Source organism: Pogona vitticeps, chromosome 2 (assembly GCF_051106095.1).
Source record: "Pogona vitticeps strain Pit_001003342236 chromosome 2, PviZW2.1, whole genome shotgun sequence".
Classification (NCBI taxonomy): Eukaryota; Metazoa; Chordata; class Lepidosauria; order Squamata; family Agamidae; genus Pogona; species Pogona vitticeps.
In genome coordinates, this window is record NC_135784.1 from 309,871,973 (window position 1) to 310,016,151 (window position 144,179).

The window sequence follows — 144,179 nt, forward strand, 5'->3', positions numbered from 1 at the left end:
AAAGAGAACAAACCTATCCATTCTGAAGGAAATCAACCCTGAGTGCTCACTGGAAGGACAGATCCTGAAGCTGAGGCTCCAATACTTTGGCCATCTCATGAGAAGAGAAGACTCCCTGGAAAAGACCTTGATGCTGGGAAAGTGTGAAGGCAAGAGGAGAAGGGGACGACAGAGGACGAGATGGCTGGACAGGTTCATCAAAGCCACCAACATGATTTTGGTACCAAGCTCCGGGAGGCAGTGGAAGATAGGAGGGCCTGGCGTGTTCTGGTCCATGGGGTCACGAAGAGTCGGACACAACTAAATGACAAAGACAGGAGGATCTGTAGCACCTTTTTTGTCTCCTTCAATTGTCATATTTTCTGTTTCTCCTCTCCTTAAGACAGTGGAATGCAGCTGTGAACCTGCGGACCCCTATCCATGGCTAATGAGCCACTGCAGTCTCCAAAGCGGTCACAAAACTGGTGGACCATAGGTGTCCTCTAGTCTAGTATTCTGTTCACACTGTGGCCAACCAGCGGTCAAAGCCATTTTGACATGCTGCAGGACGTGTGTCGTTGGCCAACCTCATTCTTCACAATGGGAAACGCCCAAAGGAGAGGCTGAAGTAGAGTCCATGTCTGCATTAGGAACATCAACAGAGCCCTGAGGTAGGACTCGACCATCAAGGGGCCAGTCCTGGAAAGCCAGAAGACAAGCAGGCTGTGAAGGCCACACCATGCTTTTTCTTCCATTCCTCATTGGGGGAGGTAGAACCTAGCAGCCACCACAGTTTCTTGTGGCAGTGAATTCTACAGTTTTTGTCAGTCTGTCTGTCTATATGCCTCCTTTTCAAAACAGTTTACAATACTGAAAGAAACACGGTCAAAAGCTAAATAATACATTATTACACTCTTTAAAAGGCCTTAAAGAGATCTCGTATTAAAACTCATAAATAAGAGAAATATTAAAAGCTCAAGTAAAGCAGCAAAAAGAAAATAATCCCTTTTAAAAATCCCCCTGGTGAAACCATCATTTAAAAAATAAAGCCTGCCTACAGAAAAAGTTGTTTATCTACATGCCCCGTGAAATATTTCCACTTCTCTGTCCTGAATCGCCCTCATTCACACTGAACCCATGAACCCAGAAAAGTCTTCTGGTCTTCGAAGAGTCAGAGATGTTGTATCATTTGAGACACTGGTTCTTAACCTTGGGTTACTCAGGAGTTTTGGACTGCAACTCCCAGAAGCCTTCACCACCAACTGTGCTGGCTGGGGTTTCTGGGAGTTGCAGTTCAAAAACATCCAAGTAACAAAGGTTAAGAACCACTGATTTGAGTTACAGGAAGATGATGGCGCCCCAGGTCAAATAGGCTGGTGACGTCCTAAACACAACTCTGCCTGCCAACGGAGGGAGAGAGTTAACTGCTCCCAGCCCCACATTACCGTGGGGCTTATCGCATCAATGCCACAAATGTAGGCCCCTGCTTGACCCACAAAGAGTTCATCCCACCCACCATCCTCTTTCCAACAGAGGTCAAGAGGAAGCCACAAGGAGACCATGAAGGTGACCCATCTCCTGCACTGATGCTCCAAGAACACGGACGCTCGGTTTAGCCATGATGGCTAGCTGTGAGGTTTGCCTCTTCTACTCCATGAATATGTGGAGGCTGTTTTCCAACCCAATCCCATAACTGTATTGCATGGCGTTTTGTGTGGAATATGTTGCCTGTCCATTTCATTGAGGATCCCACCACCACCACCAAGTTCTAGCATAACAAAAGAGCAATAAAGTTCTCACTCTCTCTTCTTTCCAGGGCTTGGATATTTTTTAGATTCCAAACGATTCCCAAGCTCTTCTCTGTTTCTTTCTGCACAGCATGCATCACATAGTAATAAACACTCATCATGGCCCCCTTCCCTCTCTGTCTCCCTTTGATCCTCAGCTGGAAAGCCCTCACCACGGATGGCCTTTCTGCTTGGAGACGAGGCTCCAACCCCCCACCGCGTTTCATCAACAAGCAACCTCAAAAGTACAGAAAGGACAAAAATCGTGAAGAACCAAACATTAAAGGGCAAGAAACAGAAAGAATGTAGAAGAACATGTGATAGGGTCATCTTCCTCCCGATACTCATTTCAGCAGCTGGAGGGTTTCCAAAATCTTTAATTACCAACTTGAGACAACTGTCAACAGGTGGTCATTTGCTTCTGGAAACTCCAAAAGCAGTGATTGTGCAAGCATGCCATCTCACGTGCAAATTTTTTTTTGGAGTTGTTTCCCAGTTGTTAGGCTCCACCTTTTGATCTGACCCAGAAAACCAGCCATGCTGAGAAAGAAGAAGAATAGTCATAAAACAAACTCTTTGGCCTCAGCGATGCAGGAATTCTAGGAGACTGATCACATAAGAACTTTAACCCCTTGGAAGAATTCTCTCTTTCTCTCTCTCTCTCTCTCTCTCTCTCTCTCTCTGTATGTATGTGTATTTGTGCGTGCGTGCGTGCGTGCGTGCGTGCGTGTGTGTGCGTGCGTGTGTGTGTGTGTGTGTGTGTGTGTGTGTGAGTGTGATGCCTGAGTAACCCCACAAGCATTCTCTCCTCCTCCTCACTTTGCCCTGCCCTCTTTGGCAAAAATGGCTCTCAGCATCCTTGAAGGAACACCACTTCCATACTTTAAGACCTGAAGTTTAGATCCAAACATCTTCCCATTTTCACAACAGAAGAATGTTCCTCCTGCCCAAGCCAACCGCCTCTCCATCCCTCCATCCCTTTGAACACCGGACCCTGGTCTTCTCCTCCTGCTTACCATCAGCAGGAAGGTCCCCAGAGCCTCGGCCAGGCCCTCTCGGATTGTCCCGTTCCGGATGGTCACCAAGCCGACGATTTTTTCTAGCATCTTGGCTGACGACATTCTGGAAATTGAGCTCCTGCTGGAAAGACAGAGGTCATGGCTCAAATACGTTCGCCTTGCTGGCACACTGGGGGATGTTCTATGAACTTTCTAACTCCACTCTGTCCTCGCCATGCACCGTGATTTAGTTAACAGCTGGCATGGCAAAATAACACAGCAATTCAGCAGGAAGAATCTCTCTCACTGCCTCATTCTTCTCTCTCCTGACTCAATCAATGCTCTGTCCTTCCTTTCCTTCCTTCCTTCCTACAGATCCTAGGCATCCTTGAACTAGAGGAGCGATTCAATGTCCAAAGTTTACGACATCATCGTTCTGCTGTGAAAGAAAACAGGCCCGCCCAACGGAAAGCTGGCAAAATAAAACCCGACCTACGGAGAGAAAAGTGAGGGGGAAGGAAAGGGGATTGAATCTCAGCCCTGTTTAACACTATTTTGTCTTTCAGATCAACGGTGTGGATGGACTCTGCGCATTATGAACTGCAGGGCTGATAATAACAATATGTCGCATCACAGATAACCGTCACTTGCCGAATTTGTGATATACGTTCCTGAGGTATGATGTCAATCCTGAATGGCAAAATAATTACACAATGGTATCCCATGAACCACAGAGTTCAACGTAAAGAAAAAGAAGACAACAGTACAGTGACTTTGTCCAGAATATGTTAAGCTTTCATTTTTTCTACACATATTTCTACATGTGTACTGTAGGGGACGTGGTGGTGCTGCGGGCTAAACCGCAGAAGCCTGTGCTGCAGGGTCAGAAGACCAAGCAGTTGTAAGATCGAATCCACGTGACGGAGTGAGCGCCCGTCGCTTGTCCCAGCTCCCGCCAACCTAGCGGTTCGAAAGCATGCAAATGCAAGTAGATAAATAGGGACCACCTCGGTGGGAAGGTAACGGCGTTCCGTGTCTAGTCGCACTGGCCACGTGACCACGGAAGATTGTCTTTGGACAAACACTGGCTCTATGGCTTGGAAACAGGGATGAGCCCCGCCCCTTAGAGTCGAACACGACTGGACAAAAATGGTCAAGGGGAACCTTTACCTTTACCTTTACTGTACTTTACTGGGCAGTGTATTAGACAGGTTCCAAGTAGAACTTGGAAGTCACTTCCTAAAGTAATCTAGTTCCTTATAACTAGTTTCTTTTGGGTAAGAAAGTATGTAACTAGTAATTGCACAGCTAGCTTTTAGGTATCACGAATAACATTTATGCTCCGTAGGTGTAACAAACAACACCTCTATTCATTCAGAAGTTATTTCAAAAGTGTTTCAAGGCCTTTTGGAGATATGTTGATACACATTTTTCAGGTTCCCTTGTCAACCTAAGTGGCGAGAGAAGTGTTCTTTAGTTTCATTGTTTGTCTTTCCTAAATGTTTCTGAGATGTAACATAAAACCTGGCTCCTCGATAGAACCAGACTGTATTTCCTTGTATTTTTGTGTCGTGCTGGTAAGGGCAACACAATGCTTTCACAAAACCTCAGAGCAACTAATGATAAGAGCTATTTTGGTGTCACGAATGAATGCAGAAGACAATGCGTTCCTTTCAAAAGGTCACATTCCCAACATTGAACATAATGATGGCATAACTTGCAAATAATGATTTAATTCCGTTGTACTTTTAAAAACACACTTTACAATGGAATGATAAATAACTACTTTAAAAAAAACCCTTGACATTGATAAACGGAACACAAGAACATGGAACAAGGACCTCATTTGACTGAAATAAAATGCAGGTCTCTTATTACAAGACAGTCCATCAGCTCAAGGAAATCCGGATAACCATCAAACCTCTTTGTTGTCTGTAAGATGGTGTAAGATGTAAGATGGTGGCCACACTTCGTACTTAATTGTATTCCCCCCCCCCTCTACCATTTCTACACGTATAACAACTTGCCAGTGAAGATAACTCTCTATGTACAGTGGTGCCTCGCTAGACAATGATAATCCGTTCCACTGAAATAGCTGTTTAGCGAAATCATTGTCTAGTGAAAAGCATTTCCCCATTGGAATGCATTGAAACCTGTTTAATGCATTCCAATAGGGAAGAATTCTCGTTGTCTAGTGAAGATCAGCCATAGGAAAGCCACTTTGCGAACTGCCGATCAGCTGTTTAAATTGCTGTCTTGTGAAGCTTAGGTCCCGAAAACACCCATTTTGCGAGCGCGGAGGAAGCTGTCAAAATTGTTGTCTAGCGAAAATTGGTTTGCAAAGCAGGGACCAAACATTGTCCAGCGAAATTCCCCCATAGGAATCACTGTTTTGTGAATCGCTATAGCGATCGCAAAAAGTCAATGTCTAGCGAAAAAACTGTCATGCGGGGTAACTGTCTAGCGAGGCATCACTGTATCTGATAAACTGGCCTGCAGTCAAAAATAAAATAAAATTGCAAAAAAAAAATGTGTGACCAAAAAAAAACTAAAAGAAGTCTAGTGGGATTTTAGTTTTCTCTCCATACAATTAACAGAGCTTTCCCACTGGAAACGGCAAAGTCAGAATGCCTTTTGGCTTAACTTCTCCCTGCCTGATAGGGAAAGAGGAAAGCTGAGGGAGATATGGCAATATTTTCCAATTAAGCAGTTTTGAGACATCCTTGAAAAGCATCCAAAATATTTTAGCTTATCCTTCCCTTCCCCTTGAGACTCCTCTGGAAAAATCAGAACAATCACTTTTCAGGTCTGCTTTTACAGAAGGAGGTTTGTGCTGTAGCAAGCTATCCTTGTAGTTTTTAGGGGCATCTCCCCCCTCATGCTCTGTATTATCTGGTGTCCTTTGCAAATGTTGTTATGCTATAGACAGTAAAATGAAGCGAAGCACAGAATGTCACCCTTTCAAAGGAACTTTTTGTGTTATCCATCACTGACCAGACTGGCATTATTATCACTATCCAAATCACACAAATAATTTATTCCATTACATATTAATGCATTGGGGTGGGAAAACTATGTACTTGGTTCCCTCTAGTGGCCAATTTTGATATTATACTGTACCTTGGAAATATTTATAAAAATTACACAAGACGGGAACAAAGAATATTTCTTCTGCCACTAAGGCTAAGAGAATGGCATAATACCTGAAAAATTTCAGTCATGATTTTTTCTTCTGAAACCGTCAAGAAGCTAAGCCCCATGTAAGCACACTGATGTTGCTATACTGCTAAAACTAGCAAAAATATTAAAAGTGGTGGTGGCGATACTGAATAATAATAATAATTGCAACTGAACGAATCCAGTCATAGATTTAGGCTACTATAAGCGTAAAGGAGTAAACAGCGACAGCAAATTGCCACTAATTCATAGGTGGGTACTTATAATCCTAGTCATACATCAATCACATGAACAGGCATGAAACTAGGAATGTAAATGGCAACTTGTTAATTAGCAGCCATTTACCATCATGCTCAAAATCCTCCAAGGTAGGCTTCAGCAGTTTGTGGACCGAGAACTCCTGGAAGTACAAGCTAGATTTCGAAGGGGCAGAGGAACTAGAGACCAAATTGCTAACATGGGCTGGATTATGGAGAAAGCCAGAGAGTTCCAGAAAAACATCTACTTCTGCTTCATTGACTACGCAAAACCCTTTGACTGTGTGGACCACAGCAAACTAGGGCAATTCCTTAAAGAAATGGGAGTGCCTGACCACCTTATTTATCTCCTGAGAAATCTATACGTGGGACAGGAAGCAACAGTTAGGACTGGATATGGAACAACTGATTGGTTCAAAATTGGGAAAGGAGTACGACAAGGCTGTATATTGTCCCCCAGCTTATTTAGCTTATATGCAGAATACATCATGCGGAAGGCCGGACTGGAGGAATCCCAAGCCGGAATTAAGATTGCCAGGAGAAATATCAACAACCTCCAATATGCAGATGATAACACTCTGATGGCAGAAAGTGAGGAGGAACTAAAGAACCTTGTAATGAGGGTGAAAGAGGAGAGTGCAAAAAACGGTCTGAAGCTCAACGTCAAAAAAACTAAGATCATGGCCACTGGTCCCATCACCTCCTGGGAAATAGAAGGGGAAGATATGGAGGCAGTGACAGATTTTACTTTATTGGGCTCCATGATCACTGTAGATCGAGACAGCAGCCACGAAATTAAAAGATGCCTGCTTCTTGGAAGGAAACCTTGACAGCATCTTAAAAAGCAGAGACATCACCTTGGCAACAAAAGTCTGCATAGTCAAAGCTATGGTTTTTCCAGCAGTGATGTACAGAAGTGAGAGCTGGACCATAAAGAAGGCTGACCGCTGAGGAATTGATGCTTTTGAATTGTGGTGCTGGAGGAGGCTCTTGAGAGTCCCCTGGACTGCAAGGAACACTCACTTCACCTAACAGTAGGGAGGGCCCTGGCTCTGGTTGCTTAAATCCTTCCCGGACCCTCTAGTTATCCCATGATAGTTAAATGTACTGTATTTACATTTTTACAAAATCTTTCTACTTTTCCTAACATGGATCAACTTAAAAACAATCCCAATGCCGCCAAGCTGCCCTCTTGAGGTTCTGCCTTGGCCGAAAGACAGGTGGGTCTATCTATCTACATATCCCCCCTTTTAACAGCACATTATTTACTCCTATAACAACGAGAAGGACCACACTATATCGTCTACACAGGTACTCTCTGAGGACATATAGAGGCAGGCTGGATAGCTCAGTGAGTTAAGTCTCTGGCTGTGGGGCCAAAGGTTGGGAGTTCAATTCCCCCACTGGGTCTCCCAAGAGAAGAGCCAGCCTGGGTGGCCTCGGGCCAGCTGCACACAGTCCCAAGGCACCCCCCAGAAGAAGGGAAGGGTCGACCACTTCTGAGTATTCTCAACTTAGGAAATCCTGAAAAAGACCACCCTAAGCCAAAGTTGACTTGACAGCACACGATTATTATTCTACGCAGACTGTTGATCCGGATACTCACACGGATAATCTTCATTTAGGCATTCAGAAACGGATTGATTGCCACACGTGAGACCGGAAAGCATGCTGCTCCCGCCCCCTCTGAGATCACCCTCCATGTGCAAAGAGTAAAGTACCACTCAGACATGGAACCTTTCCAAATGTCGCACGTGGTCCCTCTCCGGCCTCTCCCTGTCCATGTGGGAGGGGCTGGAACGTGTTCCCCAGCTAACTGGGGGGGGGGGGGAAGTGCCTAAACAAGACTTGTGTCTGTTATTTTGGGTTTAACAAGATTATTCTACATGGGTACAAACAAAAACTAACCACAGGGGGGGAGAGATGCTCACGGTGTGACCGGTGCGTGGATGGATGCCTCTAATAAAACACCATCGGATAGGCAATGCTAGGACAGAAAACACATGAGCATTAAAGCCAGCATCAAAGATATAAACTATTACAACAAAATGGTATCTGGAAAAGCGGGCAAGAGTCCCTGAATGCTTCTTCAGTGAGTGCATCTTTAAACAATTTAAGGTGCCACAAACATCTTAGTTCTATTAAAATAACACCATTTTAAAATCCCTTCCAAAATGCATGTATTTTCCAATGCCTGTCTGGGGGTCAGCCGGACCAGGGATCTTGCCAAATCTCCCTAGATGCAATCCCACAGCAAGTGGGGCCACCACCAAGAAGATCCTGACTGTGTTACCTGCAGGCGGACTGTTCGTAAAAGACAAGCTACAACACAGGGACAGCTTGAATGCTCAAACACTCTCCTGCGAGCAGAATAGCCGCCCTGTAGATGTTTAACAAAACTTATTGACATTGACAAGCAGTCGTGGGGGCGGAAGGCAGACTAGCGCAGTTCCTCAGCAGGCACGCGCCTCTTTAACAGCATGATAAATGAAGAGCTCACACTTGCACGGCAGTCATTTAACAGGTGCAGATCCCCAAAGACAGGCATGACACACCTTACCCGTCTGATTCCGTCCCTGTTGACAGAAGAACCAAAGGAGAAGGGAGAATCACGGGCAGACGGCAGACCCAGGCAAAGCGTGGCTATTATAGGAAGATGAGCCACTCCGAGTCAATGCTTTTTAATGCACTTCCCCTTTTATCAGAGTGATTTTTCTCTTGTTGCTGCTGGTGCTAATTAAGTTCATTCCAGTGAACAATTTGGTGGGGCAGAATCTTAATTAGATAGCCATACAGAAGGCTTGCAACAGGAGCCCGTTGATGGCAAAACACTCCCAACAGCCTTTTGCGGTGGGAGAAACAAACAATCATGTAATGAATACGGCTAATTGCAGGATTCTCCAAGGAATTCCTGATCGGCAACTTTGGGAAGTTTAGAAAGGTCATTGTCCAGTCTTCCGGCATGAGCCACAGAGTGTAGGTGTAGATTGTGGGTCAGGCGTTCAAAGGCTTGAAATGTGTTTCACAACTAATTCATGACTGCTCGATGTGTGAGTTTCACTGACAATTACTCTGGGTTAATTACAGAGTGTTGGCTTGAGGACTGATGAAGAGAAATTCACCCTGGATGCAAATCCAGGGAGGATGTCTTGAACCAGCAGCCATTAACATAAAAAGTCACAGTTAGAGTAGGCCCATTTGAATCAATGAAATTTACAGAGTTGACTCACTAAATTCCCATTGATTAACGGACCTCCTCTAAGCACAATGTACTGTGCTAAGGAACAGGATGGTGGCCAATATATAATAAATCACACATTGTTGTGTTTTATATCGATTCTTCTGTTCATGTTTTTAATAGTTTCTAGAATGTCTTATAAGTGAATATTAATACAGCCCTGTATAACTGCAACACTCTGACGTGAATAAACGCAAATCGATGCCCGAGGGTGTAAAGCGATAAATAACGATCACTTAGTCCTCTTATCTGATAGAGAAGGATATCAGAGCAGACTCTGTAATGCAAAAAAGCCATAAAGGTTATTCAGTCATGAAACAGTAAAATCATAAAAGAAGCCATGCGCACACGTAGCAAGTCTTCAGGTTTTCATTCTACGAATATTTCAGTCATCAAAGAGCCGAATGGTCTAAAGTTTTAATACTTTGAAAAGAAGACACCGTTTGCACCTAATGCCCATTAAGCGCAGCACAAACAAAGTGTAAAGGAAATAGGCTCATTGAAGATCGTGCAAAGGGATCAAACAACGTACTAATTGCCTATGGAAAGCAGATCATTCACCCTTCTGGGCACTGCGAGAGTCCAGGACAGATCACCAACATGACACTTTTCTTATTAGAACTTTGCTCTCTTCCAGAGTGGCGTTTCTGTTCCCAGGAGATCTGAACGTACATTGTTAATTAGCAACCCAGGATCAGCCGCGTTCAAAAGCTTAATGTTTTAAACCTTTTAGTATGTGTTAGTAGCTTGACAGCATGTGTTTTATTTATTATTGTTGTAAACCACCCAGAGCAGTGCATTGCACTAATGAGGCCGTTTATAAATCTAAGAAATAAATAAAACAAAACAAAATAAAAGCAATTTTTTGGGGGGTGGGAAATCAGGAGACGTGTCGACATATTAATCTGTTGTACTAAACAAGAGTTTTGGGGAACTTTAAAGACCAACAAAGAGTATCTGACACCTGCCATTTTGGGCGGCGGCTAAATCTGATGACTCCAAAGAATGCGATGAGTGCAGGGTTCCCTGTGCATGAAAGTTTTACACCAAATAAAGCATGCTGGTCCTTGAGGTGGCACAAGAGTCTTCTGCATTTTGAGGAAGTCACCGACCAACAACATGTCTCTTACATTCTCATTTCCAAAACAAGCCAACCAGTGAACTGTGGAATGGAAGGGCAGAGGTCTCGCATCCTCCGCCTGCTCCTAGACCCTTAAATGGTGCGACTCAACAGCAACCCCATCAAGCAGAGGTCCTGTTACTGCTGGCGCTGACCCTTGTCCTTGGACAAGAGCTTGAACCCAAGTCTATTCTTGTCTTCCTCCCTAAAAGTCTCACATTCCCATGCATCTCCAGCTCTGTTCTGGTCCGTGGGATTCCCTGCCCAAGAGTTCCCGTGGGCACTGGGGCCTAGATTTTCCTCTACATGCCCCATCGACGTTCCTTCTACTTTTCTCTGCCTTCCGACTACCTTGGTGATGGTGCTTCACCAAAGGACTCCACACAGGACCCACTTCTGGCTTGGCTGAAGACGTAGTAGGCAGGGCTGGTGCAGATGGACTGGCGGAGTAAATGAGTGGGAGTGGGATCCATGGATCCCTAAGAGAAGATCTGTTTTGGACAAATAGGGCTGAACGTCAAAGTTTGATAGGCCTAATGGGTCCTCTGCGTGGAGGCATACCTTCCCTCCATTGGAAGGGTTCTGCATCCAGCAGACATCAGAGAGACTCATTGTCCGCTGATGGCCCACCCAGATACCCCTGGAAAAAATCTTGTGTTGGTGGGAGGATAGTATGTTGGAACTCCAATGAAGGAGAGAAACTGCATTAAGCACATTGTCCACCAGGCAGCCGTTCCCCATAGAATGGTATGGTGGGGTAACCTGGTAGCCCCTCCCCAAAGCATCAACAGAACAAAAGCCATGGTTGACTTAAAACTGGTATCTGACAGTTATAATCTATTACCCTCCCAGATGATGTCTCCACTAATGGGGCAGGGAAGGGATCAGGCCTTCGGGTTGAACTGGCGGGCAAATGCAGGGCAACCCAACTGCCAGGGTGACATTCAACATTTTCTCCCCATTCTGTGTAACCGTGGTTGGTGTGAATAAAAACGCCAGGTTCTCGCACCAGCACAAGGACAACACACGGCTGACCCAACAGAGACGTGGTGGTGACAGGAAGGAGAAAAGAGGTCATGAATGATCAAAAGTGACATGGACACTATTTAGAGCCAGTAGTAACAGGATCCAAGTGCAGTGGTTCCCAAGCTTGGGTGTCCAGATGTTCTTGGAATCAGGTGGCTGTTGTGACCCACAGGATCTTCCCGTATCTCTGGCTACTCGCTAACCCTATCCCTTCCTAAGAAAGCCATGTTCTTTCCATCCCACACATGCTTTGTGGAAGCTGTCTTTGAAGAGCATTTGGAAACAGTAGCCAAGGTTCTAAGGTGCTATTGGGAGCCCACTACACACACCAGATTATTCTGGTTTTATTTCGACTGCACTGGACTGCAGTTGGTTTCAGAGGCAAGTTCTGTTTGAAGCCCTCAACAATTTGGGTCAAAGGTATTGGAATGGTTTACTTCCCACCTCCTTCTCGCTTGAGGCTGCTGGGTACTTTGGACAAGGCCTGCTTGGTGGTGCCACCAAGACTCCAGAATTCGCTTCCAACTTTTAAAAGAAAATGAGAAAAGCACCTTGCTCAGACTTACCCTGAGTCTTGAAGGATTGGGTCCCCCTTTGTTGTCCATTTGAATGATTGGTCCTCCAGATCTCCTGTCACTGGGAGTAATTTTGGCTGGTCTTTCAACATTTGTTGTTGTGTATTTAAAATATATATATTTAAAGATATATCAAATTATTTCATGGTTGCAAGCTGCTTTTTGAGAGCCTTGTAGGCTAAAATCAGCATGCTGTTTCCATCCCAAAGCGTTATTTTAAGTTAGTTTAATTTTACTGTAATTTAAACCTAGTAAAACAACCTTTTTCTGGTTAAGGTAGTGAACAAGGCTTAAATCCTGAGTCTTCCCTAGGTTTTCCCAGTACAGCCATTACTCCATAAACATTAAGAATGTCTTGGATTCCCTCTTCAGTCTGGCATGAGGAGAAGATGAATCTGCTGTCAACTTACTCTCCACAGAATCCCAAGGATCAAGGGAAGGGATTATACAAACACAGTTTTGATTTAGAGAGAAGGCTGTTTGAAACCATCCAGAGAACAACTCACTACATCATCTCCCTTCCCCTCCCTCTTTTCTCCTGCCCAAATGAGTCTTTGCCTCGTCTTGGCATGGGAAGGGAGGCAGTGTCTACAGGATATGGGCACACTTTGAAAAGTAATAATTCTTCCTGATCCTCCATAAAGGACCTCAAAGCCTTCAGGCATTCCTGCAGAATCACATCTGCTTGGTGTGGGATGGATTAGGGGTAAAAAGCAAGGCCAGGTTGTTCTCTTCCTCCTCCCTTGATAAGAGCAAAGAAGATCACATCTCTCCACTCCCCCCTTTCTTACTTCAGTGAAAAGGCTGAGGCGCCCTTCTAAGAGCACTGGAGTAAGAGTCATCAGCTTCAGGCGGCACATACCACTGGGCAGTCTTTAGCCGTGCCTTTCCCCACTGCAATGGGGCGGCAGGATAATGACAGCAGGGAGGGATGTGGAATGGAAGGTGCCTGCCAGACACCATGCTAAATGGGCCACTTGCGGGTCCTCAATGGCATTTCATCAACCCTCCCAGCAAGATCCTATATATATAAGTCTGGCACCCTTGAACAGGGTTAGTCCATGTTTTCTCCACCATAAGCATTCATGGACTGTAGCCCATCTCTTCAGGTACATAGAATCATGGAGTTGGAAGGGGCCTCTAAGGCCATCGAGTCCAACCCCCTGCTCAGTGAAGGAATCTGAATCCAAGCAGATCTGACAGAGGATTGTCTAATTTTATCTCTTGAAGGCCTCCAGTGTTGGAGCACCCACCACCTCTCGAAGACGTTGGTTCCCCTGTCGCACTGCTCTGACAGTTAAGAAGCTCTATCAGTTTCCCCCGATATTCAGCGTAAATCTGGCTTCCTTTAATTTGAGCCCATTGGTTGCGTGTCCTGCACTCTGGGATGATCATGAACAGATCCTGCCCCTCCTCTGTAGGACTGCCTTTCAAGTCTTTGAAAAGGGCTATCCTATCTCCCCTCAGGCTTCTTTTCACAAAGATGCCTGCTGCTTTCAGCCTTTCCCCACAGGTCTCGGTTCCCAGTCCCCTGGCCATCCTTCTTGCCCTCCCCTCTGAATTCGCTCCAGTTTGTTGACATCCTTCTTCAAGTGTGTTGTCAAGAACTGGACACAAGACTCAAGATGAGGCCTAACCAGTACTGAACAGAGGGGGACTAGTACCTCAGAGGATTTGGAGGCTATACTTCCGTTAATGCGTCCTAAAATTACATTTGTCTTTTTTACAGCCACATCCCACGTTTGACTCATATTTAGCTTTTGACCTACGACAATTCCAAGATCCCACTGACTCGTAGTTTTACTGAGCCAAATCTACTCCATCTTGTAACTGTGCATTTGTTATTCCCCCACCTCCCCAGCGCCTTAGGTAGAGAACTTTGCACTTATCCCGGTTCAGTTTCATTCTGTCGAAAAGACCACTGTTTCCGCCCGTGGCCTCTCCGATTAAAAGGACTCAAGGCTCCAGATGTCAAGTCCCTCCAAGAGATTTTGGAAAACTGTTGTCAGTGAGAGTTGTCCCTTTGGGGTTTGGGTGTGCCAGTGTGGCTGGGGGATGATGGAAATTGTGATCTCACACACCTGGCTGGGGTGAGCTGGATTTGTAGCTCTGTATAAGGGAATTATAGGCGTTCTGTTTACCAAAGCTAAGAGCTTCTTCAGAAACACTGGTTGGGATTTAGCATCCACCACCATCATGATATTCCACCCTGCCTTTGACAGCCGCTGCCTGTGGGTCTGTTTTGAATCAGCAGATAAGGGACAGGACATAAAAAGGATCAGCCCCCAAAGATACCAGCCCACTAGGATAAAGCCATGATTAGGTTTTTCCTTATCTAAGCTCAGGGCTTTCTTAAGGACAGAAATATGGACTGAGGAGAGATGGCTGGAAAGCAGTTCACATAAGAGGTGAAGAGGTCTTTGGCCCTGCCATACACACACACACCCTCAACAGTGATCCGCCGTTTCCAGCAGGGAGAAGCACCAGACCCCTAACGCATCATGGCAACCCAGAACACCCCAGAGGGAAAGGCCCTTTATTTTGGCTGTCAAGGTTCACATGGCATGAGAGAAGAAACAGTTAAGGAGCAAGGCAGGAAAAACAAATAAAAACAAATAACTAGCCTTTGCTGAGAGCGTTACATTCCAGACCATCATCATCATAATATGGGCCATCAAGTCAGTTGTGCATTTCAAATTTTTCCAGCTAGAGCCTCCTCCAACGCGGCTTGCTTTTCCCTTCTTCTGGGGCTTGCAAAAGCTACCTAATGGGCCTCCGCCACCAGTTATTCCAAGGAAAAGGGATCGACCACCTCCCCCCAATCTGCACACGATGCTCTGCTCCCCACGGTGGGACCCCACCAGGACGGAGGACGTCCAGCAGGGAAATAAATACACAGATGTCAAAGAGCAGGTCTACATGTTGTCACTGGAAAGTGGCCTCTTCAACTCTCTCCTTTTTAAAATTATTTCGTTATTTAAAATATGTTTATCCCACCTTTCTCCTTAAAAGGAGCCAAGGGAGCTGGTAGATGTTATGCTTTGCCTTTTGAGAGGCTAGATCTCATGCAGACGGGCGCATGGAACAAAAGTGGGTCCTTCTCATGGACATTTCACAGCACAGCAGTCTGTTAGGGCATGTTAAAGATGCTAAAGTACTCAGGAATATGATGCTTGAAGGGTCGTCTTCTTTGGTAAGAACCTTGCCAAGGGTTAAGGCAATCAACAACAGCCCTGCTAGGCATTACGTTATTAACTAAAGTATCTGGGTTCACCAAGTTTAGAATCTCCTTAGTCCACCCGCTTCTTTCTCTTTTCCTCTCTCCTTCGTCCTTTCCACACACACCCCTTGCTAGCCTTTCTGTCCACCTCAGTGACTCCTTCAACTTGGACCTCCTCCCCTCACAACCTATCAGGTTGCAGGACCCCCCACGTCCATCCCCAACGGTCTGTAGGCATCTGAGGCTCAGCAGGGAGACGTGTCGCAATGGCCTCCCTCTCCAGGACAGAATCCTTTTCATGAGACAAAAACTTGAAACCAAATCCCTGCGTTTGATGGCCGGGTGACTCAATAGCTGGGTTCAGATGTCACCACAAACCCGGGTTGCATGGGAACCCTGGCTTGTTGTGTGCCAAGAGTGATCTTCTGACCCGCTCCCTCCTCCCTCTGGCTTGGCGAAACCGTGGCGAGATAAATCATAGACTTTTGCTTTCTGTGTCACGGCATGTGAACCCAAGAGAAGATTGCTTTCTGCTCTGATGTGTTCCTCCCCTACAAACCAGGGAAAGAAACCACAAGACTCCGTAGTCTTTCTCTAGTTTGGCCAAGGAAGGTCAAGCCAAACAGCCAGCTCCAGTGAGACTTCACACGTTGTCATAAGCAAACCCTGGGTTGAAGGCACATGGTTCTTTCAACTACTCCTGTTCCAAGTGGGAGTTCAGCTGAACCTCCTGGCTCACCCTCAACGAGCTGAAATTGTCTCGCCTTCTTGTTATCTCCAAATCAGGGCCCAGAATGGTTGTATTTTATTTCTGCACTCATTCGTTCTCAGCACCCAAGGTACCTCCATCATTATCATTGCCCCAATTAAGCCATCAATTCATTGCATTGTGTATTGTTAATCTATTGTCACCACCTATGAGCCAAAAAAAAAAAAAAGGAGAAATACTCTCTGGTTCCCTTTAGTGGCCAATGTTGATATTGCACCAAAAAACAAAACAAAACCATACTTCTTTTGCCACTTAAGATTGGGACGAGAAAGCCATAAACCTGGGAAATTCCTTTCCAAACAGCTACTTTAAATGCCCTTGTTCAAAAAGTAACCTTTAAAAAAAAGATAATACTTATTACACCTAAGTAACATAGATATTCCCCATGCCACTAAACGGTATCTTGCCAACGACTAATTATTTTGCCACCAGGAAGTACATAGTTACAGTATAGGTAACTGTGTAATATGCAACCAGTTATTTAACACAGTGGTCCAAATGCACCCGATGTGCATGATTGTCACACATCCATTGATCTTTTGTACATTACAAATGTAGGTATAGCATGTTTCTGATTAGATTGTAAAACAAAGCTGTTTTGAAAAGGTAAAGTAAGTTAAATGATGTTTTAACCTTTAAAAAAATATAAAATGCCATTCACATGTAAAGACTTGGGTATAAGAGTGGGGTTCATAGCCTGGGGATCCATCTGGACCTGGCGCTCACCATGGAAACACAGGTGGCGTCGGTGATCCACTCCACCTTTTTCCATCTTTGGCGGATAGCCCGGCTGTGACCTTATCTCGACATGGGGGCGCTCAACACCTTGGTCCATGCGCTCGTAATCTCGAGATTAGACCACTGTAACACGCTCTATGTGGGGCTACTTTTGAAGCTGATGCGGAAACTCCAGGCGGCCAGACTCCTTAGTGGGGTGAGAAAATACCATCACATCTCCCCTACCCTGGCCGCGCTGCATTGGCTGCCCATTCGGTTCCACGTTGACTTCAAAGTTCTGATGCTTACGTATAAAGCCCTAAACGGTTTAGGGCCTTGATACTTGGCGGAACGCTTACTCCCACCAAGTTCTACCCGTGTCACTCGTGCGAGCCAGGAGGTGAGGCTGAGGAGCCTGATGCTGAGGGAGACCCGGAAGGAAAAAACAAGAAACCGGGCCTTCTCGGCGGTGGCTCCTCGCCTCTGGAACAACTTGCCTCCTGAGATTCGCGGGGATCCCTCGCTGGGCATCTTTAAGAAACAACTGAAAACGTGGATGTTTCGGCAGGCCTTCCCTTCAGCCAACCCCAGCTAATCCCTTCCAGTCAATCCTTGATGTTTTCCTTTTCTCTCTTTACTGTGAGTCACTCTGTTTTCCATCTTGTTTCAGCTGTTTATTTATAATAATTCATGTATTTATATATTTTATGTTGTACGCCACCTAGAGTGGTCGTAACTGACTAGATAGGCGGGATATAAATTCAATAAATAAATAAATAAAATATAAATAAAGGTTGACTTCTCTACCTGCCCTTTCTCAATCTGTCCTCACCATAAGCCTGGCAAGTAGGTTAGCGGTTCCCAACCTTGGGTCACCCAGATGTTCTTGGACTGCAATTCTCAGAAGCCTTCACCCCTTGCTGTGCTAGCCAGGATTTCTGGGAGTTGCAGTCCAAGAACATCTGGATGTCCCACGTTTGAGAACCACTGGGTTAGACCAAACGTGAGCAGCCTGCCCAGACCTTCTTGGCTTCAGGCTGAGGGCGGATTCGGACCAGGGTCTTCCTCATCTAGCTGTGTTCCTTAAAACAGCACCCCCAGATCAGGGCAACCTCGTTCTTTCTCTACCGTCTCTTTCTTGACTTCCACTCACCCTCCAACGCGGCTTCCTCCTCCTCCTCTTCCTCAGTTCAATTTCTCCAGAGATGTTTGCAAGCCCAAATGGTGAATTTTGTTGAGAAGGAAACTCCTCACCTCAGCTCCTTTCCATTACTGTTCGAAATGGTTTCTGAGAGGGAAGGCGAAGAACAAAATTGCTTTTCAGTCTTGGAAACTCGGTCGGATAACAAAACCACCACCCAGCTGTCAGTCTCCTGAAACCACCAGGCTCCTTCTAGTCTGTTCCATTGTCCAAGGTGCCAGAACCAAGCTTAGGTTTCATCACCAGAGTGGTTATTCTGAGGTCGCCCTGGAATCATAATGACACCTGGAAATGCTTGATTTAAGCATTCATGTCAGTTCCAGGCCACGTTCCTATATGCTCAAGGGCTCATTGCTGTTTACCAAGAATCACATCGCAATCAGAAGGCTTATTTTTAATTAAAATTGATCCTGATAAAATCACAAAAAGCTGAACGTGTAATAGAAATAGAACAGTAGCAACAATGACAACAATATTATCATAAATAGGCTTCTTGTTTCTTGGCTGTGCTTGTTCTCGGGGGGCAGATTTGAGAGTCAAAATTAAATATTAGTCCTAAAATCTGCAGAGGAGCAACATCTCCATTATTTTTTATTTTAAAATCAATCAATCAATCAATCAATCGTTGGAAAATCATTGATTTTCAAATTTCGGAAAGCAAATTAGCTTCGATTGGCAATTGTTCTAAATGGGTAACCAAAGATTTTGAAACCGCTTTTGGTTGCTGAAAAAAAAAAAAATTATTTTAACAATTTATTAAATAATTATAAGGATTATTATTAATCATCACACTTATTCTCAGCATTCCCCGTACATGGGAGCTGACCAAAAGAGCAACCCTAAAAGTCTAGAAGTCAAGTTCTAATTTTACTAAATTTAAACCTCAGAATTTCAAGAAACCACCAATGGGGCATGGAACTGAATGCCTTTTGGTAATCAACGCAATCAACAGATTAATTTCGGGAGTCGCTCTGAGCCTCATTAAAAATGAAGGAATCAACAGTGAAAGTCCCTTGCAATGCTAAGATTTCTTAGCATTTAAAAAAAACTGCAAATGTTTTGGGGAAACAATCAGTGTGAACACCTTGTAAACTGTGGGAAAAGAAGACTGAGGGGAGATAGGAGAGCACTTTTCAAAGACTTGAAAGGCAGTCACACAGAGGAGGGGCAGGATCTGTTCTCCATCATCCCAGAGTGCAGGACACGCAACCATGGGCTCAAGTTACAGGAAGCCAGATTTTGGTTGAATATCAGGAAAAACCTCTTAACTGCTAGAGTACTACGACAAGGGAACCAATGACCTCAGGAGGACTCCAGCATTGGAGGCATTCAAGAGAAAAACTGAAGAACCCTCGGTCAGATCTGCTTCATCTTGGATTCTTATCCTGTGTATGGGGTTGGGCTCGATGGTCTTATAGGTCCCGTCCAACTCCTTGAATCTATGATTCTATAACCAGTTCAGCAATATTTAGGACCGGGACAATTGCCCAATTTATAAAGCAGATAGGTTATTTTTATGTGAAGAATTCTGGAATAAATTCAAGGTCACCAAGAGCTTCATTTAAAAATGTGGACATCTAGAAATGACTTGAAGTCAATTTTTTTCCCCTGTGGAAGTTGTGAATGCCCATCTACTCTGGGGGCGTTCCAATTTTCTGTCTTCTCCAATGCCTGACATGGAACTCAGTCAAACCAGAGGGTGGCGCTAGACCACAACTTTGGCCAAGAGTTTTCAAGATCTGCCCTCGGTGGGCCAGTGGCTTCTGGCTTCTCTCGCTTGGAACAAACCCAAATAGAACACCTTCAGAACACAGCCAAAGAGCCCGAAAAATCCACAACAACCACCAAATAGAATTATTCCGTCTTCATTCAGAATACAGACTTTTGCAATTGCTCCGTTGCTTCCTCAGTATCATAGATCTCTAAGCAGCATCCTCTACAGAGCTTAAAGGACATCAAAATGACAAATCCCAGGATGCACTGTGGTACCTTCCTTGCTTTTTTTTGGTCCTACATTAGCAACAGAAGTGGGCTGGAGACGGCCATGCATGCTCAGAAAAATAGGCCCTGCTTCAGTTGAGCGAAATGTAGATATCTGTTGGTGTGGTCCTGTGGGCTGCAACTCTCAGGATCCTGCCTTGAGGAATTCTGGGATTGGGAGTCCAACACATCTAGATGACCCCTTCCCTACACACCATCCCCTCTCCTGTTACTGCGCTGAGAAGTTCAGCCTGCCTAGCTAGGGAAGCCCTGGAGAAGACTTTCCTATTTGGGGGTCCTGCCAGCTGAGCAAGGAAGGAGTTCTGCTGAATGACCTTTGGCCATCGTGCAGAGAGGGAGAGCTTTCCTGGAATGCTCTGGAGAATTTGGGACAGGGAGATTAGAACCTGCAAGAGCCCCATGCCCAGAATCTCTAGCCCACATGGCTACTGGTCATGCTACCTAGGGCATTCTGGGAGATGGAGTCCAGAAATGTCACTTTCCTAAGCTCTGGAATTGGGAAATTCACAATAAGAGCGCTCAACATTTTGACCTGGATTTCCCCCCCACACATACTTTTCTCATAGTGGATTCCCCAACCCCCCAATCAAAGCTGCTTTTCATTCTTTCTTCCAGAGAATAAAGCAATTTTTAAAAAAATTGGGTGCACACATTTTTTCCCTCCCTGTTGTTTTCCAGCTGGCCTGTTTGAAGGGAAACGAGCGGGTCCTTTGGGGTCCAGCCTAGCCTCAAGCTTTGAGTCTTGTACCTACTGACATCACTTCACCTCAGTGATGCCACAATTAGCGCAGTGACCTCGGAACCCTTGATCACAGAGGGCTGGGTCGAGCTGAGAGGGTGGGAAGCACAGGACTATGGAGCTTTTCTCTCCGCGGGGAAATCCCAAAGGTTTCCATTTTAGAAGGTCAAGGATTAGAAGCAGGTTAAGAATTGAAAGATCAGGTAAAATGACTCGGATGTTCTCAAGGCTGCCAATTTCAAGTAGCTTTCCGTTGCTCTGAAACTTTATTAATTAATCACAAGACCCCTTTTTTTTTTTAAGAATCTGTTGTTAATACACCATCAAGCTGCCTCTGAAGTTAGGTGACCTTATGAACCAGTGTTAGCCTTGAGAAAAGAAGACTGAGGAGAGAGAGGATTGTGCTTTTCAAAGACTTGAAAGGGAGTCCTACAGAGGAGGGGCAGGATCTGTTCTTGATCATCCCAGAGCGCAGGACATGCAAGAATGGGCTCAAGCAACAGGAGACCAGATTCAGGCTCCATGATCCTATGATTCTGTGACTTCCTACCCTCGTTGTGAGGGGTGGCCTATGAATCCACACTGTGACTATAAAGAACAACATAAAGAACTGCTAGATAGCTCAGTGGTTGAGGTCTCTGGCTGCAGAGCCAGAGGTTGGGAGTTTGATTCCCCACTGAGCCTCCTTGACAGGAACTGGACTCAGAGATCCATAGGGTCCCTTCCAGCTGTGCAGTTGTAAGATGATGACAATGACGATTACAGCAGTGGTCCCCAACCTTGGGCCTCCAGATGTTCTTGGACTTCAACTCCCAGAAATCCTGGCCAGCAGAGGTGGTGGTGAAGGTTTCTGGGAGTTGTAGTCCAAGAACATCTGGAGGCCCAAGGTTGAGGACCACTGGATTACAGAATAATTTATATAAGAGTATAGATACCTACGGATCCCTAGATGTGGGGCTTACTTTGGGTGAGGGACCAACATTGCTTATTTTCTGTTTTCCATGCCAGGACTCAAGCCTCGGAGCTGATAAAGTGATGAAGCCATGGGAACCTCTGAGCAAATGCAAAGTGCTTTTCCCTTCATCACTTTAGTAGCTCCTCAAAGTACATAGCAAAGGCTTCAATGGGTTGTCAAGCTGAACGTAGTGATGGCTACACTGGAACACGTTGTTGGAAATGATTTAATAAAGGTTTTTAAACCCACATGCATAAATGCATACAACACACCAGATATGTATTAAGGTATTGTATTAGTTATTCCTAACCCTTGGAAAAGCTAAGCCTCCTTTCCCAACCAGCGAAATCGGGGTTGGGTGAAGAAGTGGAACTAGAACGAGCAAGCAAAGAACAGAAATCACTAAACGTACTCGTGGTTATTGTTGTTCCCCTTGTTTTTCAGGCACACGAGCTCCCTAGCGCCCCACCCGAGCGCCTTCTTGCCTTTCCAACTTGTGAATCTCCCCTTCTTTGGATTATCAGCAACTGATGCAAAAATGTGGGTATAGGGGATTCGTGGGAACTAGCAGGAGGGTCCCCGAAACGGTTGTGGTTGGAGAACAGGAAGGAATTGGGCTTCCCGCCAGTGATCTCACCCTCCTCCTTTGGTTTTGAGTCTTCATGAAACTCATCCCATCATGAGATCTGAGTTTTTGGTCTTCCTTCTTTCTATCAATAAAAGCTCAGATTCTTAGGTTACCAAAAATCCCATAAAATGGAGCTCACTTCTAGGCACATTTACTCATATATAGCCCACTCTTATACAATCCTATTTTTCCCAGGTAAACACTGAGCTACCTTCCTATGCATACTTACCGAGAGTAATTCCAGTTAAAGTACTGTACCACTTATTTCTGTGTTTGAGGTATAGAGCGTGTAAAACGTAACATGTGATGCATAGAATAAATACAGTCCTGATCGACAAGGTTCATCCTCCTCTCCTTCACTAGCCCATCTCTGAAAAATGAAATACAAACACATTGAATTAATTAATAAAATAGCAGGAAAATAAAAGGGGAGGATAGCTATTGGATGACTCTGCTTTATGATTCATTCAGTACCCGGATTAGTAGATATATGCCAGCATTGAGTGTAATTACAAAAATTATGGCAGCCAACAGTCGCTAATTAACATATTGCCTGACTGTGTACCAAGTCTTGTGACAGACACGTGACCAGGAATGCAAGCAGCAACTCTCTGATTAGCAACAATTCACTGCCATGGTTTATACCATTATGTTTATGCTGGCATAAATCCATCACATTGGCATTCTGGCCAACATGTCCGTGCTTCTGCTGTTGGCACTGGGGAGGGACCTCCGATCCATGAGTCTCAGTTGCTCTGGGAAGAGCTGCTAAATATCCATGGTTAGGATACATAGCCAGAATTGCCTCGTATCGTTGAATCTCATCTCTCTGTGCCCATGCTCAGAAAACTTTTTCCACTTGGGAGTTTAATCACAAGGCTGTAGACACCAGCGTTGTGAACACCTTTACAAGTTGAATCTACAGAGGCAGAAAGACTGCAGAGAACAATTATGAGGAGGTGGTGATCAGAGCCAGGGCAGAGAGTTGCATCACAGGAGTTGCTATCAAGTCAGGTTTAAGTCACACCAGTGACTTGACTAGGACTCTTCTTTTTTTCCCCCCAAATTGTTATTGTTGTTGTTTAGTCATTTAGTCACGTCCGACTCTTCATGACCCCATGGACCAGAGCACGCCAGGCCCTCCTCTCTTCCACTGCCTCCCAGAGTTGGGTCAAAGTCATGTTGGTCGCTTCGGTGACCCTGTCCAACCATCTCGTCCTCTGTCGTCTGCCTCTCCTCTTGCCTTCACTCTTTCCCAACATCAGGGTCTTTTCCAGGGAGTCTTCTCTTCTCATGAGATGGCCAAAGTATGGGAGCCTCAGCTTCAGGATCTGTCCTTCCAGTGAGCACTCAGGGTTGATTTCCTTCAGAACAGATAGGGGTTTGTTCTCCTTGCAGTCCAGGGGAATCTTAAGAGTCTCCTCCAGCACCACAATTCAAAAGCATCAATTTTAAGATGCTGTCCCCCCCCCCCAAGTACCCAGACTCAATTTGTGACCTGGAACCCACTCATACCTCCCTTTTTTATGCAGAAATAAAGCTTGTTTTTAATAGGGGCTCCGAACCGAAGCTTGGGACTCAGCACTTGGTACCAAAGAGACTCAGACTTGGGACCAAAAGGACTTGCCAGTATCTCTGGATCAGAGAGCAAAGACTGTGGCCTGCAGCCATCCGTAGCATTACACTTGTCCAACTCCTTTTCTGAGGAGTTCATACAGGGAAGCATCCCGTCCCTTGCCGTGCAAGCAGTTCTTGACTTTCACCGTTCGTAGAACGGCGACGGTGTACGTATGGTTGCACCGACAGTGTTCCAGCATGATCAGCAATGATGGTGGTGGGGATGTTGGACGCTACTGGATGTAGACCTTCGTATCTGTAGTGAAAATGGGATGAAGGCTCTTCTTCCTCTCCTTGGAATGGGCTTATTGGGTTTCTTGGTCACCTTGACACTGGAGCACAGCTCTCACTCCATGATAAAAGCAGATGTTCTTTCGCTACAAACACAGCAGGTTCAAGTCCCGCGTTTAATCCTTGACGTTTCCAGTTCAAATGATTTCAGGTTGAAAGGATGGCCTGCTGGAAAGCCAGCCAACATCTCCAAATGGGACAGTAAGGTCGTTTCATGTTGTCGTGTTCCTATTCTTCTGAGCTGGCATGGGCCAGAAAAATCCAAGCTAGCGAACTAATCCGTGGGCCGTTTGCTTTCTTGTAGGATGACATCCTTCCTGAAGAAGTTTCAGATCTTAAAGAAAAAGGATACGAGAAACAATGAGTCCCTTCCTCAGTCGACCAGAGGAAAGCCCGAGTCAAGCTTCCAGCCATCCACGTCTCAGGACCCAGCCAGTAAAAGGACAACGCAGCTCTTGCCCCTCCTGGTTAAATCTTCTCCTTCTCCAGCATCAGCCGAGGCCAAAAAGAAGGCTCAACCCCAGCCAGTGGTCCTCCCCGAATTAGTGCAACGTACGGCCAACATCCAGTCCACTTCGGCCAATAGCAGGGCAGATGACAGGCGTGGGCCCCGGGCCCCGGCTGAGACCGCGAAGGAGCAGATTGTGTTGCCGAAGCTGTTCAGGAAAGAGAAGCCAAAGAAAGCCAGTACTCCTTCAGAGAAAAAGAAACCAATGCCAACGGGCCCAGCACCTCTCTATCCGGGTAACCAGACAGCCTATGGCAGGGACGAGGGAGATGGAAGGGGAAGGTGGCCCTAGTCGTTTTCCTGGGCCTCTGTGTGGCTTTTTGTACCACAAAATCATGGTATACTTCTGGACTCCATAATGGTCATTGGGGCCACCCTGTTGCAGGAGGTCCAATCCTTCTTGTCAGATCATAGGGTACTGGGGTATCACTGTTCAACAGCATGGCCCTTCAAGTGTTACATGACAAGAGTTACAGCAGGATCGTTGTATCCATGGAATAAGTTTCTGCGGCCTGTACATCCATCTACATTGATTCAAATACAGTCATGTCATCATCTTCAGGTGGCTGCACAAGGGTGGAGGGTGGAGTTGCACTTATATATATTTTTCGCACCATAAGATGCACTTTTTCCCCACAAAACAGGGGGGTGGAAAGTCTGTGCGTCTTATGGAGCAAAGAAAACAGATTATATTTTCCTCTTTTCTTCTCCTAAAAAATTGGTGCGTCTTATGGAAAGGTGCGTCTTATGGAGCGAAAAATACGATATATAAAAGAAAAAATAGATATCATGTTTTCACTATGTATTTACCAGAAATTGACACTAGAGGGAGTCAGAGACTATCTATTCTTGTTATTGAAGACTACCTGGCATGGTCTCTGGCTCCCTCTAGTGGCCAGATCTGATCATACATGGTGACAATTTTTTCTCCATTTTTTTTAACCTTGCTATATACTGTATAGCATTTGCTATTATCTGAGGTTTTTAGCATCTCCAGAGGGGAATTTGAACCAATCCCTTGTGGATAAGAGGGCCCTACTGTACTAAATGATGTTAGCAGCAGAGACTGATTGAAGCTTATAAGTGAGATGTCTTGATATATTGATGATACCCAGTTTTAATTCTCCTTATCACATAATACCAGATAAGTCAACACTGACTTTCTGGATTGATCAAATTCTGCACAAGGGTGAGCAATCATCATAATCACCATCATCATATGCCATCAACACATGGCAATTCCTTTCAGGGTTTTCTAGGTAAAGAGTACTCAGAATTGGTTTTCCCATTGCCGCCTTCTGGGGGCATCCAGGGCATGTACAGCTTGCCCAGGGCTACACAGGCTGGCCCTTCCAGGAGGTCCAGTGGGGGAACTGAACTCCAAACTTCTAGCTCCACAGCCAGGTACCTAAACCACTAATCTATCCAGCCAACTGAGGTTGAACACGTTGGAGCTAAATCCTGAAAAGATGGAAAGTCAGTAACAAGTCTGTCTTGGGGGTGGGATTCCACCTGTTCTAGAACTGTTTTCCACTTGTATCAGGTTCAGAGACCTAGAAATAACCATGCAGTTTAAAAACAGTGGCCGAAACCATGCCGCACAAGGACTGGGTAACTTGCCACGGCTACTTGTTGCTAATTGATGAGGTGCATCCAGGCGAATCTTGGATGCATGCCTGGTCACGTTCCCAAATGTGCAGCTGAGATGCATGCTAGTGGTGCCTGGTCAGTTGACTGAAGTTACCTGTAACCAGCCGCACAAACATTACGTGAACTGCCACAGCATTCTAGCCAACAATGTTGAACATTCAGAATCTGTCCTTGTGTGGAAACTACCAGTTTCTCCAGCTTGGAAGCAAATTGAAATAACATGTAGCATGCAAAACTGGGGTCAATTCATCCCTTTGTGGTGCCATTTTAAGTAATAAGCTTTGAAACATTTTTGACAAAAAAAATGTATACTTTTGTACCACTGTCTCATGTACCGGCCGGACAGTCCCTCTTTTTATCTCTTCCAAGAACTCTCCGATGAGCACTTCAGATTTCTGTGGGACAGCAAGAAGTTGCCGAGAGGAAGGCCTGTCCGGGAATCTTTGGAGATGATGAGTGAGAGGGAAATTCTGGACACCATCTTCATTTACCTGTACCAGTCTCTCCCGGTGAGTTGGACCATCTTCTGGTTTCCTAATGGATCTAGGGCAGTAGTTCCCAACCTTTTGGGGGGGGTGTCGCTGGATGGTCTTGGACAACAGGCCCCAGAAATTCTGGCCAGAACAGCTGGTGGTGAAGGCTTCTGGGAGTTGTAGTCCAAGAACATCTGAGGGCTCGAGGTTGGGAACCACTGATCTGGAGGGACGCAAATGTGCCGCTATAAGCCGCAATTATTTAAACATTTTTGAAAGAAAAATAGGTTTGAAAGGTCTTTGGAGGGGGTGCTTTTTTCTTTTGAGGGGTTCCCCAGCTCCTCTGGTGCCTGATACCCTTTTTAAAAGAGTACAGGGGGGCTTTTTCTGTTTCAAAAACCCACTTTGTACGCAGGGTTGAAGGCGGTGGCATTGCAGTGTAGATACAGCTTTCTAAAATTGAGTAACAGGCATGTTTGGCCTCCCAGACCTCTAGACCAGCCCTTCTCAACCTTTGTTTTGGCCAGAGCTATAATTATCATAGGAACAAAATACTGAATCAGGATTGTCTACCTGTGAAGACTCTCAGTCATCCAGGTGAGGTTACAGGTACAGTATTTGGAAGCTGAGTGATGGAAACTGGATTTCTTTCTTGTTAGATTGAAACGTTTCACTACTCATCCAAGGACCTTCTTCAGTCTGAAGAGAGTTGGTAGGAAATCCCTGATAGATTCTCCCCGTTGGTTTCATTTTCCCCTGGTCTGAATAGGGTCGTTAGATGGAAAATTGACTGGGGAGTGAGGGATAATCCCACTTCTGCAGTCCTTCTCCACCAATTGTCATGGGTCGTTAACAGCGGTCATTCTGGTGGGTGTGGTCCTGAGCTTTCTGGGGAGGGATGGGAGGGCAGCAGGATAAATAGGAGACAGATTGTATCTAAAGCCTCCACCCCTGTTGGTGAGGGATTGTCTATATGCACAGGTGTGGCCTCCCTGACCCCTCTCTCAAATTGCCTATCTTTTCAGTCCAAAATGAATACATCTTGGTCATCAAATGAGTGCCCATTGTCCTTCGAATGAAGGAAATCTGCCGATTGTGGTCCTGAGCCATTCCTCCTCCTATTCTAGGCCATTCTCCTGTTTACTGGCTGTTTGGTTTCTCCAATGTAGAGCTCCAAACACTCCTCTTTGCGTTGGATTGCATATGCTCGTATATTGCTTCTGTTGTGTCCTTGTGTCCGGTCTCTTGGGTGGATGAGTCTCTGTCTTAATGTGTCTGTGGGTTTGAAGTGCATGGGTATATGGTGTTTACCAGGATTGTATAAGTCGCATAATGAACCTGATCAATAGCAGGTTCAGTACCTGCAGTTTTTGTTGTTGTTTATTTGTTTATTTGTGTCCGACTCTTCGTGACCCCATGGACCAGAGCACGCCAGGCCCTCCTGTCTTCCACTGCCTCCCAGAGTTGGGTCAAATTCATGTTGGTCGCTTCGATGACCCTGTCCATCCATCTCGTCCCCTGTCGTCCCCTTTTCCTCTTGCCTGCACACTTTCCCAACATCAGGGGCTTTTCCAGGGAATCTTCTCTTCTCACGGGATGGCCAAAGGATTGGAGCCTCAGCTTCAGGATTTGCCCTCCTTCAAATGCACCAGGGCCCTCCACATGGCCCCCCATCAAGAATGGCTGCTCTAGAAGCTGCCATGGTGATCTAGAGCCAAGCCTGTGACCTTTGACCTTGGGTCTCCCACAGGTCAGAAAAGAACGTAGGTGTGGAAACAAGAGGGCTCTTGACTGGGGTATTTTTATCACATGTGGAAGATGACATTTCATGCCTTCTTCCTCAAAGAGGCCATGGAGGACCGGGATTTAATCTAACTTCAGTCTCTCTTGAAGGAAGCTCCAGCATTCAGCAGGATTCTGTTGCCAGCTTTGCCTCTTGTATACCAAAGCTGGAACTGCTTAGGCCAGCTGCTTCCTTAGCACAGAATCATAGAAAAGTGAAGTTGGAAGGGGGCCTACAAGGCCATCAAGTCCAACCCCCTGTAGAGAATGGAAGGACCCCTTTAAGGGAGATCGCTCCCCGGAATGGAACCCTTTCTACTGTTTGCTCTCCTGGTCGCGAGCTCCCTGGGGGTCTGCCTTTAGCATCTCACCTGCTTCTTCCCTAAATATTTTGGTCTCACAGAGGAGAGATTTTCTGCCGTTCTGTTTCCATTGCTACATTTTAATGTGAAGAGTGATAGTTCTGAATTTAGATTATTTACGTCAGACCATGTGAGGGACAATTTGGGGTGAAAAGGCTGGAATCCTGTTGGTGGGACTCCGCGTAAGGCTTGCCTACTTGGCCATAGCTAACGGACAAGGTGTCTCTCTGGGTTGCATCTTGGTTGTACAGTCAGGTACAGCATCGGAATCATGACCAACAAACACCAAGGCATTTATTTCATCAATTAGCTGCAAACTGCTGTGGCATGTTAAGCAACCTTACAGAAACACCAAAAGGATTCTGCCCACTGGGTTACTCCAGTCCCATGTGCTCATGATATTTTCCTTGACAGCATGACCATTTTCTTGCCCACCTGCTCTCTCTCTCTCTGTCTCTTTCTTAAGATGCCCTCTGCGTTGGATCCCAGACAAGTCAGGAGAAAAGGGCCCTCCGTGACAACAGATGTGGGTCAAAGAACTGCAGGGTACCCGAAGACAGTCAAGCCGGTTCCCCAGGATAAGGTGAATTCTGTGCTTAGAAGCTAAGGTGGAGTAGTCCTTGTTTAATTGACATCGCCATTCTTTTCCCACTGAGTGAGCAACTTCCATTCAAGCACAACCAGCATCTGACGCATAAACAGATGTGATTATAAAGCTGCAACCACTGCATCTTTAAATTGTATAAACCAGCCTATTCACAATCTAGTTTTGGCCACGGTCATAAACACAATATGAAAAAAATGCAGGCCAAATCAGGATAGTTTAAGTTGCAGAACAAACCTTATAAGTGGTATGTCAATAATTGTTTCTAGCCTGTGGCCCCCTTCAGATGTACTGAGGGGGGGCAGGGGAGCTATCTGGCCCCCGTTGAGCATGGCTGCAGTGGCAGGAGTTTCATTGGGATGGTACAGCATGGGAAAGGGAGTTTAGGGGATCTTTTATATATATATAAAATCTTAGAACTGCAGAGTTGGAAGGGACCCATGGGATAATCAAGTCTTGCCCTTGTCAACAAGGCCCAGTGGGGAATCGAACTCCCAACCTCTTGAGTCATCAAGTCCATTCCTATACCAGGCAGTTCCTCTTTTTTTCCCCCCCTGCCACAGTCTTCATAAAAACCCATGGTATGAACTTTGGGGAAGAAAACCCCATTCATAATTTTTTAAAAAAATGCACAAGGAGAGACAAAATGTCCCAGAAAGTATAGTGCACAGAAGCTATGACTATATAAATTTGAGTTGCTGACTAGGGAAGTCTCAAACTGAAAGGAAGGAGGGCCAGCAGAGACACGAAACCCATTAATATTCACAAGCACATTTAATGTGCTAACTACGTCTTCCCCCCCCCCCAAGTTGGCCTGAACGGACAATAGTAACGCACACCTCAGTTACAGCCCATCTTAACGACTGCAATACACTCTTGTGTGTATGAGGATGATTAAACGGTCTTAAACGGTCTCATCATCCGGAGATCCTGGGTGTGACCGGACAGTGAGATTGCAGTAGAAAGGGTTCCATCTTCCATTCCCTACAGGAACGGCTGCCGGCCAGCCTCAGAAAAAAAGAGGAGCCCAGCCACTGGACCGAAAAGGTCCAGCTTGGTCACACAGTAGAAACTGGGCTGGTTCTCACTCTCTTGTGCATCCTGTGATCAATGGAAAATAGCTTTCACGCAACTGCGCAGAAGCAGCCTGGAAGACCATTTATATCTCTGCCTGATTGCATCCCATCTTACCTTGCTGCTCATTTCCTTTCTTGGTTTGTGTCAGAAGCACCGCAGTTCAACTAATAAATGTCTGAGATCATTTGCACCCAATAACAGGCAGCCTCAAGAGTATTTGGGCCAGCTAGCCTCGAGTCTTCCATGGTACGGGTTGAGGGACACAAAACAGGTGTGGAGTTTAGTTGCCTGTTCTTCTCCGCACTCCCAAAGTATTGTTTTGGTGTGAAGACCTCATTTTCTCAGGCTCATTTTGGTCCTATTAGATCTAGTCTGTGACTCCCAAGTAAACCAGGTCTCCATGTGACCTGGGGGTGGGGGGCAGCAGCCAAGGATTCCTGGGGTCCCATCCATGTTATTTTTCTTTCCCTGGTAATGAAAAGAAGCACATTTTCAACTGCTTTCTGGGCCCACTCTAAGGAGCTGGTTTTTAGGATCTAAAGCCCTAAACAGCTCAGACCTTGGCTGTTTAAGGGACCAAGGTGGTTCATGAGGAAGGACTCTAAATGTAAAGATGCTCGGACACCCTGTTGAGAACACAATTGCCTATTTGAAGCCTGCTTGAAGGCCACTCAAGGGTGACCTTTCGCTCCCAGGCTGTGGAAGGCACTTGCCCAGATCTATGATCGGTGCTTACTCTTCCTGCTCCGAGGAAAGGAATGAAGAGAGGTCTGTTCAAGGGGTGTCCTGATGTTTTGCTAACTATTAGGATGGCTTTGTTCTAAGAGTTTCACAAAACGGTCCTACTGTCAGTAAGACAGCTTTACGGGAAGCCCTTTCGACCCTTCTAGAACGGAGAAAGGAGGTACACAAGCTGAGCCACGTACACGCAATTCTATTGCAGATGAAACTCCCAGGCCACGAAGGCCAGGTTCAGCCACAAGACCTAAGGCTTCTCACCGTAGATATATATTTAATTGATCTAAACATCTATTTAAAAAAATTTTTACCCTGCCTTTCTCCTTAAAACGAACCAAGGCAACTTGAATGTTGGCCCCTGGGACTAAACAGCATCAGGTTTTAAAGGCTTTCCTCTGACCATCACTTCCCCCCCGACCCCGATCCTTAGATCCCTGTTTATAGATATTTTGGAACGAAACTGCGAGATTCGAGGCATAAAGATGTTGTCAGCGAATATTTGCACATGCTTCTGGGTTTCTCGGCTCAAGATGAAGTGGACAGAGAGGTGAGTGGATGGTCATGGTTCATGATTCACTCCCTCCTTCACCCCAAAACCCTAGCATCTTTTTCCCTTCTATGATCTCTACTTTCTCCAACTGTGTTGTTTTTTAAGGTTTCCTGGTTCTGACAAACGATTCTCCCTTTCATGGCCCCCTTATGCCCATCTCTTACTTTAGTGGAACCCCTTTAACCTAAAATAGCTCAAGGTCCAAACACCTTAAAGACTGCTTCCTCCCATATATGCTCAGATCGCCACCTGAAGTCAACTTCTAGGTAACCCACGGATGGCTTACGATAGCAGGTAATGTGCGGGAAAATCCCCTCTGCCCAATATTCTGATCTTTACGTGTATTTCACAGCAGACGACATTTTAGAGAAGCCGCACCGTTGGCAGTTTCTCTTGCCAGCCCTGCATAGGACAAAACCTTTTCTCTTTAATGAGAGGTTTAAATTAGTTATTGTTTTCATATTTTCTACATTTCACTGATGCCTTTTACTTTATTGCTTCATCTTCTTTTTTAATTTATAGCCCACCCATCTGGTGGACAAGCCACTAGTCTGGGCAGCTCCCAAGAGGATAGTATAAATATACAGACAAAGTTGAAATAATGAATCTATGAATCAAAAGCCCATCCTAAAAAACAAATCTCCCCACAGTCTAACAAACATTACAAAACTCAAGATGGTGAAGCATGGGGCTTTGTTGTTTCTCCCTATTGGCAAGGTAGGAGGAAACAAGAGTCAGGGTGTCTCTATAAATATAACTAGGGACGTGGTGGTGCTGCAGGTTAAACTACAGAAGCCTCTGTGCTGCAAGGTCAGAAGACCAGCCATCGTAAGATCGAATCCTGTCGCTCGTCCCAGCTCCTGCCAACCTAGTGGTTCGAAAGCATGCAAAAATGCAAGCAGATAAATAGGTACCACCACGGTGGGAAGGTCACGGCGTTCTGTGTCTAGTCGTGCTGGCCACGTGACCACAGAAAAACTGTCTATGGACAAACACAAGCTCTATGGCTTGGAAACAGGGATGAGCACCGTGCCCTAGAGTCAGACACGACTGGACTAAAGGTCAAGGGGAACCTTTACCTTTACCTATAAATATAATACCCAATATATATTGTTACCAGGGATGCTCTCAGGGCGCATGTACGGCTCACACCTGTTTAGAGACAGTCCCGAAAGGGATCTTTGAACTACGGCAATAGTGCGTCTTGACGGAGATTGGAATGAGCTACATCACGCTCACACTGAGCTATTCCCAAAGGGGAATGCAAAAGAATCAAAGGATAGCAAAGGTCCAACCATAAAGTTTGTGAGTAAAATGGGGAAAGGCAGACTCGAGAACCAGCGAACTTGCAAGAAGGCTAAGAGGGGACTGAGAATTAAGCTGTTCTGCAAAGGTCTATTTTGAGAGGTCCTTATGAGGAGGAGCAGGAGGAGAGGAGAGGAAAGGAAGGGTTAGGGTTAGGGTTAGGGAAGAGACTCCCAGAAGATAGAATAGGGGTGAGCAAGATTACCTCCTCCTTGCGTCTCGCGAGACTGTCTTGGAGCCAGAGAGTGCTGGAACACCAAATGGAACCGTGTGAGAGGATTCGTAGGTAAGGCTCTCAAGCAAGGACAGGCCAACAGAAATCCCCAGGTTAGAAACCAGGAATTCAAGGCAAAAAAACGTAAGCCTAGGATGAATCTCTGGATAAATCCTGGATTCTGGAGGGTGAAGACACTGGTTTCAGCTCAGAAACAGTGAAATTGGTAGGGTGGGGGGTTACCTTTGCCCTAAAAAAAGAAGCCTGCCCTTTTTTGTGTGTGTGACTTCCTTTTGTGAATGTTCATCTCCAAAGAGACAAAATTAGGAGATCCCACAGAGCAGGAAGAATTTAGGCAAAGAACGCAAGAAAGAGACTTTTAAAAAACGTCTGCCCGTCTTGGTTAGTATGAATCCCTAGTAGAAAACACACTATGGCTGGCAATGACTGCAAAAGGTAATGACAACCCTGGCACATGTTATTTAATCCAGGGAGTCTCTGAAACTATCAGAGTGGTTGCCTTCTGCCACCTACCTGAGATCCTGGGTGTGCTGAGAGATTACGGACACTTGGTGCCATCAAGAAAAGCTACGCAGCCGGAGGTGATACCAGAGGTGAGACTGCTAAGTTATGACATGAGCCTGCTGGCACATAGAGTTAGGGGGAGAGAACTTTGCAGATTGCATCCTTAGCTAGCGCTATTCACTGTTCCGTGTACAAATCCTTCTTAGTCTAGATTGGTGCAGACATAAAATTGAACAGGGGTTTAGCACTGCATGTAGAATTATTCTCTTGGCCAGTGGTTCTGGAATAGAGGTGGGCGCCCACTGCCGGTTTGGCGGTTCGGCACAATTCGTTTCCAGGTGAATTCGCTCTTCAACACCCCTCCCCCTCCAGCAGGCACCCAATCGGTGGCAGCATCCAGAAGAAGCCGGTCTGGACACTGACACAAAGGGGGCACTCGCTGGAGGGGGTGGGACGCTGAACCCACGGGTCAGCTGTTCAGCCAGAAAACGAATCCTGTCGAATCAGTAATTCATACCCATCTGTATTCTCAGCTTCAAGTCCCCAGATGTTCTTGGACTGCAACTCCCAGAAGACTTCACCACTAGCTGTGCTGGCAAGGATTTCTGGGAGTTGCAGTCCAAGAACACCTGGGGACCAAAAGTTGGGAACCACTGGTTTAGGCTCATGCGCATCCCCCTTCCTCCTGGAGTTCGAAGTTCAGAAGTGTTTCTTCTTTGGATTAATCACAGCTGACCGTGTTGTCCAAATTCAAGAAACAGTATGGAAAAATCCATAGTGGGTTTCAAACAAGCCAACTTCAAACCATAGGAAGCTGTGAACCATTGTTAAGACTAACCACAGTTTAGAGGTCAAACAGGAGACAAAACATTGGTTAAATTAAACCAAATCCCTTCCTGGTTACTGTGCACCAGTAGGAACAAGGAGGGAGGAGTTGGGAGCTTGAGGTTGCTGTGGCTCGTTCTCATAATGACTAGGATATTTTATTTTATGATTGTCCCACCTTTCTCCCCTGGTGGATTATATCTGTCTACCCCTATGTTATCTAAAAATCTAGCGCTGTGTTGGAAAGGAACATACCCTGACACATCTCAGAGCAGGCTCTTTGTCATGGCTTGTGAGTTGCAATGCAAAAAAGGCAACGGGATCTGTTCGGTTTCTCAGTATGGAAGGCCAGGAAACGTCCCCTGTAAGTACGTTTCAGATGTCATTTTGGAAAGAATGTCAGACGTTGTGAGTGCCTGCCAGCTGATATTTCATACGTGGGAACCAGCGATTTGGAGATGGTCTCCTAATAATCAGGAAGCTCTCTGCATTCTTGATAGAGAGGCGTCCCCAGGAATTAGGGAACAGGCCACCTTTCCAGTGGAACGAGTAGGTAGAGAGGGACAGCTGGAACATCAATGGACACGTTGAAAGAGGCAAAGATGGAGACACAGAGCGAGCTGCTGGACGATGCTCTGCTCTTCAGTGATGAGTAGCTTTAGCATCTTTCTATCTCAGTAATGTATAATATTGGAACTCCAGAGCTGGAAGGGACCCTATGGATCACTGAGTCCAACTCCTTTCCAAGAGGCCCAGTGGAGAATCAAATTCCCAGCCTCTGGCTTTGCAACCAGATGCCTAAGCCACCAAGCTATCCCAATTCACCCAAGGAAGAATTCTCCAAATTCTGAATGGGATGGAAGTCAGGAGATGTTGTCTGGGGAAGTGGCCCACGTTGCTTGCTGGGGAATGGAGGAACTGTTTGCCTCATCTTACTTGCAGAGTTACCTCATTCTGATGTGACAGTACACTATGGTGTACCAGAAGAGGAGCAACCAGGATTGTACAGCCCTCTCTCTTCTTCCAGCACAGCTGCGAGAGAAAGACAAACACTTCTTCCATTTTGAACTTACCCAATATAGACTTATATCTGAACCTTAAACTGTGGTTTATCTTAACTATGGTTTGTTGAAATTAGCCAGCTTCATAGACCATGTTTTGAAGTTGGCTTATTCTGGTAGTTAAGATTAATGACAATTTTGTCTGTCTTTTGCAGGAATGCTGAGGTTAAGGAACCAGATTGTGGTTGATAATAAAAAATGGAAGTGTGGCTTTCTCTCTCTGCTGTGCAATGGCACCGGAGAAGCAGATGGGGAGGGGAGGGCTCCTATGAACTTTGTCACATAATGATAAGCCACAGGAAACTATTATGCCCAAATACAGCTTTTAAGACTGAAGGGAACCTTTTCTGAGCATCATTACTGAGAAGATGAGCAGATGGACCCGCTGTAGAAGCCCTGTTTTCCACAAAGTTACTCTCAGCTTTAAGTATACTTCTTACATCAGTATAATTCCCCCTTGTTACTTCGATCCAGTACTTTCTACCTGTGAGGGCTGAGGGTCAGAGCATCAATTAGGAGAGAGGCCCTCCCCTTTTTTTTCTTGAGTTGCTTTTTAGAAGTTTAGAGGACTCCATGCCTGAATCATACTGGCTTTATCAGAGATGTGTATGGACATAGTAGGGCCCTGAGTTTAGCTTACACACGCTAAATTATATTAAATTAATTAAATTAACACACGCCTCAAATGCATAAGGGGTGTCTGTGTGCTCAGCGCACCTTCTTAATATCAGTTTCTTGAAGGCAAGTCACATCTCAGACGTGACATCAGAACCAGGATTGTATCACTCCATATGAGCGTTCTCAGCTTTTAGCAAATCTTCCTAGGAAGCCCTTCTCTCGGTTCCACCACCTTCCCAAGCTCGTTTGGTGAGGACACGAGAAAGAGGGCCTTCTCTGTGGCTGCTCCCAGGCTTTGGCGTGAGCCACCTCCCCAAAAAGCCAGGCTGGTCCCCTCCCTCGGGTCCCTCCATCATCAGCCAAAAACCTCCCTTTTCAAGCCAGCTTTAAGGCAAAAACTGGAGATCTGGTAAATGCTGTAATTGTTAGATTTAGAGGTTTTTAAATTTTTATAAATTTGTTTTTAATCTAGGTTTAATATTGACTCATGTTCAATTGCTTTTTTAAAAAATATGGTTTTCGTATAGTATTTTAAACCTGCTAGCATTGTATACAGGCACTCCTCATACAACTAGGTCGTTAAGCAAATTGGTCAATAAGTGAAGAGCATTAATACTGTAGTATGCAGGAGTAGTAAGGGAGGTGCCGTCAGGAAGGAGCTTGGTGAAGACACATGCACACATTTACGAGGGGTTGAGACAGGCGGACGTCTGAGCCGTCATTAAACAGATAGGTTGTTAACTGTCGTTCTAAGGGCTGTGAGCCATCTTGGTTCCCCTCTGGGGATGGGGGGGGCAACTGAATAAACAAACAAACGAATGAATGAATGAAATTCCACTAGCAAATTTGGTGGCTGCTGAAAAGATCCCCATGAACCCAAAGGGTAATTTACCTCACGTGTTCCTTAAATTTCTCCAATTTTTTCCCCCTTCACCAGGAGACGAGGAATGCTACGGAGAGGCAGATTCGCACGACCTTGATCCTGTGCTATGGGCAAGCAGCCCTGGGCGCAAAGCCGGAGGACATGCTGATGCTGGTGGACTTCATCGTAGCTGAGATCCTTTACCAGTTCCGTGGCACCAATAAGGTCTTCTTCCCTTTCCTTTTGGACTCCTGTTACTCAGGGACTTGGTGCTCCCAGCTTTCTTCTTTCGTGCAAATTTTGGCAGTGGAGACATCAGCTTCACACAAAACCTCCATCCAGGGACTGAAACGGTGTATGTGTTAGGACTGACTCAGGGTGTGACTCGCGGGGCGGCGGGGAATACAGGTTGATCTGTTGTGATTCGCACCTATGAAAGTTAGGTTTCCCAGGTGAATTTGCAGAGGGCCAGCAGGGGGCAGAGGCGGAGAGCTTCTCCAACAGCAGGAGCTGCCTTAACAAGGTGCTAACAAGTGGTCATTGGCAATTCCCACTTCTCTGTGTTTTTTTTTTTATTGGTCTTGTTGATGCTGTGAAAACAGTGAAAATCTCTTCCAGCGCTGAGGTGAAACCTTTAAAAAATGGTTTGGAGACGGGGTACTTGGTTGAGGGGAACTGGCAATCCTGGAGGTGCCCCTTTCCTTTGGGTAAGGAAAGCGGGCAAAAGTGATGTCAAACCAACTGTAGTAAATGTAAATCACCCCAGCAGCTGAACAAAAAAAAAAAGAGACCATACCCTGGTCAAAAAACACATCCACGATAGGCTTCTCTACATACAGCGTTATTTTGTGTAGACTAAACATTCAGAGGTTCTCCCTTTTCCCCCTTATGTGATGGTATTTCTCTTCTATTTGCCGACAAATCATGTTGTATTATTCTGAATTACAATATCTGAGGCCTGGTTTTCTAATTTTCTAATAGAGATTCCAGACAGTTAGAACAACTCAGCTGTTTCCCACTCTAGCCTAAAAAAGCAACTGATTTCTTGAGTATGGCTCAGGTAGGGTTTGGGGAATAAAAGATTAAAATCACCACCAGTTCTCCCTCTGCTCTGCCTCTCTCACTGCCGCTGTAGCCCAACGATATGGCTTTAGAGAGAACCCCTCCACATCAACCCAAGCAATCACACTGACTGGACTGATGTAACTGCAATCAAGTAGAAGCCCCAGTGGCAGAGGGGAAAAATATGGTTGGTGGCGTGGAACTCCAGGCTGATTTGCACTGACCTATGTGTCATGTGGTCAGTGGAAAAAAAATATGAATGACCATCCCAATCTTGGAGCAACCCCCATATTATTTGCCAATATAGTCACCCCTTGATAATTGTTAAATTTTGTTTCACCTGTCATTAGGACAGAACTGTCCTCCACCCAACATATCATATTATTTATTCTGTTCCTCCCTGTACAGCAGTGCTTCCCAACCTTGGGTCCCCAGATGTTCTTGGACTACAGCTCCCAAAAATCCTTGCCAGCACATCTATTGCTGAAGGCTTCTGGCGAGTTTTAATCCAAGAACATCTCTGTGGCATGTACAGTATTACGCTTCTCCCTGAATGTGATTTTATGTTAATGTAATGTTCCCTTCCTTTTTAGGACGAGACCATGAAGCGAATTTTTATGAGGTCTGTGATTATGATAAGCAAAGCACTTCTGCAAAGCAAAAAGGAAAATGTCGAGTTCCCTCATAAATCGGAGCTGGTCATATGCATTATAGTAAGTCAAGTAACCACTCAGGTACTACCCAGGGGTTAACTTAATTTTAAGCCGTGCAGATTTTTAGCAGAGTTTTAGTTGCAAAACTACAGTTTCACCACTCTGCCGCAAAGTTTTGCTTAGCGCAAACAATCCACCCATTCCTTTCATGCTCTCTTCTGCTGCCACAATGACAAGGAGCGCAAGACGCCTGGGTCTCACCGCTGCTGGAGAGCAGGATGAAAATAGCCAAGTGTAGCTTCTTTTCTAAGCCTTACAGCCACATATTTGGGAGCAGAGAGATTTGATTTGCTAGTTTTACTGTACACACACAGCCCTTGACCCTTTTTTTTTGTAAGCCCAGGGGCACACTACCCCTGTGGCCATTGCCAGCAGAACACAAGTGGGAAAAATAATTGCACACCCAGAAGCCCCAAGGAAGCTGAAGACAACTTTAAAATAAGCGATGGTCCCATTGCACACCTTGTTTTAAGTAACAAGATGAGCTTTCTGAAAATTGGAAGTGGGCTTCCCATAATTTCCACTGCTGAATTGCAGTAGCACATGGCCGATTCTCCTGGGAGTGGGACGGATGTCATTGGCTGGTCAAAGTTGCCCGACCTCTTTCTCCCATCTTGTTCCATCATGTGATGCCCAGCATATGTTCGAAATGTTAGTAAGTTCATCTCACAGCGTCAGAGCTCTTTTGTGGGATGTGGAAGTAACAGCCACAGTGAAAAGGAAATGACCTAAATGCACCATAACCAGCTTGCCTTGCAAGCCACCAAAGGACCACTAGGTGGGGGACCATGTCTGTTACGGGCGCCTTGCTCTTAAATACCTGCCCAAGCGGCCGGTATCTGAGTCTGGCCACAACACCGCTTCCAGGAGGTGTAGTCCCCCCCAAAAAAGTAACTTCTCCCAGTTCTGGAATTCAATCCCAGCAGTGGTGGTGATGTTGTCTCTTCTGTGCTGTGTCTCTCCACCACAGGAAGTGATAGAAGAGGAGCCATCCGGGTCATTCTCCATTACGATCCTTCACCAGGCCATGATCACAGTCACTTGCATGACGTACGTACTTGCATTTTGCTCCTTCCAATCCCTTTGGTTTTTAATGAATATAGGACCCCTCTATCCACGGGATCAGTATCCACAGTTTTGCTTATCCACAATCTGAAAATATTAAAAGAAAAAAATAGAAATGCATATTTTCATGATGTATTTATCAGGACTGGCCACTAGAGGGAGATGGAGACTATGCTTTGTATTATTGTTGTTGGGATACATAGCATGGTCTCTGGCTCCCTCTAGAGGTCACTTCTGGTAATACATGGTGAAAATACTTTTTTCTGGATTTTCTGCCTAATGGGTAGTTGATGCCCATCTCTCCTGAGAAGCCGTGGTCTCTCTCCAGCCTTCTAAGATTTGAAGGACAGGCTTCCCCTTCTGCATGAGAGAACATGTGTGTTGAGCTTTCAGGTCTGTCTCTGCTAGAAAATCAACCTCCAGATAGGGATTTAGCGCTTGTTCCCCAGGTGTGGCTAAAATACTTTCCTGATCAATACCAGGGCCAAATTGGTACCCACTCTCCATGTCTCTGCACCCCGCTTCAATAGACAGAAACCAAGTGGACTGAAGGTCTTACATCAGCACGATCGATGAAATACAGTTGCCTACCACAATAGAATGCTGAAGGGAGGCTCTTGAGAGTCCCCTGGACTGCAGAGAGAACAAACCTATCCATTCTGAAGGAAATCAACCCTGAGTGCTCACTGGAAGGTCAGATCTTGAAGCTGAGGCTCCAGTACTTTGGCCATCTCATGAGAAGAGAAGACTTCCTGGAAAAGACCTTGATGCTGGGAAAGTATGAGGGCAAGAGGAGAAGGGGATGACAGAGGAGCAGATGGCTGGACAATGTCATCGAAGCGACCAACATGAATTTGACCCAACTCCGGGAGGCCGTGGAAGACAGGAGGGCCTGGCTCTGGTCATGAAGAGTCGGACACAACTTAACAACTAAAGAGAGACAGAGACCACAATAGGAGCTAATTTAAGTGGTGCATATTGGATTGTTTAATACCCAGAGGTCTAGTCATCGAGAGAGGGGAATATCTAGGGTCTCCCACAGAAGGAATGTCATTGCTACCATCCACACTTCTGTAGTGAACATTGTACAAATGTTGAATTAGTTGTTGGATATGTCCTTCCAAAACTGAGTGTGGTGTAGTGAATAGAGTGACCAACTAGGACTCTGGAGACCTGGGTTCAAATTTCCACTGAGTCATGAAAACTCACTAGGACAGTGGAACTGGTAAAAACACTCCTTAAATATCTCACTTAGCTTGAAAGTCCTATTAGGATCGCTATAAGTTGGCCCACTGGGATGGCACATAAACAACTACTATTTCCTTCCAAAGAGGCTGGCTCATTGATTTCAATCCACTTTCTTCCCAAGCTTTCTTCTGATTCTTTCCCTCCAGTCCCTTGAAGCCCCCGCTGGACTCAGAGGTGAGATCTGAGCTGGTGAGTAAAAGCGTCAAGAAAGTGTTCTCTCTGCCATCCCTGAAAGTGACGAAGCTAAAAGCAGGCATGCCCATGCATCCGATCCAGACACAGGTGACTTGACCTTCCACATCAGGGAAGATTAAAAGATGAGAGGAAAGACAGGGCAGGGTCATGTGATCCATTGTATCCATCCATATGACAGCACTCTGTCCTAGTATTGTGTGTGTTTGCTTGCTGTGGGCTTGTGTGCACACGTCATCTTGAAAATATGCTCTCATCCGGTTTGCAAACAGAAAGCATTTCCTTTAGCTGCACACTTCTCCTTTTGCAAGGAACCCTCTGGCAGACTTGGGCTATTGCCCATTACCCAACAATGCTGGCCTCTGGCACAGGGTGCGACCACGTTGGCAAACCATGCAGGAAATGCTCAGGGATCAGGATGGGCTGATTTGCATTTTTCCCCCTGTTGACCATATGGTGTAAAAGGAAAGACAACAAAACAAAGCAACCTGTAGAGAATGAGAAAAAGAAATGAGAGGAGGAAATCAGCACTCTGCCCTTGTTTACAGCTTATTAGTAGCACTTCTGTAGCTGCACGACCTGCAAGGCTACAATAGATCTACATTAATAAGCTGCAAACAAGGCTGTTTGGCCTATTTCTTCCTCTCTCTATGTGGCCAGTTAATTTGAAAAGATCCAGGGAAAACCCAAATGCAAATTTGCATTTCTCTCACTGTGCAGTTGCACTTCAAGGCCCTTCGGGGTGGAGGGGAGAGCAGACATGAATGTTAGAACAGAGCCCCAGCACACAAATGACAAATGATGAAAAGTAACAAAAAGGAGAGAATAGTAGGCCATTCCACCCCCGCCTTGTCTTTTCTAGATCTGTGTGTAGATTAGTGCTCTTAGGCTTCCTTCCTTCTTTCCCTCTCTTCCTCTTTCTTGCTTCATTTTCTCCTCCATTTTATTTAGGGAGAGGCAGATAATGCCAGCAGCCTCTGCAAGCCAGCTCTAGGGACTTCTGTTACCATGTTTGGAGACCTTTTCCCCTCTTGCATATTTTTGCTTCACTGCCAGCCTCAATTCTGTTTCTTACGCACTCGTTCAGCACTAGATGGTTGCACACCGTAATTACAAACACCCATCTATTTCTAAAAAGAAAGACTAACTTTTCCATCACTGCTTTGTAAAACAGCAACCTTGCGGAACAGATTCTTCCTTCCGCTGCACCTGGTGAACTCTCAAAAGGCGCCATAGGACCATCCCTCTGCTGCTGGCATGTCCCCACCTGTGCCCATAAGATGTTGCACCCATTGTCCTTGGGCTCCATCCAATATCCGATCCCTTTCCAGGTCTTTGGCCATGCAGGTCAGGTCTGAATTGACAAGGGAAAGTCTTTGACTGTGCAGGCATAGTAAAGCCACTGCTTTTTCTTGCTCCACGTCTAGGATTTTTACCACCAGACGGTCGTGGCCTGCCACAACATGCTCACCGGGTTGCTGTCGGAGGCCCCCAATTTGGAGTCGCTGCAGGACATCTTGATAGTAAGGGAGCCACTAAAATTGCCCCAAGGAAAGGAGGGGGAGGGGGAGCTGCCTTGCAGGACGTCCTCCTAAAATGAATTTGTACGGTTGCATCTGCCCCAGATGTTCTCTTAGAAGCCCAAGAGTAGATGAAGTGTAAAAGCCTGGATGAGCTGTTTTTAAAATAAAATTAGAACTCCCAGAATCCCCTGGCCAGCATGTGCCGGATGTGGGATTCTGGGAGATTTAATCCTATAAAGCAAATTTCCCAGCTCTGATTCATTCGATCTCCTGCACAATGTTAAAAGCAACATGTGCTGCCTATAGGCTGCCCCATAGCGCTTAAGCAGCACACTTTAAAGCACTATCTGGGCGGTTTGCAATTTAATTATGAAGGCTACGCCTTGCACCCTGCCCCAGCAAGCTGGGTCCTCCATTTACTGACCTCAGAAGGATGGAAGGCTGAGTGAACCTCAAGCCGGCTACCAGGGACCGAACCCAGGTTGTGGACAGAGTTTTGGCTGCGGTGCATCAGTTGAACCACTGTGCCTTGAGGCTCCAGCGATTTACTGCCCTATTATAATGCCACTGCAGTTATACCAACATAAATAAGCAAAAGGAGGTGGCCCAACATCAAATTGAGATCATAAGCAGAGTCGTTACTGCAGTACTGCAGTTTAATTGCAGCACCACAAAGTTCTGCCCGCCGTGCCGTGAGCCTCTCTTGTCTGCATCTAAACCTTGCTGCCGTTTTTTGCATGACCATCCTTCTTGTGCTGAACAAATATTTACAACGCTTTCTCTGCATGATGTGGGGAGCTAAGCCTTGACATTGCCAAGTCCACCATGTGAGAGAATGAAAACTTAGAAAGAACCAAAAGAGAGCAGCTTTGGATCAATCTTCAGCTGTCACAGAATAGCTAAAGATTGCTTCAATCTTTTGCTTCTGCTCCAGAGTCAGCAGCTGCCCCTGGTTCTTCTCTCCCCGCTAGCAACTGGTTCTCAGAAGCAGACTGCCCCTGACTGAAGAGGTTCCACTGACTCTCCTGGCTGTAGAAGCCTTTCCCAGACGTTTTAGGCTGCCTCTCCGAGAATCCTCCACCAGCCTTGTCTGGATTTAAGCCTTTTCCTCCAAAATGGTTCTGCTTATGAATTCATTTCCTCCACTACCCCTTGTGCCGGATCTTGCCAGTACAGTAGAGATATTTTTGTTTTCTAGCTCAGGGGATGAAATTAAACTCCGGACAGCAGCCAGCTGCAAATGAAGGATTTCAAATTCTCCCAGCCACATCTGAGGGTTCCAGTCCTAACTCAGAGCCCAGAAACTTAGATACCAGGGGAGGGAGGGAGGGAGGGAAGGAGGGAGGGACAGTTTCAAACTAAATACTTCACATGTTGCCTGCTTATCAAGAAAGAACAGGTAGAGGCTGGAATCCTGATGATGATTTATGACCCAGCCACATTACTAGACACATGTCTGTTGCACAATCAGGCATGTACCTAATAAAGCAACTAGTTTGTCTTTAATTACCATATTTTTCCGTTTATAAGACTATACTTTTGTCTAAAGTCTTTAGACTAAAAATTGAGGGTCATCTTATACAGGAAAGTCAACTGAGGAGAGAACAAAAACAAGTGGAGGGGAAAGCAAGGATCAAAGCAATCCTGCAGCGTTTTGATGCCTTTCCCGCTACGCTTGCTAATCCCCACTTGGAATTCTTAATTTTGGATTAGAAAAGTGGGGGCGTCTTATACATGGGGGTGTCTTATAGACAGAAAAATACGGTAATGACAATTTCCTATGGTGAGTTAGGCAATGTAACTTATGCATGTGTCAATCGCCAACAGTCTGCCAGATCCTGTATTCCTCTGCTGACAAGTAAATCCCCATTAATTTGCACCGATCCTTTCCCTTTGCAATTGGATTTTTCAATAGATCCTCTCTGGTCCCAGCAAGAGCCAGTTGGTGGCCACGATGCTGTGGCTAAAGCTTTCTTTGCCTTTTCCTTTTCCTTCTTAGCACACAAACAGCTGGATAGACTCCCCAAAGAACTACGAGCGGGAAAGGGCTATTAGAGGCACGAGTCACCTCCTGAAGTTTGCCTCGGAACACTTGGAATTTGATGTGAGTGAAAGCCTGAGGTGACACACGCACACACACGTGCATGCGCGCGCGCGTGTACATGCACACACACACACACACACACAAAGAGATTGCTCAGTCCGTCCCGAACGTGTGCCTGGAAGGGGCAGGAAATCCTTTGTGATCCATATGGGTCACAAGAACATTAACTTTCAGCCGTTAATGCGAAAGCCTCCAAAGTAGAGAACAAGACACTACTGCTCTTATTAAATTGTATTTATTTATATGCCACTTCCGTGCCCAAACTGAGAACCATATCTTAGAGCAGTCCAACGACGGAACCTATGACCTTCGGCAGGAGCTGAGCGCTTCAATGCTGGAGGCCTTCAAGAGAACATGGGACAACCCTCTGTCGGATCTGCATTGATTTGGATTCCTGCCTTGAGCAGGGGGGTTGGATTGGATGGCCTTCGGGGCCCCTTCCAATGGCATTTGAACTTGACAACAACTCCCAGATAGACACACTTGCTAGCGTACCTGCATCTTCCTCCAGAAAATGCACAGTGTCCACATGTCCCACTCTTTATGCCCAATTGTGGTTTCTCCTTGCTTGCTACTCAAGGACATGAAACGCACCCTGTCAGATCACAACTGGGTTGGGTTGGAAGGGGCCTTATAGGGCTATCAAGTCAACCCCTCTCTTAAATGCCAGAATCCAAATCAAAGTTTAACCTTCTAGGCCCTTTCCAACTCCATGATTCTAGGGTTCTAGGACTCCTGATTCCTTGACCCTCCCAGCTGCTGAGGAAACTGGTGGGGAAGATGAATTATGGATTGTGAAGCTCAAGCGTGCTGTGATTTGTCTCACTGGGAAGAGGCATGGCTCAGATCTGGGGCCCTTCCCAAAGGTTGTACCTGAAGACTCAACACACACTACAGTGGTGCCTCGCTAGACAGTTACCCCGCATGACAGTTTTTTCGCTAGACATTGACTTTTTGCCATCACTATAGCGATTCGCAAAACAGTGATTCCTATGGGGGAATTTCGCTGGACAGTGTTTGGTTCCTGCTTCGCAAACTGATATTCGCTAGACAACGATTCTGACAGCTCCCTCCGTGCTCGCAAAACGGGTGTTTTCAGGACCTAAGCTTCGCAAGACAGCGATTTAAACAGCTGATCGGCGGTTCGCAAAGCAGCTTTCCTATGGCCAATCTTCGCTAGACAACGACAAGTCTTCCCCATTGGAATGCTTTAAACAGGTTTCGATGCATTCCAATGGGGAAACGCTTTTCACTAGACAATGATTTCGCTAAACAGCGATTTCAGTGGAACGGATTATCATCGTCTAGCGAGGCACCACTGTATTTTCTCTTCAAAAGGGCTCCGAGTGACACAGTTGGCTTTTTGGCATGCCTGTGGGAATGTTTAGAGTAGAACTTAACTCTACACATAGGCCACAAAGGACTGCACTTGAGATGCAACCACACACCCAAGAATCTTGGAGCCCATGAATGCTTTGAATGTTTTACTTGTGAATTTGGTTTTCCGTCCTCTATTTCATTTTATTCCATATGTCCGAAGAAGTGGACGTGATCCATGAAAGCTCACATTAAAATATAATAGTTAATCCTTAAGGAGCTACATGTTTTATTAGTCTTTTTGTTTGTTTGTTTTCTTGGGATTTTCCTTTAGATTTTGCCTGATTATTTTTGTAGCGGTGGCTCTCTTTTTCCTTTCCAGACCTCCCAGGAATTTTCTCTGCTCGGACAGCTGGTGGCACTGTTGGGCCTCCACATCGCTGACAGTGTGAAGGAGGTTGGCCAGGTAGCCGCCGAAGCTATGTATCATCTCCACTACATCATCATGAGCAAAATGGGTGAGGGGCATGCTGGGAAACCTTTGAAGCCTAGAAGCACAGTGTGTGGTAGCACTAGAAGGGGGCCCCAGGGGTCCTCCGGTCCAACCCCCTGCCAGAGCATCCCTAACAGAGGGTCTACCAACCGCCCTTGCCAGCTTTAGGTCTCTGGAAGTTGTCATCTTTATTTAAGATTTATTTTAAAATATTTTTACCCCACCTTCCTCCTTGAAAAGGGCCCAAGCTCTGAGACACAGCCCACAATCCTAGCTTAGGTACTTGTATGCCCTTGTATGTGTGAACGAGTCAGTGAGAAAACTATCTCTTTGCATAGGGTAAAACAGGGGTTGTTCTTGTTTAGTCGTTAAGCCATGTCTGACTCTTGGTGACCCCATGGACCACAGCACGCCAGGCCCTCCTGTCTGCCACAGCCTCCCAGACTTGGGTCAAATTCATGTTGGTCACTTCGATGACCCTGTCCATCCATCTCGTCCTCTGACGTCCCCTTCTCCTCTTGCCTTCGCTCTTTCCCAGCATCAGGGTCTTTTCCAGGGAGTCTTCTCTTCTCATGGGATGGCCAAAGTATTGGGAGCCTCAGCTTCAGGATCTGTCCTTCCAGTGAGCACTCAGGGTTGATTTCTTTCCAAATGGATAGGTTTGTTCTCTTTGCAGTCCAGGGGACTCACAAGAGTCTCCTCCAGCACCGCAATTCAAAAGCATCAATTCTTCTTGACTCTTTGTGACCCCATCGACCAGAGCACGCCAGGCCCTCCTGCCTTCCACTGTCCCCGGAGTTGGGTCAATTTCATGTTGGTCGCTTTGATGACCCTGTCCATCCATCTCGTCCTCTGACGTCCCCTTCTCCTCTTGCCTTCGCTCTTTCCCAGCATCAGGGTCTTTTCCAGGGAGTCTTCTCTTCTCATGGGATGGCCAAAGTATTGGAGCCTCAGCTTCAGGATCTGTCCTTCCAGTGAACACTCAGGATTGATTTCCTTCAGAATGGATAGGGTCGTTCTCCTTGCCGTCCAGGGGACTCTCGAGAGTCTTCTCCAGCACCACAGGGGGACTCTCCCAAAAAACCTAAATATGGAAGCTACTTTGACCTATCCATACAGCACACAGTGGTGTATGCTATGCCTGTGAATTTTGCCAACACCGATTCATAGAATGATAGGATTGTAGAGCAGAAAAGGACCTCAAAAAGCAGCTGATTTTGCAGCAAAAGCTTCCCTGATAAGAGCCCTCTCACACCTGTTTAAAAAGTCCGAAAAAGGAGAGTCTGTCATCTTCCAAGATCGACCAGTCCACTGTCGAAAAACCCATCCCCTCAGGATGTCCTTCCTCACTTCTCCTCTTATCCTTTAAATCTTCTTTTCCTTTGGATCTTACCCTCTGGAGCCACTGAGGTGGGGTGGGGGACCTACTCATTCTTCCACACGACGCTCCTTGAGATTTGTTGTTGTTACGTGCTGTCCAGACAACTTATAGTGACCCTAACAGGGCTTTTCAAGTACGTGAAATATTTAAGAAGTTTTCATGGCTGAGCGGGGATTCGAACCCTGGTCTCCAGACTTGATATTGACAGATGGCCGCCTTACCCTTCTCTTTTCCATGCCAAATATACCAAACCCCCTCAACTGTCCTTCTAGAGTCTTAGAATCAAGTTGGATCTTGATGTGTTTCTTACACATTTCAGCCAATATCCTTCCTGAACGGTATGGTCCAAAACTGTCTAAAGGACTCCAGGGGAGATATGATCAAAGCAGAACAGAACGGTGCTATGACTCTGCTTGATCTGGATGCTGTACTTTTGTCAATGTAGCTAGAATTTCGTTAACTTCTTTTCTTGCTGCACCACCCTCGTCACACAGGTTTCTGGTCTAGTTAGACTTTTCACACGTACTATTCTTAAGCTTGCTATCACCCATCTTACATCTATACATCTGGTCTTCTTCTTTTTTCAAGGAGGAACTTCAAAAAATTTTCACATTGAAAATCATTTTGTTCCTTTTGGACAAGGGCTCCAAAACATGAAGGTGACCTTGAATTCTGATTCTGTCTTTTGAAGTACAGTGGTGCCTCGCATAGCGAGGTTAATCCGTTCCGGATTAACCTTCGCTATGTGAAAACTTCGTTCCGGATTAACCTTCGCTATGTGAAAACTTCATTAAACGGAAAGTAAAAAGCCATTCCAAATCGGCTGAAAACTCACTGTTTAGCGAAGTCTTCCCATAGCCGGCAGCCATTTTCACGCCCTCGGTAAGCGAGGGGAGGGCGCGAAAACACTGCGCACGGCCATTTCGGCTGTTCCAGCAGTCATTTTGGACCCGCCGAACAGCTGATCTGCGGGTCGCAAAGCGAAGGTCGGTAAGCGAAACGCTTACTGATCTTCGCTATGCAAATTTCGCCCATTGGGACCATCGGTAAGCGATTGCATTAGCGATCGCGGAAACCGCATCGCTATGCAATTTCGTCGTTATACGATGTGCTCGTTAAGCGAGGCACCATTGTATTAACGACGCCTATCAGTTTGGCGTCGTCTGAAAATTGGAGGTGCATCCAATTTCGTTCTCCTCCCTCCTTCATGCTCTCAACCAGATCATTTATAATGATATTAAACAACACCGGGTTCAGTACAGAACTCTGTGGAACCCCAACTTGTCTCTTCTCTCCAGGAGGACGAGGGTTTTGCGGTGGCCAAACTTTGGGTACAGTCTGGAAAGCAGCTGCAAATCTCATCAATAGTTTATGGGGATGAAGGTGAGGGTGCGACAGACAGAAGCCCTAATTGAACCCAGCCCTTTGCCTTGCGTATCCGGGCCCTACACGCACCCAGAATCTCTGGGCAAACACAGTGAACATGACAGCTGCTTTATTCCCACCGTCCTTGATTTTATTTCCACCAAAAGCCTTCATGTAATTCTTCTGTTTCCAAGCATTGCATTCCTAGAGGTAGATGCTTAGGCTGCCCCCATCCTCGAAGGTCTCAAGCCGGAAAAAGATTTAGAAGTAGCTTGTGTCTTTTTCTTAAAATCAAATCTATTTTTTTAAAAAAAAAATCCGTGTTGTTGTTGTTGTTTTACACTTTTCGCATCCTTTCCCACTGAGTTCTCACCTAGTTTATGTCCCAGAGGGTTTCCATGCCCAGGATTTCAACGGCACAAACAGGTTTGCACTGTTCGGCCACTTTTGGGGAAAAAACAAGGCAGTCCGCAGTTGAACACTGGGAGGCAGTGGGCAGGAGTTAATAACACTGTGTTTTACCCCTGAAACCAACCCAAAACTGTCTAGCTAAAGCCATGGAGAAGAAACGCAGGAATAAGAAAGGGAATATCGTGAAATGGTACCGAGAAGATTTTTTCATTCCTGGACCCAGCATCTTTTACAACAACCTCTCTAAAGTGGCAAAGGTATGGCTATGGGAATAGATGATAAGATCTTGCTTTTTCCTGGCTTTTCTTCTTGGGCCAGAACTAGAGATGGGAAAAGCCAGCCAACAGGGCTTGTATCATCATCACAAGCTCACAGCCTGACCTCATGCTGCAAATTGGTTTGCTTTTGTTTTGTGATTGGCTGTCAGGAGGTAAATAGGGGCGTCATTTGCAAATCTGATGGAGCTTTGAAAGAATGATGTATGTACCTGATCTCTGGCTCCCTCTTGTGGTCATTTCTAGTAACTTCATAATCAGAAATATATATATTTGCGGGATTTTCTTTTAATTTTTTAGACCATGGATAAGGGATCAGCAGATACCGATCCCATGGATAATGGGGTCCTACTGTACACCTTTTCCTTACTGTGTGATTGGACCTTTGTTCCTGTTTCATTCAAAGTTTGCCTGCTAAGCATCTTTTGTTCTACGGCCAAAATCCTGCGGGCGTTTCCATCATTGACATGCAGCGGCTAATTGTGGCTCATCGCCAAGGCAATGGCCGTGTGTCTGGGTCATGCAACTGGATGCACGGCCAGGTACGCAAGCCAAATGCACCTGGGCTGTTTGTCAACTAGCTGTCATTCACTGCAGCAAGACGCAGGAACCTGTGAGATTCTGGCCAACATATATTTTCCTCAGCTGGCCCCAGGAGAGTCACACAGCCCAGCTTTTGCTGACCCTTGTGCCGTTTCAGACAAGAGGGGGTGGCCTCCTTTTCTGAAAAGAAAATACCAGCCTGGTTTTGGGTAGTTTAAGAATTTTTGCTTTGTGCTCAGAGAAACAGGAAGAGAGGCGCTCAGAGAGAAAAGCTGCAATAGATCCGAGTCTGTGGTATGGCCGTCAGTCACGGGACGTCATGTTTTTGCCCTGTTCCAAGAACAGACGAGAGTCCAGCTCAGGGCTACTGATGGGGCCCCCTAAACAGACCCTCCAGCCATGGGTGGAGAACCTGCCTGGTCAGGGGATCCTAGAGGGAGCGCTTGAGTTGCAGAGAAACAGGAAGGCTTGGAAGGAGAAGGGAACCCCCCTGACCCACCTCTTTCTCTCCTTTGTGGCAGGCTTTTGGGGAGCATCTCTCCACCAACCAGGTCACCGATCTCTCGCTCAAGACCATCAGCAGCCTCACGCATGAAGACAAAGCCATTTCCCAGGCTGCCGGGGTCCTGCTTAGCTCCTTCTTGGAAGAATGCGGGATGGACCTGGAGGACGTAAGAGGCCAAAGGGGTGGTTGGGGGGGGGTGAAGCAGGCAGGCAGACCGTTGGCCTGGGGCAGTAAGCGCTGGCTGTTTCTCTCTCGGTCTGGGACTAGGCAGGCAAGGGGTTCTGGTTACTGCTCAGCCACTTTGCCAGGTCACCATGGCCAGCCATGGTCTCTCGACCTGGCCTACCTTACAGGGATGTTTCACAGATTATCAACAAACAACAGAACAATGCAACAAGCTTTCTTAGTTTCTAGGAAGAAAGGACGGGACATGGATTCAGGGGGAAAAATGTTGCCGGGATTTACATTTCTGGTAAAATCCCTTTTGGCTATACAGTCGAGGTACAGAAATCCACAGACGAGAATAGCTAGAAGTTCTCCAGAGTCTACCTCTTTCTCACTAACAGGCTTTCTTCAGTGCTACCTTTACTGCAGCCGTATTTAGCAACCAACTGAACAGGTCAACAGCAAACAAACAACTGCATCCAACAGACTACTAAAGCAAGGGAGAAAGCACTTAGTAGAGAGGCAGGGCTCTCTTTGAATTCAAGGGCTGGAAGGAACCATTGGATAGTGCTGGATAGATACACAATCACCTCAAGTCAGAAAAGTCCTTCCCAGATACACAAACTACTGATAGCATGCAAAGCTGCAAGTAAAACTCCAACCCAAACAAACAAAAACCTAACCCAAATACATGCCACCTTAAGCTCAAACTGATATAAAGAACCTGTTTCTGCCACCAACTTGAAAAAGAGGTCCTTTATTTGCCCCCAGGGGGGCAGAAGTGGAACCAAGGATGACCTGAGGCTATCCACAGGTGCAATTAACTTAAAGATTTATTTAAATCAGAGCAGATAAACAAGGAATAAGATCCACAAAATGAAAACACAGTGTAAGAGAAATAAAAGTAAAATCAATGGATTTCTAACATAGTACAACGCAGCAGTGAAATTAAAAGTGCAAAGCAGACCAACCAGTATTAAAGTCCCAGATGAAAATAGAGTTATGCAAAATTAGCCACAGTTAGTCCTTTATAAAACCACTATATTCGCCCCAAACCTTCCCCTGGCCCTCTAATTGAAACTCACTAATTTTTCAGCAGTTTGGACTATAAGATCAAAAAAGAACGACATACAGCGAACTGTTCCACGAAACAGATTCCTGAAGATTCAGGAGAATGTGCCGGAGAATGGATCCAGAAAATCAAAAGGAAAACTGTAAAATAAAACAGTAAGAGAGAGAGGGAGAGCAAGGGAGGTGTAAAATCTGCTAGAAGGATTCATCTATCCCATTGTTAACACTGAAACTTCTCCCAGAATCGAAGCAAACTAAGGCCCAACAGCCCCAGAGCTGTCAAAATCTGCATAAGCAAAGATTACATAAGGAAAAAAAAATTGAACCAAAAAAAAGAGGATCTCCATGCGAGTGAGCATGGATGCGAAGGTGGACGGATGTGTCTCTAAGCCTGAGTCTCACGCCCCTAATTTTCCAGCACTCTGGCTTGGCTTCCTTACCTTCACTCCTAAAATTCAGTTCCGTGTTGGTAGAGGATGGTAAGTTTATTGCCAGAAAGTGAATCATCCTTTTGTCCCGCGGCGCACCATGTGACCGTAGCATCTTATCAGGGTACATTCTGGGCCTGGAGCCATTGAAAGGGTTCGACCTTGTAGCCTGTCCAGACCATTCCCTTGTCTTCCAGCTCAGCCCTTCCTGCCACAGCAATCACGTAGCTTGTCTTTTTTTCCCCCCGCTCCTTCCATCATGGAAAAGGTCCAGGCTGGGATCCATCCTCAGCCCTCTTTGCCAACAGGAAAAGGACCGTTCTGCTGCCTGTGAATCAAACCCAAGTTTTCCTTGATGCCATGCCATAAATGACCCATTCCACAGGTCAGTGGTCTGTTCCAGAGGCCAGATAATAGCACTCCCGTCCAGTCCACGTGTCCACCGATCTTCTGTCCAGTTTACCCTAAGAGCTGGACCTGATTAACCCAACTCACATCTTTTCTCCTTGTGCTTAATGAACTAGGACAGTTAATTGATCACCATTTTTGGAGTTTTCAGCTATCACTATTTTCGGAGTTTTCTCGACCTCGATTCCACTTCACAAGCTGCAGCCAGCCAGAAGGGTTGACAAACTCGGAGCCCAATAGTGTCACATTGGCCGCCTTTCCTTAAGTCCACTTAATTTAGAAATATGTCAGCAAATGCAACTCATGCCAGTAAAAATGCATTCCTATCAAAAGGCTCCTTTTGGGTCTTAGCCATAGTTAGCCACCAAGTTCCTGAAATTAAGTGCGTAGAAACCATTCGTAACTGTGCTGAGAAATGCCAGAGGCTCTGAAGGCCCGTACAGTATTTGTTCCATTGTAGACCGCACATCGTCGCCACCAAAATTCAGTGACAAAATTCAGGAAATACAAAAGGTAGGCATGAAAGGTATCCGTCCCTAAACACAGCAGGGAGCCATTTTAATTTCCTGGTGGCCATTTTGAAACCGCCAATCAGCTGTTAAAAAAAACATCATTTTGTGAAGAATCGGTTCCTGAAGCAGGGAACCGATCATCGCAAAGCGAAAAAACCCTATTTAGACCATCATTTTGCGATCGCAAAATCGATCGCAAAAATGTCGTCGTGAAGCGGATTCGTCATAATGCGGGGTTATCATAAAGCGGGGCACGACTGTACACCAGACAACATTCTCATAGTCATAGGACGGAGAAAAGTCTGGATCATTGACCTTGCAATTCCAGGGGGTGCCAGAGTTGAAAATAAAGAATTGGAAAAACTAACAAGGACAGAGACCTGGCCATCAAAACATCTCACCTCTGGAAGAAACATACTTCAGTGGTCCCCGTCGTCATTGGGGCTTTGGGAACAATATCAAGAAATTTCACACCGTACTATAAGCAGTTGCAGATCTCAGAAATCAGACCATCAGAGATACAAAAAATGGCAATATTAGGAACAGCATACATACTTCTCTGATATTTAACAGATTCTTAGGTTTTTGGTTAAAACTTGTATCTGTTGTATAATACCAGTCAATGTTTTTATAATTTTGATTGCCTGTGCCTGGTATTTTTTGAATAATAATAATTTCTAAAAGTATTATTATTATTATTATAGAACTGCAGAGCTGGAAGCTCTACGGAGCATTGATTCTTGTCACCTTGTCAAGGAGGCAAGTGAGGAATCGAACTCCCAACCCAGATGCCCAAACCACTGAGCTGTCCAGCAGGTCTATTCATACAGGTGGAAGGTATCCAGTCCAATAGTGGTTCTGTTCATATAGGTGTAGGGAGTCCCTTACCACTGGCACTGGGATGGTATCCTAATTTGGTCTAGGAGGGCCCGCCGGGAGACCAGCTGCTCTGAATGGTGAGAGAGGAGGCAGGAGACAGATTTCCATCCTTCTGATCCACTTTGTCTTCTTTTAGCTGCCCATCATTGTGAAGGAAATTTACAGCCACCTCATGAACGTCAACGACCCCGTTACCAAAGAAGAGACCCTGAAAGCAGTGTGCAGCCTCGCCTCGAAACGTCTGAACGGGGTGGTGGACGTCCTCCTGGAATGCTCGGTGGAATGCGATGAGTATGGTCTTCAAGGAGAGGAGCCAATCCTCTCCCCATAATGTTTTCATTGGTGTGTTGGGCGGGGGGAGAGGTTGGCTTTAAACAAACTCCGCCACAGGGACTGCCTGACCCAGACTTGGGCTTGATCAAAACGTTTCCATGGTTTCCACCACATCCACTTCGCTAGGGAGCAGTTTTTCAAATAGTCCGATGCCCTGTAAAGTCATGTGTGGACCATCAATCGCACTGTGCAATTTGGCCGCTTCCTTCTGAGCCAGATGCACGATAGAGTTGACTGGTTTTATCAGATCTTTTGCTGGTGCACCACTGATGACAAACTCATCAGTAGATCATAGTAGATAGTCATCATCATCATCATCGATATCTCAGAACTGCAGAGCTAGGAGAGACCCTATGGATCGCTGAGTCTAGTCCTTGTCAAGGAGGCCCACCCGTGGAGGGAATCAAACTCCCAACCTCTGGCTCTGCAGCTGAGCTATCCCACTGAGCTATCCTCAGTGCTATCTCACAAGATAATCTTTTGTCTCTTTTCCACCTGATCTAGCAAATCCAGCTGCTTTTAAACAGCCAAGGAACAAACCAAGGCAGTTTTATTCCAGTCATTTAATAACCCTCGTTGGGCAACACAGATGCCTTGACCACATCTCAACAAGGCTGGAAGTCTGCTGGTGGCCCACTGGGCCAGTATTTCATGAACCACAGGTCATGTGGGCTGCCTGGGACAGTGGCTGAGGTTGTGACATGACACTGGGTGGGATTAAAGCCCTCTCCAGCAGGACGTCTTGTGGCACTTTGCAGAGTTACAAGCTGCCATTAGCTTCAGCTTTCGTGACCTCCTTTAGAGAAGGAAGCTGTGGACCATGAAAGATGGCGCCGAAGGAAGCTTGTTGGTCTTTAAGGAACCACAAGACCTTGTTGGTTTTTACTGCAATGGGCTAACGTGGATGCCCTTATGGAAAGCCCTCTTCAGGTTTTGCATTTCTCGCTGGTCAAATAAGTGAGGAAGGAGTGTGCTAGCCTGTTTCCTTCTGTTTCTTCTGGTGACCAATGAGGATGAGGCTCCAACATTGGGGAGAGCAAACTGTTCCAGCCACAGCAACACAACTCCACAAAGCATCTCGGGCTGCAACCAGTCTTTTTAAAAGCCTACTTTAGCATCAGTGTGGGGGGGTTCTGAAAGACTGGCTGAAGCCGAGGAGCAAATATTTTGAAGCGAGGGGGAGCGGAGGGGTGTCCTAGGGATCTGGCTGTGGAGCCAGAGGTTGGGAGTTCGATTCCCCTTGGATGCATCCTTGGCAGGGGCTGGACTTGATGATCCATAGGGTCCCTTCCAGCTCTGCAGGTCTAAGAGGATGAGGATGGTTGACCAAACCAGTTGAAGAGCAGCCAGTGTATGCAGGCAGGAGGTGGAAACAGGTGGCATAATGTTGTAGGGAATGCTTGGTGATCATGGCTCGGCTGCCAGCCCCGGCCCTCCATTGGCTGAGGCACCACCATCCAGCTACTGGTCGGGATAACTATGGTTTAAATGCAGTCCTTTAAATGTTGTTAGACTGCAGCAACCCTCAACCCAAGCCAAGGTGGCTAATAGTGACGAATGCTGGGAGAAGCAACCCAACAACATGTTGTGGGATCCAGAAGACTGACTCTGTCCAGCCCTGGTTTAAACAAACCACACTTTCTTTGTTTCAGATATAACAGCAAACTGAGATTGGTTTCCAGGGAACACATGCTAGCTTCATACTTCTCATAGCCACGGTGAAAAAAGCAGGAATGAAGGTTCTTGAGACGCTTGAGGTTCTATCAGGCTAATTCCTGCAAAACTAGACTGGGCAGGACCAGGAGAAAGATTTAAACAGAGGAAGGAACCAAAACTGAGTAGTACTTGCTTGAATCCTCATAGTGTTCTCACCAAAAAGCAAATGTGCCACTGGATCCTCTCCCTTATCACCGATGGATGAATTGTTCTATACATCAGATGTAACATGGTGCAGATCACCAGGAACAGATACAAAAAAAAAAAAACAAATTGGGGCAGTCAAAATTAGATATTGCTCTTCTTGTCATTTTGCGGTGCTGAGACAACAGGAATATAAAGGCAACGCAGTAGGACATCCATCTTCACAGGGGATCAGGTCCAAATCCTGCCCCTGTGGATGCTGAAAAACGACAGAGGGAGACAGAAAGGTCTCTGTCTTCCTCGAGTGGCTAGTTCTGGTAACATCCTCCTTAAAAATATTTGGGAGGAGACTTTAATATTTTTAATGTTTTCAGATCATGGATAAGCAAATCAGCAGATCCTGATCCAGTGGATCAGGGGATCAAGGGGCTCCAATTGTACAACTTTTCTTTATTTTTATTTTTTTCAAAATCTGCAGCACTGTGGCAGAGATCTGGAAGGCACTGGTGGCCGATCCGTATTGCAGCATCAAGCTCATGAGACCCCTGCTGAAAAGGCTGCAGGATGAAGACCCCCTTTCTGAAGTCACCTACAGGCGGCACAGCAAGTCAATCATGCCGATGGCGGTACAAAACCCTTCCACGTTCTCTTCTATAATAGGATTAATTTTGACATTTATAAGAAGGTGTGATGCTCAACACGAGGTATCTCTCAACAGCTCAGATCGTACATCTCACCGTTGCCACCATGTGATGCTCAGGTCTCCCTAAGGAGCATTTAGCATTCGGTCAGAGAGTTCATCAGGCCACTTACCTACCACCTTTGTGCTGAGGCAAGTCCCAAGACCTCAGCAATGCATAGTGCAAGCCACTTGAACAAGTCTGACCTTAAAAGAACACTTTATTTTTACCCAGTACAGTGGTGCCTCGCACAGCGAGGTTAATCCGTTCCGGATTAACCCTCGCTGTGTGAAACATCGCTCAACGGAAAGTAAAAAGCCATTAGAATGCATTAAACATGGTTTAATCCGTTCCAATTCAGCCGAATACTCACCGTTGTGCAATGTTCCGGGATGGCCGGCAGCCATTTTCGTGCCCTCCCCTCGCTGAACAAGGGCGCAAAAACGCTGCGATCAGCTGTCCGGCGGGTCCAAAATGGCCGCTGGAACAGCCGAAATGGCCGGGCGCAGCATTTTCGCGCCCTTGGTAAGTGAGGGGAGGGTGCGAAAACGCTGCGCCCGGCCCTTTCGGCTGTTCTGGCAGCCATTTTGAAGCCGCGGAACAGCTGATCGGCAGGTCACAAAGCGAAGGTCAGTAAGCGAACCACTTACCGACCTTCGCTCTGTGAATTTTCCCCTATCTAGGTGCCGTTTTGCAATCGCATTTGCGATTGCAAAAACGGCATCGTTGCGCGGATTCGTCGCTCTACGGAGCGACCGTTGCGTGAGGCACCACTGTACTTTGCAAGTACTGACACATGGGCTTTGTGATTCCTTAGAACAGCTCAGTTAAGTAGGACTCTTAAAGATAGCTAGGTGGCCCTCTCCACCTCCTGGATTTAGCCAGACCCTGCTGTTCAAGAGACCAGTCCTTTGAAAGGATTTTTATAATTAATTTTTATTAGAAAAATAGGGTTTCATAGAAACAGTTTATATTGCTCAAATTTTAGCATAAAGAACATATTCAAATAAAATAACTAATCCCCATTAAAATAATAAACACTATTAAGCTGGGCTAAGGTGGGCTACAGTGGGCTAGCCCCACCTCTTTCTTTCTGTTTATTAAATCCTCTCTCAATCAAGTTCCTTTCTCTCCCATCATTATGGAATCGAATCCCAGAACAAAACTGGATCTCCCTTACTCTCACATAACCCATCGTCCATTTTCTACATTCTCTAACTCCTTCCTTCTTCTTGACAATTCTGGCTGTTAACCAGTTAGTCTCAAGGGGCTGTAACACCTTCCTCCTCCCTTAATTCTCATGAAAGTCCAGGTGTTGCAGGTGCTAATTCTTCTCCAATTAGCTCAGAATGTTGAGTCTTCCATGGGCTTCTCGATTCGACCTTCAGCCCTGTCTCGAAACACGCTGTACCAGTCTTCAGAAAAACAATCTCACAGCACTTAGAAAAAACACATTCCAATGTCTCTTCACACAGAACCTGTCTGACTCCATTTTACATTTCTCTGACTATATCTCCTATACTGCTTCAACTCCATCACAGAAGGCATGTTTCTTCTGACGACTTTCTGGATCGCTCAGTGGAAGAAGGAGGTTGCCTTCAACGGCCTTTGGGTCAAGACGGACTCTACTGAATGGCCTTCTCTTCTCACTCCTCTAGGCCACCAACGCTTTGTGTCTCATCCTGTCTTTACCGGACGCTGCCGATACCTTGCAAAACAAATTCTCCCACCTGCTCATTGCACTGGTGACTCAGATCTATTTCGTTCTTGGGACGGGCAGGAGAAGCTCCAAGAGGCCAAGTATTCCTACGGACACCCTTCTACATCCCTCTCCTCTGAGGTAGGAAACATCTTGGCAACCATGGAGTTGTCTGGGTGCTGGTAGACCTGACCTGTAACCCTGAGCAAGGCCCTGCTGGTGTACCCAGGCTCCTAATGCATGTGGGGCAAAGTGTACCGAGTCTGTCTCAAGAGTAGAGGAGTGTTGAAGGGTCAGAGGCCAATTTTTCCTCTAGGACCTTCTGTAGGCCACATCCTCTTTGAAAAGGCTCTTTCCCCCACCCGCATGCACGTTTTCAAAACCAGAAGTAACTGGACATTCCATTTTTATACAACGAGAGCAAAGGGGAGCCCCCCATGCGAATCAATGCCCTCTGGAGGTGCTGATCTGAGAGGCTCCCAGGAATTTTCAATTTTCAGTGGGGAAAATGCAACAATTTGGGTGGAGGGAAGGGGGTTCAGGAAGGACTTGAGGTCACAGTAATGGTCTATATGGGCTTACCTGTTGCTTGTGAGTTACTTAATTCCCAAATCTGGTCTGTCCAGCCCAGCTCTCTGCCTGCAAGAGCGGAGAAGGACAGGTAGAAGGATTCCCCAGGCAATCCTTTCCTATTTTCTTTCAAAGGGGCTTGCCTGGTCATCTCCAAGAGTGATGCTGACAGTGGGAGATTCCATTTTGTTGGTTAGAGACACTGGCGTCAAGTGCAGTTGCATCAATCCCAGCTAACTGCCGCTGTTAACAGGGCACCACTTGTACCAGTCACTAATCCAGGCAAAGGATACCTCCAGCAACTTGTTAAAGAGTGGCAATTTGCCGGTAAAATCTATGCCATTGCATTTATGCCAGTGTAAAAGGTCAATAGGATTCTGATCCCACTGGCCCCTTTTCTTTGGTTTTCAATTTCCTTTTTTTTTCATGGACTCCATTCAAGCTGTGGGACCCCTGTATCAATGGGAGTGATCTCCATGATTTCACTTCTCCATGATTTGAAAATATTAAAGGAAAAACACAAAAAATATATGTTTTCACTATGTATTTATCAGAGGCTGTGGAAGATAGGAGGGCCTGGCATGCTCTGGTCCACCGTCATGGACACAACAACTAAACAACATCAACAATTTATCAGAACTGGATTTTTCTGGATTTTCTTTTTCTTTTACCATGCTATGTATAATGTTTGTGATTATCTACAGTTTTCAGTATCCGTAGGAGCTTGGAACCAACCAGCCCCCAACTGGATATAGGGGGCTATATTTTTTTATGAAAAAAGGGGATGCAAGCAAAATCTGAGTTTAATCGTGGCACTCAGCCCTTAATTCTGTAAACCTCAGGAGTATTATCATTCTCTTTTTTCTTTTCCTCCTCTTAAATTAAAAAGAGAGATTAAATTTCTCCTCGATAGAAGCCTATACAGCCTGCAGTCAACCAAACTGAGCATAGCCCACCAGCAGCCCATCCAAGCTTTTCCCCTTCTATTTCTGAAGTCCCAGTCACAGGGCAGAACGGGAAGGGTCACTGAGCAGCAGTCGGCTGGACCAAAATCAGATCTACTAATCACAGGCTTAAGCAGAAGGATGTGCAAGCCGATTTCCTTCAGTGACTCCAGGTGGAGTCAGAGCCGGTGCTGATTGGGCATCCTTCAGTCTCGAGAGATGACGGTCACGTGCTCTGTATGGAGGACTTGGAACAGCATCTAGTGTGGCTGAGAAGGCCAATTCGAGAGTGACCATCCCTTCCACACTGAAGACAAATCCAATCTGTCCCCTGTCCAGCTCCCTGATTTAGCTGATTTCAGGACTGCCTCTTTGCTTCAGCCTGCTGGACAAGGGTCTCTTCAAATTGGGAGAGGCCGTGATGCACCGCCTGCCTCCAGGCTGAACGCTCAGAGGTCAGTGTTTCCCATCTGTTGAGGTCCATTCCTAAGGCCTTCAGATCCCGCTTGCAGATCTCCTTGTATCGCAGCTGTGGTCTCCCTCTGGGGCGATTTCCCTGCACTCATTCTCCATAGAGGAGGTCCTTTGGAATCAGACCATCAGCCATTCTCACGACATGCCCAAGCCAACGTAGATGTCGCTGTTTCAGTAATGTATACACGCTAAAAATTGCTGACACTTCTTCCTTTGTTTCAATCAGCACTACCCTGCAGGCGCTCAAAAACCTCATTGCGTGTGCTGGCTACATCAAGGAGTACAACATCATGGGGATGCAAGGCTGTTGGGAAATGTTGTCAACCCCAGAGAATTACTTTGAAGGCATTTTCAAACTGGTAAGGTAAGAAATTAAAAGTCCAGAGAGCCTGTCGTAGAGGACGCGAGGAGCTCTCTGCAGGAAACCACGGGGTGGGGTTCATGACTACCTCACCTACACTGCTCTCCCTGTTCCATGACTGTCTTTTTTTTCTCAAAAAGGGATCTGCCACCACCTTTTCAGCCTGTTGCCCAACCGTCATAGAAAGTACATTGATGGGACAAGGCCTTCTTTGGGGTGGCACCCTGACACAGAAAGTACCGACACAAGGGCCATTTTATTGGCATTCCAAAGCCAGGCTAACCGTCACCTCTTTCCCTGAGCATTGGTGACATGCTAAGAAATTTGATTGGACTTTTGCCCTTTTTGCCCTCTCCTCCTGACTGGTGGTGGCGCAGCGGGCTAAACCGCAGAAGCCTGTGCTGCAGGGTCAGAAGACCAAGCAGTCGTAAGATCGAATCCACGCGACGGAGTGAGCTCCCGTCGCTTGTCCCAGCTCCCGCCAACCTAGCGGTTCGAAAGCATGCAAATGCAAGTAGATCAATAGGGACCACCTTGGTGGGAAGGTAACAGCATTCTGTGTCTAAGTCGCACTGGCCATGTGACCACGGAAGATTGTCTTTGGACAAAACGCTGGCTCTATGGCTTGGAAACAGGGATGAGCACCGCCCCCTAGAGTCGAACACAACTGGACAAAAATTGTCAAGGGGAACCTTTACCTTTACCTGATTGCTTATTGGTGTTATCAGATATTTATTTATAGAATCATGGAATCATGCAATAATGGAGTCAGGAGGGGCCCAAAAGGCCATCGAGTCCAACCCCCTGCTCAAGGCAGGGATCCAAATCAGAACAGATCTGACAGAGGACTCTCCAGTTTTCTCTTGAAGGCCTCCAGCGCTGGAGCGCCCACCTCCTCCTGAGGTCGTTAGCTCCATTGTCATACTGCTCTAAGAAGGGTTTTTTCCCCTTACATTCAGCCTCAAACTGGCTTCTTGTAGCTTGAATCAGTTGTTACGTGTCCTGCACTCTGGCATGACCGAGATCGGATCCTGCCCCTCTTCTGTAGGACAGCCTTTCAGGTCTTTGGAAAGCGCAGTCCTATCTCCCCTCAGATATCTTTTCTCCAGGCTAAACATGCCCAGCTCTTTCAGTCTTTCCTATTATTTCACTTTAATGTTGGTTTAATATTGTTAGCTTGTGCTGGGCTTTGCATGAAGGGCGGAATAGGAATAGATGGGAGGGAGAGAGGGAGGGAGGGAGGGAGCCCTGGCTTCCATATGCGGTGGATAGTCGAGCTGAATGGTTCTGCATTCTAACACAAGCACACACACCCCAAATTAATGATGGGTTTTTTGCATTTGGTGTTCCATGTCTCCAGGATCTTGTTTGTATTCTCCAAATATCACCTCAAGATGACTTTCAAACAGGCCAACGCATACTTGCGCCGTCCTGATGCCAAGGAGAGGGCTGTAGGAATGGCCTTCTTCACCGAGGTAAGACCTGGAAGCTGGTAATGAATCTGGACCCTTAGGAAACTGGGTGTGTGTGTGTGTGTTGCAATCTGCCAGGGGTTTGCCACATGTGCACATCTGCACACATTTCTACGGAAGGATTTCATAATGTTTTGAAACGGATTGATCGCGAAGCCTCCGATGACTACTATGTGCTAATGTTCATTTATGCTTATTTTATGTCAATTTTTTTCCTTTTTTTATTGATCGTGTCAGTGATTCGGATCTTATCTATACAGTAGGACCCCCTTGTCCACAGGATCAGTATCTGCTAATTCACTTATCCACAGTCTGAAAGTATTAAAAATATTAAAAGGAAAGTCCCCAAAATATATTTCTGTAACAATGAAGTTACCAGAACTGGCCAATAGAGAGAGCCATAGACCATGATATGTATTGCATTTGCTATTATATTAGCCTTTGCTATACATACTGTAATCCCATGTTTTTCAGCATCTGCGGGGGGGGGGGGCTTGGAACCGACCCACACACCCACACAGATGCAGGGGTCCTACAGTACTGCATATTTGCAATTGCTTTTTAATTTCTCTTTTTTTAAAAAAAACGAATTATTTGGAATTAAAAACAGCAGCCAGAATTCTACGGGGAGCAGACAGCGTGGAACCATAATTACACAAGCGGTCCCCACTCTTTGGAGGGATGTCGACGGTGCGAATAATTTCACAAGCATTCAGTGGGTTTTGTTCCATCAAGGAGTGGAGAACACTTTAAAAATATTACTGTTCTGCACACATGCTTTCTTCCAACAGGGCTGTGGCCGGTGCAAGTTGAAGCCAAATACAATCCAGGACAAATAAATTAACAGGAAAGAAAATCCCGTGAACAGGCAAAGTCCAATTGTTAATCACAGCTAGGAAAGGAAAGAGCTGAAATAAGCAGCTGTCCATTTAGGAAAAATAATCAAAGGTTTGCAAGCATTGGTTCTCCAAAGCTACCATGTTTGGTTAAGCAACATACAAACAAGCCTGGTGTTTTAACTCCCGATGATTAACCACCCAAACCAAGCTCTGTAGAACAATATAGGAAGATAACCACACATCCTTTATGGTTTAAGACAGCTCCATTTCCAACTACAATGTTGCTTGCCTTCTTTGGTTCTGTCGTTAAAATTAGGCCCATTGAATGAATGAGGCTGGTCGAGATTTATGTGAGGGCCACTGATTCGGTGACTTTATTTTGGGGACTATCCCCTGGGATTCAGCCCTTTGTTCCTGAGCAATCTAGAGCAACAGAAATGAATTAAATGTCTCGGAGACATAAGATCAGAAAGGACAAAAATCAGGAACGACAAAAATCAAAGATTGCGAACTGTAACCCTTTTTATATCATGTTTTTATTGCTTTCGTTCTCATTTCACTGGTGATTAATGAGAGGCCCTCATTTTTAATACAGTATTCTGTCTTATCTGTGACATCGTTTTAAATGTGCTTCCTTAACATTGCTTTATGTAAAATCATAGAATCACGGAACCATAGCATAATGGGGTCTGAAGGGGGCCCCCAAAGGCCATCAAGTCCAACCACAGAATTAAGGCAGGAACCCAAATCCAAGCAGATCTGAACAGAAGGTGGTCCAGTTTTTCTCTTGAAGGCCTCCAGCGCTGGAGCGCTCACCACCTTCCTAGGTCATGGATTCTATCGTCGTACTGTGAAGTATGTCGTACTGCGAATATGAGAAGTCATATTCAGCCTGTAATTTGGGCTTCCTGTAGCTTGTGTCTCCGCCTTCTTTACCAGTCCAGGTCTTTGGCCTTGCTCATGGCGTTTTCTTTCTCAGCTCCTTTCTTACTCAGAGATCAGCCTCTTTTTCGTGAAGCAAGACATTCTGGAGGTCCTGCGAGAGTGGATGGTGCAACCCAACCCCCTCATGCAGGTCTTCAGTATCCGAGGGCTCGGACACCTTCTGCAGCATCCCCTGGAGGTAACCGGATTCCCTGCAGGAGCTGGAGGGTTTTCCTCTGTAGTGGTGAGGTTGCCGGGAGGAATGGGAGGAGGCCCGCAGATGCAAGAGGTCTGAGATTTAGGGCTCGCCTAGGCGAGCAACCTATGGATTTTAGTCCATGTTCAGGACAGGGTTCGGCATCCTGTAAAGATCAGATTAAAAACCAAGAGCACAGACGATGCTGTATGTGTGCCTTTGGCCCAGGGTTGGCTTCCCTGCTTAAGATCCCTGTTTAATTGCCTCCATCCTTCCTTCCTCTCTCTCTCCCTCCCTCCCTCCCTCCCTCCCTTTCTTTCCTTCAGGATGAGATTCTAGAGCCTCTCCTGCCTCCCTTGATCAGCTGTGCTTCCGATCCAGACTGGAATATCGGCAAAGAGTCCATTAAGACCCTCCAACACATGTTCCAACACCTGGATGTGAACGAATTCGGGTACACGGGGACCGGCCTCATCCCCCGCCTCGTGATGCACTTTAGCGATGTAAGTTCACACTCTGGGGAGCGGCGTGCTTGGTCCCCTGCAAGCAACCGGGCTCGCCCGCCATCTGCAGGAATGGGGCAGCCTATAACAGAGTGTTTTGGTGTCCACAGATCATGCTGCGCAATAGCCGATGCATTTATGAGGATCCCAGCAGGACAGGGGGCGGGGTGGGGCTGCCTCCTTCCGTAGAGGTTACATGCACTCGTGTGCAATTCGGAGCCGTGGACAAGGGCAAGAATCAGCCCCCCCCCATGGCTTATTTTGCAAGCTCTGAAGTTCCACTGGACTGCCTCCTGCTGCTACCCCCCAAGGAAAATTCCTCCTCCCACACAAACAGACCATACAAGGCAGCCGTTCTGCTGGAAGACGAGGGCCAGGCCCCCTTTTGTGTTCTCCCCACTGCCCCCATGAAGTGGGTGTTGGGAAACCAGAGGTGGCCGCTTCGAGTTCCATTTATCCCTGTTTCCCCCTGCGTTTTCCGGGTCAGGTGGAGTCCCTGATGGGAGCCTCAGGTGGAAAAATCGCTGGTTCGCCCCAGCCATAGAAAGGCAGGTCCTGAAAACCAACCAGCCCCCTCCCTCCATCCCCCCCCACCCCCAAATCCTGCTCATGGCTGACTTCCTTCTCTCTCTCTTCTCAGGACGACCATGAATTGCGAGCGGCTTCCGTGGCGCTTTTTGCGATCCTGCTGAAGGGCGTGGACGAAAACAGTAGGAACTCTGTGGTGGAAGATGTCTTGAGAGGCTTCGTTCCCCTCTTAATTTTGCTGGCAGACCCTTGTTCCAGAGAAGTGAGTCGAAAGAGGGGGGCCCATTTCCTGTGCTCTGCTTGATGGGGGGGGGGGCTTGTCTTCTGCACCCAACACGACCAGAGGCAATGGAGGCTTGTGTTTCCCATGCGGTGCGGGTTGCGTCTTGGTTTTTTTTTTTATCCGAACTTTCCAGGAGCGCTCTGATATCTGAACCAAATCCTCAGTGCGGACTAAAATTCGGAGTGGATTCACTGCCCTTGCAAAATCAGAGTCGCCAACCTCCACTGGCGAAAAGCCAAGGGGTTTTTCAATAGGGCAACACATCTGGAAGACAGCCATTGTAAGGAACGTGGCCCTTATTTGTACGCCTTAACAAGCCCCCATAAAGCACAAGCAGTCACAGAAAGCAGGGGAAAGCAGTTGCCTGCCCTCAGTAGGTTGGCTTTGATTGAAGGATCTGGATTATTACAAGACCTGAGACTAAGAAGAATTTATTTTCCTCCCCCAGGGAGGAACAGCTGGAGCTCTTCTTGCTGGCTCATTTCCCCCTGTGCTCAGGTTCTGCTTTAACCCTAACCGTCTTTCGACACACAAGCAAGGGTTTTCCTCCTGTTTTGAGTTATGAGACCCCTGTGAATGAGCTGATGGTGCAGCCCTTTGACTTTTGCCTCCTAAAACCTCTGTTCTGCTAGAACCAGGGTGGTTGGCAAGTCTTTGAGTTCAAGTCCCGAGTCTAAGTCTTTGGTACCAAGTACCAAGTCCCCATTAAAAACAAGCTTCCCCTCCCCCCCCCCCCGAGATACAAGTTGATTCTGAGTCACCGAAGAAGAAGAAATGGAGTCGAGTCTGGTTGAGGTCATGGGTGTGACTTGTCCATCGTGACCGCAGGTCCATCTTGACTTGTGTCCCCATCCATAGCTAGGAACTGAGTCAAAAACGCGCCCTGACGGTTTCTTTCCCCCTTGCTGGTGGCTCTTGTTTCCTTACCTGCTGGAAATATGGTCTGGGTGTACCCTTCCTCAATCCTGACGCATCTCTGTGTTTCTCCTCTGCTCAGCCCATTGGGTAGCAGCTCCACCATAGGTGGAGAAGGTAAGGAGAACATCTCCCTTGTCAGCCACCACGGTTTAAAAAAAATTAAAAAGCAACCTCTGTAACGGGAGACCCGTTTTGCCCTCTCTTTCTCATCTCCACTGGTCCAGGCCGCCAGGAAGGCTCTCTTCAGCTGCGCCGACTTCATGAAATGGGTGGACCTGCCCCAGAACCTATTCAATTATGAAATCTACGAAAATCTCTACGTCACCTACTTAAACATCTGCAAGTACATCGTGAGTAAGACTTCGACTGGCGCTCTCGGGGGTTGGCCCCCTGCACCTCTGCCCAAGTTGACATGGCTTGTCTTGCGTGTGCTGACAGAGAGATCAGACAGCCTTCTGCTCTGGGAAAGGGGAGGTCCTATGGTTTGGGCTGGTGGGGGAACCACCTACCTCACCTTCAGGACTTTCATGAAATGGCTCACGTAGGGGGTATAAAGTATCATTAGGCCAGGAAGGGAGCAACCACCAGAGGTCTGAGAGACCCATCCATCGACCTTGGTGGGCTGGACCTCTTTCTGCAACCCCTTTCTTTTAAAAAGATTTTGTTAAACTGGGAGGCACCCCTCACATCCACCACCACCACCACAACCTCCGGACATGACCGCATCCCCCTCCCACACCCCAGTGAAAGAGGGTTCTTAATTCAGAGATGTGGAGAGACCAGGAGGCCTTAGGGGTGCTGAGCCCCGCATCTGGGCCTCTGGCGTGGTGCGCTTTCCCCACTCCTGATGCGCCAAAAGAGGTTGACTAACAAAGGGGACAAAGTTGAAGGAAACCCATATTCTGACCACCTGCCATTGTGAATTGGCACAGGGGTGTTGTGACTGCTGTTGACTGTTTCCCAGTCACCCTTGTTGATCTAGAGACCGGAGGTGCTGGCCGTGTTTCCCAGTCCAGCCCAGTGACAAACTCGGGGGGGGGGCTAGACTCAACTAGACTCTTCTGCCAATGCGATAGTCAATCTCTTTGCACCAACCCTTTGACCTCCCTAAATTCACTGTCCTTGGAAATGAGAGTCAAGGTTTACATGACAGATAGCACCTTAGAAGTCCTCTTAGTGTTCTAGAGACACGGTTCCAGCATAACTGAGCTGCCGTACTTTAAGCGAAGCCTGTGTTTACATCCAGAGGACCAGCTACAAAACAAAACACAAAGTAATTTACAAACTATGGGAAGAACAAAACACTTTCATGATGAAAACCGGATATTTTAACATTCAAGGAGGGAACAGGATCAGAACAAGACTTTTTTCTCACCTCATATAATTTTCAAAATAATTTGCTTCGTTTGTGCTTGGTCTTCAAGACTGAAACATGGGATTCCTTTGATGTCTGATTTCTCAATCAAAAAAGTCTGCCTAAATTACATCTGTCCCAACAGCAACACACTTCCCACTTTAATCACAGGTTGTTTATAATGTCCGCTTCAGCACTGATTTCTCAATGAATATAAATGTGGCCGTTTTCAATGTGAGGGCTCTAAAATTTTTGCAAAGGAATGCATTTTTTAAGGAAAGTCAAAGCTTTGTTTTGACTGCTTTCTTCTTTTCTTTAGGTATGCAATTATAAAAGCAAGTTTCCAGAAATGCTGGCCCAAATGGTTGACTATCTAAGGAGTAGAAATGCTTCTTTCCGAGAAGCAGGGGCCATATTAATAGGTAATCAAAAACAAAACTCTGGGGATCAATCAGTATACGTAGGGTTGCAGAAGGGGATTTTAGCTGGAACCCTTGAGGGTCCTTGGAGGGGGAGATACAATGCAGTGTGACACAAGCTATCTAAGGGTGTAGCTACACAGAGAAATACGAGTCACTCACGGTGAAGTGACACCAGGCTATTCATATTTTCCCAGTCTGTTCATGTTAACTGGCAATGCAAGGAGAGGAGGAAATGGGCTAAACAGCCTTGTTTGCAGCTGGTTAACATTCCTATCTTGTGGCCCTATAGGAGACAATAGAGAACTAAAGAATGAACTGTAAACAAGCATAGCACAGCAATTCCCTCCTCCTGTTCTTTCATTCCCTGTTTCAGTCTCTCTCTCTCTCTCTATCTTACCTGTACCTTGCACAACAGCATTGGCATCAAATTGTGTTTTTGTTTGTTTGTTTTTAAACAAAAAATTATTTACAAAGTGTTTTTTTTGCTCCCTTCCCCCAAGATTCCCAGTTTGGGCTGGTTTTTAAAGCAAGTAACTTTAAAACACATAGTCAATATTTCCCCACAACTCTGCTGGTCAAAGGAAACAACATGAAGTTGTTTCTCCCACACCCACACACACATCAGCCACTGTGTCATTGTGCCCACCACCAGCACCCCACTTTTCTGCATCAATTCAGGTGATCATACTACCTGAACTGATGCAAATGCAAATGATGCCAAAAAAGTATAAGCCCCAGCAGCAAAGGGGAAAAAAACTATAGATGGGGGTGGGGGATTTCAGGATGATTTGCTTTTGCTTTTATGTTCTGTGTTCAACTGGGGGAAAATGTGAACAAGCCCTTTCCAATCCCATAGTATTTCCCGAATTTTTGTCAACATGGATGCACCAAAAGTGAACACCAAAGTGAGACCAGACTGAAAAGGAGGCATTTTTATACAAATTGGCTACAACAAGTCAAGTGGTTCTTCCTCCGGCAGAATATGAACATTTATTGGCTTAAAAACCTCTAATTATGCAGCAGAAAGACTTCAGGGACCTACAGAGCAGAATTAGCTTTAAGCCTCTCCTCAGTAAACCACCTCTTATTTGTTAATTTACCACAACTAAAACTTGATTGTCTCAATACATGCACTCACAGACTCTGGTAATGAGAAATACCTGTAATTAAAAAGTTCCATTTTACTCACAACTCTTCATAGATTTAAATAAACAGCACTCTGTCGAAAAATAATGACTGAGAGCTGAACTGATTAACTGGCTTGGTGATCTCATCATCCAAGAGCTGTCAGGCTGTCCATTGTATATAGAAGGGGCTAGTTAACCTTGTTATCTGGGCAAAGTATCAAATATTTGACCTCAGGATTTTCTGTTGATCTGCCTAGCATCCAACGCACAGATAATGAAGTCAAATGTGGTGAGCACAGAACAAGTTGAGAATGTTTTTCTGGGTGAGTAAGAAAGCTCTCTGAGGATTCTCATTGTGGGGTAGGGGACAGAGTGACAGACTAGGACTCTGGAGAATAAGATTCGAATCCCCATTTGGCCATTGAAGCTCATTGGGGAAGTGGAACTGGTAAAACATGTCCTTAAATAATCTCGCTTACCTTGAATGCCCTATTAGATTAGCTATAAGTCAGTTCTGACTGGATGGCACAGAACACAAGGAAACTTTATAGCAGGAGACTGTTTCCTTTGAAAAAGCTCTGTAACTTTTCATCTCGGGACTGATTCACTCCAATTGATGGATCCCAATTTTGCCTCCTGTTACTTGCCAGTTGCCTCAGATGGAAGACTCTGGGAGAAACTTGGGCAAAGCTTTGTAGGACAGAGTTGGGCCTACCATGATGCAGCTGTATTTATGACTGGTGCCATAACAAGAAGGATGTAAATCCTTGCTTCTCTCATGCTGACATACAAGGACAAGGGGTTGCACGTGTTTTTTCTCTCCCCACTCTGACTCTGCAATTTTTATGCATTTTCCACAACTGGATAATTTTGTGCAAATGACACGGAACTAGAATCACCATTGTCTTGTTGTGTGGAATTCCAGAATCAGAAGCAGTGGATTGAGTGTTTGCTTCTTTTTTACCAATCATCCCATTTTTCTGTGCTTTCTCCGTGTGTGTGCAAATACATGATGCCTGAAGCTACCTCCCCCATTCCTCCAACAGTCACCCATTCCTCCAGGTTCACAGGAATGGTGCCACCCTTAAGGAAACTAGGGCTCCTTAAGGAAAATGTTGTTGGGGAAAGGACTTCCTCCTGCCCTTTTTTCGACTAAGAAACACCCCAAGTACTCGAAAGAGCAGCTGTGACCAGCCAGCGCCTTCTAGCCTTATCATGAGAGTAGAACAGAGTGACTTCAATGTCCTCCTTCGGAGTTATGAGGTTGCTCTTCATAACTCCATTCATTCACTTATTCACTCATTCATTCATTCATTCACTCACTCACTCACTCACTCACTCACTCACTCCATTCATTCATTCATTCATTCATTCATTCATTCATTCACTCACTCATTCATTTACTCACTCACTCATTCATTCATTCATTCATTCACTCACTCATTCAATTTATATACTGCCCATCTGGCTGAGGCCACTCTGCGCATTTATAGCATAAAATGAAAAATACCAATATCCAGAAATTAAATCGTAAAAGTACAACTCAACTATGTAGAAAAATAATAATACAAAATCAAAATCATAAAATTTAAAATACATTCTAAAAATCCCTGAACATTTAGATATTTCATGTATTCCCGAAGGCTCGAACTTAAATATAAACATTTCAATGGGCAGCCACTATCCATCGTTAGCTTCAGCGTCAAGAGGCCACCGTGCCCTTTTCCTGCCCGCCCCATCCTTCTAGAAAATATGCATAGGTCTTTCACCTGGCAGCCTTGTTTTTTCAAGCTCGCTGGCAACACCGACCGTTTGATCTCTTCCTCTTCCAGCGCTCCGAGAGCTTCAAGGCGACTGTGACGCGGCCGTGGCCAACGCGGCCGTGGAGTCCATTGAGGAGGTATTTCGACATTGCGGGCAACGGATCAGCCCGCAGATCGTCCCCAGCCAACTCATGCTTTTGCTGAAAAACAACATGGCCAAGCGGCCCTTTGAGACAAGCAAGAACTGAGATGCCCGGAAGGAGGACTTTGAAGAGGGCAGGCAAGCAGGACGCAATATTCCCCTCGGCTCAGGGTGCCACGGGAGAAGTCCCTGGAACAGCCACGGGGAGAAGGCCAGACGGACGTCCTTCTGCTGCTGGAGAGAGCCTTTCTGGAGAACCAAGACGACGGAAGGCCACACAGCTATGAACAACAGCACATGGAGAGGGCTTTGTGGTGACCACCACAGATCTAATGGCCACATGGCAAAGGCCCTTCCCACCTCTATAGATTGATTAGTCCCATCATCCCATAGAAAACAATAAGCTATGTACAAGATGGGTGCAGGGCGGTCATCTCGTACGCAGAACAAAAGAACCAGAGATCTTTATTATCAATAGATGGTCTGTCGAACAGCATTAAAAAGAGAATAAAAAGCTCCACTAGCATCTAAGAATTCCAGAATTGTCGTATTTCTTTCAGCAGAAAGGGGTCCTGTTTGCATGTCACACCAAACTTGCAATGTTGGCTTAATAAGCCAGGATGTGTGCAAATGCTGGGTTCCCGCATGTGATGGCTTCCTTGCTGTTTCTCCCTGCACAAAGCAAACCAGCATTCCGCACCTGGCCAGGGCTTCCCCTTGTGTGTGAGAATTAGGAGATCTGGTGCTGCTTCCAAAAAGTCAAGGATGCTCAAGTCAAAACTGGTGTCAAGCTGGATTCTGATCCTGGTTTGTTTGGGAGGAAACTAAGCCTAGTTCCCAATTCACACAGAACAGGTAGCTATCTTATCGGTGTCTTCCCCGTTTTGTTTTTCTACTAACCCAATGGGAGGAACACAGTTGAAGTGGGCTGTGTGTACTCACATTAATACTCCATGATGGCCTGATATCTTATGGATTTCCTTTATGAAGCACAGATGTTATTTTATGGTGGAACGTGTGGGGTTGTTTCTAGAGTTTTCTCTTTTTTTATGGGTTGGTTGCTTTTCATTGGGTCTAATTTTCTTGTTCCACATCATTCCAGGTGTCTGACAGGCAAAGAGACTAAACTTAATCTTTTGAAAGTTAAAAATAAAATAAAATAGGAGCCAATGGTTGTTGTGGGTTTTTCGGGCTCTTTGGCCGTGTTCTGAAGGTTGCTCTTCCTAACGTTTCGCCAGTCTCTGTGGCCTGGCCTCTTCAGAGGACTGGAGTAGCACTCTGTGCTCTGGTGCTGTTTGTTTGGGAGTTGGGTATTTATAGCTATTGGGTCAGCTTTTGTCCTTTTCAGGAGATGTGTGATTATGGTGATCACTGAGAAAAGTTAACAAAACACAGGGACCGTCTTTCCCACAGTGGTCCAGAGAAGGGCCCCCGGGAAGCCCGTATACAGGGATGGGGATTCAAATCACAGGACTTGCTGTCAAGTCGAACTTAAGTCACACCAGGGACTTGACTCGGACTTGATTGATGTTCCTTTTTTTCTTTTTTCATTGACTCAGACTTGACTCATGACTCAGGATCAGGCTTATTTTCAATAGGGACTTGGGATGACTTGCGACCAACGACTCAGACTCGGGACTTGGACCCAAAGACTTGCCAACATCCCTCCCCAGAAGCAGGCTTAAGGAGAGTGGCTCTCCTTTGAGGTTGCAACTTGGAAGTTGCTGATCATCATCACGAAAAATTGCACCGATAGACTTATTGTCCACAAATTTGCCCAGTCACCTTCTAAAACAATGTCAATAGGTAGTGATCGAGGCTAGTTTTGACGGATTTTTGTTTAAAAGCAAAAGTGAAGGATTCTGGGCGTTTTAGTCCCAGAACATCTGGGGACCTAAGGTTGGGAACCAATGATCTAGAGCTAGGAAACCTTGGAAGAGGAGGGGGTTGTACCGCAGACACATGAATCCCTCAGGCCTGATAGTTGGCCAAAGGATTCTGAATGTCATAGGCCAAAAGAGAGAGAGAGAGACACTGTAGTGTTTCTGAGCTTTGTGGAAACCATCAAGGGGCAAACATGGGCCCGAGGTGTGATTGAAGACAGCTTCACATGCTCTTGGCAAAGTTATCAGCCCTAGCTTTTGTGCAGCCCATTGCTCAAAACTGACCCAGCATGACCCCAGTTACCTTCTGAGCCTTGATAAGATCAAAGCCAATAGTGCATAAGCTGGGAATCAAGCCTGAGAACGAGATCTGGCTCGAGGAAATGTGACTCCACGCTGAGCCATATGCAGGTTATGCTTCAAAACACAGCAGTTATGTTGGAGAGTAAGCAGACTGCCCTGCTCCTCCCACCAAAACACAACACACAAACACAGTAGAAGGGCTAAGCTGGAAGATTTGAGTGGAGATGTTTCTTAGCCTTTGCTTAACGTGATGTAAAGGAAAGCAAGAATTGCTCAAGGAAGGATCATTTGATGAAGAAGCTGCAGTTTTAGAAAGCAAGGTCAAATCTACTATAAAAGCAATTGGAGGAAATAAATTGCTGAGAGTAAATGGGATACCAACAGAGTTAACTAAGCTATAGAAACTAAGTGTCCCAAAATCCTAACAAGAATATGTCAGTAAATATGGAAAATGAAACACTGGCCCACTGGCTGGCAATGTTCAATACGCATTCCAGTCTCAAAGAGAGGAAACACTAAGTATTCCTGTTACTGTTTTTCCATCACATTAACTTCTCATGCAAGCAAAGTGACACTCAAGATTGTAGTAACAGAGACATTTGCCATATATGAAATGAGAAATGCCTTGTGTTCATTACTGTGCTGCTCAGACTGGTGCAATTCAAGAGAGAAGTGTATATGATAAATCCTTTATCATGTTGACACCAGCATCAAAAGTGCTTACTTTTGCCAGCACAAAAAAAACCCCAATCCATACCTGTTTTTCATCTGCTTGTAACTGCTTTATTCCCACGGACAGAAAGTGTACATATATACAACACTCACCTGGCCATTCAAGTGTATTGTTACAATCACCGTGATTCACAAATTCCTCAAAGTTACCGGTTTCTGGAACCCTACTCCAGCCTCACGTGGGCAAGAGTACTTCACCTGCAATTCCTGTTGATGTCGACGGACAGCTGCCAGCCCTGCATTTTGAATTTCATCTGGCATGACTTCCTTGGGGTGGAGCCTGAAACACGAGCAACAGAATGACAAAGAAATAAATAAAATAAACATAACAAAGAAAGAATACTTTTGGTATCTCAGCGGTCTTGCACAGCAATTGACCAATATTTCTCATGAGAAAATTACTCTAAAAAAGAAAGAAAAGGAAAACACTGTTAATTACAAGAAACTGGAATTTTCTCAACTGAAAGTTACTTCCAAGATAGAGGAAAGCTGCCAATTCCAAAAAAAATGGAAAAGCTGTTAATTCCAAGAAATGGGAAAGAACCTTCCTTGGAGTTTATTCCCTGAGAGCCTTCTCAGAGGCCAGCATCTACAGGAGAAAGGATCTTTTCTCCTGCCAAACGTGGGTAGGGAGACTTAATTCCAAGGGGGCGCATCGGGTGCCCCCGCTAATAGCTTTTGGTGGGGGGCAAAATCTGTCCTGTTCACTTAAGTCTTGGTGGGTAGAGTGGTTTTATTGTACCTGCTGTATTTGCTCTGACCCATGGGCTGCTAATGCCGGCTTTATTCTGGTTCTTTCTCTTTCTCATTTTATCACACATTTAACGTCTTCCTCATACTGACATTTTACGGAGATGTTGTTTCCTGCTCCCTCGGCAGAAAGCTGATGAGATTTTAAAAAGAAAGTATATATACTCTTATTTGGGCAGATTCAGTGTGAATGAGGTATCAAGTCAAGAGATGAAAACAACTTATTTAAATATATATATTGGTTTCACCTCTTGACTTGATACCTCATTCACACTGAATCTGCCCAAATAAGAGTCTCTTCTAAGAATGTAACATGTGGGCGTCTTCTCTTTGAGATGAAACCAGTTGCAGGTTAAGTCTAGAACTCAACTTTCTGTATTCATGACAACGGTCACATGTAAATCTACTACTTCTCATCATACACTGGTTGCTATTATCAATGGAAAGCCTCCTTCATCCTATTTCCACTTTGATATCTCATGGATCATCTTCCCTTCCTGCTGTTCCCATCTTCTACTACTATTGCTATGAGTTGTCTTGTGCCCTTTTCCCCTTCCCACTTTGCACCTCCATACGAAGCTGGTTATCCACAATCCTAACCAACCAAGATGGCTATGGACGGACTGAGCTCATGCTGAACCAGCGGAGACTGAGGAAGCTGGAAATTGCATAGGACTGCTTTGACCCAGGATCGCTCTGTCGGTTGGACATTTGACTGCAAAGCCAGAGGTTGGAAATGGATTCTCCACTCTGCCTCCTGGGAGAAGAGCCAGCCTATGCAGCCTTGAGCAAGCGGGCCCCGTCCCAAAGTCCCCGCAAAAGAATGAAACGGTAAGCCGTGTCTGATTGCTGTCTACCTAGAAAACTTTGGGAAGTGTTGCCATAAATCAGAATTGACCTGACAGCACATAATAATTATTATGGTTACCTTGATCCTGGCCTAACCTTCTGCTGGCATAGTGACGGTGAGTCTGAGCTAAGGGCTTGGTTCTGGAATAACTCTTCTCCCCTCCCGTTCTTCCCCTTCTCTGTTCCCCTTAACTGATAGAGAAGCACAACAATGGAATCGATTATCTTGGAAGGTGGTGAGCACTCCAACGCTGGAGGCCTTCAAGAGAAAATTGGACAACCCTCCGTCTGATCTATTTGACCCAACTCCAGGAGGCCATGGAAGACAGGAGAGCCTGGCACGCTCTGGTCCATGGGGTCACAAAGAGTCGGACACGACTGAACAACAACAACTGTCAGATCGGCTTTGATTTCAGTTCCTGTATTGAGCAGGGGTTTGGACTCAATGGCGTTATAGGCACCTTCCAACTCCAGGATTTTATGATTCTCTAACCTTTTTTTTTTTTGTCCTCAGGCAGCACAGCAGCTGGCTCGCCAATGCAGCTGGCACATGGGAAGCTCCTGCCCATGCTAAACACGCTACAGTTGAGCTGGCATTGGGCCGCCCAACTAGAAGCTGATATGCATTTTGGCAGACGTCTGCACCATCGGCTTCTGAGTAAACATGTGTATGATTGCCCGCCCTGCGTGTTGACTGCATAGTTTGATCCTGACTAATCGTGTATGACTGTTAAACCACAGGTCCCATAAATCATCTCCCAGACTAAGCTCCATACTGTCCCAGCTGCTACATTAATTAATTAATTAATTAACTAATTAATAAGAAACACTTCCCTTCCAAAGTACTTATTAAAATATCAGTATTGTGCAATGTTTATCTTTCCCATGATTCTCTCAGTTAAGCAGCTGTCGTTCCCATGGAACCCCTGCCCAATACACGCTGGGGGGGAAAAAAGCAACTCAAGACATTTTTATCTAACTGAGCTAATCAGTCAGGTGGAAAAGGTGAGAAAGAACGCACATCAAATACACATAATGCTTTTGTTTGTACAAACCTAGCAACAGTAGGTAGGCAAGGAAAGTCATGGTGCCTTAGGAGCGAAGTAAGGAGTCCCCTGGACTGCAAAGAGAACAAACTTATCAATTCTGAAGGAAATCAACTCTGAGTGCCCACTAGAAGGACAGATCCTGAAGCTGAGGCTCCAATCCTTTGGCCATCTATGAGAAGAGAAGACTCCCTGGAAAAGATGCTGATGTTGTCTCAGCTAAATGTGGCTTGGAGCTGGACCATAAAGAAAGCTGACTGCCGAAGAATGGATGCTTTTGAATTGTGGTACTGGAGGAGACTCTTGAGAGTCCCCTGGACTGCAAAGATTACAAGCCTATCCATTTTGAAGGAACTCAGCCTTGAGTGCTCACTGGAAGGACAGATCCTGAAGCTGAGGCTCCAATCCTTTGGCCATCTCATGAGAAGAGAAGACTCCCTGATGTTGGGAAAGTGTGAGGGCAAGAGGAGAAGGGGATGACAGAGGACGAGATGGATGGACAGTGTCTGCGAAGCAACCAACATGACTTTGACCCAACTCCGGGAGGCCATGAAAGACAGGAGGGCCTGGCATGCTCTGGTCCATGGGGTCATGAAGAGTCGGATATGACTTAACAACTAAACAACAACAACAAATTGTCTTTTAATGATGTAAACTGCTTTGGGTCCTTTTCTTAAGGAGAAAAGTGGGGTACAAATATTCTAAATATATTTTAAATATATAAACAATTCTCCTCCATGTGCTCCCGACTACATACTCGGTGAATTGTCACTCTGCAAGCCAAATTTATTTTATTTTACTTTATTTTATTTTTATACCTCCTATGTGGCTACTAAGGCCACCCTGGGGTGGTTTACCAAGCCCATCATTATAAAACAACAATACCAAGAATAACCAATGAACAACTTAAAACAAAGGGCAACAGCAACGAAAATACAATAATTAAAATAATGGAGGGCCTGGCGGAGGGTTGAAGGTGTCCTTGTTAAAAGCACCACTGGATCAAGATGTTCTAAAGTCCAGGAAGGCCGGTCTAAACAGCCATATTTTTTTTAGCAGTCTTTCGAAAGCTCCCAGCAAAGAGGCCAGGCGAATTTCAGGCAGGAGACGATTCCAGAGTTGAGGGGCAAACACCAAGAAGGCCCAGTTTCTAGTCTCTATTTTCTGGTTCTCTCTCGGGGTCAAAACTCTCAACTGCCCAGCCTGAAAGCATCTTACAAGATGGGCAGATTTCGTTGGAAGGAGATGTTCTGCCAGATATCGAGGTCCTAAACCATTTAGAGCCTTACAGGTTAACACCATCACCTTGAAGCTGGAACAGAAACGGGCAGGTAACCAGTGCAGGGCAGCCAGGGTAGGGGAAATTTCGGAGCCTTTCCAAAACATCCTCCAACCAGTGGAGGATCACCGACAGTTTTCAGTGCAGGTGGAGGTTTGTATGGAAGGAGGCCGGCGTGCAGGTATCTTGGCCTGAACCCTGTGAGGTAGGGTTTGGCACCTTGAATTTGGCTTGGAGACCAATCAGGAGCCAGTGAAAGTGGCACATTATTGCTGCTGGAAGATTTAACAGGCTTGATCTCTCAAAAACTCTCCCGACCACATTCCATCTCACCTGAAAGTCCTGAATATGGTTCAAAGGCAGTGGCATGTAAAATGCATTCCTCTAATTTAATCTAGATGAAATCAAGACAGATGTGTGATATTATTCAGTTCTGCCCAAACCTGAAAGCAGTTCGCTTTTTTGTAAAGTCACATTTCTAAAATATTGCATTTTGAAATAACAAGCTGAAGTGATTTTTTTAAAAAACTGTAACACCCACAGCTATAATTCAAAGTGTTCTGCATATATACCACCTTATAGTGCTCAAAGCACTCTCTGAGAGGTCTAGAATTTAATTATGCAGACTACACATTGCCCCCCCCTTGCCCCAGCAAACTGGGTACTCCTTTTACCAACCTCAGAAGGATGGAAACCTACATCAGCCTCAAGTTGGCTGACAGAATCCACTGGAATTGAACACTGAGCAGAGTTTTGACTGCAATAATGCAGGTTAACCTCTGCACCAGGAAGGAGACAGAGAGTTAGTGGTCAAGCAGTCAACAGCATAGATAGCCCTAGAGCAGTGATGGCGGACCTTTTTGAGCCCGAGGGCCCAGACTGCAACACAAAAGCAACCACGACCATCCTGAAGAGTCCCACAACTCTGCCCGCACAACCTCCAGCAACTGCCCGGGACACTCCCCACTCCGCCTCTGGCTGCAGTCCTTAAAGGTGCAGGTGGCAGGAGCTGAGTGTTTCCACACCTGCTCTCCCTCCCTTCCCAAAAATTTCTTCCTGAAATTCTGGATTGGAGAACAGGTAAGCATTTCTCGATGGTGACTTATGGCTCCGTGTGCCAGCTGCGGCATGCATGCCATAGGTTCACCATCACAGCCTTAGAGGATGAAGGGAGAAAGGTGGGAAGCGAATTGAGTAGAAATGGGGGGTTTTCACATAAGTGGACATAACAAGGGACTCTCATTATGTCCACCTGTGTGGGCGTATTTGTATTCATAGACGAATGCCACCATCTCTAGAATAGACCCAAAGACAGAGGGTTGGGCATGCAAGCCAAGAAAAAGACCGCCTTGCCTTGTCTGCCTCTATTTCCATTGATACGTCCTCCAAGATGCGACGGAAGGATCTTCTAAGTTCTTGCATTTCTTCCTTCCCATCATCTTCCTTTCCCTCTCATCCATCTCTTCCAAAGCAAATCAAGGAGGCTCCCCAACATTAACCCCCAAAGGCTCAGGCTGAAAGAGGTGGCAGGCTGTTTACAGTTACACTGATCCTTCTGTGCCCCCTGGGAGTGGTAAGTGAGGACTAGATGATGCTTGCCGAAAGAACCCTTGTTTTATCAAATCTCCCATTTTTAAAGTTTTTTTTAAAAAAAATTCCGTTCACACAATGCACAGCCAGCATCCATTCCTTTTGCCAGCCCATCCTTTTTTTTCCTCCCCACCTCCTTGGCATAGCTGTTTTAAAATGTACCGATCGTGTACGACTTCAATCCATGTCATTTCTGTACATGTGGCATCTATCAAAGTGTTCTCTCTGTGTCCATGGTCTGGCTGGTGGGTGCCATGGCCACTGCGTGGCCACTTTGCTTATTTATTTATTTCTTTTATTTTTTTTCGTTGTTCATCATTTAGTCGTGTCCGACTCTTCGTCACCCCATGGACCAGAGCACGCCAGGCCCTCCTATCCTCCACCGCCTCCCGGATTTGTGTCAAATTCATGTTGTTGCTTCGCTGACAATGTCCAACCATCTCATCCTCTCGATGGCAACCTCTTTTTTTTACAACAGGTCTATTGATAATTTACTTCCTGCTTGTTCTGAAGTTTGTTCAGCTTTATCGATATATCACTTGCAATTTTTTTAAAAAAGGGGGGCAGGGGATGTGGCCCCAGAAACAGCATGAAAAAAAGCAAACAATTTAGAATAAATGACCAGTGTAGTCTCCTATCTATCTATCTATCTATCTATCTATCTATCTATCTATCTATCTATCTATCTATCTATCTATCTATCTATCTATCTATCTATCTATCTATCTATCTATCTATCTATCTATCTATCTATCTATCTATCTATCTATCTATCTATCTATCTATCTATCTATCTATCTATCTATCTATCTATCTATCTATCTAGTTTTATTTAATCACCTGGCAGGACAAAGTTCCAAATAGAGTAGTCCTAGAATGAGCTGGAATTTTTAGCATGTATACATTACAGAAACAGCAACGTCTACATTGGCTCGGGCATGTCGTGAGAATGGCTGACGGTCGGATTCCAAAACATCTCCTGGATGGAGAATTAGTGCAGGGAAATCACCCCAGAGGGAGACCACAGCTGTGATACAAGGATATCTGCAAGCAGGATCTGAAGGCCTTAGGAATGGACCTCAACAGATGGGAAACCTTGACGTCTGAACGTTCAGCCTGGAGGCAGGCGGTGCATCACGGCCTCTCCCAATTTGAAGAGACTCTAATCCAGCAGGCCAAGGCAATGAGGCCGATCCGAAAGCAGCAAAATCAGAGAGCTGGACAGCTGACAGATTGCATTTGTCTTCAGTGTAGAAGGGGATGGTCACTCTCAAATTGGCCTTCTCAGCCACACTAGATGCTGTTCCAAGTCCTCCATACAGAGCACGTGACAATCGTTTCTGGAGACTGAAGGATGCCTAATCCTAATCCTATTTTATTTAGCAATGCTCCCTTCTTTTGGAGGATCTCTCCAACCTGGACCCCAAACGGCGTCATCCTATTGCTGGACAAAACAGATTCAGCTTGGGTGCAGATTTGGGTCAGGCTGGAGCGCTCTTCCCTACATGTCATGTTGATCTTCAGAAAAGAGCTTGCACCCAACCACATCACAAGGCAGTCCAAAATGCCAACGACAGGCCTGTGGGATCACACCCTTTGTCAATAAACCAGTGGTAACTTACATGATGAGCAGCAAAACAAATTTTGTTTAACAAAGTAACGAATAACAAATAAATGCTTCCATAATCTACCTACAAATGATACCTACAAAATCCTGATGCTTAGGTAACTTCATGATTAAGGTAATGAGTGCCCAGTAATCTGTCGCTATTATCCTGGCAACAGAACCTCGCTGGGCATCTAAGAACAACATTGACGTACTCCCAGGATATGGGCCTGGTCCTTGGGAGGAGGAGGGGTGCAATCATCTCAGGCTGGATGAAGACCTAATCACAGTTCACTGCTAAGTCCATCGCTGACCCCAGACAATGGTCAGAGCTTCTGCAGCAGCCTTCGGAATGGGGGAGGTATTGAGAAAGAGAAGAAGGAAGAGATGAATTCCAGATTGATTTCCTGGTGGTTTTATAGAAGATAATAAACCATGCCAGGCACACTTGGTCAGCTGGACTTGCTTTGGTGGCCCTCAATTTAACCTGGCCTCATTTGAAGCAATAGGGATGTGGTGGTGCTGCAGGTTAAACCGCAGAAGCCTCTGTGCTGCAAGGTCAGAAGACCAGCCGTCGTAAGATCAAATCCACGCGACGGAGGGAGCTCCCGTTGTTTGTCCCAGCTCCTGCCAACCGAGCCATTCGAAAGCACATAAAAATGCAAGTGGATAAATAGGTACCACCTCAGTGGGAAGGTCATGCCGTTCTGTGTCTAGTCGCGCTGGCCACGTGACCACAGAAACTATCTTTGGACAAACGCTGGCTCTTCGGCTTGGAGATGGGGATGAGCACCGCGCCCTAGTCAGACACAACTGGACTAAATGTCAAGGGGAACCTTTATCTTTACCATTTGAAGCAAAAAAAAAACACCCCTCTCTAATTTAGAAAGAGGTCATCACAGAACTTTGTAGCAAGCAATATCTAATTCCACCACTCTGCCAGAAGTGAGAACTACCACACCTATCCTATTCGTGACAGACAGATATCTGTGCATTTCACTTCCCACCCTCCAATGTGCAATTAAGCTCTTGTCTTACAAGAAATCCCAAGGAGGCAGGCCAGCGACCATAATGACTGATGTGTGGGTGTGTCTTTAGCAATTACACTGGGAGACATAAATTATCTTTCTAATTTCAGAATAATTAAATACTCATATTCCTCGCCCTAGGCAGAGGGATACAAGCATTGCAATTTGCTTTACGGTGGACACAGCCAAATATCCCCATCCACATTTCCCAAAAAACTCTGACTCTCTCTCTCTCTCTCTCTGTGTGTGTGTGTGTGTGTGTGTGTGTGTGTGTGTGTGTGTGTGTGTGTGTGTGTGTGTGTGTGTGTGTGTGTGTGTGTGTGTGAGAGAGAGAGAGAGAGACCACCCATGTATTTATTTTCCTTCTTTTCTTCTTTCTCAGGTTCCAACCTGCAGCACACGATAAAGGTGGCCGGGTCCATCTGACAGTGACCTTGCTAGCTGGGGAATTCTGGAGAATCTGGACCAGGGGTGGCCAATCTTGAGTCCCCAGATGTTCTTGGACTAAAACTCCCAGAAGCCTTCACCACCAGCTGTGCTGGCCAGGATTTCTGGGAGTTGTAGTACAAGAACATCTGCAGACCCAAAGTTGGGAACCACTAGTGTAGTCTAAAAAGACAACTTGTCCAAGATCTGAGCAAAGCAGGCTGTTGGAGAAGGGCTGCAGATTCTGTTCCATTTTTCTTTTCATGGTGCCTGGTGGCAACACTTGTGTGACTCATTCAAGACCCATTTAAGATTCACAGCTTGCGCCGTGAATAATGGGCATGTGTGAACCACCCAGAATAGTGCAATGCATTAAGGGGGTGGTATATAAATCAAATAAATAAACTAACTAAATGAATATGTTTGAGACCATGGGGTGGTATCCTGAGACTCCACGGGGCCAGCTGCCCAGGCAGGAGGGTGGCTGTGCAGGTGGGGACGAGTGAGAAGAAAAGCATGCAATGATGCTGCAATGTAAGGAACGTCATCGGAGGAAAGGAAACTGAATTTTCCTCGACAGCTTCCCAATCTTAAGGCCAAGCAGCCCATAGCAGTGGAAATCAGAAGCCTCTGCCATCTACCTGCAACCAGCCACAAGAGATAATGGGATGTCCTCATGGTGGAGCAACCACCAGCCAGCCTTCCTCTCTTTCCACTTCCCCCTGGCAATCCAGCCCTGGCACACAGCTGTTATTGTGGGAAGAGTGTGCCTGGCAAAACTTCCAAAATGCCAAGGGAGCGGGCTTTCCAGAATGTTGTTTGGTTGTTTGTTAGCAAAGGAGGAATAGAACGTGCTTTCTTGTATTCTTCCCTTACACTAGAACACTCCCAGCAGAATTTGCTTCAGACACAGTTTCTTCCAAGGCAGGACTAGGAGAAAACCGAAGGTTTATGGTACTTTTTAAAAAAACAAAACGAAACAGTATCTTGCTTATTTGTATGCATGCAAAATTAGAATTAATACCTCCCTGTGAGTAGAGCCAGCCTGTGTGGCCTTGGGGGCAAGCTGCGCAGATCCAGGACAACCCCCGGAAGAAGGGAAGGGGAAAACCACTTCCATTTATTCTCTACCTGGAAAACCCTGGAAAGGGTTCACCATAAGTCAGAATTGACTTGACAGCACATAATTATTGTGCTGGTTTGATAGCTGAGTGGTTTAGGTAACTGGCTGCAGAGCCAGAAGTTGGATATTTGATTCACCCTTGTATGTCTCAGAAGAGCCAGCCTGGGTGGCCTTGGGCCAGCTGCACACAGTCCCAGGGTGCCCCTAGAGGAAGGGGATGGTAATACACCACTGAGGACTCTCTACCTGGAAAACCCTGAAAAGGGTTGCCATAAGTCAGAATTTACTTGACCGCACATGATCTATTCATACCACTTTAATTATAAAACACTGTTCCTTTCTCCTTTCTGTTTAAATAAATACATTTCATCTAGAAAATTGTTGGGGGATGGAATGTGGGGTGGGCAAGCTGTGACCTTCCAGAGGTTTCTGGACTGCAAATCCTGTCAACCATGGCCAGCAGATCCAGTGGTGAGGAACGCTGGTGAATTACAATCCAAAAATACGGGGTCCATTTCACCTTCCCTTGCTTAGAAGAGGGGAAAAAACTATTTTCATGGCTGCAAAAATACACCAGAAAGGACCCCAAGAATGGACAACAAACTCCTTCCTGGTTTTGCTTGTGTGAGATAAGGCACACCAAATGCAATTTAATTACGTGCTGCAGAGGACCCATAGATTGATGGAGATCAAGATGAAGGTTGACCTTGTCTACCAACAACCGGACATCAGAAAGTATGAATGAAGGAGTCCTTTTTTCTGAATGAGTTACCCTACACGCAACATGTCCTGAAGCAAAGCACCATGACAGTCAAGTCCAAGCTAGGAAAGAAAAAGACGTGGGAATGATTGTTCTGAATTTCCGAGCCGCCAATTAACCAAGTTCACTGATGCGTGGGAAATTTAATGTCATTTAAACCGCAAGGCACATGAGCCGACTCGCTGGGCCCCAGCTGGATGTTCAACCCACCCATAAGACGAATGCTATTTAGATCTCCATGAATTGCTAAACCATCGTCAATTTAAAAAAAAAAACTATATGGTGCACTGGGCTGCATCTGGTGGGAAGCGGTAGAAAGGCGCATTTCACTGGGATTCTGCCAACCTGCACAGCAAGTTTACACAACCATTTATTGTTTGGTGGGGATGGAAATGCAGTACAGGCATTGACTTTATCACTCTTGTTAGATTAAAGCGGATGGTGCCTCAGATGCACAATCAAAACGCCATCCCACCTTCCACTAATTCATATTCTTCAAAGGCTCCGAATCTTGTGTTTAAGTCCTTTCAACTGAAAAGCTCTTAATCCTTGAGGTAACATCCACGGTGGTCTTAGTGCAGGGGGAACTGTTTTCCTTAGATGTGTGAAGGCGGAGAAAGATATCTTAATAAGGGTTCTCCAGGGCAAGAAACAGGCACAAAGACCTCCATGATGGTGGGATCCTTCAATGTTCCCTTCTAGTTCCTGAACGTATGGTTTAGCCAGCCTGCAATCCTTCGGGAAAGCCACAGGCATGAGATGATGGCATCAGCCCCACCTCCGTGCCCCACCTCCCGTGTCCTGATGTTTATCGGTAACCTGATGCCAAAAAGGGAGGGCCCACGCTGATGCTATGAGCTGGCTTGTGGGGAACGTGGGTCTCGCTGCAATTGGCAAACCAATTTCTACATGAAGGGAATAGTCCCCCAACAGGCTGCATGAAAGGACTGGCCCTCTTTAGCTTTGAGAAAAGAAGACGGAAAGGAGCCGAGATAACACTTTTCAAAGACTTGAAAGGTAGTTCTACAGAGGAAGGATAGGATCTGCTATTCATCATCCCAGAGTGCAGGACAGGCCACGTGTGTTTAGTCGTTTAGTCGTGTCCGACTCTTCGTGACCCCATGGACCAGAACACGCCAGGCCCTCCTGTCTTCTACTGCCTCCCGGAGTTGTGTCAGGTTCATGTTGGTTGCATCGCAGACACTGTCCAGCCATCTCATCCTCGGTCGTCCCCTTCTCCTCTTGCCATCACACCTTCCTAACATCAAGGTTTTTTCCAAGGACTCTTTTCTCTTTTCTCTTTTCCAAGGACAGGCCACAAGGAGCTCAAATTACAGGAAGCCAAATTTCAGTTGAATATCAGGAAAAACTTCCTAACTGTTAGAACCATACAACAATGGAACCCACGACCTCGAGAGGTGGTGAGCACTCCAACGCTGGAGGCCTTCAAGAGAACCTTCAAGACAACCATCTATCAGACCTGCTTTGATTTTTATTTCTTCCCTGAGCCAGAGGTTGGACTCAATGACCTTAGAGGCCCCTTCCAACCTCATGATTCTATGATTCTAACTTGGCCCCAAACCACGAAGGATCTTGTACGTAAGACTCAAAACCCGAAAGCAAGCACTCTATAACTGAGTTAGACAAAGTGTCCAGACTGAATTCAGGGGCTTGTGTACTGCAAGTGGCTAGAATCCTAGGAAAACAGAAGTCCAAGTGTCGTCCAAACGGGGTTCCCCTGCAAGAATCAAACATGTGGGTGATTTGTCTTTTGTTTCTGCGGAATGGAAGCTTGGCATGAGGGCCAGGACACAAAGGACCAACGAACCACAGCAAGTGGGCAATCCATTGGTTTTAAGGACCAACCCAAATGACGCAGGAGTGTGCAAGCTTCGACAAAAGGGACGGTACAAAGTCTGAGGGATTGGGGAAAAAAGAGCAAACTGAAATACAGTGGACCTTTGACTTACAGACGGCTTGACTTACAGACTTTTTGAGTTACAGACTTCTCTGGCCGCAAAATTTAGGTTTGACTTGCAGACTGAGAATTGACTTACAGACCAGAAAAAAACCGAAATGGAACAAAAACGGCCTGTTACGGGATTAATCGGTTTTCAGTGCACTGGAGGTCAATGGAGACTTGACCTACAGACTTTTTGACTTGAGAACCGCCTTCCAATACGGATTAAGTTCTCAAGTCAAGACCCCACTGTAAATGAGTTAGGCAATGGGACATAGCCAGGATGGTGAATGAGGACTGAGCAAATCATTGACAGGAATTCTAGATAAATGCATTAATAAATCAGATTATTAATCAGATTAATAAATCTGTGGATAGTTTATGACCCTTTAGCCCCACCCCTGGCAGAGGCTCAACCCCACCAAGTATCCTGCCTTAACTGGAAGTCTCGCCACCCCCAGAAAGATGGCACTTCATGAGCAAGTAGTATGGTTCCTCTGTGGTTGTATGATGCTTTCATGGAACCTACGAGAAGATATTTTCTAGTGCTAAGTGCTAGATGGGTTGGAAATGTCCCTCCAGAAGGCATGCCATGCCCTCTCTAAACTGGTGTGGTGGTGGTGGAGGGGAACTCGTTCCTGACCTTCTGATGCCACCTTGGAGGGATGGGAGCGTATTTTAGACCCCAGAGCCACCTGGATGGAAAGAGCCCTTCTTCAGAAGGCCATCCCACGCCTCTCATGATTGGCCCAGGACATCTCATAGGCGGAAATGGCCACGCAGGATTGGCCTATGTAGTCTATAAACCAACGAGGAGAGGCTTTGAGGCTCTGAGACAAATCCAGCTCCCTAGTCTTTTCTTGCAACACCACAATGAGCAATCATGCATGCAAAGCCAGTCGTTTCCCAGATACGGCAACCATCACAACAACAACTTTGGAGGGCCTGGAACTATGGCTGAAATTAAAATCTCAGCTCCGTAGCGACCTTCCAGTCTGACAGCCCCAAGGCAAAACAGCAGCAGGAGCCAGAATGTCTCCAGGAACGTTGAGGAACAAAACAACCTGGCAGTATGGAATTGCTGCACAGGTTGGCTAAGAGGGTGCGATCGGACTGGCCCTTTCGAAGGGGGCTGGTGTGGTCTAAACAGGGTTGCCTGAGGTCGAGGGGAGGAGCAATATGCCATTCGGTGCGATCCGTGCATCCAAACAGCGTGTCTCCTTACCCTCTGGCAACATCAAGGCTCCTGGGGTTGTTTGGAGTGTGTTGAAAGTAGCTCTCGCCCCGTCCCTCCTTCTTCTTTCCCAACATCTTCAGACTCAGGTCCTGGACCAACAGAGGAGGACTCGCAATACTTTAATTGGGAGCAAACATGCTACGGAGCCAGCTCTTGCGCGCTTCCATTATTAGACCATTGTCCAAGAGAGGTGGGCATCCGGGTGGGCCTTTACCTGTCCCGGAGATCAGATGAGCTTGACTTCTAGTAAGCAAGTCCCTCCGGCTCCAGTTCTTTGAAAGCAAAGGAGAAACAGGGGGAATTCCCTTCATTCTGAGGAAAGGCCATGTGGGTGGGAAGAGAGCCAACACGCACTGCTGCCTTGTGCAAATGGGGAAGTTAGGAGCAGATTTCTTTTGCAAACGAAGTGGTGGGCTGTATTTAGTCCCCGAATACAGCCCAATCGGCCCTGCGCTTACTCACGAATAAGTCTCGCTCACTTGGGTGGACTTAATCCTACATACGTGTGAACTGGGTGTTGGCCAACATTAATTTAGCAGCCTCGACTTTCACTCCATTCCCAGTAATTGCACGTGCTGGGAACGAACTAAACGAGAGCGCACGAACCCTCACGAGAAAGGTCGAAGTCCTTGACGGGGACTCAACAAGGTGCAGATGGGGGGGTCCTGGGGTCAAACGGAGGCAAATTAGCCTGCTGGTTGTGTGGAGGCCGGAATAAAGTGTGAATCAATCCACCCCTGCAAGGCACCAAAGGGCAGGACAAATGCTCATCTGAGCGAGCCCGACCTATCATGCCCTAACTAGTTCTTGCTGATTTTGTGAGAAGAGCTCAGAGTATTTTTTGCTGAGGGGGGGCCCCACAGGAGTTCAGGCAGGACCATGAGATTTCCCCAGGTGTCCACCGTTTGAATAAGGCCAAGATCCATAATGGAACAAACTTTCCTGTTGAGGAGGGAAAAGAGTAATCTTTGGGAGATCTCCGTGTGCATGCCAGAGGAACAAATGCGATGTTTGGCTGCATGAACCGAAGTCAAGTCTCCAAATCCCACAAGGTAGTTGTTTTCCTCTATCCTGCACTGGTTGGGTGTCATCCTGAATCTTGTGCTCAGTTCTGGATGCCACACTTCAAGAAGGATGTTGACAAACTAGAGCAAGTTCAGAGAAGGTCAACAAGGATGATCAGGGGGCTGGAAACCCAACCCCTAGGAGGAAAAAAGGAAAGAACTGGGCATGTTTAGTCTTGAGAAAAAGAAGACAGAGGGGAGATGGGACAATACTTTTCAAATATTGGGAAAGGCAGTCATGCAGAGGAGCGGCAGGATGTGTTCTTAATCATCCCAGAGTGCAGGACACACAACAATGGGCTCAAATTAGAGGAAGTCAGATTTCGGTTGACTATCAGGGAAAACTTTCTAACTGTTAGAGCAGTATGACTGTGGAACCAGTGACCTTGGGAGTTGGTGAACACTCCAACACTACAGGCATTTAAGGGAAACTTGGACAATCCTCTGTCAGATGTGCTTTGATTTGTATTCCTGCCTTGAGCAGGGGGTTGGAATTGAAGGCCTTATAGTATAGGCCCCTACCAACTCAATTATTGGTAATTATTGGTAATTATTCTATGATTCTAGATAAAGGTAAAGGTTCCCCTTGACAATTTGTCCAGTCATGTCCAACTCTAGGGGGCGGTGCTCATCCCCATCTCCAACCCATAGAGCCAGCGTTTGTCTATACTGTAGACACTTTCTGTGGTCACGTGGCCAGTGCGACTAAACACAGAACGCCGTTACCTTCCCACCGTGGTGGTACCTATTTATCTACTCGTATTTTGCATGCTTTCAAACCACTAGGTTGGTGGAATCTATGATTCTACAGGACCCAAAAGCTTATCAGAGAACCCTAAAACTTATTTGGGTACAGGGCAAGTATCCCCTTTGAGTTCTAAAGGGCTAATCCATCCTGGCCCGACCCAGAGCTTTCCTGTCCTTTACTGCTCCATCTCTTAGCACTGGGTTGGCCAACCTACCTTCCAAAGGCCTCCATAAGTGATCATTGGGAACTCCACCAAGAACAATCTTTGCTTCTCATTTTTCTCATTCAGCTGAACCCTGATGTGCTGACGACAATTTGAAAATATAATGACAATTCATATGTGCATGAGATTCCAGTCAAACAGAAGCACTTTCTCATGGGGCGTATGAATCAGTGGGAAAAATTAAGGAACTCTGGGCTTGTCTATATGGGCTCAATGGAGTGTACTGGAGCAGGCAAAATACTGTTACTAGAGGTTGCAGGGAGTTCCACTGTGCTATTTGTTGCAACTCTCACTTCCAAATGGCTTACAAACCTTAAGCAACCCGGTCTGACTCCTGCTGTCAATTTCTGATTCCATGAAGTGGCTTAAAAAGAAAGCCACTTCAGGATACCATCAACTCAGACACTTGCTTTGCTCCATGGAGGGGCAGAGGAAGTTTTTAAAAATGTTACACTCTATTAGGGCAGTGCAGATGAACCGCACTGATTTTAAAAAAGTTTAAAAATGAAAAGTTCCTCCTGGAAATAGGAGGAAACAGCAGGGGCCAATGAGGGGGCAAGAGGGGTATCTTTTCCCCCCTTTTCTTTGTGTCATGTCTTAAAGTTGGTGGATTCTGTTGTGGGCAGGTTTTCAATCCATGGAGCAAAGGAAGTATTTAATTTGCTGAAAATATCCTGAAGTGGCTATCTTCTTAAGCCACTTCACGAGATGTGAAATTGGCATCAAAAAAAAGAGGAGAAGCCCCTGAAAGGAGTGGGTAGGAACACTTTAGGGATGAGCAGGAAAGAGGAGTGAATCAACCCATCTGCACAGCAGACCAGACAGTGGGCAAAATGCCTGCCTCTGTCTGATCACACCCAGTGACCTTCTCTGTTCCCTTGCCTTTCTTCTGTCTACCAAAATTCCTCTAAGCAACGAACATGTGCTTTTTCAAGCTCCTGAGAGTCCAAAAACATTCTTCCCTAGTTCGCCTCTGCATGATTCCCACTTCCAGAACTGTGTCTGGAACTTCTGCAACATCTTCCATGGTGAGTAAGTATATCTGGGAAAGTGCCCATTTTCAAGATTGGGCTATACGCTACAGAGAGCAAATCATTAGAAGCTAGAATAGACCTCCGTGTTCCAGGATCTGAATTCAGGCAGATCCTGATTCAGCCATCAGCCTTAGATACAAAGCCTGTAATTTACCTCCTGATAAGCAATCACAAAACAAAGCAAGCTAATTTGCAAACTACAGGAGTTGCCAAAAATGCCTGCTGTGTGACAATCAAACTTTCTCAGCTCTCAAGGAAGAAGGAAAATGTTATCTGTAAAGGTGTAAGTTTTGCCTGGGAATGAAATCAGTGCATCAAGTAGCTTGAGCAATCTGTCCATTTCCCATGATGATGATGATGATGATGATGATGATGATGATGATGAAGAAGAAGAAGAAGAAGAAGAAGAAGAAGAAGAAGAAGAAGAAGAAGAACTGTAGAAGGGATAGCCATGTAAGTCTGTGCAAGCATTATGGGTGAAAACAAAATAAAAATAAAAAAGACAAAACGTGGTGGCATCTTAAAGACTAACATTTATATTTTTTCATGTGAGTTTTCATGGACAAGTCCACTTCACCAGTTTTCACCTATGAGAAGAAAAGTGTGCTGCTCATACACCACCCCATAGCACTTAAAGAACTGTCTGGGTGGTTGACAATTGAATTCTGCAAGCTATGCATTGCACACACACATCTAGTGAGCTAGGTACCCAATTTACTGACCTCAGAAGGATGGGAGGTTGAGTGAACCTCGAGCCGCCTTCTTGGGATTGAACCCAGGTCGCGAGCAGAGTTTTGTCTGCAGGACTGCAGTTTAACCACTGCACCACGAGAGCCCTTCAAAAGAAGAAGAAGAATCTCCTTTATACCTCACCTTCATCTGAGGACATCACAGATGTTCCCCCTAAGTTATCCTCACAAGAACTATATGGGTGAATCAGCTTGAAGCATGATAAAACTGCTCAGTGAACTTTGGAGGTGACTCAAGGGGGGGAGGCCCAGCTTGCATCTTCTGCTCATAACTGAGCTACGGTGCCACGTTTTCGGATTCGGAGCAACTGTGGTTTGTACGGCAACATGAGCCAAGCATCGTGAGCCCTTGGGAGGGGCCATGACACCCTTTCGAAGGCAAATGCGTGCACTGAATGTGGAAAGAATGTGAGAAGCCCCACCTAAGGCTGCACCAAGGAATGAAATGGCCCCGTGCTCGAGAGATGCCCCCGGGGTGGCGTCTCAATCCGGGCCCCAAAGGAGCCCTCCACCCATAGGGGGACAGAGCCTGGAGGCACCCATTGTTCCCCATCCTTCTCCACGCGGGTGCGCAGCCTTCCGGAAGAACCAGCGTAACCCCCCCCCCTGCGCTCCAAACGACAGATGTTTACATCTCAGCCTCTGTACAGGATACAACTGGCCCGGCACTTCTGGAGGGCAGAGTCATGATGAATCATGCCTTAATGAGTTATTTATGAGTTTCTTCTTGGAGAAAACTGGATGAAACCAGCTTTCCCTCTTTTCACTTCCCTTCCCTCGCTCCCTTTCTAGCAGGCTCTATGAGTTCGATTCATCTATCTTGGGGTTTTCGTGTCATCCTAACCCCCCCCCCCACACACACACACAAGTCTAGAAACCCTATATCCTGACCAGCAGAGACAGTTGCCTCAGCCCGCCAGAGGTCTTTCGAAACACACCCCTGCGAAATAGATGTCTCCTTTAGAGACGACACGGTTTCAGCCTGCCTGTGGCTCCTAGGAGCAGTGTCTAAACGAGGCAATTACCTCAGGATGGACTGGACAGGAAATATGGAAATATTTCCAGCCAGCCGCTCGATCGAAAGTCTGCAAACCCACAGGCAGGCTTCTCGGTGTGGCCAGCGGTGGGCTCTTCGTACAGGTGTCCCAGGGTTTTCTCCACCTCCCAATAACAGGGAGTTGTCGAGCCAGGGTCTCTTCAGACAGGACAGTATGGAGTTCTACAGTGTTTGCATGCAAAGCCTGGAAAGGTTACCTTTTTGACAACAACTCCCAGAATTATCCATCCACCAGCACAGCCACCGGCTGGGAAATTCGTGTTGTCTAAACAAAATCATTCTCCCCCGCGTCTCTTCTTCCAAATCGCATTGATTCATATTGTATTGCCCAGAATCCCCCGACTGAGGTGGCCACGAGCCACACTGGCCAGGAGACCTTGGGTGCTGCAGATCCATGTTTGGACTGTACAAACAAAGGAAATGAGTACATAAACATCCAGGGGAGGCAACATGGGCTCTAAAGCTGTGCCGAACATTTTCGAGAGAGAACAGTTGGTTTGAAACCTACGGAGAAGTGAGCCTTGAGACTAGCCGCTACTCTACAGAGGTGCTCTGAAGTATCGAAGCTCTGTGTGGAGTCGGGATTGCAGGGTTCTGCCAGGAAAGAAAAGATGAGGGTTTCTAGACCAGCAGCTTCTCATTCCTTAAGAGGGTGGCTCGTTCTGATGTCATAAACATGGAGCGAGCAAAAGTTGGTTGGGAATTTATTTCTAAGCTTCACACCATGACGACTGAGACACAGGCAACAGGAAGGCTGATGAGTTGCAGTGCTGCTGCTCCACTCCCTGCCTTGCTCTCTCTGTCTTGTCAGCCTATTCAGCCTCATGGGCTTCGGAAAGGTAGCCATGTTCAAGGAAAAGCTTTCAGCACACCTCTCAAGCCCTCGCTATGAAGCCAGAAGCGGCAAGGCTAAAACCTACGGAGAACACAAGCGACACACCTTGCCGAATGGAGGAATGCCGAAGAATGTCTCCCACCCGGACAAGACTCTGGCTGGACCGTCTGGAAGTCACTCTGTAGACTTCAAAGCTAAGTCGGAAGATCAAAGAATAATCAAGTAAAAATGGGTATTTGGAAACAGGACAAATGTTCTGTGACTGTGGAGAAATTATGCCCCATCACATGTACAAAAGAAGATCTAGCAAATGAACAAGATAATGCTATAGAAGTAGCCAGCTTCTGGTCAAATATAGTCTAAGTATCTCAACATTTTAGTTTGTTCTTAATTTCTCCTATATTTCATATATGTCTATACTTTTAAATCATGCAATTCTCTGACTTGAATAAAGAATGACTGGGCAGCATAAGAATATATGTGTGTGCGTTTGTACAAGTTTGCATGCAGTGTGGATGCCTTGCAGAGCCTCTTAAACATGTGTGCAACAGGTGTGCAAACATGTTTCCCCCCCCTGCGCGCGCAAGTGAGCAGTGCTGGGTGTCATTTGGGAAGGTGGAGAGGACAGTACCCAAGCCTTAATGTACACATAAAAAAACCAGAATTTCTCCTCTTCCAGCACCATCCACCCTGAAATTATTGTCCCCCTCTGGAGAACAGGGAAACACAGCAAAAAACATCAACTGTTGCGTTGAGATCTGGCAGTGCTATGCACACCCTTGGAAACTGAGGGTGATGCCACAAAGATTTTGTGTAGTAAGAGTGTGATCTCTAGTAGGCATCTTTTAGTCTAGAGAGACTATGGTAACGTGCTCTGTATGGAGGACTTGGAACAGCGTCTAGTGTGGCTGAGAAGGCCAATTCGAGAGTGACCATCCCTCCCGCACTGAAGACAAATACAATCTGTCCCCTGTCCATCTCCCTGATTTTCTTGCTTTCGGGACTGCCTCTTGGCCTCGGCCTGCTGGACAAGGGTCTCTTCAAATTGGGAGAGGCCATGATGCACCGCCTGCCTCCAGGCTGAACGCTCAGAGGTCAGGGTTTCCCATCTGTTGAGGTCCATTCCTAAGGCCTTCAGATCCCACCTACAGACGTCCTTGTATCGCATCTGTGGTCTCCCTCTGGGGCGATTTCCCTGCACTCATTCTCCATACAGGAGATCTTTTGGAATCCGACCATCAGCCATTCTCACGACATGCCCAAGCCAGCGTAGACATTGCTGTTTCAGTAATGTATACATGCTAAAAATTCCAGCTTGTTCTAGGACTACTCTATTTGGAACTTTGTCCTGCCAGGTGATACCAAAAACATCAGAGGCAACGCATATGGAGCGTGTTCAGCTTCCTTTCCTGCCGTGCACAAAGGGTCCAGAACTCACTGCAGGACGGGAGTGTGCTCAGGACACAGGCTCTATAGACCTGGATCTTGGTATATGCCATCAGCTTCTTACTCTCTTTGTGAGTCTTGAGAACATGGTGGCTGCTTTCCCAATGTGTTTATCCAGTTCGACATCTAGGGAGAGAGTGTCAGAGATCGTTGTGCCAAGGTACACAAAGTCATGAACAACCTCCAATTCTTGCGTGGAGATGGTAATAGAGGGAGGTGAGTCCACGCCCTGGCTCATGACTTGTGTTTTCTTCAGGCGGATTGTTAGTCCAAAGTCTTGGCAGGCCTTGCTAAAGCGATTCATGAGTTGTTGGAGGTCTTCGGCAGAGTGGGCAACAATGGCTGCATCATCGGCGAAGAGGAAGTCCTGCATGCATTTCAGCTGGACTTTGGTCTTCGCTCTCAATCTAGAGAGGAGGGGGGGGTGATCACAGGGGTATTTATCTCACTGTTCTGCTGCATGGAGGGGCTGGTTTGCTCTTTTCCCTGGCAATCAGATGATGTAATTGTTGGAGCAGAGTGGCCCATCCCCAGAGCGTTCCTACCCACAGCATTCTAGGTCCCTCTCAAAGGCTTCTGATTTTTATTTTTTGTCTGTGTGCAAGTAGCATAGCTCTGTTTTGGTTCATTTCCGGGGCATGCAATTGCTGGGATGGAACCAAAGTGAGCTTCCTGCTTTAATTTTCCAGCTGTTTTCAATATTCCTATATCATTAATGGCTTAAACAGATATCTTAATCACTTAATGATATGGAGAAATTAGGAAATTAAATAGGGGAATTAAAAACTGCCTTCCTCAGGGAGGAAGCAAAAAAAAAAATTAGGACAGAATGGTGGTACAATGCCTTTTAAACAGGGAAACTGGTAGGAGTTCTGTCTCTGAATGCATGCAGTAATTGACTCTTCGATCCTTTGGGGGAGAAAAGTGGTATAGAAATGTTTTAAATAAATGAAAAAAAATCTGTCAACTGCCACCGGCAATGGGACCACATTTTTAAAAAAGCATTCCTTTGAGGGTTGTACAGTACTTTGCTTTGCTTTGCTTTCCCAGTTTTCCATAAAATCAATGGTAGCTTTATCCTCAGATCATATTATTTGGATTTATCGGTTATTGAGCCTCATGGTGAAGTGTTCAAACTGCAGTACTGCAGCCCAAACTCTGCTCACAAGCCAGGGTTCAATCCCAGATAGCCGGCTCAAGGTTCACTCAGACTTCCATCCTTCTGAAGTTGGTAAACTGAGTGATCAGCTTTCTGGGGGTGGCATGGGGGCAATGTGTAGCCTGCATAATTAACTTGTAAACAATCCAGAGATTACTTTAAGCCCTATGGGGCAGTATATAAGCAGCACGCTTTGCTTTTCCTTTAAAATAGAAAAGTGATGTTCCTAAGTGATGGAAAGTCCATCTTATCATCTTAGCACTACAAGCATGTTGTTGCACATGCAATAAGCATGTTTCTGTGTCTCACACTGCCTTCCGTAGCCCAAAGATATGATCTCAGCTCAGGGACTTTTCCCTCTGGTCACTTTCTGAACGTTTTCAAAGGAGTTCCTAGAAGTGAGTGTAACTTTATGTCACAACAAAGTTGGTGTAAAGATTTGGTCAACACTGCAATCATCTCTGTGTGAGTTTCAGCTTCTCCACTCCACAGATCCACAACTACAATACCTCCTTAACCCCTAAAAGGGTTGTTTCAAACACAATCCGGAAACAAAGAGAGTGGAATATCCGGTGAGATGGAGATTACTCACCTTTGTCAGAACAGAAAGGTAGATTCCTTAAACAGCATTTCATAATTATAACCTCATAAAATTGAATATTACGAGGTGGGAAACAGATGGTAAAGCTGGCTTCAATCCTTGAGATGGCGTGAGAAAGATCTATAAATTAGATCTTATGGCCATGCCCAGGAAGGTTTCCTTATTTAGAAACACGATCGGTTCAGAAATATGCAATGGGAAGAGCTCAGGGGTCTTGCTACAGATGGATGTTGGGACCGATATTTAGAGGACCATAGCTCAGGGCACAACATTTGGGACTGACGAATCTGTTTGCCCAGGGCAAGCAGATTTTGGGACTGCTTCGAATCTGGAACTCTGGGGGCAAGGGAACGGTTGACAGCCATTTGCAGTGGAGAACAGCAGCGAAGTGAATGGTTAGAGCATTTTCCTTCCCCCCCACACATTTGCCAAGAAGAACCAAACTTTGGGTTTTGCTCCATGCTTGCATGCAATGTGTAATTTGGCTCTTAAACAAAGCTCAAGAAAGCTTCTCCTGGACTCTTCCCCCAAAACCCAGCCAACCACCTCACATTTCTTTTTGCTTGCAATCCATGTTTTAGGACACCCTGGAGGTGCTTCAGATGAAAATGTCTCATGAGATACACCTCACTGTGGCAAACCACTCCAACTCTTCTTCGCTGAAAAGGTTTTCAACACAGGTTGGGCGGTGATTCGTCGTAAGATCGAATCCATGCGGCAGAGTGAGCTCCCGTCGCTTGTCCCAGCTCCTGCCAACCGAGCCGTTCAAAAGCATGTAAATGGCAGTAGATGAATAGGTACCACCTTGGTGGGAGGGTCACGGCGTTCCGTGTCTAAGTCGCACTGGCCACGTGACCATAGAAACAGTTCTACCGACAAACCGCTGGCTCTACAGCTTGCAGACGTGGACGAGCACCGCCCCCTAGAGTCGGACACGACTGGACTAAATGCCAAGAGGAACCTTTACCTTTACTAAAGATGGAAAAGAGCTGAATTTGAAAGAAGCCTTTTTCCAAGGCTTCTTATGAGGGGGGAAATGCGTCTCAATAATTCACTATGTTTGCAAGACCGGCAGGGCATTTCAGAAAATCCAGGTGTTCAGAAAATCATGAGGATATTCTGAAAGACAGATGCATAAAATGATGTGCCTAGCTTAACATGCGTTAGTGACAAAAAGGGGAGGGAAGGTAGCCTCTTTTTTGAAAAAAAATAAACTATGTAGTGTAATCGAGCTGAAACTTGGAATTCATTCATTCATTCATTCTCTCTCTCTCTCTCTCTCTCTTCATGAAGAGTCCCATATCTATCCCTCCATAACTCAAACCTTCTCCCTTTCTGCTTGGATCCGTATCTCCTTCCCTTCTTTTGTCAACTGTTCCCTCTTCAGACTTTCTGCACTTCAGAAGGATGTGGCCTGTGTTCCCTCGCCATTTTAAGGTTTCCCTGATTTGTCTGTAGGGGATTTCTTGATGCTCTTACATTATGTTTGGCAAACTCTTTCCCTCAGAGGTAGCTTTCTGAGGTGGGGGCAAGTGAGTCTCATGCCAGTGTAAGACTAACATGTCTTCCTTCCTCTGACAGAATCTTCATGGACTACATGATGAACAGCTTTCTTCTAATTAAAGATCTCAGTCTTTCATGGCAAACACTCTTCTAATTAAAGATCTCAATCTTTCATGGTGAACACTTTGCATAAACAGCTCACAGTTTTCCAGCCATGTCAATATATGTTTATTGTTTAAATAGTCTAACCTTTCAATGGCCATATCCTTGCATCACCTTCATCTGGGAAGGCAAGATATATCAACTCAAACAAAGCTAGCCTTAAATACAAGAGGGGACAATCAAAACCAGCTGGGTAAACATACAGACCAAACTCAGAGAAATTAACGTTAAAGAGCCAGTCCCCTCCACTGGGGGGGTATTATTTAAGGGCAACCTGGCCAAATCTATCCAACTTTCTTCTAATTCATGTTCTCCATTTCTTCACCTTCCTTGTCTCAACCCCGGTTTCGTCTCTCACTCTTTGCTTCCTGCAGGATTTAACGAGCTTCCCGCTGGCGCCAGTCCCTGCATCCCTGACCCATACCTACACCTACAATTATTGTTTTATGAGGTTGCACAGTAGCACTTACACAACAAGTGCAGGGTGAACGGACAAGAAGAGAAATTGTGTTCGGAGACCAGCTTCATACTGAAAAAAGCAAACTGGTCTCTGTCCGGGCTGTATCACTTTGAATGGCCAGGGAGGATCATGTTATGTGTGCCTTTATACCAAACATAAATAAATAAAAATAAAATAAAATCAACTCCTCAGAGAAAACTAGACCATCCAGGAGAAGGATGCTGGTATAGTCTTCATCCTGACATACTAGCTTGTTAGCTACAGGAAATATTTTTGTACAAAAGAGGGTTACCCATGACTCAAATGGTTATTGACAGATGGAAAATCCCAATTCTAGGGGTGGGGGTGCTTTTTACATTACATGGATTTTACACACTGTGAAGTCCTGTGTACACACAGTAATTCTAGTATTCTCAACCAGGTACCAACAGAAGAGAGGCCAAATGAAACAGACCGCCGTCTGGGACATTAATGAAATAGAACTACGCACAAGGTCTCAACCTGGGAAGGTGAAAATAGGCAGAGAGATAGCTTGGGTGTGTTCCCCACTTTGCATTTCATAGATCTTCATGTGGATTGGTACTTTTAGGCTTCCTTCCTTCCTTCCTTCCTTCCTTCCTTCCTTCCTTCCTTCCTTCCTTCCTTCCTTCCTTCCTTCCTTCCTTCCTTCTGTTCATCATGAGCTTATTCCTTCCTTCCTTCCTTCCTTCCTTCCTTCCTTCCTTCCTTCCTTCCTTCCTTCCTTCCTTCCTTCCTTCCCTCCCTAAGGTCACTTTCTGGTTTTTTTCCCTTTTTCTTCCTGCATCTATGAATCAGAAAAATGCCAGATGATTAAGAGTCTTCCTAGTGGACAACACCCCACACAGACCTTTCCCCACATAATAAAACAGGGGCCCAACATTGCTGCAGAGGTGGGACACACACACACACACACACCCCAAAATGCAGCCATTTTAATCTATAGTCTGGGGTGGGTGAAATGGTGTGAAAGGACAGCGGGTTCAAAATGGCTTACAAGAGAAGTGTGGGTGTAGCCGTAGAGTCAAGCAGCTGACGTAAAAACATCTCATGGGGGAAAGTGGGGGGGGGAGCGCTGCCGTCTTATCTCACAGGGAAGAGCCCAGCCGGAGTGTGCTGTGCACCAGAGAAAGGGTCCTTATCGTTGGTTCCACTGTACAGGTGGGCACGAACCGCACCACGAACCAGAAAAACGCACAAACCGGGCTGGTTCGTGGTTCGAGGAATCCCATTTTGCCAAGATAAAATGCAGAACGTCTTTCCCTTCAATGCTTCCTTTTGCTTTGGCAGTGCGGGATGTGCACCCCCCTCCCTCCCTCTGCCCCGTCACCTCTCTCCCTGATCTGGATGCTGGCACCGCCCCTGCCACTCTGGCTCCTTCTGCGGAAGCCTGGCCTGATGCCTGTGCCCACGCGCCCGGCTGTCCCCATTCAGCACGAACCCAACAAATGAACTGCAAACGGGTTTGTTATCAGGGTGTTGCGATACTTCATGGTCCATGGGCAGCCATGAACCACAAACCGTCACAAACCCCCAGTTTCCCGGTTCCTGCCCATCTCTATTCCACAGAGGTATCTGGTTCACCCTACTGTTGTTTTCCGAATAACTGAGAGATCACACACCCCTAGAAAGTCCCTAAAATCTACCTTGCAAATTGCCTTGCAGGTAAGAAGCGACACCTGCACTTCCAGGTGTACAGGATCATTACAGAGGAGCAGGAAAAAGCCAGGGGGGGAACGCTAACCCTCTGAGAGCACACCTCGCTCCTTCGCCGTTCGGTGTGTACCTTTACACAAACTCTGTGTCCGAATAAATACAAATTCTAGCCAGCCACTTTTTCCTGACCTGCTTGGAGGGAGGGAGAGCTTTCCTCCTCTCTTGCAAAGAACCCAACAAGGAGACAAAAGCCCTCAGAGATGTTAGCACATTTTCCAAAACACCGTGCGAAGGCACCTCTCTTTTCGAGAGACACTCACGCGGCCCCTCCCACACTTCGAGGAAGAAAGGCAGATATTTTCCCAGCACTGGGAGAGGCCACCCAGCTTCAGCTAAAATGAGAAAAACATTCCACGCTTTCTCCCCCGGAGTGGAGTGAAATCTCCCAAAGCAATCATGATGAGCATTGCTTAACAAGTTCTTTGAAGGCTGACGGATGTTGCTGAGTGCCTTAACTTGTCCTTGGTGTGCCCTAAGCAAGATCCCAGTCTCCTATCACCCCAGCTCACTCACCCCCTTCCCTTTCCAGGAAGGGTTCATTCCGAGGAACTGTGAAGGTCAAGAATATTGCTGAGGCTGAAGTTCTAGTTTAGATGGTCATGTGGTAAAACCTTCCTTCCTTCCTTCTATTCATCATCAGCTGCTTTCTTTCTCTTCCTTCCTTCCTTCTATTTATCACAAACTTCTTCCTTCCTTCCTTCCTTCCTTCCTTCCTTCCTTCCTTCCTTCCTTCCTTCCTTCCTTCCTTCCTTCCTCACATCTTAGCTTTCTCCCAATATTGGCTTACAAGGCAGATTAGAAAATACATTAGAAACAGATAAAGCTGAAGAAGCTCAATAAATTACAATATTAAAATTCAATTGAATACATTATCCTATTTAACCACCACAGAATTGGAACTATGTAAAGCCATTTAAAGACACGTTTTTTAACAAAAAGTGAAAAGGCCAGTATTGTTCTTTAAAAGCACCTTCCTTGCTTGGCAAAAGCCTTCCTGAGCAGAAAAGTTTTTGCTGGAACAATAATAGGCAATGGTCTTTCTAGAGTCCCCTGACAAATTTGTTTCATAGCTTAGGAGCAACCTTGAAAAGACTTTTAGACTTTTACTGTCTATGAAGTGAGAAGTGCTGGCCTGGAAGCTGGATATACAAAAAGAAGAGACCGTAGAGACCATATTGCAAATATATGGTCTTTAACAGAGCATACCAAAGAACTTCGGAAGAAACCCAGCTTGTATTTAAAATTACAGCAAGGTCTTTGACTGTGTTGATCATGAAAAGCTATGGATCATTCTAAAGTAATGAGTGTCCCTAAGCATTTCTGTGTCCTAATGCCTGATGTTTCTGTCCATGGAGTTTTCTTGGCAAAGATACTGGAGTGGCTTGCCAATTCCTGCTCCAGGTGGATCACGTTTAGTCAGAGAACTCTCCACTATGACCTGTCCATCTTGGGTGTTCCTACACAGCATAGCCTATACGTAGCTCTCTCTCTCTCTCTCTCTCTCTCTCTCTCTCTCTCTCTCTCTCTCTCTCTCTCTATCTATCTATCTATCTATCTATCTATCTATCTATCTATCTATCTATCTATCTATCTATCTATCTATCTATCTATCTATCGTATTTTAACCCCGCCTATCTGGTCAGATGACCACTCTAGGTGGCTACACTGGTCCCATCATCTCCTGGCAAATAAAAGGGGAAGATATGGAGGCAGTGACAGATTACTTTCTTGGGCTCAGTGATTACTGCAGAGGGTGACAGCAGCCACGAAATTAAAAGACGCCTGCTTCTTGGGAGGAAAGTGATGACAAAACTAGACAGCATCTTAAAAAGCAGAGAGATCACCTTGCCGACAAAGGTCCGCATAGTCAAAGCTATGGTTTTTCCAGTAGCGATGTATGGAAGTGAGAGCTGGACCATAAAGAAGGCTGACTGCCAAAGAATTGATGCTTTTGAATTGTGGTGCTGGAGGAGACTCTTGAGAGTCCCCTGGACTGCAAGGAGAACAAACCTATCCATTTTGAAGGAAATCAACCCTGAGTACTCACTGGAAGGACAGATCCTGAAGCTGAGGCTCCTATCCTTTGGCCATCTCATGAGAAGAGAAGATTCCCTGGAAAAGACCCTGATGTTGGGAAAGTGTGAAGGCAAGAGGAGAAGGGGACGACAGAGGACGAGATGGCTGGACAGGGTCATCGACATGACCAACATGAATTTGACCAAACTCCAGGAGACAGGTGGGCCTGGTGTGCTCTGGTCTATGGGGTCACGAAGAGGTGGACACAACTTAACGACTAAACAACAAGAACAATGCCTGATGTATGAATAGGAAGCTACTCTTACAACAAAATGTGGAGAAACTGAACAGTTTTCCTTGGCAAAGGTGTCACACCAGAGCCTTATTTATCTTCTGGTCTGAAGAACATACCGTATGAAAAACTGGATTAGATAAAGTTGGAGTAAAAAAAATCCATAAATTGGATACAAATTGATAGGACAAAACAACAAGCTAAAGGCTGTTTAGCAGTTCACAGGATGCCGGAGAAATCAAGAAAATTGAGTTTTTCTACTAGATATCAAGAAAATATTTGAAGCAAAGGAGGTGGATGCACAGCAGTTCATTCGTGTTTATGATTATAAAAGCCAAATATGACCGGCTTTTAAAAGCTTAGGGTAGAAACAGAAAAGATAGTAGCTTCGCAATTTGTGGATATTAAATGATGCTGTTCATCTCTCAAACAAAACAATAGCCAATTCGTAACTCATAAATCTGTAAAATACTGTTGAAAGGAAAAACCAAAGTCCATTATTTCTTAAGGCAGCTTTGCTTCTAACTGTGAAGCTGCTGTCTCTTCGTGCCCTGATTTCACATGGGCTCTGTTTATATTAGGATCCGAGTGTGCATGAGATACAGCCATTGATAAAGGCGCTTTACCCATTTGGCCATCTCAGTGGTCCCAGGCCACATGGACAGTAGGGGATGTTGGCTACTTACATTGGAAGAAAAGCTTCCATTTGTGGAAACAAAGCTCATTTCCCAATGCAAACAGCCGTTGAGAAACATGATGTTTATTTATTTATTTATTTATTTATTTGATTTATACCCCGCAAGATAGCCCTTCTGAATACAGCTTAGAAAAGTTACTTTGTGGACTCATGCCTTATCCATGCACGCCTGTCCTTACTGATTGGAGAATTTGGATTTGTAGTAGAATCATAGAAGTATGAAGTTGGAAAGGGCCTATAAGGCCATCAAGTCCAACCCCCTGCATGGTGCAAGAATACAAATCAAAGGATATCTGCCAGGTGGTGGTCTACGTCTCTCTTGAATTCCTTCAGTGTTGGAACGCTCGTCACCTCTCGAGGTCATTGGTTCTGTTGTCATACTGCTCTAACAGTAAGGAAGTTTTTCCTGATATTCCATTGAAATCTGGCTTCCTGTCACTTGAGCCCATTGTTGTACGTTCTGCACTCTGGGATGATCGAGAACAGACCCTGCCTTTCAAGTATTTGAAACGTTGTCATACAGAGGAGGGGCAGGATCCGTTCTCATTCCTCCCAGTTTGAAAATGTAGTTTGAAATATAACTTTTCCAAACACCGGATTTGAGAGCACCGTCTTCGAGAGCATCCACCTGATGGTACCAGCTCCCCCACCACCTGCTCTGCAGTTCAGCTATCTGCCCATGATAATTTGCATTTAATTTCGTTAAGAGCTTAGGGCATATTCAGACTTTTGTTCTCTGAAATGTACCTGGGTTGACGCTGATGGTATCAGTATTTGCAATGTAAGCCTTTTCTAGGTGAAAGAGGGGGAAACACTAGCAAAGCCCTCAACTTCCCACGCTTTTTTCTCCTGTGCTGAAAGCTAGCTTCTTTGTGTTACTGGGTTTTGCCACAAGATGGACTTGAATGCTATGGAACAGCAATGTCTAATTTCCCAGTCATTTAGCGGGGGGTGGGACCCCTGCCTCCTCCACAAAATAGCTTCAGTTGGGGGTTTCTTTTTTAAAATACGTTTTGTTTTTAGGGGTTTCCTCCCTTCCTTTGGAGAAAAGTGGGATGCTCTGGTAGGCTGAAAAGCATGTGATTGCCACAGCAAGAATTTTGACACTCCTCCTAATTGGCGTGTTCGCTCGTTGTGGTTTATGATTGGTCACGAAGAGGCAAACACAGGTTTTGTTTGCAAAGACTGAAGATCTCTGTCTGAGTCCTGTCAACGGAAGACTCACAGATTTCAGACCCTAACAACACACAATCTGGAACACGTACTTTGGCTCTTGACTAGTTGGTCATATCTCACTAACCTTCAAGAGCAAGCACGTGGATCATAAACACGGCTTATCTGGACTTTCAAAGGGCTTTTGACAATGCCTGCTGATAAGGTCTCCTTGAGCAAGCTGAACGGTGGTGCAGTTTGGAAACTGGAAGGCTGTAGCAAAACAATGCTTCCACTACAAAGGACGGAAGGCAGAGGGCTCATCCAGACACTGCATGTGCTCCTCTGCTATATACAGTGCATGACTGTGCTGATCTATGAACTGTCATCCAAACAATATAAGGATTACATTGGTATTATAGTGGTACCAACAGTGGCAAAGAGTAACAAAAATTCTGACTTTCTGGAATTTTTTGAAGTCACACCCTGGTCATTCATCCATTCATTCATCCATTAATCCATTCATTCATCCATTCATCCATTCATCCATTCTTCCTTCCTTCCTTCCTTCACCACCTCCTCACTCCTTCCTTCCTTCCATCTGTCCGTCTGGTTTTTTTTTTGTTTGTTTGTTTGTTTTTTTGTCTTTCTGCTTGGGTCAGAAATTTCCAATATTAGCCCTTTTCCAAAAAATAACAATAGGACAGATTTTTTTGAAGAGTGTCAAGGGTTTCTTCGCTGTTCTTAAAATGAGTTGTGAAGGAAATCTGATTGTCAAATTAAGAGCGGGATGAGATTCCTCTGAAAGGGGTCAGATCCATAGCTTTGGTCAGTCACGCTAATCTAACTTTTTAAAACAAAAACAGAACACACAATATCATTTTAAAAGTGTTTCTTTGAGCTCTTTGAAAAATTTTGGAACCATTCCTTTAAAATATGCTGATTTCTCAAAGAACGGTTTTTGGGAATAAGTGCGGACAGAAACACTGATTAAATCTACCCTTGTTTGGCACCAAGAAGTTCCAAGCAGAGAAGAACAATGATTCCATCCGGCTAAGCCCAAAGAGCAGGAATAAAAAGAGTTTTTGCACCGGAAGGATGAAAACCACAGGCCTCCCTCCAATGATTTATACTGGGATTTGTAACTTGTCCATACGTTACCTGGAGATAGTACTGGATAGGTTTGCTCACAACCCCAAATTAGCCAATTTGATTAATGCAAAAAAGGGGTTGCTAAGACTTCCAGCCTGATCAACTCACAGTAGAAGAGGGGGACTTAAAATGGCAGTTATGGCTCCAGGATAGCAAGTATAAAGTACAGATACCAAAGCAGGAAACGTTAAATTCATATAAGACAATGTCATTGGGGTGGTTATAAGTAACCAGGTGTGACAGGGCCAGGGGGTTACCCAAACTGGACCTACTCCCACCCCTCCCACGACATGCAACAAAAAGAAAACCAAAGTGTGCTGTTTGTATACAACCACATGGCGCTTAAGGCACTCTCTGGGCAATTTACAATTTTAATGATGCAGGCTACACCTTCCCCTCTGCCTGCATGCTGGGCACTCAGTTTACCGATCTCAGAAGGATGGAAGGCTGAGTGAACCTTGAGGCAGCTACCTGGAATTGAACCCAGGTTGGGAGCAGAGTTTTGGCTGCAAGACGGCCGTCGAACTCCTAAGCCACAAGGCTCCACTATGTCATGAGGCATCTGGTACAGCCAGAGAGGGGAGAAGAGTTCAGCCCAACCTCAACAACTCCCTAAAGAAGGTTCTTCTCCCCCAACGGATGGTGCTGTGACAGAAGGTACAGGGGAAGACAAGCCACCCACTGTTCATTGGGGTCATCTGAAGGGGAAGGAGCCAGAGGTGGGTAAGGAAGAGGGGACAAAAGGAGGATGGGTTGAGGGGTCTGCGGGAGGAAAGAGGAGAGCGAGGAGGTGGTCAATGCTGAGGTTGGAGAAGTGAAGGTGATCCAGAGTGGACAGGAGGGGAACAGGTTGTGCCTTGGGAGAGCGGCAGTGTTACCACCCCCTGAAGACCACCCTTCCTCACTCACAGGGTACGAGGTCTGAACTACCCCAACCCAGAAGAGGAGGTTGCAACGGAAGCACCACCATAATGCCAAAGATTGAAGGACTGTTCCCCTAATGATGGTTTAACATGGGGAGAGTGTGGGCTCACCTATTGACCATGGGTTCCCATCAGGACGGGATACTGCCCGGTAGACCTGCTCCCAGGCCCATCTCTAAGAGCCCTCAGGACTTGGGGCAAAGCCAACAGCTAGGGGTGGCCGGACAAGCAGCTGGATGGCGGAAATTAGGATAAAGGAGTGTGGGTTAAACAAGTGTCTGTGCATGGCTCCTACTGTCCGTCCAGTCACACCAGAGAAGGAATCGTAGTTTGTGATAGAGAACTTAAGTTGAACGCCTGCAAGGCTGCAGTGAAACAATACTTCCAATACAAAGATGATTTTTTTTTTTGTTCTGTGTTGGCTAACAAGCAAAGCCGGAGACCGCTTTTGTACAATGTACATAGGTATTTATTTCATTTTCTTAAAAAATCGGGAATACATTACAAATGGTGCGGATCTTGAAAACTGCACAGAAGTGGAATGACTCAAGCATATCAAATCGTGTTTTTTTAACAACAAAAATACGTATATGACTCTGTTTGTCCCTTGCTGCAAGCAAAATTTTCTACTCATGCCATTGTCAATTCATTAAATGCCTGCACCTTTCAAATGACCTGTTAATTAAAGCCAAGGATTGTGGTGTGCAGCTGGAATTCTTGGTGCTTTCTGAATCAGGAAGAAGCTTTCTGGGGGACCAGCAACCACCCAGTTTCCCAAATGGGTGACACCATGAATTAAGGAATGCCATGGCATATTGGAGATCCCATTCAAAAGCATGTCAGGGATCTTAACTTTCTAATAAACGAGAACAGAGCCACTGAACAACCATCTTTTACAGATGGCACCACTCTACTTTGTTGGATCTGGGTGGTTAGAATGTCCATCTTTCACTGATGTACCTTAAGATGTTGAGTTCTACCACAAGATACTTTCCTTAGTCTATGGATGGCAGTGTAATTAAGCAGCATTTTCTTCCCATATCAGCAGCACTACACAATGAATGTAGAACAAATGCTTACTGCAATAAAAGCTCCAGGCCATAACTCAACAAACAGGTAAGCGCTGTTAAGCCCATTGATTTCAAGCACCTGTCACTCTGTGTAGGACTAGACCTCCGCTGGCCTGGAGCTACCTGGGGATTTTTTTATCAATGCATTATTTACAGCAGCAACAGCCTGAAGCAAGACATAAGCTGACATGTTGCACAAGCAGATTTATCAAAAGCTGAGCACTACACTTGTGACAGAATACGGAGAGGTATTTTTACAAAGCTCAGTGCTGGAGGCGGTGGGGGGGGAGGAAGCCTCTCTGTTGTTGCTTGTTCTACAGAAAAGGTTGGCCGAAATGGCCCATAAGACTTCAGCCTTGCGCAGAACACAGTGGGATAGAGTTATCCTGCAGAATCCCAATTCTGTACAAATGGATTTAGCCTGCAGAGCTAATAGGCAGCAATTGCATAATAGCCTAATCTACTTGGTGACCCTTGACCTATTTACAGAAGGTGCTCAACATCCCTCGAACCCGTTTAATAAGAATGGGGAAGACAGCAGAGAGCTTCGAAGCAAAATGCTTGTACCACTTGATACGTAAATGGAGGTGCACTGGGGCTGCAAAATGGCCTTTTTTGTGTTTCACCCATTTAAACCCATAAAGTTTAAGAGAGAGTAAGGCCATAATTCAGCATACAGGGTGTACTAAAGCAAATACATCAAGAGCATACAAAGCAACCAGGAACAGAGAAGACTAGCTCAAAAGAGGGGAGAGAAATCCCTGCAGTGTTGTGTCTTGTCCTGCGTTCGCTTTTCTTTGGCTACTGAAGTCCTCCTACTGGTGCTTCTTTTTAAAAAAATAGTCCGTAGGCACATGGAAGCCCAGCATCTTTCCGCGAGAAACCCTCAAACGTTGTCCCTCTGCTTTATGTTGGAAAGCTTGACACTCTCCTCGTCGTTTGATTCGGGAGGTGGTTCGTCGTGGCACCCAATCATCAGCTGGTAGACCATCACGCCGGCGAGGGCTCCCAGGAAAGGAGCAACTACGGGGATCCACCACCACTGCCGGCCAGTCCTGTTGGGATACAAGCCCAAGATAAGAAGGGATTAGAGATGAGGGCTGGGACAAGGCATCTTCCCCCGACAATGCAGTAGGAACATGAGCTCAAAGAAAAGCCCTCCTGGGTCATCCCTGAGGTAGATCTTGTCCAACATGCTGGTCATGCCATGGCCATAACCAGTGGACAATGGAAAGCCCTCCTGTAGGGCATGACCATAAGTAGACCTTCCGTCTTGCATTCCCCAGCAACAGAGATAGAATAGTGCTCAGGTCTTCATTCCTGACATGGTCAAAAGCCCTTTTGAAGGCCTGGTGGTCCTCAAAGTAACGCTCTCCATTCCACTTCCAACCATGTTGATCTCCAGATTGTCTCTCAGAAGGTCAAACAAGGATTTGTTTGCCATTTATGGTCCTCAGATAATCATCTAGGCAAGACCAGGACTCTGTCTTGACATGAACCTTTGAAGATGTAGTGTTAACATGCCTTTCCTTGACTGCACATACAGCTTTCTACAGATATTAAGAACCCACATTGTGGTGAGCTGAGTTTTCAGTTGGGTTACTATGCCATAAGTCAACAACAGACGTTTCCAGCTGTTGTCGGCTTGTCCTAGCGAAAGCTATTTGAGGTGCTTAAGACTCATTGACATGGTTGAGGCAATCTCTCTCGGTACTTAGTCATATCATATCTCTAACCAACTTTAGAACTTAATAGGTTGCCTTATATTGGGTCAAACCATTGACCCACGTCTAAACCAATAGTATCAACTCTGATCTGCAGCAGCTTTTAAGGTTTCAGCCAAGACTACCTGGTGGTCTCTCATTCATGAACGAATTTGCTTAAGCTCCAAAATCAGATTGGTACTTCAGGCTTTGATAAAAACCTAGAGACCTCATCCCCACCCACGCCAGTATCAAAGAAAAAAACCCCACAGTTGGTAAATAACTACTCTTGAAAGCATCCTTAAATCCACATCCTTTGGAAGACCGAAAAGTCATTCTGAAATCGTTGGTCATGAATGCACACTTGAGTAAAGTCATAACCCAAGGAGGCCCCCCTTCATTACACCAAAATCAACAACTGTGAAAGTGCAATCCACTTACGTGAAAACTTCGGAGCCCCATCCAGCAATGGCGGTGAAGAGGCGAGGCCCGAAGTCACGAGCTGGGTTGACAGCGTATCCGGAGTTGAAGCCCATGGAGGTTCCGATCACGAGGATGACGAAGCCGATGGTGAAGGCTTCCAGTCCTTTGGGGACTGGGTTATTGTGGGGATCCACGATGGCCAAGATGCAAACGAGCAAAGCCGCCGTGCCAATGAACTGGTTGGGGAAAAGTCCAGAGAAAGAGATTAGAATGGGATTTCTCAGCCCGCAGAATCATCTTCTTTTTTTCTGCTTTTTTACAGAAAAGTTGGCTTTGGAGTTTTTGCTTGCCAAAATAAAGTATGTTCCCACCAAACCTCTTTCCAGGAATTTAAGAACCTAAGCAGGGCTCTGCTGGACCAACATCAATGAAGTCTGGCAACAGAGCTTGGAAAAGCGACTTTTTAGGGACTCTTAAGTCCCAGAATCCCCTAGCAAGCTTGGCCAAGCTCTCTCTAGCCCCCTGTTTCCAAGAGGGCTGGCCAGAGACCTGTAAATACATATCTCTTTTTTATTTACTATTTTCAGGCAGTGGATAAGTCAATCAGTGAATACAGATCCCGCTATACACTCTTGACATACCAAGGTATTTCCCACACAGGGATTGGTAATGACATTGGTGGAGTAATTTAGATCAGAGAAATGATGTGGAGGAGTGGATTAATCCTCTCTTCCCCAGGAGTGCTACTGCTTTTAAGTTAAAATTAAAACAGAAGAGGCATCGGGAGGGTACACATCTACCATGCCTTCATGGTGAGTCCTTGAAACAAGCCGTTGCTTTGAAACAACTGCTTGGGGCAAACACCCCCAATTCTTACCTGGTCAAAAAACCCATTCACGGAGTACAAGTGTTCTGATGGGTAGGTGGCAAAGATGCCCGCTGTCCCGTTGGCACCTGTAACTAACAGCTGGTTTCCAGCAAACGCCCAGATGGCATCTAGAAAAAGAAGCAAAGAGTGGATTTGAGCTTTGCCACCACCCCAGTTTACTCACCAGTTATTCAGTAGAGAAGCTTTAGTCTTACTTTGCAGGGCAATGCTATTGGTGGAAGCAATAAAACCTTCTCAGTTCTACTGCCCTAGCCAAGAGATATTTAAGCACCTGCTTAAGATACAACAACATTCAAAAGCATTTTTATAGGGCTTAGCCCTGATTCCTCTAACGAAATGTTGGGTTCCAGAGGATCCCATCCAAATGGGCTAAAAGAGATTCCATGGAATAATGTCATTTCCCTCCTCGGAGCTTGGAAAATATTTTAATTTCTATCTTTTCCAATGGCAACTCCCAGAAAGGATAGGGGATGACAGGACTTGTATTCCCCAAAGTTAATTGGTCAGTTTCATTTTCCCCTTTGGCTCATTTTATTTAAACGCTCAGCTTCATTCCATCCTGAAGATGTGGTTTCGGAGATCTGGATGTTTTTTAAAAACTATAATGAAAATTTCACCTATCTGCACTGGCTAAGCACACCGCTTTTGCGCATGGAAAGGAACAGGTTAGGCCAGCTGGCCAGTCTGCTTGCCAGAGAAAAACTCAAGAAGGACAAAGATTGCAGAGCATCTCTCCAGACAGAGAGAATTTTTCTCCTCTCTTATGTTCGCTGAATCCAGAAAAATCTTGGCTCAGCCAGAACCTGTAGAACTAACATTCTGGACTACAAATCCTGAGGGCTGGAGTCTAGAAATGTCATTTTTCTATGCTTTTGACTCAGGACAGGGTCTGTGCATGTGTAGATTAGGACTGAATCACTTACCGTAGTATAAGCCAAATACAATGCCCGCTCCTAGAAATGCTCCGATGGTTTGCGCTAGGGTATAAATGGGCAGCTTGATCCACGGTTCCCGGGCCAAAACGCACATGGCAAAGGTGACGGCAGGATTCAGATGAGCACCTTTTTAAAAAAAATCACAAGATTAGAAACCGTTTTCCAATCCCAGTTGGAGTCGGGTCCTGATTAAGCTCCTAGCAAATCCTGGTTTCTTTGGACTACAGACAACCATCAGTGGCCTGTGTGGTTGAAGGCACTTCTGGGAATTGTAGTACTTTTCTCGAAAACTAGCTTTCCCCGGCTCTAATTATTGCAAAGGCGACACCGTCAGTCCTTGAAGGCACAACTGCTGAATCAGTGGCAGATCAGCGTTGCTTCATAGGACATAATTAAACACAGCAACGTCTAGACAACGAGGCTGCCTCCAGGAAAGGGGACAACTTGACAACAAAGTAAAGGTGAAGGTGGAGCCGGAATGAATTATTTCAGTGCAGATTACTTCAGTCTTGATTTGTTTGTGAAAATTAATTAAATAAGTGTTTACAACCTTACACATTCCTTTAATTAATTTGCAGGATTCTTTCATATAGTTTATTCTGGGGTGTTCTGCTCAGGCGGAGGAAGCTGACTCTGCACTTTCAGCTCAACATTAGGAAGAACTTCCATTTTTTATCTCTTAAATATTGCCTTTTCATCATGTAAGTCACCAGGAATGTAACTTTTATATGCATCCAGGCAGGACTGCTCTTGGCTTAGTCCATGCATGCAACCAGTTGGGCACTTCACAGACTTGTGCAAGGAGGTACTTCCTTATACAACCACAACAAGAAGACAATGGTCAACATGTGTGTGGGCAAGCTGGAGATCACACAGAACTTTGTGCTCCAGCTGCACTGCAACCAGTTGTAAGTTGCGGTCAGTAACTGCCATCATCTTTTGCATGCAAGCTGCTTTGAAAAACCATGATGGAACGGTTCAATAAATTTCAAAATGAAATGAAATACACGTTTATGGGAATGTTCCACTGGATTTCTTCCCAAGAAAGTGAGCATAAGAACACGAGAGAGGAACAAGGAATGTACACCCGTGTTTATTGAGAACACAAGAAAACTCATCTCATGGAGAGTAAACATTGCACGGGGATGGAAAGCCCCCTCTGCTATGGAATGAGGCCAAATCTTAACATATGTATGGGGGGGCAAGTGTGATGTAAAGCTCACCATACATACCTGAGACCTGTCCGGCAATCAGAATGCCGAGTGTAACAGCAAAACCAAAGGCCAGGTTGACAGTCAGGAAGCGTCCATGGCTCCCTCTACTGAGCACAATCTGGGCCACCGAGCCGCAACCGAACATCTGAAAATAGAAAAGATTGTGGTCAAACTCCACTCTCTAGATGCCTCTGGCAGACACAAGAGTAAGTGTTGTTCTACGAGTGCAACCAAATAATTTCCCTTCTATGTACATCACTTGAAAAATTATGATCCTGCTGCGGAAATGCATTTGCTACACAATCTGCTGCCTTGTATTTTGCTCAGGACAAAACCATTTTGGTATGTTTCTAGCAGAAACTGGTTATGCATAGCACTGATTGCCCAGGAACTAATGTCGTCACCAACCCACCATCTCCCTTCATGATAAAGCAGTTTTTCCAAAATAGGTTCTGATTAGAGGAGGTGGGTAGATTTTTCAATCAATGTACACATCTCACTTGAAAACCTATAAGAAGGCCAACACCCCACCTGAAATACGAGGAAAAGACAAAATGGGAGGCAAACGGGTTCAACATTGAAGACTCACAAAACAGAGATATTCTTCATTTGCACATAGGCACAGTAAGTGCCAAAAGAGAAGATGGCTCCATCTTCTGTCTGCATTTGTCGGATATCCAAAATTTCGTAAAAGGGAAATAGAGACACACTGCTGTCAGCATAGAGGAACACAAATCATTGCAAGATCAACCATCCACCTGAAAATGAACAACTCCAACACTGGAGGCCTTCAAGAGAAAATGGGACCACCCTCCAGAGGTTCAGATCTGCTTTGATTGGGATTCCTGCCTTGAGCAGGGGGTTGGTCTGGATGGCCTTATAGGCCCCTTCCTACTCCAAGATCCTCAGATTCTACCGGCTGCATGGGTGCCTAACCGCATCAGAAGAACCCTATCAGACCCATTTGAAAGTGCCAGAACATAATCACGTTACATCCAAGCACAGTAGCTTTCTCCCTTGTTCGCTTCCTCATTTCCTGCAAAATCCAATTTAACATCAGCCAAGAGAGTCAGGCTGCCTAGTTCGGCAGATAATAAAGACATGTTCCTGGTGCATTTAAAGGTAACTGTGACCTTTGAGGTATGGGACAAGGGCATTTTACTGCCAGTGTGCCACATAAATCCTTAAACTTGGCAGCCCACATCTCCTTTGCCAATCTGGCTGGAAAACGGAGCAGCAGGACCAGATTGGCATGCAGTAAGGCAGAATCCAACATGTCTTGACCCCAGGACTTGAATGACCTTGGTGCATTGTCTGTTGCTATATTACGGTGGACTTCATAAGCAGGCCTACAGAAAAGAATTTCTGTTTGCTTGAGTTCTGGATGGCCCCTTACGCCATCCGGACCTGTTTGCTCTGCCCTTAATCTTTCTCCTCCTCCTTTGCCACCGGACAAGGTTTTCATTTCTTCTCGCCCAGAACAAAAGCCTCTGAATAGCTGATTGTCCTTAAACTTTAAACAAAATTAATCTTTGAATCAACACCAGACGCAGGCGAATGCACATACCACACGGAGGGACGCGCACGTAGAGAGTTGGAAGAGATACCTGGTACAGTTTTATGTTGCATTAACCCAAGAACGCCATTGTTCTGAATTTCCCATAAAAGAGGCTGACAGTAAGGCAGGTGTGGGTAAACCAGGATTTAATCGCAGCAAGCAGGGTTGGTTCAAAACGGTCACGCGGTCAAAACTTGGAATAAAGTTTTGTCAACCCTAGAATCATAAAATAGTGGAGTTGGAAGGAGCCTAAAGGGGCATCGATTCCAATCCCCAGCTCAAGGCAGGAATCTAAACCAAAGCAGATCTGACAGTTGTTATTGTTTAGTCATTAAGTTGTGTCTGACTCTTCATGATCCCATGGACCAGAGCCCGCCAGGCCCTCCTGTCTTCCACTGCCTCCCGGAGTTGGGTCAAATTCATGTTGGTCGCTTCGATGACCCTGTCCACTCATCTTGTCCTCGTCCCCTTCTCCTCTTGCCTTCACACTTTCCCAACATCAGGGTCTTTTCCAGGGAGTCTTCTCTTTTCGTGAGATGGCCAAAGTATTGGAGCCTCAGCTTCAGGATCTGTCCTTCCAGTGAGACCTCAGGGTTGATTTCCTTCAGAACGGATAGGTTTGTTCTCCTTGCAGTCCAGGGGACTCTCAAGGGTCTCCTCCAGCACCACAGTTCAAAAGCATCAATTCTTCGGCGGTCAGCCTTCTTTATGGTCCAGCTCTCACTTCCATACATCGCTACTGGAAAAACCATAGCTTTGACGATGCAGACCTTTTTTTGGCAAGGTGATCTCTCTGCTTTTTAAGATGCTGTCTAGGTTTGTCATTGCAGATCGTTGCCCAAGAAGTGGTGACCTCCAGAAGTGATGAGCGCTCCAACACTGGAGGTATTTAAGAAAAAATTAGACCAACCGTCTGTTAAATCTGCTTTGATTTGGATTCTTGCCTTGTACCAAGGATAATAGGACTTGATGACCTTAGGGGACCCTTCCGACTCTCTTATTCTTTGATTCTATAAGATGATAGTTTTTTCTCCTGGTGCAGTGCTCCACCTGGCACACCATCAGGGAATTCCTTGGGTTTGCAGGTCTCTTACAGCATCATGTGGGTACGGGGAACTCATGGGAACTACTCCATTTGACAACTATTGAGCACACACTGTCCTTTGTGCTGAAGTCTTAATACCTGTTAAATACCTGCAAATACCTGTTCATCCAGCTATGCTGAAATCACTCAGCCAGGCAATCTATCACAAACAGCCAGCGACAGCAGCAAAGGGCATGGAAAGGCTGGCACGCCAAGGCACTTGCGCCCAGAGCTCTGAGCTCTGAGGTCCTTCGCCAGGCAATCCCTTCTCAAATACAGGTCTTGCATTTTAAAGTTTAATGGGAGAGTCAAAAATCTAGTATTTTAGAATGGAGCGGACTTCTGCCAGGAGGGAAGGCCAGATTATGGGGACCATGGGACCATGGGGACCATGGGAAATGGAACTGTCTCTTCATTTTGCCGAGCAACAGTGAGAAAGAGGTGGACCTCTTAACATTTGGGAGCATTGGGAGAAATAGTTCTCTTTCTCTGGGAGAAAAGTGGGAAGATGGAAGAAGAAAAAGAGAAAGGCAAGATTTTTTAAAACTAGGAATAAGGTTATTTTAGCTCTAAGTTACAGTTGGTGTCCAAAGTGTTACGGAATGTTTATGAACATTCCAACTTCAAAGGATTAAACAATAAATGGTGTTGGACTGAAGCAGTTCTATGGACAGTGGAGGAGGTAGCTCTGTTGACACAACAAATATCACAATGTTTGTTCATTTGCATAAAGCACTGCGGGGGTTGGTGGATTCTCCCCCTACACCAAGAAGGTAGAAACGTGATTCAGGTCAGCTTTCACATCTGAGAAATCAGATTTGCAGACTATGAATATGCTTGTGCCTTGAAGGTCAACCGAAAAACAAAGCTGTCTAACATGCGAAGTCCAGAGGGTGAGTAAAGCTTTGCTGTGACAATCACACACAATGGGTGCTTAAGAAATTCCTTCTTCTAAGGATGGGTTATCTATCTGTAATGTATTCTTCATGCCCCCTGCCAGCTCCCAAAAGACATTTAGCACCGTCTGCTGAAGCCAGAGGTCTTAATCAACACCTGAAGAAGTTTGCAAGAGCTGCCTTTGTTCCCCCCTTTACATCCCCTCCTTTAACTTAGCACATCTCTGACCTGGAGGAGTACATTGAGAAGACAGGGAAGATTATTCTTGGAAATCTATGTTCTGTTCTTGAATTTGATACCTCCTTCATCTCTATGTGACTTGACAGAATGCCCTAAAATATTGCCCCAAGCTGGTTCAATTTTGGAAACAATTTATATGGCTCTTCCTGAAAGCTTAAGCAGCCCCGAGAAGAATCAGATCATTTCCTCTGTGTCAGGAAGGGTGCCGCCCGACCAGGCCATCTTAACTACGAACAGCATTACAACACACCATGGCCCCCAGATGCTTGCTTTCAAGCTAATTCTCTGCGAGGAATTAGAGCCTCTTTCTTTCTTTCATCCTTCCTTCCTCCAGATGCCACCACAGAGGATGATCTGGACATTTACGGCAAGAAGGGGGAAAGAGAGCCAAGGATTAAGAAGCTTACACTCAATGACTTCCAGACAGGACTTCCTCTTCTCCTGCCTGGGAAGCAGAAATACCGGCCAGAGAACAAAGCAAAGCTTCTTACGAGGCAACCAACGGGGCTGATTCGAGAGGGAGAAGGTTAGGATCAGCACAAATCCATGAAGTTGGCCAAATGGCCAGCCTGACATGTGCCTCTTAACCCTTCCCAGTCTGCACACATCATCCTCATCTACCCCTAATCAAAATGGGCACGGCTTCAGTTCTTTTTCAGCAACACTGGGGTCTCTTTTAAATTTATATTGTTGGCCACGGTCCGCCTGGAATTGCACAACAGATGGGTGTGTATGTCTCTGCGCTGGCCAGCTGCCGTGCCCTCAAACATACCTGAGTCTCTGACTGGGTTACCAACTGGTTCACAAACACAAGGACATCGCCGGTAACCTAAGAACTGTGAATATCTCTTGCAGAACTCTCCTTAGGCAGAGGGCATTTCATAACAGGTTTTTTGCCGCTTTATATTACTTCCAGAGCAAATGGGAAGGTGTGGGCTGCAAAATGGCACCATTTCGAGATTCTCTGTGATACGGTGTGTGTTTTTTTTTCCTGATGTGTAGATTGCATCCGTAAAGCAATTCAACAGAGAACAAGACTGGTTTTTCCCTGTGCCGGAGCACAAGCTACACACAAGGTGAACGGGGGGGGGGGGAATATACTGGGTTTAGTAATCCACAGCAAGACAAGGAGAAATTGAAACACAATACAGTACCACCTGGAGTTATGCTGCAGCTTCAGGACTTGTATATTAGTTTCAGTACGTGATCTCGTGGACAGCCAGAATGACAGTCCTCGGAACTGTGTGTCACTTTTCAACCAGGAAGCATACTTACTTCCCTGGGAAAGTCATCTGTGTTTCTGTTTACATCACAGAGACACCTTTTTAAAATCCCCTCTCCCTTTTTCTTTTTTTAAAAGCAGAACACAAGACAAGACGGTTTCTTTTTCGCAGCGGGAGCATGCCATAAGTGTGTTTCAGAGCGAATGATATCTGAAAGTCCCTGGAAGCACAAAAACCAAGCTATCATCCTTTGGGAGTATCGTGGAGAAGGCCAGCCTCACTAGAAATGACAAAAAAAGCTGGGGAAAGTCAAAGATAGAGGAAGAGGACGACAGAACACAAGATGGATTGACTCAATAAAGGAAGTCTTCAGTTTGTAAGCAGGGACATTCCTGATAGCATCTTTTGGAGATTCTTGATACATCGGGCTGCGCTAAGTCAGAACCCACATGATGGCACACAGTCAGAACAATCATATAAATACCAAGTGGGAAAGTTGCTTTTTTAAAAAACTGCTGCTCCCCAGGTCCCCTCACTCTCCTTGCAAAGGGAAGATTTCCAGACTGTGGCCCAAGGCATATAACAGAAATGTCAAGATGTTTGCCCTGATATAGATGAGAAGATGGGGGGGGGGGATCTTGCGTCTTTTTGGATTTTGAGCAGAAAGAACCCAAAGGAAGGACATTAAAAATAAACAAATCCCCTTCTTAGCTGTTGTTCAGGATCACAGCCGCCAAGGACTACTGTTCAATATTTCTAACAAAAGACAAGCAAGAAGAAAATCACCACCACCTTTGAACTGCACAGCTGGGAGGGGACCCTCTGGGTCATCCAGTCCAGCCCCTGTCAAAGAGGCCCAGTGGGGGGATTCGAACTCCCTACCTCTGGCTCCCAGAGACCTAAAGCACTGAACTCTCTGGCAACTCTTTGCCCCTGTGTCCGGTGTAATGTCTATTTTAGGTTTTCAGCCTTTCTGGCTCCCACATTAGACGCTCCGTGATTCACACACAAGGCCCCGTCCGGTGCACGTTTTCTCTGTAAGGGCAGCCACCAAAGAGGGACGATCTGGATGGAGACCACAGTGAGGAGAAGGGGGTTCTAGCACTTTGCCTCCTCAGTGATTCTCCCCCGGGATAGGTTTGTGCCACTCACTCCCCACCCCGCCTCGCGCACGGGGCCTTCTGCCTCCAGGAGCGAAGGAACTTTTCTCCTGCTGCGCATAAAGAGCACCTCTCCACATGAAGAACACAGGTGCACACAGAGAGGATGTGACTTCTGGTCTGGTAGATTTGGGGGGGGGAATCCCTTCCTGCCCCTTTCGAAGCATGTGGCTTCGACTAATGCAGCCCTTCTCGTTTTTTAGAATCAGCCTCATGGCGGTGATGGTGGCAGCTGCTAACTCAGCCTCCCCACCCTGCCGGGCAGGATGGGTGCAGGGCGCTAAGAGCTCTGTGAACCCAAGACCCCACCCTCTGCGATCGGCTGCCGCACAGATGTTTGATGCCCCGGTACAATTCGTTCCCGCTCTGATCCCTCTTTCTGTCACTTCAAACTCTTCGCATCTCGCTCCTTAATCATCCTCCAAAGCCACCGCCTTCCTCTTCAAGCTCCGCTCTGTTGGGAGCCTCCATACAGAGAAGGAGCCTTCGTCACCTGAGGCTGGAGATGTTTTCATCGAGAGGTGATACAGATCTTGAAGGACTGATTGCAGGGCGTGTGTGGCTTCATTTAATTAAACTTGGCACCCTCCGAAGCTTTCCGAGATCACGGAATTGCTCAAGGCGGGCCAGGAGCTCAGCACAGGGTGGAAATTCTCAGAAGGGTTCAAAGTCAATTAGCCAGATGTGTTTTGTTGCAGTGCAGTCTGGCGCGCATGCTTTCTCAGCAGCATGTGTTGGGGAGAAATTACTTCTCGACAGCTGCCTGTAGGACTGCAGCCTTCGACTGCAATTCTATGACTGCTAATATTTATTTATTTTATTTATTTATTTATTTATTTAATTTATATGCCGCCCACACTACCCAAAGGTCTCTGGGCGGCTTACAGCATTTAAAATACAATAAAGTTATGTAGCAATTAAAATAATAATAAGGAACTAAGCCCCAGTAAGTTTGAGGCAACTTAACTCTGAATAGAATGACGCTGATTGCGCTGCTAGGATACAGTCCTAGGGCAGAAACAGCTCGTCCTTAAGACCGAAAGCGTATTAGTGAGAGCGAGAGAGACCTCTTTTGTGGGGGAGAAAACAAGCTTCAAAAGAACCCCATGCTTAAGTCACAAAGACCAATCACAGAACAGAGAGCGTGAATTTGCAAACTCCGGGAGGCTAGAAAAGCTCTTGCTGTGACATTCACTGACCATCAGCACTGGAGAATTATGCTCTTCCAATTATGGGCTATATATAATGTCTGTTATTGCCCCTGTACATATACACCTGGGGTAAGGCCTGTTGAGGATGATGGCAGTTGTAGTCCTACATATTCAGGGAGGACTACTGAACATGTCTTCAACTACCTGAAGGTGTATTAATCTCTTGAGACATGTCATTTCCTATTCTGCTTTGCTGCCTTGAAGGGTAGGGCATATTCACAGTCATTTCACTTCTTCATAACTCACCCACCCCTGTTTTCTAATGGAGTGCAGCCCTTCACGCTACAGTAATTCTTGCCTCTCTCATCCATTCCTGCCCTTGCTAGTCCACCCACCCATCGTTCAATAAAGTTGAACTTTAAAGCATAGCCTTCTTGGTACAAGGATTTTCACTCTGCGAACTGCCAGGGGCATTGATGGGTGCACTTAAAAACAGAGAGATGGGTCTTTGCTGAATAATAGCTTCCTTGGCATCGCAGACATGCCAGGCGGCAATCGCCATGAAGGAGTGAGGCAGTCCCTGACAAGGAAAATGATAACAACCAATATTTGATAGATAAAGTAAGGGTATGAGAGAGCTGTCAGAGAACATACAGTATACCCAGCTAATAAGGGGGGAGCCAAGGCGCGTCCATGTTCCCAGGCAGATACAGCCAGAGAGCCATGCTAGAACTGAAGAACGCCAAGTCCCTTTAGGAATTTGGCCCTGGGCCAGAGAGGAGATAACTTCGTTATTGTAGCTGCGGGCCAAACAGGGCTTTGTTAGGCCAATTACTAGGTAATAATCCAAGCAGATGGCTGATAACAGCTGATCAATAAGAGCCAGGTTTGCTCAAGGCAAGAAGAGAGAGCCGCACATCGCTCTCCGGCTTTGGCACGTTCACCTCCCCTTGCAAATAAATGAAATACTGCAAACTCTTGCCTGCTTCTTTTCGTCTAGGACGCTCCCCGGATCTGTTCAGAAGCAGGAGGAGCGTGGGACACCGTGAGCCCTGGCTGGCAGAAGCAGCCACGTAAACCAACGAGCACCCCTGCAAACATTTATTTGGAAAGGATGGGGCGGGGAGAACAGGCTGGGTAAGGTTGTCCTGCCATGCCCAGTGCCCACAGACTGCTTCCATGCGTTCATTACGGCAGCTGAGGCATCCATCGTCTGATCTCAGACATCCAAGGGAATTTAAAAATGACAGCCCCGTGCAGCCATTAACACGGCGCCTTATGGCCAACAACAGGCAGTAATACCCAGCCACACACTGAAGAGGTGGTAGAAAGGGGGAACCGTCTCTGTATGTATGTATGTATGTATGTATGTATGTATGTATGTATGTATGTATGTATGTATGTATGTATGTATGTATGTATGTATGTATGTATGTATGTATGTATGTATGTATGTATGTATGTATGTATGTATGTATGTATGTATGTATGTATGTATGTCGGCATGCAAGCATGGGACTTGTTGGGACCTCTGAACAGAAGGCAACACAAAAAGTGCCAATTTGGGGCAACTTTCCTGTTGAGGTGCCTTGCCGTTTTGCAAATCGCCAGGAGACTCTGTGCAAGCAAGAAGGAAAGAATGCAGAAAGAGAAACCAGGGATGAGCAGTTTCAATGTTTTGGAAATGGCCAAAAAGGAGGGGAAAAGTCCCTGCATTGGCCTCGGAAACTGGCCTGACCGTGGGCCCCCAGATCCTGCCAAACCCGCCCGCCCCCCTCAGATCCCCCTTGCCTTTCAAACAGAGCATTTATTGCGCAACCATCCTGTCTCATTCCCATTAATCATCCTCTTAGAACTGCAGAACTGGAAGGGACCTTCTCCGCATTTTGCCGTCCCTCCACTCTCCCATCTGATATGAAGCCCCCAATCGCCTCCCTTCTGGGCAAGAGGCGAAGGGAGTCCGGCAGATAAAAGCCGCAAATGGCATTAATAAGGAAGCAGACAAGGCAGGCTTATAAACAGAAGAGAAGGCAATGGAATTGTGATGCTCAGGAAAGACCTGCACCAGCAATCCTACAAGATATTTGATTTTTTTTTTTTAAAGGGGGGGAGCAAAGAGAATCCGAAAAGCAGGAGAGAAGAAGTTGGGAGACAGAGTAAGGAACAATATTTCCAAGTCTGCATGATGCATAAAAAAGGAACGGTGTTCCTGTAAATCAATCAGCATACAGGTGTGTTTTTAATGCTATTATGGTCTTCTCTCCTTCAAGATGCCATTCTCTTCCAGCCAGCGTTCATTCACCTTGTTTCTTCCCCCCCCCTTTTTTTTCTGATCCTGACCACAACAAATCCATAAAAGGATTGATATGAAATAGCTGCCCGTGGCCTCTTGGACGTGAGCAGAACCACCACCGCTTCTGGAAGCTCTTTGAGGTGGCGTCTTCCTCCAGGCGGGGGACTCCAAAGGCTCTCGGGTCAGGAAGCCCCCCGCAGCTATTTCATCTCTCCATCTCTCCAAGGAATGCTTTGGTGATAAGACTCAAGAAGCGATGAGAAGACTTGAGAAGGTTAGAGATGAAAGGAAACCCTCCCCATAAAATCTCATGGACAGGGTGGGGTCACGACACAAGGGCAAGGCTTGTCTGGAAGTCTGGTCTCCACCAACTTCAGCCCCATAAAAGGCCCCAACCTTTCGCAAACCCGCTTGTTCTTTTCAGAGGGTCCGTTCTTCTCCATGGGACGTGTCTCGGAGAAAGTGGAGGGACGTGATCCTCCCTCTGTGTCTCCACAAATGTGGATTTTCTGGTTGAGCAGCCAAGATTTTAAAAAAGCCTATTTGTTCCATGGATGCCAGAGGCAACATCACAATTATGCGAAAGAATCAACAACTTATTTCTAGGGGGTGATCTGATAATTCCGTATACATCACTTCGACCATTATAGCCACTTACTCCAAAGTAAAATGCATTCACCTTTGATGCAGATGGCTGCAGTGCTTGCTTCTCCAGCTGAGCGTCAAAGCATGCAGCGGAGACTCTGTAAACGGCACATGTGGACACCAGCACCCAGCACATGGGGAAGCCAAAAAGGCTTGTAAGCATGGCCCCCTGTATCCTGAGCCCCTCTCGAGCAACTTATTACTGTTCTGGACACCGGAGGCTCCAAAATCTCAGCCCTGCTTGTAAATCAGCAAGGGACAACCTCAGAACGCCTGCCGGCAGCTCATCTTTCTTTTTTACAGTGGCAAACTTCAGGGAGACGGGAAAAAAGATTTGGGGGTGGGAGAGAAAAGCACATTTGTCTTATGTTTCAGCACAAATGTCTCAGTTCACCCCTGCAGGTTGCACGTGAAACTTCAATCAGGGCTCAAGCCGCAGGCGAACGAATATTGGAGGTGCCGCTGAGCCCTGGGCTAAGTCCTCTTCTGCCCGGGCCACAGGGCAAAGCTGAATTGGACCCGAGGGCTTGCTAAGGTGAGCATTGCAGCAAATCCTGGCATTTGGATGGTGGCTACACAGAGCGCTTCAGCCTTGCTCCCTATTGTTCTGTGTAACTCAAAAGGTTGCCTCTTCCAAAACTTTCGGTCTTAGAACGTGCTCCAGTGTTGAAATGAGCTGTGCCTCCCAAAGGCAAAAGCTTCAAGGAGATACAACCCATGAGGGGATATTTTTTTTTGCCACACAAGCCTAAGGAAACAAGCAGGGGTTCCCGAAAGCTGCAACTGGCCGTCTCCTATAACTCCTTCTCATTTCAACGGCCCTTGACGGTGGCCCTTCCTGACATCTCTGGAGGGTCCTTCTTAAAAGAAAATCCTTACCACTGACGTTGAAGAACTTACACCATGCCTTGAAAAGCCAAATTGTGCAAAAGAACTGCGTGCCCCCCAGAACAAATCCGGTGCTCCCCGTTGACTTACCACCAGCACGAGGGTCCCCAGGCATTCGGCCAGGGCTTGCCGGACCAGCATGTTCCGAATCCTCAGCCTCTGGCCGATGGCTGTCAGAAGCGCCTTCTGCCTGCCCATGGTGTCTGGATTCTTCCCCGTCCAAGGCTTGGTGTCCGGAATCAGAGGATGCCTCCGGCTTCAGTTCTCCAGCCTTGACTCTCTTTTGAGCAGATCTCAGCCCTGCCCGGACTTATAAACATGTGGAGAGATCCTTGAAACACCGCCTCTAAGGAACTCCACGCCTACCAACCCTCTCTTCGAGTCCAACTTTTTTCTCTCTCCCCTTTCTTGACGGCATAAGGTTCTCAGTGGGTGTGTTCGGTGTCATTATTACTACGATTACTCACCCGGGCAGCTATGCTTCAGCCTACCTCAGGCAGGGTGCTTGGGTTTAACTTGGTGACACCACAGAAGGACATTTATTTCACTCCTTTTTTGTCGGCAAAAGATTTGCTCGCAAGGATTTTTTTTTAACCTCTCTTGGCTTCCACATGAGTCAAAAGTAACCGGTTTTAGGCAGAAATTGGGGAAGTTACTTTTGAGGGCTATACAACTGCTAGAATATCCCAGCAGGTATGGACGTGGCCTTCTTTGCTTTTTTGGACCTTAAAAAATTTTTAAAAAGTTTCTCAAATTTTTCAGGACAAAACGGTGGATCACATTATAGGGTCTAAATAAATGCTAAAAGGGACGAGGAAAGGAAAACTTAAATCTTGGTTATTTTCTGTGTATGGATTAATCTGATCCATGGTCTATGACAAAAGGTTCTTCTGAATACAGAAACATCTCAATACATGAACAGTTCCTCCTCTGAGCATGTACAGAGTATCGTTGCCACACATGAGAAGACAAGATTCCAGAAATCTAGGGGGGAATGAGGAGGAAGTCTGAGCCGTGTTTTCTAGGGAGCTGGAACAGACACTTGGCTTAGCTCCCAGAATTTACAACCTGCCTTGGTGCTGCAGGAGTCAACCCTGTAGGTTGGGCATTACTTGCAGAGTTCCGGGTTCAAGATCTGTGGCACTTTGGATTTGCTGGTTCAGTCTTTAGCACTTTCTAAAGATCATATAAAATGTCTTTATTGCACTCAATGTTTTCACTTTTTTATTTAACGTGCGACTCCTTCACATCAGACCCAGGGACCAACGCATCTGCCAGTTTCACCCTCCCAAGTTCACATGCTGAAAAATCTCAGATTCTTTCCATCGGACCTATGTAGATATTGGCAAATTTTAGTCGGTTCTCCTAAGATACAAAACAAACAAAATTCTCCACTCTCTGTGCTGGCCAAAATCAACAGACACCATTATTCCCAGCATGGACAAGGCCACATTCTATCTGTCTGCCCTGTGGTTGTTAAAGATGATGATCCTAATTCATCTCCACAAACATGTCTGAATAAGTACTCGAATCCCTTGCGTATATCTCCGTGTTTCTTTACCCTCACCTTCCTCGTTTTAAAATATATTTAATTTGTTTCCAAAGGAACCTGAGAATTCAGGGAGATAAAAATCAAAATGATTTTTGTGTCAGCCAAGGGTTGGACTAGATGATCTTTGGATCCCATCTTGTGATTCAGAGAATGAACCAAATAAATTTCTCACTCAACCCATGGTTTCTAAGATCGCCCAGATATTCTTGGACTGCAGTTCCCAGAAGCCTTTGCCACCGACTGTGCTGGCTGGGGCTTCTGGGAATTGCAGTCCAAGAACATCTGGAATATCCAAGGTTGGAAACCACTGGCCTAGATGAACGCATACTTAGAAACCTGAACAGGTGTACTTCTTGGACAGGTGAAGAGAGACTGGGATTTTTATATGCCTTTGGAGACCCCCTTTCTTTTCCAAATAATGTTAGAAATGAGAACATTTTTGCCTAACGAAGTCCAACTAATTGTTTTCCCTGCAGTGGGTTGAGGGAGCACGGACAGATTGGAACAAACCTTTTGAACTGTTATTGTTTTTTCCTTTAAAAATCACATGTTAAATATATTGTGGGCCTCTCTCTTACGCCTTGTCAATATTGCCACCATTTTCTCACTTTTCTCTATCATCAAGTAGGATTTTTTGTTTTGTTTTGTTTTGGTAGGGGTAGAGGAATCTCAGCAGAATCAGATCTGCTGAGATTCGTCTCTGGTGAGCCACGCTCTTTTATATAATGGGAAGTCAAGACAGGGATGTTCCTGACATGGATGCATTTCTAATTTGGCCCATAGATGGCACTCTGCCCCAAAATAGTCCCCAAATAGAACTGGCTCAGAATAGATTCTGCTGGGAACCGATTCTGCTGGCTTTGCAGAACAAGGTGGGTTCGACCCTCGTGGCACCCCGTTCTGGATGATTCAAATCGAGACACACAGCTCAGCAGCACCATGCCAAGCAGCGGAAAGAGCAGCAAGCCACCCAGCTTAGAGAGATCAAACCCCCGCACACCCAAGTTCGAAGGGTCCCCAAAGAGCATCATAGGAAGGTGTCCCCCGGACCACCATGGCCCCAGCATCTTCCATGCATCAGGGAGCCAGCCGAAAGACATAACTGTCAGAAGAACCATTCAAAATTAGTGGTGGGAGGCAATGTTCATCTTCAGCACCTGGTGGGCACAGGTATACTTCCTCAGTGTCTGGAGGTTCTATTTTCCCTTATCATCACTCATCAAAACTTCTACTGGAACTGTGGCCCAGGTGGCCGAGAGACAGATGATCTTCAGAGGTTCTGGAGCCATCCATGGACCTGGAAGGGAGCCCCTTCTTCCATGACCCCCACCCATCCCGATAAAAATTGTTATAACATGCGAGATGGGGATTGAACATTCCATTTGCATCTGCCACCGTTGCAACCCATTTTGGGGGTCCACTGGCCTGAAGGGACGCCTGATCGTGCATTTGTGCAAAACTCCAGTACTGGCACTTCTGGGGATCCCACTGCTCGTGTTTGTCCTCTTGGGAGAAGCCTTCTTGACCTATTTTAAAGAGATCCCACCTTTAAGGACCCGCCTTTAACATTTATCATCTACAGCACACTTTTTCCAAAACTGGGGGAAAAAGGAGTTGCTTGCTTCTTTCCTTGCTTCCTTGTATGTTTTGTAGTCTGACTTTCACTCCACAGAGGGACTCGAGGTGACTTACAAAACGTTTTAAAGCATAAATACTGAAATAATTTAAAAAGTAATGAATGACACTGTTTTAAAGACCCATAAGACATCTAAATCATTAGAAAGGAGTGCACACAACCCCTTGAAAGCAATTTAAAAAGATTTAAAAGCTTTTAGAATGACAGCTTGTGGGACGTGGTGGCGCTGCAGGTTAAACTGCAGAAGCCTCTGTGCTGCAAGGTCAGAAGACCAGTAGTCATGAGATCGAATCCACGTGATGGAATGAGTGCCCATCACTTGTCCCAGCTCCTGCCAACCTAGCCGTTCGAAAGCATGTAAAAATGCGAGTCGATAAATAGGTACCACCTCGGTGGGAAGGTCACGGCGTTCCGTGTCTAGTCGTGCTGGCCACGTGACCACGGAAACTGTCTTTGGACAAACGCTGGCTCTACAGCTTGGAGACGGGGATGAGCACCCTGCCCAAGAGTCAGACACGACTGGACTAAACGTCAAGGGGAACCTTTACCTTTACCTTAGAACAAAAGCTTCCCTCTTCGGCCCCCTACCTCAGCAGCAATTCTCCTTATTCCTGCCTGACACCAAAGGTCTCTGGACACGTCTGCTTTCATTCTGCTTTCTCGTTCTCATTTTTCATGCTTCCTAAAGTGCCCAGAGGAGACAAGAAAACGGTCTCTTAACCTGCTGAACTTGTTCCTCCTTCCCTCCTCCTCTCATCCTCGATCTTCCATGTTTACTCTGGAGGTCTTTCTCTTTGTCAAAGGTCTTTGAGAAAATCCAGGTCACTCCTCCTCTGTCCCCTCTTCACTGGAAGTTTCATGTGCTTCAGAGGCAAAATGCTTCAAGACCATTGATGGTTTTCAGTTCAAGTTTTCATATTCTTGGCCTGACCGGTACGATCCTATGATGTCCCTTGACCACAGCCTGGCCAGTGGGTCATCTTATGGAAGGAAGCAGGGAGGCCATGATGCTACAGGAAGAAGAGAACGTGTTCTGAATCAGGCCCACGGACTCAGAAATAAGTCCCACCAGGTCTAGAGGGACTTCAGAATGACCCAGACAACCATGTAAACTAGGATGGCAGCTTTCATTCATCGGTCTCTTCCTTCCCGTGCCCATCCCAAGACCTCTCGGGAAGAAGCGAACTTCTCTAAAACCCATAAGGATCCCTGAGATATTCAGAATATGCTTCTTAACATTATCATTACAGAATCGCAGAACTCTAGGCTGGGAAGGGATCTCTAGGGTCATCTAGCCCAACCCCCTTCCAGCGCAGACATTCCACGGGTAAAGCGTCCTGGATGGATGACTTTCCAACCTCTAGTTAAGAACCCCCAATAAGGGTAAAGGTAAAGGTTGCCCTTGACATTTAGTCCAGTCGTGTCCAACTCTAGGGTGCAGTGCTCATCCCCTGTAGAGCCGGTGTTTGTCCATAGACAGTTTTTCTGTGATCACGTGGCCAGCACGACTAGACACGGAACACCGTTACCCTCCCACCGAGGTGGTACCTATTCATCTACTCGCATTTTTACATGCTTTCGAACGGCTAGGTTGGCAGGAGCTGGGACAAGCGATGGGAGCTCCCTCTGTCGCGTGGGTTCGATCTTATGACGACGGTTGGTCTTCTGACCTTGCAGCCCAGAGGTTTCTGCGGTTTAATCCGCAGCGCCACCACGACCCTTTAAGGGTAATCAAGTCCATATTCATTGTTGCCCAGAGAAGATGGCCCAAGACTCAGTCGTGGGAAGGGAAAAACTGGACCCCCCCCTCCCCTGCTGTCTGATGCAGGAGTAAGACGCAAAACTCGTCAAAATCCATTTAAAAGTGTGGATTTCTCTTTATCCAAGCAACAACCCTGTGCGGTCGATCAAAGAATGATTCGATAGTTATGTTATATTTATTTATTCATCGGCTACCTAAAGAATTATGCGTGTCATGGCAACTGGTGTAGCATAGTGTATAGGGTGAGGCATGAGGAGACCTGGGTTCAAATCCTTGTTGGAGCATGGAAACCCATGAGGGGGTGGCAGTGGTACAACTACTCACTGAACATCTCGCTTACCCTGAAAACCCTAGAAGGGCCACCTTTGGTCAGAGGCAGCTTGTCAAAAGCCTTGTGCATAATTATCCTTTCACACATGCATCGTACCAGTGAAGGTTGCAGTCATTGGATGGCGTATGTGCGTGGGTGAACCAGCCTCACATGCATCGTAACGAGGGATGGAGAAATCCAGGGTCCTGTAATGAATGAAAGCAAGTGGCAATAAAATGAAGATTTAACGGTAAATCATGTGCGAACTGGTTCTTTGGAAACCTTCATCCCGCCTTCACTTGTTGGAATGTGTCCAAAGGTTTCCCCCAGGAGTAACAAGACTATCATTTGCCTCTGATTCAGTTTATTCCTCCTCTCCAGGAGCACCCTTCACGCGCTGACTCAGCCTCATCTCGCCCCAAAGAAAGCCGTGACACAAGAAGAGTTGTGCGTGTTAATCACGGCAATGAGGACATGCTGGAAAACCACTGTCATTGACTCAATCCATTGGCCTGCAGCACTACAGTAGGGCCCGGCTGGAGGTTGCACAACCTTACCTTGGCTTGCACAATCCGTGCATTAAACCATTACTCAGCAGAGTTACTCATGTCATTACCCAGGAAAGGAGATTGCTGAACTGTCCTCCATACAGCTAAGCCTGGGAAGCAGAAATGAGGAGCTCAGGAACCAGTTAGCGCCAGCTGAAAGAGATATATCTCTTGCACTTGAGCGTGATGACACCGGGCGATCTTGGCCAACTTAGGCCAACTCACAAGCAAAGGCTGCTTCTAATTGTATTTACCCGGAAGCGATTTCCCTTTGTCTGGAATCTTGGGCAATTCCTAACAGAGGACACTAGTAGCCTGGTGTGGAGACTGTGACTCTCGAAGAGGAGTCAGCTCTCCGGAAATAGGTAGTTAAGCCAACACCACCTCCAGGGATTTTGTTTGTTGGTTTATTTCTTTAAGGAAATCAATTCAGGGATCATGCAATTAGATCCCTAAATTTCAGCCTAAGACGGAGGTAGAAAAAGGAGCAGGAAATGACCTCAGAGAAACAGAGGAGTCTAGGAGTGCCTATCTGCATGTAGATCTCAAAAAGATAAGAGGCACGACATATCCTTCGACCTCATGTCCTCAGTCCAGATCATTTGTTGGTACATTTATTGGCGCTTCATTCAAGCATCAATGAAATAGATATGGCCTCACATCTAAAAAGGAAACACTGAGCTGTGAGATTTTTCCAACCAGCAATTATGTCAGCTTTTGCTGGGCTGGAATAGGCTGTCTTGTCTAGTGAGTCATCGACTTTACTGAGCCCCCAGAAGCTGGTATTCAGTGGTATGCCATCCCAACTTGTTTCGAAGGCTCCAGGTACAGTGGTGCCTCGTTAGACGATGATAATCCGTTCCACTGAAATCGCTGTTTAGCAAAATCATTGTCTAGCAAAAAGCATTTCCCCATTGGAATGATTGAAGCCTGTTTAATGCATTCCAATGGGGAAGAATCATCGTTGTCTAGCGAAGATCAGCCATAGGAAAGCCACTTTGCGAACTGCCGATCAGCTGTTTAAATCGCTGTCTTGCAAAGCTTAGGTCCCGAAAACACCCGTTTTGCGAGCATGGAGGGAGCTGTCAAAATCGTTGTCTAGTGAATATCAGTTTGCGAAGCAGGAACCAAATATTGTCCAGCGAAATTCCCCCATAGGAATCACTGTTTTGCGAATCGCTATAGCAATCGCAAAAAGTCAATGTCTAGCGAAAAAAACTGTAATGCGGGGTAACTATCTAGCGAGGCACCACTGTACTTAAGCAAAGAATAACCATTGATGGCCCACAATAATTTGTCTAATAAAAATTGGCAGCTGTTCTTTCTTAATTCGTATCAGAGCACTGCACTATTTAAAATTATGGATGCCTATAAAATACGGACAAATTAAAATATTAAAATGAGTAAATTATTTTTGATCCGAAGTGGGCTGCTTCAAATAGCATTATCTCAGCCATCTTCTTTTATACATGTGGTAAGGGCATATATTGCATGCACATCAAGGCTGCGTGGATTGAATTTCTCTACTTTCACAGAAAATTTGGCCAACATCTAAATAGCCCCATTTTACATGATTATTCTTTGATCTTCCTACTTATCTTCAAAGTCTTTTAAGTGACTCCAAGATGGTCCAGCCAGGGTCTTGTCCTGGTGAGAGACACCATTCAGCAAGGTGTGTTATTATGTTCCCCATAGGTTTATTTATTTATTTACAAGATGTTTTAGCTCCGCCATTACCAGTGGTCTCTGAGCAGCATACAACAATATTAAAACTTTAAAACGTTAAAACCACTAAAAATAGGCAATGTTATAATAATATATAAGTTTAGCCCAGTCCATCCTGGTTTAATATTTAGAGCCTGAGATGTGTACAGAAAACCTTTTTAGCCATCTAGAGGATTCGTGTCCATGAAATGGATGAATTTTGTGTTGTGTTCCCTTATTTCATTCATTATTTGCTAGCACCACATGACATACTTGTGGAGGTGCTATGACAGGCAAATAATGTCCTTTTTCAATGGAGATAGGTTTCAGGCAGCCAGTAATAACCCTGCTTCATTCATTAAGAGCTACAGCTACTTGTTTGGCACGTGCCGATTTATACCATATGACACTAGCATATTCTGCTGTAGATGTGCACCCCAGTCTGACCCAGCTAATTTCCTACGGAATTGATTTCCAGTGGCAACTTTCTGTTTGGTGTTTAGACAATGTTATATTGTAGATCGGGGTTTGATCCAGAGTGATGCCCAAATACTTTGGGTTAGAGCAATATTCCAATGACAGTTGTTATCACTACATCTTGTATTTACCAGTTCTCTCCATGTTCTATTCAAAGTGGGGGCACTTTTAAATCTCCTGTCCTGGATTTCTTTTCCTCCAGCTGCTGTGGATGACCTTTCTGGGTTCTAGTATTACAAGAAAAAGGAGAAACCTATCCATCCCCTCCCTCCACATGATGCCTAATTTTATATGCCCCATCTTAGCCCCTCATTACTTGCCTGTCTTCTAAATGAGGTTGAAGGGAGACCCACAAAGTATGTAGACTTCTATCTTAGGGGATATGCTCCGATTCCCATCATTTGGGGGAGGTTGCCCTCTCTCTCTTTTTTGGAGCGAGGGGAAGGAATGGCGACGTGATTCTTGCCAATCCCAAGGGGATCGTGAGGATTGCTTCCATCCATTACTTGTTCTTCCAGAGGAGACTTAGGTTCATGCAATTAGACAAAATTTATTGATTGAACAGGTGCATTGTCAGCATCAGCAACTTGAGTTTTCTCTAATAATAATCATAAGCCGTCAAGTTACGGCTACCTTTCCAGGGTTTTCCAAGTAGAGAATACTCAGAAATGTTGGACTCTTCCCTTCTTCTGGGGGTGTCCCGAGACTGTGCAGTCGGCCTAAGGTCACACAGAGTGGCTCTTCTCCCTGGAGGCCCAGTGGGGGAACCAAAGCCCCCAACCTTGGTATTTAATATAGTATCTCAAAAACGACGTCTTCTCCAAGTTTCCTCTTGGAAGAGCTCCAGTTTCAACCTTAGAGCAAGCATCAACATTACTTCGTCTAACTAAAGGTTAAGCAGGGGGATTGTCACCATGATGGTCTATAATAACATTTTGCACTGAAGCTGTGCTGTTTTCCCAGGTCCCTGGGGTGCGGGGCTCTTGAACAGAACTGCTTCCCCCTTGTGTGGTATGGATCAGCACATACCAAACAAGCGGCTGTAGCTCTTAATGAATGATGCAGGATTATTACTGGCTGCCTAAAATGATCAGCAGATAGTCACTGCTGTTCTGGACTCTGCAGAGACGAATGCCCAAGCTGCAGACCCGGGTTTTCAAAGGGAAGGTAACCGCATCCATTACAGGTGGCATCTCTGTTCCCTGATTTGCCTTTCAGGTGACCAGGGGCGCCTATGCCGTTTCCGGATTCTGTTTCTGTTTGCCATTATCCAGCCTGTTACTGACACAAGGCACCAGCTTAGAACCGAGGCAGCATCCTTGGAATTACACAGAAAGGAAAGATTGAGTTGGGTGTCATCCCACACCCCAGACAACCTCTCCAGGGGTTGCATGCATGTAGACCTTAAACAGCATGGAAGCCCAAACAAGTCCTTGAAGGACCTCACAGGCCACCAGCCAGGGCATCAGATTGGAGTCCGCCAGCACCACCTTCTGAGTTCTCCCCCACAGACAGGACCAGAGTTACTGTAACCCAGCACCTTCATATCCTATGGCACGGTGGTTGAACTGCAGTGCTGCAGTCGAATACTCTACTCACAACCTGTATTCAATCCCAGCAGATTCAGGTAGCCGGCTTGAGATTGACTCAGCCGTCCATCCTCCCGAGGTGGGTAAATTAAGTGCCCAGCTTGGTTGGGAGGGTGGCCAATAGGTAGCCTGCCTAATTAAAATGGTAAACCACCAAGAAAGTTGATTTAAGTACTATGGGGTAGTATATAAGCAGCACACTTTGCTTTTGCTTTGATTTTCCTGGTGTAGATCGTTTGCTGGGTTGACCAAAGCTGTCTCCATTGCATCGCTGAGCCTAATATGGAACTTTAATGACTAATAGATTTATTCATGTTGTTGTTTAGTCATTAAGTCATGTCCGACTCTTTGTGACCCCATGGAACAGAGCATGCCAGGTCCTCCTGTCTTCCACTGCCTCCCAGAGTTGGGTCAAGTTTTTCATGTAAGCTCACACAAAAGCTCACACATCACAAAATCTATCTCCTACGTGTCACCATATTTCGTCCATTCCCCTCTCTGGTTCTCTCACTCTCTTTTCCCCCCTTCTGTTTCTATTTTCACCTTTACTTTTGCCCACAAGCAGAGACTGTGGCTCTCAACTTTTGGGGGGAACAGGTAGACCAATAACACCCTCTGAAACACAACGCCCCAATAGATGTGTGTTGCCCCATGCAATTTCCCAAATTCAGCATGAACGGTGCAAAGGTAAACAGATCAAAAAAAGGCAAGCTCACAGAAAGAAGGGAGGTGTCTAGGACCTCTGAACACACCATTGTCCAGATCAAAGTTCACTTATCTCTGCCAAGGACTAAGACAAATCTAATCACACCTCAAGACATGGGATAAAACACAGGGTCCTGTGTATATTTTTGTCACTGCTGCTGCTGCTTACATGAGTCCACATTTTTCAGTGCTATCATACAGGTCAGAAAATCCTGTTAATGTATGTACATATACACACACACATGTGAACACACAAACACACATGGAAGAGAGAGAGAGAGAAATCAACATGGGATTCTCAAACAACAAAGTTTAACTATTAGATTTTGTGCTTTTCTGCAGGCCTCACCCAATATCATAATTGTTATCGTGTGCTGTCAATTCGCCTCTGACTTATGGTGACTCTATGAATGAGCAATTGCGAGAATGTCTTATCCTCAGCTGCCCTGCTCATCTCTTGTATACCCAAAGCTGTGGCTTCCTTTAGGGAATCAATCCACCTCATGTTCAGTCTTCCTCTTTTCCTGCTGCCTTCCACCTTTCCCAGCATAATTGTCTTTTCAAGAGGATCCTTGCCTTCTCATGATGTAGCCAAAGTATGATAGACTCGGTTGGAACATGTGTTGGTTCTGAGCCAGTTCAACGGCCATGCCGTTTGATGTGCATTTGCTGAAGATCTAAAGACGAGACTGAATCAAAACATTCTCAAGTGAAAGCTTCTTGTTGAATAGGAGGGCGGTGAACATTTGAGGGCCTTTAAACATAGGGACAAGGATGTGGTGGCGCTGCGGGCTAAACCACAGAAGCCTGTGCTGCAGGGTCAGAAGACCAGCAGTCATAAGATCGAACCCACGTGACGGAGTGAGCTCCCGTCGCTTTGTCCCAGCTCCTCGCCAACCTAGCGGTTCAAAAGCATGTAAATGCCAGTAGATAAATAGGTACCACCTCGGTGGGAAAGTAAAACGGCATTCCCTAGTCATGCTGGCCACGTGACAACGGAAAGCTGTCTTTGGACAGGCGCTGGCTCTATGGCTTGAAAAGCGGGATGAGCGCTGCCCCCTAAAGTCGGACACGACTGGACTGAAAATGTCAAGGGGAACCTTTACCTTTACCTAAACATAGGGACAGAGTTGTTTCCAGAGGAAAGTGTGGGATTTGTTTTGAACATGAGAGGTGCCAAAGAGGCTGATGACTGGCCAGGGGGGTGGTATGGACCCACTCTGGGTTTTTGTCCAAACCTAACAGGAGGTCTCCAGGGTACTGAATTGATTCAGCACCTTGGACAGCTGCTTAGATGTACTGAAAACCAGAGCAAGTTCACTTCCTCCCATTAAATCACAGTCACTGCCAACTCCTGTAGAGGTGGTAGCTGGAGGCTTTCCATAATTCAATATGAGAAAGAGAGAGAGAGAGAGAGAGAGAGAGAGAGAGAGAGTATTGTCAATTTTGTTTCTCTTTTGAATTTTAATTATGTTGTTTTTGTATTATTATTATTATTATTGCTACTGTTATTTTGAATGTTGTAAACCACCAGGAGTAGCCTTTGGCCAGATGGGCAATATAAAAATCAAATAAATAAATAAATAATATAACTGAGGAGACATTATGGCATAGTTTTAAAAAGTAGTGAAAAAATGGATCTTCTTGCTCTCTTTACATAGGAGCCCCTCCCTAGTTCTTCTGATGAATTTCATACATGGACACTCCATAAACACATTTTCTGAAATGCCCCTCCACGGAGCAGCTTGGCAAACAGATGACAAATTTGGAGGAGGCGGGAGGAGGGGCCTTTTCATTTAGTCCTAGAAAGTGTTTGTACCTTTTTACAGAATTATAATTCCCAAAGTTTTCTGTGGAACAAGGGGCACTCTTAACGCCAACCAGCATCCAGGGCGTGCATATACAAACTCTTGGTTCAACCTCCAGCATCTTTGACGCCCTCCGGTTGTGTTTGACTCTAAATCCCATCCTTCCCCACTGGCCTTGTCGAAGGATGGAAGTGATAGTCAAACCCATCTGGAGGGTAAAGCATTGTGGAAAGATTCCTTTAGCTCTTGCTTCAACGGTTGGTCCCATAGGCGGGTAGCTTGAGGCAGGGCACTGTCAATGAAGCAGACCACTCGGCTGACTCAGAGTTGGTGTTCTTGTGCTGTTGCGCAAGGAAAACACAGATTATTCCTAAGAACCCTCTGTATATGAATAGCAATGAACTGGGTTTGGATTACTCAATGGTGTTTACCCCATTGTTTTGCTTGGAGTTGTGCAATTGCTCTGGATAACTTCTAGCATTAATGATTCACCACTCCCCAAGGCTCACCTTAAGAGGGAGCCACGGTATCTGCTACTAAGAAGGGGTCCCCTTGCACCACGGAATCTCCCATGCCTAAGAGTAAAGGATCAGTTCCTCTCCTTATTTTTCCATTGCAGTGGAGATCAATCAGTGGGAAAGACTCTGCTTTTTCCTGCAACAAGGCCCCCTGGGACACGGTGACATCATGACCAAGCATAATTCTCACTGAGCTATTTGGTGAAGGAAAAAAAAACACACAGAAATGCTAGTTCGAAGTGCAATTAATCAGCCGTGTGCCATCCAGCCAACTCCGACTTATGGCAATTCTTCTACAGCAGTGGTTCCCAACCTGGGTCACCCGGGGGTTGTCGGACTGTAGCTCCCAGAAACCGTAGCCGGCAGAGCTAGTGGCGAGGCCTTCTGGGAGTTGCAGTGCAGGAACACCTAGGTGGCCCAAGGTTGAGAACCGTTCTACAGTTTTCTAGGCAGGAAATAAGCAGAAATTGTCTCCTACTCCTCTTGCTCATAGTGGTCTCGGGTAGAATCCTAGACTCATGGAGTTGGAAGGGGCCTCGAAGGCCATCAAGTCCAACCCCCCCTCCCTGCTCAAGGCAGGGATCCAAATCAAAGGATATGACACCGCTTGCCCAAGGCCACAGAGGAGGCTGAGCCCATAACCCCATGCTCAAGCGGATTCCGGTCAGGATCTCTCCCCCCCCTCCCCAGGAAGTACAGTGGGGATTCGAACCCCCGACTCCCAACTTCACAGCTAGGCCTTGCTACCTCTTCTTGCAATGGTAAAACATCACCCTCTTCCTGAAAAATGATACCAGTCTCTGATTGCCCTTTTTTCTCTATACACCAACACACATGCGTGCACAGAGACACTGACACGTCAACAATTGCCCTGAAAGTATAAGCCTAATCCTTAGCCCAGCATGAACGAAACAACACCTAGCTTTTTCACTTTTAAGTACAACTCGTTTTTGATGTTTTGCACCCTTGGAGGCGAGATTGTTTCTCAATACTTTCTCCATGGCCTTTTATGTTGCTTTGTTTCTTATATAGTGGTGCCTCACAAGATGAATGCCTCGCAGGACGAAAAACCCGCAAGACGAATGGTTTTTGCGATCGCTGTGGTGCCTCGCAAGACAGCTTCTTCTATGGCCGTGTTTCTCAAGACGATCCCCCCCAAAGACCGGTGCCTCACAAGACGAAAATAATTCATTTGTCTTGCGAGGTTTCCCATAAGAATGCATTGCAATGCATTCCTATGGGAAACTGCTTTTCGCAAGACGAAAATTTCGCAAGACAGCACTACTCATGGAACGAATTACTTTAGTCTTGCAAGGAACCACTGTATATGGTGGTCCTTACGCCCCTACATGAAACTGCAGAGCCTGGAACAGTAATTTTTTTAAACTACAACACCTATGATCCTTCATCCAACATGGCCACCGCAGGAGTATCTCTTGTCCATTGGTTCTCTGCAGCAACCTGTGCTATTCTCAAGGGTCCTGCTGTCCTAGAAGCAGGTTTGGGTGGGAGAGAGAGCTTCAGAAAGAGGGGGAATGATAGAAGTCCTACTGTTTTAATCCTTCTTATGGTCCTGAAGGGGAAGCCAGGATTTGATCTGTTGCTTTTACACCTTTGCCAGCCTCCCCAAAGACCCAAAGACCATCGGGACTGGATGTGAACTCCACCAAGATTCAGGATCATTCTTTGGTTGGAAGGGAGAGAAAAGAATCATGCCGGATCTAAAATTCTCAACTAAAGCATCGATTTCATACTTTTGGAGACCTGTGAGAGGCAGCATCCTTCGTTTCCATGTGCTGCATATTTTGGGGGTCTTGTCATGGATTTCTTTTGGAAAAACAAAATGTATACAAAACCTACCTACATTTTTAAATGTAAAGCATTAAAAATGTATAGTATACCACTGAAAAATGAACATAAACCCGTATTAGTTAGTGGGGGGAATGCTTACAAAAACCTAAATATTCCACTACAGTGTGTTTTTAAAATGCACGGAAATGCAGAAATGCCTCTGCAGAGAAAACAAAAATCCCTATGTGTAAAAAAAAAAAAAACCCTAATAAGAACCATCTGGGATTTACAGTCTACAAAAGTAAAGTTTTCAAACTCTGCCTGGTTAATAGCTATTGTTAATAGACCTGTCATCTATGAAGTTATATTATTGCTGTGATGTATGGGGTAAGCCCCTTCGGAGTTACAGTGACCCTATGGATTAGTAACCTTCAAAAATTCTGTCGTCAACAACCCTGCATGGATTTTGCAAAGTAGAGGTTGTGGCTTCCCTTACAGAGTCAATCCATCTCATGTACAGTCTTCCTCTTTTTCTATTGCTTTTCATTTTTCCCCCCTAGCAAAACCATCTGTTCAAAACGGTCATGTTTTCTCAGGATATGCCCAAACCAGGATAGCTTCCGTTGACTCCTTTTTGCCTCCAGAGCAAATTCAGGGCGTGAGTTGAACTAGCAGCCCCTTATTTGTCTTTCGAGCGGTCCGTGGTATCTGTGAAAGAAGCTAGTGGTCTCTAAGCTATGTCAGCAAATCTTCTGGCAGGAAACTCTGTACACATACTGCGCGCTGCATGTGTCACCCGTTTCCATGGGTTTTCATTTGCCTTCCTTTCCCCTGTTGTTCAGGGGGGTTCCTCTCCGTGTCAACCTTTCTGGCGTCACAAACTTGGAGAAGGAGGGCATTACGCAAGACAAGGGAGGAGAGAGAGATTTCGAAGTCAGCAGAGTTGCCCTACTGTTTACTTCAGCTCAGCTCTGGCCGGTGGCATGGCTGGGCACACCCACCCTGGTGTAGCAAGGAGATGAAGAACAGCAGCAGAGGATTTTTGCCTAATCCTGATTTTTGCCCAGTGGGGCATAACTCAGAGTGACTGCTCTAGCTACAAACGTAGGCTGGCCAATGTCTCCTCTATGCAGCTTTTCCTTTTCAGCGAAGGGGCGGCAAAAAGCCTTCTTCTCTCCTTTTCCTCTTGGCCAAAGTCTTGCTGGAGATCAGAGTCTCCTTGCAGGAAAACGGTGGCAATAGAACCATGACAGATGCAGCAAAGGGGGGGGGGAATAAGACTAGAGATGTAAAATTTCCAGAAATTTTGAAGTCATATAAAATGGCTTTTTCTAGGCCTTCCCATCTCTAACAGAGACCTGGTTCATCTTGCATGCATCTCTGCCTTTACCCATAACTCAACCATTTCCCGGATCCATGCTTTCCTCCAGAACCTTTCTTCCTGTCCAGCTGTCTTGCTCTCCTTGCTGTGGTGTATAACCCATCTGTTTCCAAGAGGATTCATGGGATGGAGAACAGGATAAGGGTTGGAGACCAATACTGTAAACTTCAAATCAGACTAGTGTGTACTGCAGAAGAGTTGCCATCGATTGTAGTTTCATATATTCATCCGGACTCAAGACATGAGCCTTGAGAGGATTTATCTCACCTCTCGCTGATATGTGCCACCAATTTCTGGACGTTGGGCTACAATTTCCCTGCACTGTCCCTAGAGAAGTTGCGCTAAGCCTGAAAAAGTGGAATTTGATCCACAAAAGCTTTCAATCTGTCCAATAAAAGGAATCTCTCACTTTTACATTTATACATCGATGTCGATTTGAACTCCCGCCTTTTTCCACTGTTGCCAGCGTTAAAAATGTTGGAGCTCTACAATTTTAAAAATCCATCTCAAAGCTCTAAACACGTTTCCTTTATCCTTGTCCCAATATGGAAAGGAAGGAAGAGCTTTGGGCACAGTGGCCAACCCTATGTCTACTTTACCTAGGACGGTCTTCCACTGGAAGCTGTGGCCTGAATCCTAAGATCATGTCCACCAGCATATGGAGAAGGAGCCAGAATAGTGGCAGGTGGTCCCAGCATCTGCAAAGCCAACCAGGAGCCTCTAAGATCCCTCTTCCATCTAATCTGTTGCCCTCTTAGCTTGTCAGGCGGGGAAGGGGCAGAACCCAGTCATGCACTTACAGAACCCAGGGTTGTGCGACCAGAAGGCTCCAGTAGCATCTGGGACCCATGCTGTTGACATAGAGCCCTGAGTTAAGGAAAGAGAAGCCTTAAAGTTACTCACTCATCGTTAGCCCCCGGGCAGGATGATCTGATTACAGTTTCCCCCATTCTAGGGAAGAAAGAGGCACTGCATTTCTCTTTAAACTCTTTATAAATTTGTATCCATGCTTAGAAATCAGCAGATGTGCAATTTATAAAAACAACATTCTCTTTAATCTCTTTTTGTGTTGGTGACACAAACAAGCAGTCAAACGCATCAACATTTTACTTTTCTTAGGTCTTCAAGTCACATCTGTTTCTTCTCGCATCCCACCTTCAGCTCCACAGGCAGGCCTTCAGACTCAAGAGGCTTGGTGTGGGTGTTGGATGACTCCAATTTCAGAGGTGCTATGAATGCTCTCCAGGATTTACTTTGTTCTTTACAGACATGACCAGATTCCACAAAGGAATACCTGAATGTCTTCACGGGATTCCCTTCTTATATACAGGCTCCCTATGAGAGTCGGATGAATACAAAGGAAGGTGGGATATCTTCTGAGACAACAAATAAATTCCTTGCCAGCTGTGTGTAAAACACAAGTCTATAAGTCCCTCTTAGGGAATCTGTATAAGACAGGAGCTCTGTGAAGACAGTCAGATATTCCTCAATGGAACCTGACAGCATTACCCAAGGAGCTCAGGATAAGATTCAGCACTTGGAGAGCTCCTGTAGACAGAAAACTAAAACCTGGAGTGGATCCGCGGTACCCATGGAATTGGACTCACCAGCTGCCACTGGAGAAGCCCTTGCTCACATATTCATCTGAACTGGTTGTAGTTCCCATCGCTGGTAGGCCAATTGGTGGAAATTCTGCAGGGACAAAATCTAGGACAGCACCTTTGGAAGTGGAAGGTTCCCTGCTGAGTCTCTAGTGTTTCCAAGCAAAGCTAGGAAATAATGCTGAACAGTTGCAGGCCATCAGAGCTGACAAAACACTGGTTAGTGAGACAGGCAACTTCCTCCAATGACCATTCTCTGTTTCTCTGGGTCATCTTCGGCTGCAACCACTTCCTGCCTTGTTCTTTCCCTCCCTCTCTCCCTCACATGCTGGAAAAGGCATTCCACCAAGGCCATCTCACACAATGAGTGATGCCGGAGGAGATAACCTTCTTTCCATCAAATAAACAACTTCCCAGTTTTTGCAACATGCTGGCAGGTAACCTCCCCCGTCAAGCTCCCATGATGTATAAACCCAGTTACACAGTGGATGAATAGACAGATAACATATCCCACAAAGTATACAACCCACAAAACAACCCACACACCACCAGATAACTCATTTCAGTTTCCACCCATCCACATACAGTGGAAAATTTTCCCAAGCTCTGCAGACAGGAGAGGAAAGCTTCTCCTCATCCACTTCCTCTACCTCATGCTGAATTTTATACACCTTTGCTGGACCACCTCTTTCTCCCCTTTCCCCATGGAGCAAGGGCTTGGACTCCGGGGCCTTATAACTTTAGGATTCTCTAATTCCCCTGAATTGAACAGCCTCAAATGTTGTCACCTTCCCTTATAGAGGAGTCGCTCCAGTCCGATCACACGAATGGCCTTTTTTTTTTTTTTGCAGTGTTCGCATAAAATAAGACATCAAGAGAGTTTATATGCTGTGAGACATTTATATGCTGTGTGAAGAATGTGACTTTCTTTTCCTTCCCTGAACTGACTCACAAAGACACACACAGAGAGAGTTAAAGGCTTCTGTTCCCTCCATCCTGGTCATATATTTGAAAGGTAGTCCTCAAAGGAGGGGCAGGATCTGTTCTCGATCACCCCAGAGTGCAGGACATGTAAATAATGGGTTCAACCTACAGGAAGCCAGATTTAGACTGAACTAAAAAAAATGATGTACGGGAGTGAGAGCTGGACCATAAAGAGAGCTGACCGCCGAAGAATTGATGCCTTTGAATTGTGGTGCTGGAGGAGGCTCTTGAGAGTCCCCTGGGCTGCAAGGAGAACAAACCTATCCATTCTGAAGGAAATCAACCCTGAGTGCTCCCTGGAAGGACGGATCCTGAAGCTGAGGCTCCAGTACTTTGGCCATCTCATGAGAAGAGAAGACT

At 45.9% G+C, this 144,179-nt stretch overlaps 3 protein-coding genes across 9 annotated transcripts in view; 1 reads left to right on the forward strand and 2 right to left on the reverse strand.

Moving 5' to 3' along the window:
* LOC110080474 (aquaporin-7) overlaps positions 1-18,154 on the reverse strand; it is a 33,906-nt gene extending 15,752 nt beyond the window's left edge. Inside the window, exons 1-2 of one of the 7 annotated variants that reach the window (XM_078384170.1) lie at positions 18,017-18,154; positions 2,783-2,906 (exon numbers count right to left, since the gene is read on the reverse strand). In XM_078384170.1, the coding sequence (XP_078240296.1) occupies positions 2,783-2,887 (105 nt within the window). In that variant the 5' untranslated portion in view covers positions 2,888-2,906; positions 18,017-18,154. Of the gene's footprint in view, positions 1-2,782; positions 2,907-7,804; positions 8,002-8,758; positions 8,905-12,148; positions 12,546-18,016 lie in introns of those variants that run through there. The other 6 variants (XM_020796414.3, XM_072992993.2, XM_078384169.1 and 3 more) reach the window with 6 other exon arrangements.
* Positions 18,155-23,800: 5,646 nt separating this feature from the next.
* LOC110080494 (maestro heat-like repeat family member 5) lies at positions 23,801-75,817 on the forward strand. Its single transcript, XM_078384099.1, has 25 exons — positions 23,801-25,039; positions 26,823-26,962; positions 31,920-32,036; positions 34,050-34,172; positions 37,525-37,674; positions 39,105-39,224; positions 40,195-40,274; positions 41,684-41,819; positions 43,157-43,252; positions 45,252-45,356; positions 47,056-47,191; positions 50,462-50,580; positions 51,663-51,812; positions 55,246-55,400; positions 57,781-57,928; positions 59,641-59,822; positions 61,896-62,033; positions 63,391-63,505; positions 65,321-65,464; positions 65,788-65,964; positions 66,605-66,754; positions 67,918-68,043; positions 69,367-69,469; positions 70,854-70,919; positions 72,429-75,817. The coding sequence occupies exons 1-25, from the start codon at positions 24,601-24,603 to the stop codon at positions 72,605-72,607; spliced, it is 3,594 nt and encodes a 1,197-aa protein (XP_078240225.1). The 5' UTR covers positions 23,801-24,600; the 3' UTR covers positions 72,608-75,817.
* A 32,709-nt stretch (positions 75,818-108,526) lies between these two features.
* On the reverse strand, positions 108,527-125,876 carry LOC110080477 (aquaporin-3). The gene is made up of 6 exons (XM_020796421.3): positions 125,544-125,876; positions 114,333-114,459; positions 113,089-113,226; positions 112,154-112,272; positions 111,295-111,512; positions 108,527-110,205 (listed from the first exon to the last, which is right to left on the reverse strand). The coding sequence occupies exons 1-6, from the start codon at positions 125,649-125,651 to the stop codon at positions 110,037-110,039; spliced, it is 879 nt and encodes a 292-aa protein (XP_020652080.2). The 5' UTR covers positions 125,652-125,876; the 3' UTR covers positions 108,527-110,036.
* Between the last annotated feature and the right edge of the window lie 18,303 nt (positions 125,877-144,179).

Coding starts and splice junctions, on each gene's coding strand:
- LOC110080494 (XM_078384099.1), top strand. CDS start 24,601: ATGACATCCTTCCTGAAGAAGTTTCAGATCTTAAAGAAAAAGGATACG. Junction 39,225..40,194: donor AGCTGGTCATATGCATTATA/GTAAGTCAAGTA, acceptor TCTCCACCACAG/GAAGTGATAGAAGAGGAGCC. Junction 63,506..65,320: donor GAATGGCCTTCTTCACCGAG/GTAAGACCTGGA, acceptor TTTCTTTCTCAG/CTCCTTTCTTACTCAGAGAT.
- LOC110080477 (XM_020796421.3), bottom strand. CDS start 125,651: ATGGGCAGGCAGAAGGCGCTTCTGACAGCCATCGGCCAGAGGCTGAGG. Junction 114,460..125,543: donor TGGGGACCCTCGTGCTGGTG/GTAAGTCAACGG, acceptor TTCTATTTTCAG/ATGTTCGGTTGCGGCTCGGT. Junction 112,273..113,088: donor TGTATTTGGCTTATACTACG/GTAAGTGATTCA, acceptor TTCTTTTTCTAG/ATGCCATCTGGGCGTTTGCT.